Here is a 144,179-nt window from a genome sequence, read left to right on the forward strand (position 1 = left end):
ACTGGGGAGTGATTCCAAGTCAATTCTGACCATCTCTTGCTCAGATACTTTAAGAGGCCTTTACTACCCAGCTAGCAGTGAAGCCAGAATGCTCCATAGAGAGTAGTTAATGCTGAGTACTCCGGCATACAACTCTGTACCATGAACTATTCTCAGACAACACTAAGACATGGTGGTACTTACAGGGTGGCAGTGGTGGTTTGTTCTGTTTTGTTTTTATTTGGGTTTTCTTTTTGTTTGTTTTTGGTTTTTTTTTTTTCTTCTTCTTCTTTCACTGGATGAAGCAATACAAGGAAGGACTTCAACTAAAATAAAGTATTTTTTTCATCTACCACTGCATTCAAGCATTTAACTTGCATAGTACACTCAAAAAGAAGCTTTCTTGAACAGCGTTCCTGCACATCTCCTAGAAACTTAAAACAGGAGATGGTCACAACAAGCATAAACAAGATCTAGTAGTAGGTTCTCTGTTTTCCTTCCTAGTGTTTTGTTAATAACCACCATGCCACTGACTAGGGCTACATATTTTTGGTGCCAGTTATTAGCCATTTTTCTTTTGCTGCTGCTACATTTAAAAGAAGTTTTCATCAGTTGTTACTGACATAGGGAATACCTCAGTTTTTAAAAAATACTTTATCTAAACTGAACACCTGAAATTTGAATTAAAAAAAAAAAAGAAAATCTTTCTTGGACTTCTCTTTGTTATTGCTGCAACAGTTATTTTAAGTTCCAGGTTTAAAGTAGTACTTTTTTTTAATCATATAAAGCTGCCATAAAAAGTTTTTTTTTGTTTGTTTTTTGTTGTTTTTTTTTTTTAAAGAGAAGCTTGATCTGAAATGTCTCTACTGCACTAGCTCTTTTCATTTGCTGAGGAGCTCTAGTGCAAACACATACTGCGTATTTATTTATAAAGGAATTCTAAATAGGGAATGTTATATAAAAAGCAGGAGAGAATGTTTCATAAGACCCTCACTGTGTAAACGCCTATTTAATGATGTACAGTTTCCCCGCCGCAGTTTTATATCCATGCTTTCTACTATTTGCAACAAAATACCATTAAGATAGTTATATATACACATATTCCCCTGTCCCCCCTGCACTGTGCTTTTGGTTACTTTCCATATCAACTACTGGAGACATGCTCCTCCCTTCCAGTAGATTATAATCAATCAAAACTGGAAGGTGTAGTACCTTTTAAAAAGGTACAGTTTCCCCCTCATGGATGAATCCCATAATGCAACTTAGAAAAAAAAAAAAAGTGCTCAAGTAAGTGAGACTGCCTAAATGTTACAGAATATTATACAGAGACCAATTCCAAGATGGCATCTAGGAATCTGAAGTTAGAGCAAATACATAGGAAGTTATATTCACTCCTTAACTATTTATCTATTGCAGCATTCACGAAAGTTCTCTCCTATGATTTTCAAAGTTTTGGTTTACTGGATGATGAGACAGGAGATAGCAAAGCTTTAAGCTTGTTCTTGATAGCTTCTCCCCAATATAGCACTGTTTCATACCTCAGCTCTGTTAAAATCATGCTAAGACAACAAAATGTCACACTATTAACTAAAATGGACAAATGGCCTGTATTAACATTCACTGTACTCTCTGGCTCACCTGACTAATCAAAGCTGCAAATCTACTACACGAATGAACTGTTAAACAGACTTGAACGAAGCAGTACAGACTCAAATAAGTTTGTCCAGGGTAATTTTCTGCTCCATAAAAAAAAATATGGAAATCCCTAAGCTGCAGTAAGTGCTCATGACTAAGGTTTAAAGTACTTATTCCAACAACATAGTTATGTTCAAGGCATTAGAAATAAGGGGGTCGTCCACTGACAGTGATTCTTGCAAAATAAACCTAAACTTTATTAAAAAACAACAAAAAAGAAAGTACAAAATATGAAGAGTGCTTACTGTAAAAATTAAAGTTACTGAAGGCTCTAACCACCAACAGGTTATGAAGGTACATAAGCCTCCCACCAGGGCAGAGTACTGGAATGGCAGCATTAAATCAGCACTGATGCTACCCTGAAGTAGCTGCCAAATCTGTATAGGAGCAGAACACCCCAAAACAAAGCATAACTAGATACACACAACTGAAAAAAAAATTTCTTCTGAATGGAAGTTAACCTACAAGAACAACATAGCCTGATATACCTCTGTGAAAACGCTTAAAAGGGAACAACATTTTATAGCCATTTACTGCATAATTTATTGTAGGTAGAATGTATCCAAAAAAAGAAAATGGCATCTGTCTGGATTCGTAAGCCAAGCAGGTTTAAGAAAAACTTTGATTTTATGTGCAATATTCAAATTTTGAAATTTAAAATCTCTCCCAAAACAATTTTGGTATAAATGGGTTCTAAGGCTAGCCCTTTATCCCCACAGCATTTGCTTTGAGGTACTTTTAAAAAATTGAAGTTGCAAGAAAGAATAGCAGAAATGACTCATTGCAAGGAAATGCTAATCTGCAGTCAGTCTTATTTTATGAGCTTCCAAGCGCAATTTAGGAAGCAAAACCAGAAAATACTGAGAAAACACATCAAAATGCTGTAACCAACAAATGGCTCCTGCTTCAATTACAAATCTTATCGGGGGGGGGGGGGGGGGGGGGGGGAGAAAGAACAACTATTTGAAACCTCTATATTCTGACAGCCCTACTACAGCATACCCATAGTCCACGCCGCAAGTAGCTAATAAGGAAATTGTGTTAAAATGATTTGTTCCCCTTTAACATACTCATCAGGCACACAAGCTTTCCTCATAAAAACATGCAGCTGAACTCCTCCTGCTTGTTGTAGAAAGTCCTAGCACTTCTTAAGTTTCAGGAAAGCAAGCTGGATCAACTGCACATACATTTTCAACTGACTACAACATTCCTTAGGAAAAAACAGCATGGATTTCCTGAACTGAGAACTAAAGAAAGTGTCTTTCTATCAGTCTGTGTGGCAGTCTCACTTTGACACATCTTGCATCATATGAAAGATAGTACTGGATATGTATCTCCCCAGGACATGCAACTCATTATGCAGGTGATATCACCTCCTACTATTCCTAAGAGCCAGTTTTGCCTCAAGGAAGTTTGCTTTATTTACTGGCACACACAGCATTACCTTTGTCATTTCATTCTGATCCTTAAGAACATCTGTATAACACTGAATCCATATAATTAAAATGAAAAGGTATGAAGTAAACTAATTGTGTGCGGGATTTTTACAGCTTGTCTGACTCATTTTCCAGTCACTCCAATTTAGTAGTTGAATTTGAAAAGAATACATCACTTAAATAAAAATACACCCCTTTTAAACTGGCAACTCCATCAACCTGAAAAAGGCTGAAGCACTTATCTAATGTATATTATGGTATTCTATAAAGAAACTCACTTCCATGATTCTACCTTTTAAGACCCTGCATACATTACAACAGTGCATTAGTGATACAAGTTGTAAAATACTTTTCGGTTCCTTTGGATTTGCATATGGTGGTTTTTGCATCAGTCACTGCAGGTAGATTGAGCAAGCTTTGTTTTTGTGTTTTAACATGCACTCAACTAGATATGGATCAGAATAAATTTATACTCCCTTTTTATCATTATAATTAGCTAAAAAATTGCAAGACAGTCCACAAAACAGGATTTGCTTTAAGACTAACTGCTGGAGTTCCAAGATGTAAGATATGCAGCACTGGAAAACCTTCAGTGATCAGGAATTAGTAGTGTTTAGCCAAGTGTTGAAAGCATTCAGAAGAAAAGTCCTGGTTGGAGGCATGAGGGCTTCAGCACCAACTTTTAAACCTCAATTTCTTGATTGCATATCTCCCATCTTCAAACCTACGTTAAAAGGAGGGGGGAGTAGGAAACAGTCTCAATTAGGAAAATAACTATTTGAAAGTGGCAGAACATTCTAGCATTGCGTGCACCACACTGACTGCATACACAATAGATGTCAATTACTATACAATGCTGTCCTAGCACTTACACAGTCAACTGAAATCTACAGGCTACAAGAACTCACCACATTGACTTTCTCTTGTCACATTCATTCCAGCAATCACCACTAGCAGTTTTGTCAAAAGTAGAAGGTGCAATATTAAAAAGGCATTTCATGCTAATAATCAGCAGTCATGAGTCTAGTCCCAGCAAAACTCTCACTTTTTATACTCATGAGATGACATTCTTGAGTGAAATATTATATGTGAAACATTTCAGATCTGCAGATCGATAATTGTAGCATCACAGCAAAGTGAGAAATGGTTGTTTCATTACTAACTCAAAAGAAAAAGTCATCTGTAATTACAGAACTCTGGACTCCTAACTGCTGAAACAGAAATTCAGAGAAAGTTTAAACAAAGTTAACTTGGTCAAACTAAATGGAATAAACGTGGAGATTTCTAGTTCAGTTGGTCTGACAAGTCCTTATTTCAAAGGAAGCTGTTCTCAACTTAAGCTAAAAAAACCAAACATAAACAGATGTGACAATCCCAAAAACATTAGGCTTTGTGTCAGTTTGACACACACTATGTCCCCAAATCCATCCCACCTTAGAGTAGATTTCAAAATTAAACTCCTTTTCTTGAAACTCATTATCTAAATTTTGGTCCACACTAGAGACAATTTTCCCATGCTGACTTCAAGAACTATTAACTTACCTGAAACAGACTGAAAATATGAAATAACTCAGGGTTGTGTATTTGTTTCAGCAGCTTGTGAGAAAGATTCACCCTCAGAGCAAGGCAAAACACTTACCTTGCCTACATATTTATCCAAGCAAAAATAAGACTACAAAGTTAAACACACTGCATCTTTCAGGAATCACAGTACTGCTGAACTCAACAATTACCAATGAATCCAAAATACCGAATACATTTAGTCCCAGATGTATTTTAATAAGGCAAACTTGAGGCTCATTCTTTCATATTCAACAATCATGAACCGTGGAAACAATGAATGATTTCTGAAGGTACAGACCACTGAAGAAGTCCCACCAGGCTTCACTCCTCTGCAGGGAACAGCTATTACATAAGCTATATGTTTTGTGTATTCTTACAACCAGAATACTGTAGAAGTACCTCAGATTGCTTTCCTTCTGAAAAATCTCCTTGAAAAAACCTGCAATGCTGTAATTCATAAGAAAGATTAACTGCTTTCAATCTAAATCGGTAACTTACACTGACTGCCAGGATGATCACCACTGTGGGGGCACATAACTATAGGTTGGTGTTCCTGGAGCCCGATATGTGGGCATAGTAACTGGATGAGGGGCTACTGGAGTTGGGGAATGAGTTGTCAACAAAGTACCTAGGATGAAGAAAACAATTTTTCAGTAGGCAGAAGTTATAGTACAGAGAAAAAAAAAGAAAGGAGAAAAAAAAATTTAATTTTAAGATCAATTACGGCTCGCTTATCTTCAGATTTAAAATTACCAGTATCATCTGGCACTCCAGCCCCAGTCTTCCTTCAAACATGTATACAAGATAATCATTTTGATATTTACTCCAATGCACACAAAGATATTCACTACTCAAAAACAGCTCTAGCAGACGGTATGCAACATAAGCACTATTCACTGCAATTTTTTTTACCACAGCAGGCTTTACGTGCCATAAGAATATTTGATGGTAGGGATAACTTGACTAATAAATCAGAGTAAATTAGCTCGTTTGCATTATTCCAGATAGGTTTTTACAGACTAAGGGGCTTCAGAAACAAACAGACTGAGAAAGGAGCATTTCAACAGTCTTACTATACAGCACTTTGTAGAAACAGTAACAAACACATGCGATAAGCTTGCCCATGTACAAAATTCCATTAGCACAGTTTGTGACACATAACTTCCCTAGTTTTGAGATTCCTCAAATGAAATGATAAATCTGACAAGGTAAAAACCAGAATCTGAAAACAAGCTCATGAATGCTGGACATTTCTTCCTGCGTTAACATCCACAGAGTAACAAAGCATGACACTCCCTCAGTAACCATTCACAGATGAGCCTAGATATTGGTTAAACAACATTTTCTCCAAACTACTACTTTTAGTAAGAGTGTGGCATTAGGAAGCAGACACCCCTAATCATTGCCTAATGCACCAAAGATCTGCAGGTAGTGCAAACACATGAAATACTGTATCTCAACATAGGAAGGTCAGCAATATGAGGGGTGGGCTGAGAATACTGCATTTTCCTCAGCCTTGAGAGGTTGCTGTTTTCAACTAGGCACAGAGAAACGTACCGAGAAGAGGGAGTCAGACTCTTGACACTGCTAAGATGAGAAGCAAAGAATGCAAGAGTAAGTGAAATTCTACACAAAAAAAACTATTTTACCATAATGCTAATATCTGAAAAGAGGATGTGGTAACTCCAACCTTAGAGATGACCAAAATATCACTGAACAAGTACGCAACGTGATCTAACTGGATCCACGTTGAAGATGCTGGACTGGATGACTTACAGAGGTCCCTTTTAATCTAAACAATTTCATTATTCTGCCAAGTACACCTCTTCCATCCCATTTTTGTAACACAGCTATGCTCTGTCTCAACCTGAAAGGAGAGCTTCATCAAGGAAACACAGGAGTTATAAGCTCACATACCTGCTGACATTGCCATAGTAGTCCCAGCCACCATCCCCATAGTCACACCATTTCCTCTTGGTGGTGGAATTGGAGCGGGATACATAGTTGCTGGCATGCCATTAGGCTGCACAACTGTGGTGTGGTGAATTACGTGGGGTGGTGCTGCATATAAAGGCTGTGTGTAGTAAGTGCCTTGCTGTTAGAGAAAAGAGTAAACTAAGTTAATATAGTACATCTGGTGCAGAAAAAAGGTGATGTCTTCTTTCATGAATCTATCACAAAACAAAAACATTCTAAAGATGCAATATATTTACAAAGTAGAAGCCAAAATGTTCATGCCATTGGTTCCAAATACATTTCACTGGCAAACTTTTTAACATTTAGCCCCTTTTAAATGCATTTAGGATAACATTCAAAAGCAGGGACCTGTGTAGAACTCCACTGCTGACTGTACCTTCAGCAATAAGAGCTCACTCGTCATTCATTCCCTTCATTTCATATCTTTTCATATATTAATCTGTGACAGAACTTCTCTCATTCTTTCAGAGCTTTTTATTCAGCTGCTTGCAGTTACAGATCCAAAGGTTTTCAACAAATCCAAATACACTAAGCAGACTGGATAAACCTTGTTATGTGTTCATAATTCCTTTCAACTACTGTGTACATGCCAGGCAAGTTTCCTCCATACAAAAAAAAAAAAAAAAAAAAAAAGAAGGCCAACTTTTCCCCAAAATATCATGTTTTCTGAAGTGGCTTAATTCTTTCCTTTCTAATAGTTTTCAACAGTTTGCCTATTATGAGACTTGGTAACTCCCTAAACAACAGAAGCTTCCAAAAAACCAAACCAAAACAAAAAAACCACACCACCAAAAAAACACCAAACCCCAACCAAACCACAAAAACCAACCAACCAACAACAAAAAAAAAACAACCACACACAACAAAAAAAAGCCCGTTAATGCAAGTATATGACAACTTTTGACAACATGAAATCAGGATGTGGTAATTAGAGCATCCAGTATGCATTTTCAAGACTAATGAATCTAGTGTCTCTTCAAAGACTGAACACATTATTGGTAAGTGCAGAGTAACTGTTGCGTGAGATAGAATGTAAAAACACACTCTGTTAAATCACTGTGTTATGAATTCTTACTGTAGGCAGCTAAAAATTCTCTTCATCCATTAAGAAATAAACATGATGTAAAGTTAAGAGTTCAAGAAGATATTACAAGGTAAACAAAGTATTATTCAGACAGTTTTTTTGTTTTGTTCATTTACCTGTGCATATGGATTCTGCTGTGGATAGGCACTTCGAACTGGGTACACAGCAGTCTGATAGGGATTCGGTGACGAAGAATATGGTGGCACTGCACCACTAGTGGGAGAACAAGATACTTTATATGGGGTGCCTGGTGTATAACCTGAAACAAAGGTAAATCTGCATTAAAAATACGAAAAACAGGTGTCAGTACACCGTTTTCTAAAGTCAGAGGTAACAAATTCCTTAATTTCCAAATTCCTTAATCTTCATATGAGTAACCTACTTGGTAGGCTAGTCTCAATATCCAAGCACATGTTCTGTCATTTACATAATACTGACAACAGGCTGAAAACACTACATTACTGGCTCAACCAACGAGAAAGAAGAAATAACACTCAGTAACTATAGAAAAAAGTTAGAATATCAGAACAGAGATTAGGTGGACTTTAAACTGTCTAGAATATGCTGAGTTCAATACAGAGAACAGATCTAAAGCCATATAGCAGAGAGAACACTGGCATGTGTGTCGTGAAAAATCAATCTGTGCAGACAGCACAATGACAGATGACCTTCACTCTTTTTTGCAGAAGTCTGAGTTTGCTTCAAAATTCATTCCACTCTTCAAACTGAAAATTGTGATATTAACAAAGAAATAGGTTTACTATCTTTTTTTTTTTAATAAAATAGACTTTATCACCTTTAGAGACAATAAACAAAGCTACCCCAGCACTTACGCTGAACTCTTGTTCTTAGAGATCGTAATAGAGCATGTTGAAGAATTATATTATACTTCTAGTATGGGGAGCGACTCCTGTTGGAAACTCAAGATACAAACAGCTGAACAGGAACTATATAACCACTGCTGAACTACAACTATATCCTCAGTCAAGCCTGCTCTCATTCAAAAATCCACTGATACAGCTGCGCAGGCAATTTAACTTTCATTCTTCCAAAGTGGTACACCTGTACAAGTGGTGTCCCGCCTTCCCATTTAATCTTTGTCTCCCTTGCAAGGAGTAAAGATGTTGAAAGTAAATCATATGGTTACTCAAAACCACAGAAACTTAAAGATACCTGTAAAAAGGTATCTGTTCTGAATAGCAGTGGCATGGTACATTCAAATACTGCTGCATTACATGAATTTACAAAAGCTTTGATTCTACAAACAAGCAGTTACATCAGAAAAGTTAGGGAAAAAAAAATCCCAGCTGTTAAGACAAAGTACTTCAAGTTGTTAGCTGCCTGAATTAGAAGATCTGGACATTTTGAGCTTTAGTTCATAGCTTAAAGAGTAGGTAAAAATTAAAGCTACTCTTAGTTCTGAAACAAAAGCTTAATTTCTATTCAATAGCAATAAAGACTCTAATAGCACTAGCTTTAAAAAAATTTAAGGACATTCGAAGATGATATACAACTTCTATACATCTTTATTCCTTTTTCACACAAAAGTGAAAAAATTCTTACTCTACCTTTGTTATATAGCATGAGATATAGTCCAAGATTAATCAATACAAACTAATCTTACAACACAATTAAGTCTAACAAGTCAAGAATCTTCCCCAAAAACCACAACCTTCTACTACAACATAACTGACAGGGAGAAAAAAAAAGAAAAAAAAAAAAAACCAACAGCATCAAAACATCAGTGTTGTGATTCGGTAAATTGATTACATGCAGCTCACTTTCATCTTCCTGCAGTAGGATTTGCAACTGCTTCCTGTAATAAGACTGGAACTACCTACCTTTCAGTTACCTGATCCTAGGATCAAAAACTACAGCTACACCTCTGCACAGCTGCAGGAATCCTGATGACAGATACAATCGAGCACAGAAGGCTGACACACATCACTAAGGTAATCTCAACTGTGAAACTTAATGGCCTATTAGTAAGTAATACAAGCCGCAAATAGAAATCCACGTAGGGTTTTGATTCCCATGCTAAGAGTTATACACCTGATGGGAACTGCTCTCCCTTTAACACCGCTGTCAAAAAAGTTCTTAAGCAACCCAGTGCAAATGCAACCTGGTACTTCTAGATATGATACTTGCACAGCAGCAATACAGTCTCCAAAGGACAGGTTTTTTTTAAATTACTGGAACTTATATCTATCCGCTTCCCTACCTCAAATTCAAGCTCAAAGACAAACCAAAATCAGTTCTACTCTGGCCATGTTTCTGAGCAGCAAACCAAACAGAGACACAGGTTTACCAGCTAGAACACCCCACAGTTTCAAGGAAAGCCACACGGCTACACAATTTTAATAGATTCTGCAGGCAAACATTTTAGATTACTTACTCTCTCATCTCAGTAATTGCTACCACACCCTTGTAAGAGTCTCCTGGTAGTTAATGAAATGCCATACGTTACAAACACTGAACTTCAGTATCGCAAAAGGGCTTCCACAACATAAGCCTCACAATCTCAAGCAGCACCCTTTCCTATCCCCTTAAATTACACAAGGGCAGTCAGGGACAAATTTGGTTATGTGTCACGTGTACCTCTGAAAAACTGGCATAATATATGCAAGTGAAAGAGCTCCTCAAGATGGCCCAGATCTAAGTAACAAAGCAATGTAAAGAATGCAAAATAACCACAGGGAGAATACTGTTCTATTAGATGTATGTTGCTAGTTTAAGTGGAAATTAAATGCTACCAGTTTCTGTTTTGTTTCAAGCATTAGCACATCAAAATAATCTTCTATTAGGAAAGTAGAACTACCTGAAAACAACTTAGGTGAGTGCTTTGGTTTCTCTTGTCTGTTTTTCATCTCCCTTCTCTTAGGCTCACCACATTCCCTTTCTCTTAAATGACAAGCATGCAAAGCGCAGTTACCTAAATCCTCTCCCAGTACCCACAATGGACAAAGAAGTTTTGCCCAGTGACCAGGCTTTCCAGACAATTAGTTTGTGCAAAACAATTTTAAGGGCAGAAAGAAGGCAGCAACCTGAACTTGGAAAGCTATGATTGAAGAATTTTGAAGACAACAGACAGAAGAAAAAACAGGGATCTGGAAACAACCAGTAGGATGCAAAGCAAGAAAAAAAATTACAAAGTAGTGAAGGGGAACACAATGCAATCATCAAGTATCAGCCTGAAATATGGAAACAACCACTAAAAGACCAACTTTTCCCTTTTCTGAAGGTGAAAGCAGTATGACTTAAGACAAGATTATACTCACTTTAATTTATCAGATCATTCCTTGTGAGTCACATTCAAAGTAATGTAAAACTTATCCCACAGTGTAAACTCTCATTGTAAGCCCCTACAGCTCTTCCTCATTCTTAGTTCTAACAACTTCCAGACTCCAGGTTACTGCTTTAGCATACCTATTACACGTACCTGTTTGGAAGGTAGGATTTGCTCCAGGATACATATTAGGGGAATAGGCAGGAGCAGCCGCTGCATAGCCCATTGGGAAGCCAGCTAGAAAAAAAAAAAAAAAAAATATGTCAAAGTTATTTTCTAGACTGACTGCAGTGTCTAATCAGACTTTACTCTCGAAGATTCCTGCTGTACATCTTTTAATTGAAATAACCTAAGAGATGGCCTTCAATTACACCTTCTCAACCAAAACACTGGGCTCCTCTTCTTCCAAGCCACCTGAAGCTGACTGCCAGATGAAGGGAAGAGCTGAAGAGTCACAAATGTCATTCTCCTTTACATCCCTGTTTCAGCAAATCTCAAAGTTGGCCAAGTAACTCTTAAGTTAGTTGGACAACAAAGTTTTATGCAACTATCCAACCCTCATCCCCCTTGAGTTTTGAAACTTATTTATCTGAAGAAAAGGGACTCTCTCACAGAAATAAATCTCTAGAAGTCAGAGTGACTCTGACTCTCCAGATCAGAGATATTCCAAGCAGAGAGTACAAAGCAACCTTAGGTAGTCAGAATGCTTCTTGCATTTGACACAGATTTGTTATTACACTTGGGTATGAAACAAGCTCACCAGTTTCAGCCATATATTATGCTGGTCATTAGTAACAAGTGATTCACTAAGGTATTGGCAAAATGATAGGTAAACACTTCTACATCAGAATATAAGAACCACTATGGCTGAACTAAAATAGTGATATACTGTCCTCCAACATAAAGCAAAAACCAGCATTAGTTACTTGCAAGATACAAAGTTTGTTTAGACTGTAATAAGTTAAATTTCTGAGTTAATAATAGCTATTAATTTTTCCAGAAACTTATTTACTTGGTTTTACATTTTGGAATAATGTAATGTCTGTATTTAAAACAGAGTTACTACCAGATTTTGTTATCAACATATAAAGATTTCAACTTCTCCAGATCATAGAATCATAGAACAGTTAGGGTTGGAAGGGACCTTTAAAGGCCATCCAGTCCAACCCCCCTGCAAGGAGCAGGGACATCTCCAACCAGATCAGGTTGCTCAGAGCCCCATCCACCTGGCCTCGAATGTTTCCAGGGATGGGGCATCCACCACCTCTCTAGGCAACCTGTGCCAGTGCCTCACCACCCTCAGTGTAAAAAAAAACTTCTCCCTTATGTCTAGTCTAAGTCTACCCTCTTTGAGTTTAAAACGGTAATCCCTTGTCATATCGCCACAGGCTCTGTTAAAAAGTTTGTCCCTATCTTTCCTGTAGGCCCCTTTTAGGTACTGGAAGGCTGCTATAAGGTCTCCCCAGCATGTTCTCTTCTCCAGACAGCCCCAACTCTCTCAGCCTGCCCTCACAGGAGAGGTGCTCCAGCCCTCTCATCATCTTCGTGGTCTCCTCTGGACCTTCTCCAACTGGTCCATGTCCTTCTTACGTTGGCGGTTCCAGAGCTGGACACAGTACCGCAGGTGGGGTCTCACCAGGGCAGAGTAGAGGGGCAGAATCCCCTCCCTCGACCTGCTGGCCATGCTTCTGTTGATGCAGCCTGGGATGCGGTTGGTTTTCTGGGCTGCAAGTGCACACTGTCAGCTCATGCCCAGCTTTTCATCCACAAGAACCCTCAAGTCTTTCTCAGCAGGGCTGCACTCAATCCCTCCATCCCCCAGGCTGTATTGATACTGGGGATTGCCCTGACCCATGTGCAGGACCTTGCACTTGGTCTTATTGAACATCATGTGCTTTGCATGGGCCTGCTTCTCAAGATTGTCCAGGTCCCTCTGAATGGCATCCCAGCCCTCAGGTGTGTCAACTGCACCACTCAGCTTGGTGTCACCTGCAAACCTGTGAGGGTACATTTGATCCTACTGTCCATGTCACCGATAAAGATATTAAACAGTACTGGTTCTAATAGGGATCCCTGAGAGACAGCACTTGTCACCGACCTCCATGTGGACATTGAGCCATTGACCACTACCCTCTCAATGTGACCATCCAATTCCTCATCCACCAAACAGTCCACCTATGGAATACATGCCTCTCCAATTTAGAGAGAAGGACGCTGTGGGGGACAGTGTCAAAGGCTTTACGGAAGTCCTGGCAGACAACATCCGTAGCTCACATAAAAGTCAATATTTGCATATTCACTGCCAGGCTTAAAGTGGCTAGTTTTAAACTGCTATTCAAATTTGAAGGGTTTCTATTTCAGTATAAATCCCAGAGTCATTAGCAGTTACTCCTAACAATAAAAATTCCTTTGCCCATGACCATATATGCTAACCTAGTTTTGTAAAGCACTCTGTAAACATATCAAGTGACATACACTTGGCACTACTATCAGGTGCTCAGCATAGATAAGACTAAGAAAAGCATTAGGCTTAAAAATCAAAGGTAGAAATAACATATCCAATTCATAACAACTTTTCAGAGCGTAAACAGCTCTTAAGTTTTCAAATCCACAAGCTGCTAGTGAAAACCTTTAATACAGCTTCACACCTTACTCAAACTGACTACACATTCACAATATTATTTATGTTGTATATGTTTCAGTTGTCTGTTCTTTCTTCATAGGTTTAGCTCCACAGCTGCTCAAAAAGCCAGTTATTTCTGAAAACCTTAACTATGACAAGTAGCAGTTTTAATTCTTACACAGAACTTAAAATGAATCCATGTGAGAACATTTGGATATTGATTCCTTGCTACTGTAAACCCATTCAACAATCTCAAATAGGTGTAGCGTAATAGAAACAGCTATTAAATATGCAACAGTTTTAGAAAAACAGTGCCTTTAAATAACACATTCCACCTCATGATATGTTCATTACTTTCTATTATCATGCAATCCATGTAAATTCAATGATTCTGAATGCAGAATCTGTAGCTTTCAAATGAGGAGAGGCAAAGAAAGGAGACCTACTCATGCAACAATGTTTTTAAAAAAATCCTAAGACTAAGAGTAGACCTGAATTTTAGAGAATGTGTTTTGTGTTTATTCCACAATCTTTAAGCCTGAACCAGGCAGCTTAGTAAACTATCTGTTACAGTGTAACACTGTAAACCTGATTGACTAAGTTGAATTTAAGGGTCACAGTTGTGTAAACTGACAGCCACAAGGAACAATTGAGTGACCAACTTGTAGTAGGACATTTAAGGCACTTCTGTAACAATTCTACTTCAATTCTGTATATTTTAGCTATGCTAATTTACAACTGAGTGAAAATCAACACATACATAGTAATTCTGTAACTCAATATGTAATCTAATATGTGTAACAGTAGAATAAAAGATTAGAAGTTGTAATGTTGTTTAAATTGCTGTTTAGGAATCTACAATAGCACATTCTGAGTAAATTAAGGTACCACTTAGATTAGTATAAACAGAGCTTCAATGCAATGTGTAAATGGTTATACATACTAAAGAAATTCTGGTTAATATAAATGTGTGCAGAAAATGAATAGAAATAAAAACAAAGTTATATTTAAAGAATTCGTAATAATCTTTATCTAAAGCAAAAGAAAGCCTTGAAAAGCAATTATGAACATGGAAATAACTATACTGTAACTGATATTAATTAGTAAACCACTGCTCCTTGCCTTAACATAAAATTACTGCAGTTCATATAACTAAGACAGTTACAGAGAATAAAACCATCCTGCGGCATTTATGGTTACAAAGCATCAGCACTACGATTTATTACTGCACCATTTCAGTTACTCAATAGGCTTAAAAACATCGCAACACAGCTTGTGTTTTCCCCCTATAAATATTGTAGAAATCAAGAAAGGTACACTAGTTTGAGGAAAAAAAGGTAGCTGAAAAGCAAAAATAAAAATTAAAAGGTTTGATACAATCAGAAAATTAATTTGTGCAGCAGTACCTAGACGAATGAACAGAGAAAAATGGAACAGGAAAATGGAAACTCCAGCACACTACCTAAGCTGAAAAACAAATTTAAAAACTGTAAATACCAGTAGGAAAATATAGTACAGCTACAAAGAATATATTAACAGTAACAGTGCAGAATTATTTCTAGCTCCCAACACGGACACCAACTAAATCACAAAATATTCTCTCTGTAAAAGCTACAAAAATGTAACTGGTGAAGATATGCAAGATCTGAGCTGAAAGACCCTGCAGCCTCTCCCAGAACGGAATAATTCCCTTACTTCACAGATATCACAAAAAAAAAAAAAAAAAAAAGATCGCATTAAGACATACTGCTTGAAATGCCCACAGAGGCACACCGCCCTTCTCTTCAGCATTCCTGGAAAGTTCTGTCAAAATCTAACTATTGCCTTATCCAACTTCTGAACTATGGGGACATGAGAAATGAAGCCTGCTCATGCATACATTAGGAGATGAGGAGAAAAAATTCTGGCAGAAACTTGACGCCAAATGAGAAGCAGAGAAAGTAAGAAACACATTTAATTTCTGTTTCTAAAACATTTTTTGGTCATTTTCTTGGTCCCACCTTCGATGCTATGCTTTGGGTAGTCATAAAATAGATACTGTGAACAAGAATTAGAGGACAGAAAGGTTAACAGCACCAGCCAACTAGCAGCAGAAATAGACTGACTCCTCTTCTTGCACGGTGTAATTATTAGAGGTCCTAAAATAAGTTGCTTTGTAAGAGATACTGAAGTTAGAAAAATATCAGAACAACATTACTCTTGAAATTTCACCTTTTAAATTTAAAAAACTCCATACAAATCCCCAAACAGATTATCATACTTGAAGCCATTCAGAAGTGACTATTTCTTCTTGATTACAAACAAAGATCTGAAACTAATTAAAAAAAAAAAAAAAACAAACAACCCTGAAACTCATTTAAAAAAACAGAGTTACTTACCTGGATAACCAATTCCTTTGGCATTTGCATAGGGAACCCCAGAAGATCCAGGGCTATACACAGGATTCATGATTTCAGTAACTGAATCAGGGGAAAAAAAAAAAAAAGAAAGAAGTATTTACCTAAGTATAGGGAAAGCTTGAAAGCTCAGTAACTAAAACGGATCTGGAAATGGGGGAAAGCATATCCGAAGAAAAAGTAACAGCAGAAAAAGCATCAATTCCACAAGTCATCAACATTAAAACCATATCTACAAGCAAGAGAGAGTCAGTACAGAAGTAAGTTTCAAAGCATCACAACCCTCAATGAGCAAGAGAATGTCTCAGGAATGAAACATTCCCTGTTGCAGAGCAGGGAGCTTTCAAAATATTTCCATCCCTAAGAGCTCCCCCATGGTGCACAAATTCATAATCCACTGCAGGAGTCCACACGTGTTGGACTTCTCCACCCACATCATCTATCAATCACTTATCATCTATCTACCATACATCAATCTTGGTTTCTTCCCATTTCTTTCTTGAAGCATCTAGCCAAGGGATGCAAACACTTCTCATCTATTACTACTGGCATTTCAAGCCTGGGATTCCACTTCTTTACCAGCAGTAAGTTCACCCACTGTCAACAGCCCAAGTGTTACAGAAGTAAGTGGCAAGAGACTTTCTGTATTAGACAGCTAGCTCACATTTATTTATTTGTTTACTTACTGCTAAGTTCTTCATAGCCTAGGACAAGCTGGCAGTTGGGTCCAGTCGTTTCTGAATCACGTATTCACGCACCAAAAAGGCACCTAAGCTATAGCTAGCATCACTGGCAGAAATAAAACCAAATCGTCAGTTCTAAGAAGGATCTTGTACATAAACACTAAGGAAAATAAAATAGCATAGAAGACGCTTCTCTAATTTTTCTAGCACTTCTAGGAATATAAATCCATTCAGCACAGCTCACAAGCAAACCCACCACGCATCTCTTAAGAGTACTGTTTGCAACCACTTCCCCAATATTTTAGAAAAAAATCCCCATATTTTAACCTCAATATCCTCAATCACCTGATTTTCTACATATCTACAGATTTACTACTTCTCTTCCTGCAAGCGTCCATTTTTCACTACAAACAGCCTCCGATGGCAAGACAGGAGGGTACACTATGAAACCAGACTTTCTTATTAACTGCTAATATCTGACACTTGAGTCACTTCCTCTTCTACATCTTAACACACTGTCTTACTTAAACTAACAGTGTGTTAAGCATTTTAACAGTTTAACAGAGTTCTGTAAATAAAATTTATGAAGCAAGAAAGTCATAATTACACATGCACTACTTCAGTTACAGAATACATTATGGCAGGAATCCGAGTTATGAGTATAGCTGCACTGATAAACCTATGTTAAGTGACTGTATAAAACGTAAGTAGTTTGCTTTTCAAAGTAACACTAAACCAGCTTTATGCCAAGAGTTTTAGCAGCACCTAGTACACAACAGAAGTAAAATAAACCTTTGTGCAAAATCAAGAAATCAGAAAGTAAATGCTGTCAGGAAGTTTATCATCAGGTTCACAAAACTCAAGATCTATGTAAGAGAACTAAAAGATTCACCAGTTTCTTGAACTTTCTCCCTCCCACACACTTAGCAAAATAATACTAGCTTAAATATATTTGGTTTTATTTTTTCCAGCTTCATACTCGATTATATAATCAAGACAACAGAATCTATTAAGAATGTGTTAAAAACCAAACAACCTGCCACTTCCGTTGCTTAATATGAAGAAAGCTCCCCAGAGTAGTACATGTTAATCACCCAACCAACATCAAAAAAAGCAGTCTGACACAAATCTCTTACGAAACACTCTACAGCAAACTAGTTGTCTTCAAGCATAAAGCATTGCTTTCCACTGAAGCCCCATGGAGTTTTAACAGCATTAACTCTGCTGTGCCATAACCAACTGGCGTATTTTGATGAACTAATATTACAATGTAGCAAAATTGTTCTTTTTTCCTCATATTTTCTTCTGTGTATCTGCCTTTCGAAATAGGGACTCATTTATTTGCAAACTTTCAGTCTCTTCCCTTAATATCTCCCTACATTTCCTTCTCATTTACATCCCTGCTCCTCTTTCAATGTTGATTTTGTCACATTGCCTCTAAACCCACAAAACTTGTAAGACGTTCAAGCTTGACTTCACTTTCAGCACTTCAGAGCTGTAGGGTAAAAGTCTTAATGGAGGCGGATACATTCTTCCACTCAAATATAAACAGCACTCTCCCACACTCCCATATTCCTACAAACATGCTGCTCCTCCTTGCAGTCCCTACAGCAATTAGGAGGAAAGAAGACCCTGTAACCCTCTCACCATTCTGAAAGGCAATGAAAAGAAAGAAAGAGGACTAGAAAAACCAACAAGAGCATTCCATGAATATTTGGGTAAAATATATTTTTTTAAAAATCAAAACTATTAGAAGTATTAGTAGTGAGTGACTGCAGAAAAACACAAGGACATACATTCTGGGGGATGACTTAAACAGAAGCCACTAAAACTGAGAAGGTACAAAAAATGAGTAGAAAAGGTCAGACAACTCAGACTTGATCTCAAAGGAAGTGCAGATTAAGAGAAAGGCATTCCACTTAAGGGAAAAAAAAATCCTAGGCCGCTGGGAGCCTGCTAACTGCCTCTTACCGGAAACAATGTCAACTTCCACTTCAAACACATCTATACTTTGAAATTCACGTGTGCACACACATTAATTCAACTTTGGTTGAACAGGTATGTACTTTCACTACTTATGTTTTCACACTCCAGCTTTCACTACTGAAATACAAGTAGAGATCCATCAGCTTACAAAAAGTGCTTACAGTTTTCGTAACGCAGACAAAACTTCAGATCACTTCTAATTAAAAATAATTATTTTCATGCCTTCCCTGACAGATCCAGTGTGTGTAAGTACAATTATATAGTATTACCCAGTGGTTGCAATCATCCCACTCTTACCATAATCTTACTTAGAAGGGCATCTGTTATACTGAAATATGGAACCTTGCAGTCCACTTCCCTGTAACACTTGAAGTCCACATCAAACACCAGGGAAACAAGTGTAAAGCAAACCCAAAGAATTGTGGCTTTCACCCTTTTTGTTGGCACCCCCTCCAAAGCATTCTCATGTTAATATATATGTAAATAAGTGTCTACTGTGCATCATCTGTATATAAATTGCACAGTCAACTGTATATAAATTACAGCCAACTAATTCTTTCAGCTGAAATGAAGGCAATCATACTTATTAAAGATGCTCTGATTAAAGACTATGCAAGCATGCTTGGGAAGCACAAATGCTTCACCTTTCACTCTTGCCAAAGCCAAACAATCAAACTCAGTCTTGATCAAGCCTGTTAAATCTCATCTTAGGACAGATACCAGGACAATCATCCTTCTCTTAAATCCACGTTTCAGGAAGCTGAGCACAAAGTCCAACCGCTGCTAATGCTGAACCACTAGCACTCCAAATTAGATACACTTTTGCACATAGCTTTTCCTACTACACTCAGAATCAGCACATTTCTAGGAAATTCTGCTTTCAAAAAATAATTTTACAGAGATACATGCAAAAAACCACAGACCAATGTAAATGCTGTAAAACAAACTGCACATTCCTTTGTAACAGATACACTTTTTTACTATGTATTTTCAAAGTTGTGAAAAAATGCTATGAGAACAAGATCTACTGAATGCCACTTTGTGCTCATTTTACAACAATTCCACCACAAGAGTCGAGGAATAATCTCCAAATATCTTGCCTAAAGTACACTACTGTGGTCCACTCGTGCTTTCATCCTTGGGACTTAAGCAGACTCACACTAAGTCATTACAGTATTTAACATCTATCCATCATGGAATACTTTTAGAATGCTGTTTGCTATGAAACTCTACAAATGACCCCGTTTCCACTTACATACAATTCCTTAAAGTTAATTACCACTTTAGTGGTCTACCCATTTGATTTCCAGTCAAAGCTTAACAGAGGTAAAATGCAACTCCTAAATGCCTGCTAGTTTGTAGCGCTGAAAAAATTATTTCCACTGCTAAGTAACGAAAGTAGTTCGGGACACTTCAGCTCTTCAAATAACTGACAATGATTAAAGTCTCAGTTGCATTACATTCTGTTAAAACTTCAGCCACCAAAACAGGCCCTTTGATGCAAATCCTAGGCCATATAACAGGGTATTTTGTCATGATTACTTTTAAAAAAAGGCGGCTTACATCAGCAGGCATTCTAGACTTCATAACACATTGCACACTGCATTGGTATTTGCAGGTAGTACGTACTTAATTTCTTCCATTCATTCAAGACCTCAAAAAAGTTCACTGAGTTTTACCAAGAAGCAAGCATTACCCCGATCAAAACAGGGCACGGGTTTAAGGTAGTCCATGACCGAAGCCAGCTGCAATCAATGCTTATACAGAATTGTATAATCCCACTCCCTGCACTGGGACAGCACTTGGATCCTAACCCCTCAGTAAGTTAGATCAGCTAAGTCAGTTAGCAGAATTCTGGGGTTTGCTGGAGTTTTTCTGGATAGAGGGTTGCTATGTTTTCCTCCTACCAGCTTGAGGGAGCCGAGACATATCACCAAATGGCTAAGACAGCACCAGTTCCAATGCAAGGAAGGGAGCCGGACTGGACAGCGGCAGTACAGATTGAGGTTGCCGAATCACAGCGTGGAAAAGGACAACTAACAGCTTTGCTCAAAGTTCACACATAAAGTAAAATACAAAGCTGGAAACATCATTCAGATGCAAGTCTTCCTCCCCTGCTCAAGTTACAAGATGTTCTTGTCACAAAAGAGACACTTGAAATCACCCTTCTGTATTTTAGGTGCATGCAATTTTTTTTTAGGACTACAAACGAATAGAGCAGTTTAGACTTTTAAATCCTTTCTAACAAATACAATTCTCATCTGTAAGCCTGGCAGTTTGTTGTTACAATTTTGTGGTTGAAATACACATACAGTACTTGAACTCTGTATCAGTAAGGGCAGAGAGAATACGATTATATATTAAAGACTCAACAGAATTAGTTCTGTATGTCATTTACAAAAAGAAAGCCTATACAAAAAAATTTAATACTAAGATCCTGTTCATGAACCAACTTAATGTGTACATTAGTGGCATTGCTCTGTTATTACAAAAAAAAACTATAACATTACCAAATGCTTTCTTCTTCCAAAAACTCACTACCTATGGAAAGATTAAACAAACAGCCCAGCGTTTCTCAAAGCCCACAATTTCTGTTGTTGATACTGCACAGGGAGACAAAAGTTGTCAGTTCCAATCCTTGCATCTCCTGTGTAACTTTGAGATTGTGTACATTCTTATTTCAAAGAAGTAGAGTAGTACAGCAAAATTGTCAATTCCTCACAGTAAGACTCTTAGAAGCCTGTCTACTGCCAAATTCAGGGGAAGTTATCAACTATAAGAAACAGAAAAAAAGCCTAAATGGAAGAACAAAAGTTCAGTAGATGAAGGAATCATATCCACAACTTTTTTGTTAAATCCTGAAGCTCTGCTTCTCGGTAAGTTTTTATACTACTAAGTATTTTTTCATGAATTTCATTTCCAGTTTATTCCACATTCCTTTTTGAAATAAGATGAAACTGTCAGAAGTTCCAAATCGAGACAATCTCGAAAAGCCTCTTAATTCCCCCTACTTTTTAATCAGAAAGTTAAAGTGCATAATTACTATGACAAAAAGTACAAGTTGGGAAGTGTGCATTACATGAGCATGGAAGTTTTATGACGCTAATAACGACACATCTTACAATAAAAGCACATTAGAGCAGACAGAAAGTCCAGTTAAATTAGGTAACATGTACACTACTACTGAATATTTAAGAATAACTTAAATCCAGCTCTTCTCATACTGAGAGCTGTATACCATCCCCTACTTAAAACCTAATCTTTTACATTTCTTAGGTTTCATCATTTGATCAGTGTCTATGGTTTGGCTCGAGATGTTCTAGAAAAGTGCTGAAAGCACGATTTGCACCAGCCCTTTTTTCTTTGTGTCTTACAACTCTTCCTAGGAGCTACAAACAACTAAAATTTTATTCCTTCTGCTCACAGATGTAAAGGTAGACTAAGTAAACTGGTAAACTGGGGAGATGCACCATGCAAGCCTTTTGCACGCCATTAAAGTTTACTATCGCTTTGAAAACCCAACTGACTGATCCCCTCACGACGCTATGATGAATTTTTATGAAGTTATCAACTGGCCAACCTTCACTCTACATCAACAAACCAGCATTAAAAGCGTCCGATATGCATTCAAAACCATCTCAAGCCACAAAGGTAACCCGAGCTCCCGGCAGCGACAGAAAGCAGAAGGGGACGAGGTCCGGGGTCGGGGGGGGGGGGGGGGGGGGGCGGCGGGGCGCGGGCCCTACCTACACCGGTGCCGCCTCAACGAGCCCATCACCGGCCCCGCGCCAGGGCCACCTCAGACACCTGTTACAGGGAGCCCTCCGAGTCCCCGACCGACGCCGAAGGTTACTCGCAGCTCCCCGCAGCGCGCCCCCCGGCATCGCCCGCAGCGCTGCCCGCGCCACCACTGCGGTGCTGGGGCCCGCCCCTGCGCCGGGCCCCGGGATGGCGCCGCCACCGCTGGGGTCGCCGGGATGGCCGAGGGGAAGACGCGGCCTGCCCGAGGCGCCGGCGGCGCAGGCCGCGGAGGAGGCGCCGGGCCCGGGCTCCCTTACATAACGGGCCCGGCGCGGCAGGGAGGGAGGGAGCGGCTCCGGAAGCTGGCGCCATCCGCGGCGGGGGCCTCGGTGGCTCGCACTCACCGGGCTGCGGCGCTGCGTGGTGGCGGCCCGGCCGTCGCTCGCTGTCTCGCTGCGTGTGTCTGTGCGTGCGTCCGTACGTACGCGGTGCGGGAGGCGGCGGCGGGGCGGGGCGGGGCGGCGGGCGGGGCCGGGCGGGCGCTGCCTGCGCGGGGCTGGGGGGGGAGGGGGGCGGGCAGTAGCCGCCGGGTTGCTGCCGCTTCTCCGCGCCCGGCCGCACCGAACGACTGCGCACCGAGCCAGCCGCCGACGTCACTTCCGCGGGGGAGGGGGCGCGCGCACCTAGCCGAGGGGGCGGAAGCCGCCGTCACGTGCACGGAAGCCCCGGGCGCTGCCCCCCCCCAATCGCCGCCGCCATTAGAGGTGGCGCTGGGCGAGCGGTCGCGGCCGGTGTCGCATTAGCGGCGGTCTGTGGTCAAGCAGTGGTAGGGCTTGCGGAGGGGCAAAGGGCGTCAAAGCGGGGCTGGCCTCGCCTCCCTGCTGGGGGGAAGCCAGGGCTGCTTCGGGCGCTCCTTCCCCTTGGGCGCCGCGGGCCCGGCCCCGGGGCTGGGCCGCCTGGCGCTGCTGGCCCCGCCGGCGCTGTTCCGCCCTGCCGCTGCGAGCCGTCAGAAAGGGCTTTGCCTGCGGCCAGCGGACGAGGCCGGTGGAAGGGCCTGGCCGAGCCAGCCCGGCTCCCTGCCCGAACGGGGGTCCCGCGGAGTTCGGTCACCTTCAAGCCCTGCAGCGCACTCAGTCCCCAGAACCGTGCTGAGACCCGATGGCTGTCGGGCTGGGCGCCTGGGAAGGGTGGCTTTCTGGGGGTGAGCCGGTGGTGTGCAGACAGGCCAAGTCCACACAGAACAGTTGCTGTCTAGTGAAAAAGGTCATGTCGGACATGCTGAGCTTGGACAATGGATAAAGACGAGCTCTGTTGGGCTGCCCCGCTCGCTGGCACATGTGCTGAACCACACTGAGAAAATGAGCGAGTGGCAGAATGGTAAAGGTGAAGATCTGTCTAAACTGAAACTCATGAGGAAAAAGAGAGATGGCTTAAACACCACCTCTGAGAGTGCCAGGAGCTAAGTAAGGCACCTGGACGGTAGTTCTGTGAATGCAGTAACTCCTCATGAGAATGTTTACTTTTTCAATAGTTTTTGTTTGTTCAGAGCAGTCAAACCCATGAAACATTTCTGGAGATCTGAACTGTACAAAACTGAAACAGATAAGCAAGGCAAGCCTAAACAGATTTTACAATTTTAGGTCAGGGAGCTTTCAAACTAACTCTATCCTCCAACTGATGGGTGGAAGCCAACCTTGTAATTCTTAGACTTAACAGACCTGTCAAGGTCATGATTTGATCCTCAGATAAATCACGCAGACTTCTCATCTTAAAAGATCTAGAATTAACCTTTTGATAAAGCACTAAGTATCTGCTGAGGACAGGGCAAGATAGCAATGTATAGTACACAAATTTTGCCCAGAGACAGTGGACATTGTTGAATACGCAGCAAAAGAGACCACAGTAACAGCCATGCAGAATTAATATTGCTGATCCTTAAAAAAATGACACATGAAGCTGCACACGCTTGTGGTAAAGGCCTAAGCCAAGACAATACTCAGCACTGTTCAACAACTGTTAAGGAAACACAACTTTGTGAGCATCTGGAGGCAGCCTGGACAGAGGATTTGTCCAGAAAAGTCTGTACCAACAGTGCCATTAGTTCAGAGGTGTTCTTGACAGGCACCATGACTAACACTACTGAGGAATGGCCTGCCAGCATGACAGCAAACACATTATTAAGTGATCCGAGGTTGCACACGGATGCACAAGCCAGCGTGCTGCTAGAGAGAGCGATACTGGCATAGAACCCAAACAAACCACAAAAGGTAGGAGGCAAACAGCCAAGCGTCCTGTCTCTGGTGAGAATTGGTGATAGTGCACTGCAGGGGTATTTTGAGCAGCAGCCCTGCTCCTCTGCAAACTGCCAGTCTGGATAAACAAATATTATGGATAAACCAACAAGTCCTTAAATCCCGAAGGGGTGACAATAAAATATACCAGATCAGCTTTTTCTTAAAAATCTCCAGTACAACAGGTTGAGCCCTGGCCAATACACAGCCTGCACAAATAAGGCCCGGTATCCGTAGGCTTAACTGACATTACAGGGCGCCTCAGAAACCGGCTGAACTCAGGTAACTTATTTCACTAAACTTTGCCTTGCTTAGGGATATGGAATGCCATTAACACCCTTTTATGTTATCCCACCATGCATTATTATTAAAAGCCACAGGGATATTACTATTTATGCTAGATAGCATACTGCAAACTATGCCTAAATTTTAAGTTTAAACTTGTCTCATGGTGCAATACCATACACCATGGTGGAAAATATTCCAGGAAGAAACCAAAAATCTGATACCAAAGAGATGACAAAGCAACAATCTGAACTCTTACACACTGGCAGCACATATATAAACCAATCAATGTCTGGTTTGTGCAATTATTAGTCTCATGTATTAACTATATATCGGTTGTATGGTGCGCAATCCTTGTCAACCAGTAAAATACAAACATATAAATGTGGCTGGAAAAAAATTACAAGAAGACAGAAATGATTAAAAAAACTAATAAAAGTGAAGACCTCCTGATATTTCTGTTGTATAATGTCATAGTTTCAGTAGTAAAATGCAAAAGTGATAATGTTCTCTGCAGCAGAATTGCAAATTGATTCACAGCTTGCTGACATGTATGACAGGTAGGACAGATTGCTCTTTTCTAATTATCCTCAGATGTCTCCCTCTTATTGTAATGCACTTTCCAAATATGTGAACTGACATTCATCAATCATGCTGGTCAGTCACAGAGGAATACTACAATAAGTGGAGAATTGGTGCATTGACTCTAGCTACAAATCAAAAAGAATGCTACCATTAATATCTTGACAGGAATGAGTATAATGGTGACACAGAAACTGTCTCCAGCACTACAATGCGATACTTTTTCTGAGTATTTTCCCCCCACTGTTCTGCATGGGTAAGAATTTCTTCTACTGTCACCTGTCACATGTGGAATTGCTTGAACTGTTCTGGAAATCTGTGCACCTACAGTACTTTCAGACCTGCCCAGAAGAGGCGGATAGCTGACTTGTATGGCCACCGCCCAGTGGCAATTAGAAGCTATTGCAATTGCGTGACATTTTTAGCTGGGTAACTGTTTTCCAGTTTTGTATATAAACAGATGGATAGTTATTTACTGTCTTCTTAATACTTTGTTTGAGTTTTTTGATGGTTTTGAATTGTGTTGTCTGGGTATTTTAAAAATGTAATACAAATTTTAAAGGAAGCAAAACTTACTGGCATGCAAGTAAGAGCACGCAATGGAGATGTGTGCAGGGTCATGGTAATTCAGGATACATTTTAATAGCTTGTCTATTGTTCAGCAGTTCAAATGAGTCTGTAATTAAAAAATACCCCTAAGAGTTGGTATCTGGATTGAAAAGTACATTTTAGGCAGTTTTGATTGCCCTCAATAAGACTGGTAAATACTATAAAAATATTCACGAGCATTTCTCATTTTTGGCTTCTTGCATTTCTAATTGCTGGCTTCTTCCATTCCTACCCTCTTCTTCACCATTCAGAAGCTCTTGTCATGCTTCTTATTTTTTCCACAAGATCAAAATGTCATCTATGTAGGCCTTATCACTCTCTCCATCATCAAAGGTCTTCAAAAGTGTATTTTTCAATCAAACACTTTGGGTGACAAACACAGTTCAAAGGGTGGTATGCAGATGAAAAAATGTGCAAATGTGTTCTGATTTTCTGTGGGCATCTGCCAGAACCCTGCTGACACATCAGCCATATGAAAATATCTCAGAATGCTATTTTCCCTCTTTCCCTTTCTCAATAGTGGACACATTCCCTTTTTATATGAGCTTAATTCCTTGAGGATTTCTGTATGGGACACATGCTTTTCTGTAAGGACAAGTCCATCAAAGGTATCCTTACCAGGTACACAAAAGCCTCTGAGAAAAACAGTCCATGTGGACTCCAGCTGTAGCACAGATCTAATGCAAATTCAGACATGAAAGATTTATTATTCAGTAGAACCATTTCTTTTTGATTGTTTTACGGGCATCAGAAGTACTACAAAATTAAAGACAGACATGAAATTAAACAGAATTTGGAATGTATGTAAATATCAAGGTCTCATAAATAATCTCAGCTCTACTCTGTTATTACACAGATAAATATAAACCTGTGAGGTAGAATCCTTAATCTACTGGTTTGATTTCCGTTCCACTAAAAGGAGTCAGATTTTAAGCCACTGTGTCCTACTGATAAATGTGGGCAGCTTTTGTAGACTCTGTATATATATATTTGCCCAAGGTTGGAGCAAATAATAAGGAAATTTGTATTTCCTGTGTTTCCATGAGTAAGAGCTGACAACAAGGACCGCTGCATTGTGGCATTTAGTGGGGCTTTACAAATGCTCGTTACTGTTGTGACTTATTTTAAGGATGCATATCATCAGCTACAGTTTTGTTGAATACTGTTGAAAGCACTGTAATAATCTCTTTTAGTTTCAAAAGCAGAGGAGAGAGACTTCCCAGACCTATAGGCCATTAGCAGTTGTTCTGGCAGAGTGAACACCTGCTCTGTTTTTATAGCGCAGTAAGTCGTTGTGAGCCTCCACAAATACAGCTGACAAATTCTTTTGTTAGAATTTAACAATAAAAATTCTACAAAGAATTAATTAGAATCCCTCCCCAACTTCAAGATAAGTAAACGGCTACAGATAAATGTTTAACATCATTCAAACTGATATCAGTAGAATATTTTACAATTCCCATAGAGTGTTATGGAATACTACATTGAATTTTGCATTCAATTTCTGCAATTCTACTTGCAGAATCAAGAGTAAGAATAATAGCACTTAGAAAAGGAAGACAATTTGTAATCCCTGTCACTGACCTGTTGCGTTTTATTTGATGCCAATGTTTTGCAGAAGACAGAGAAGTAGTTATTTCAGTGTTGTGAAGAAGGAAATAAGATATTTATTCATTTCTGCACCCTTTTTCTTTCGTTCATTACTGAAGTGAAAGAGTATATTTGACCTTATTTATTATTAAGGTAATCAATTCCTGATTCTATTTATTTCTCCAGACACTACAACAAAGAGTGACTTAAATCAAACAGCAACAAGTTAGGAGCTTTACAGAGTCTTTTGCAGACAGATACTAGCTTGTGTTGCTCATGTTCCAACCTATCGGAAACTGGGTAACAGTACTAGTGCAGAAATCACCAAAAAGTATTTGCTTCACTTCAAAAGTCTGTCTGCCAAAATTAGGAATATTTCCTAGAATCTGGAAGGAAGAAAAGGAAAATGTGAATATTTTCCTGGTATTCCTACGCTTTAAGCATTTTCAAATGTATCTGATGCATCATCTGATGATGGTAATTCTTGTAAACAGTACATTCATTTTTGCACAATATAATTGTTAACTTTGGTGTACCTGCAAGGATTTTTCTGTTGCTATTTTTTCTTTCTCTTAAAAATTATGTCCTGTGTGAGTGAGGGCTATATTCTGGAATTCATTGGTATATACAGTTGTCTTGTATGCAGGATAAATGTAGGAAAAACACATTTCTTTATGGAATAGACCACCGAAACACTAAGTGCCACCACCCAAAATACAGACTGCATGCAAGAGCGCTCAGCAGTCCAAGCTGTGTGGGTGAAGGGATTTCGCTGACTGCTGCATACAAGTGCAGCAGTATGCAGGCTGATACAGTTTGATAGCATCATGTGCGTCTGTCCAGGACAGTTACAAGACCAGAGGATTTGACAGAGGAGACAGAGAAAGCTAAAGTGGCAGTAAAGAGTAGCTTTAGGATCATGGCCAGAATGAACTTGTCTGGCCAACTGCTAACTGGAAGAGACTAGATACTATGAGTAAAGAAACTGTCTTTGTTTAATTCCTCCTGTGCCCAAGGAAATTGACCTTTGTATATTCTTAGGAAAAGAAAAGGGCTGCATCAAAGTAATGCTCTACTTCATTCTCAGTTTCTCCTAATGGAAAACAACTTACAAGATTCCAACACAGACCACTTACTCAGGTCAAAACCAAAATTGATTTATAATTGTACATGAAGTGGTGTTCTAGGGATGTAAGGTGGATGGGGTGGAAATGGGAAAAAGACTTAAGTTTGCAAGGGATGTGATTTGCAAGATTCGGGGAAATGGCTTTGTTAAAAACATGCACTGCATCCTTACTCTACAAAGCCCTTAAATACCTGTTTAATGTTAACCATATGTACAGGTCTCACAGAGGAGTCCTTCTCCCTTTTTGTTTCTGCTTTCACTTCTTGTCCCCAGTCTACACTGAACCCAAGCAAAGGCAGTTGGAGATCAAGTGTCATTCAGCCCTGGAGCAGTAGACTGGTGCATGCTCAGTCAATTGGTGATGACACACATGCAGCCAGTCAGCGTGTTGAAGTTCTCAGGGACTAAATTGTGCTTTATGCAGATAGAAACATTAGCAAATTCAAGCTATGAATTTTAGGAAGGCAAAATTATGTAAATGAGAGATGAATTTTTTCAGAGGATTAAAACTTGCCCAAATTTGGGTTAATTCTTAGTTGGACAGCAAAAAGCTGTGTCTGTGACAGCAAGGCATCATCCATATGCTCTACAGCCCAGTTCCAGGGCTTGCTGAAAAAGCGCTAAGAATCTTCTCTATGAAGGCAAAATGTTTTCTTCCATAGCCACATTCTTGGCTACAACTGAAAAAAATTACCTGAAACTTCAAATTATCAGCACAAAAGAAATCTCTGGAATGTAAATTGGGCTGAATGGCATTCAACCTGAGTGGCCTCAACTTGGCAAAGTTATAAGAAGCTGAAGATCTATAATGGATGTGCTGTTGCCAGACAATGTTCACTGTAAATATATGTGTCTGTGCGTGTATGCCTGTACACAGACACCCCATACACTTACACACATACATATTACAGCGCTACTGCATCACTGAAGATGATGAAGGAGAAACATCCTCCCAGCAATTATATATAATGGCAGTAAAATTGTAAGAAGACAGAATTGGACATTTCAAGGATGTTAAAATTGTGTCAAAAAATGTTCAAGGTGGCTGTGAAGTTAAATGGGTAGTTGCTATTTACAAATTTGATGATTACATGCTGTTACCATGGAAACTTGGGATGGAAAATAAAAAGCCAGTTTAGCTTCATCTTGAAACTGTCCTGATTGGGAGGAAAACAATATCTGACATTCCTCCAGTAGGAGTCTAATTGTACCTCTTAAAAAACATACAGTATGTTTCTCCATATTTTTAGTTACTATGCAAAGTATCAAAACTGCAACCAAATGAAGGTAAGGCTAGGATAATAGATACATATGTTGTTGAGAATCACAGCACAGTATGATTTATTATTTTTCCTATGCTGTTTACTGAAATAGTAACTGTTAAACATTTTCTCTTCTAAGTCTGCTTCAAATGATTTTGTGTCACATCTAAGTACATGGCCTGGTAATTCTCCCCACATGTATTTTTTCCTTATATGTGTTTCTGCTTTGACAATATAATGAGTGAAGCATGCTTCAAGGATGTGACTCATCTCCATCAAAACAAGCTTCTTGAGAACGACAAAAGAGGCAGGGAGATGACCACTGGCCCTGGAATTTTTTAGGACAATTCTAAATGTTAATCAGTTGGCAGCATAAACTGAACAAGTTACTTCTAAACAAAAGATGTAACTGGTGAGATTGCAGCAAGCACTAAAGCTGGAAATCAGAAGACAACACAGATGGTACCATCTGTCTGTCTTCTGGGAATCATTCTGGTGCTGAAAAAACCCCTCTGAAACAGATGCTCAGAGCCATGGAAGTGTTTGCTAACAGACACACATGCTACACCTGTTGGTGTTGTGTTGGATCCCCAGTGTTTGTCAGGTATCCATACATAAATGGAGCCGGCATATTCAATGCGACAAGTCTAGACAGTCAGTGAGTGAAAGGTCTTGTTACCATAGGTTGGAAGTTCCATTAAAAATGTGATTAAAATCCTGATTCCAGCCTGAGTTTGAATGCAGTAAAAATTGCACCTGTTTGAAATCTATCCCTGTGCCCACCTCAGGGGGCGAAAGCTGATGACCAGATCCACTTGTCCCACAAAGTCTTTCATTCAAAGAAGGACAGGAGGCCAAGAGCTGCAGCCATGTGGATGTACACTGAAACTTTAAGATGAGTCTTTAAATTTCTTTGATATTACTTTTTCGTGTTTTATACAATAACTTTGTTCCTTTTGCTATATACACCAGCTTATGAGCCAGTAGTTCATTTCATGTGGACACACAGAGTCCAATTTACATCAGCTGCAATTCTTACCTATTTCATTGGAAAGAAGTGTTGTTATTGCTATATGGAAAGAAATACCATTCTCAAAACTCCTGAACTTGTTATTTTTCTTCTTTTGGGGGGCAAACTCCTTTCCAAAAGCTGTGCTATTTGACAGATGAATGCCCTTTGACTTTATCAGTTTTCACAGTGTTTTTAAAGTTATTCCAAATTATTAAAATTAACAACAGTGAGACACTGCACTGAGACATTTTCAAATGGTAATGATTCTACACTTCTCCTCTGATAGATACCTGTCTCAGTTAAATACACATTTGAAGCACTTTAAAGCAGAAACATCCACTAAGATTAATAAACTCAGCTTGACAGTTCCTAGTCCAAGTGCTTATAATGGCAGAGACAAAAGTCTTGAGTACTTATTGTAGAAAAGCAAGTGATAATTACCCGCCAGACATTTCCATGGCATTTTAAAGAAAAAGTGAATATTTAGTGCTCTTTGCACCTCCTCTGTGACAGTGCTCACCAGTGATTTCCATTTGCCTATCAATATATTCTGCTTGGAAAGTTCAAGTAATCCAGCCAAATGCTGGCACTTAAGTGACAATAACAAGACCCTACAGAGAACTGGTTTCTTCAAGAACTACTGCCAGAACTTTATTAGAATTAGGAGAACTTGATATTCACTAAAAATGATAAAATAGTTCTTCCTTGTGTTCATTCTCTATCAAGCCTGGACCTAAAACTTTCCTTAGTCCCTTATACTGCCAGGCCTTGTGGCACGCATGGACAAGCCTCTGTTCCTGTAACACCAATCCGAATAGCAAGAGTCAATTATTTAACTGTTAATTAGACATTAGCCACAAGGCTGACCACAGCCAGGAAGATGTGAATAAGCACAGGGAAATGGAGCTTAGCTGTGTCTAGTTTGGACAATGTTGGACACATTTCACTTTTCATTGCAAAGCCTGACCCACCAAACTGGTGACCCCCTCTAATTTTTAATTATCAATCTCATGCTATCTGATCTAGACACAACCTTTAACAGGTAAGCACATTCCCCCCTACCACATTCTGCATTGCTTTCTTCTTACTGTTGAGTAATATCCAGGGAAGTACTATATACTGAAACTCCATTCCATAGGGATATTTTTCATTATTCTGATGCTGCAAATTGTGAAATCCTATTGTGGCTAACTCCTTCACTTTACATTACACATTACACTACACATTACTCCTTCATATTACAGAAATATTTGTTCAGGTCCAGAAAACATTTTTATGAAGAAGTTAGGCTACGGTTAGTGAAATAGCTCATGTTTCATAGCCCTCTACCACAGGAAAATACAGTTGTCAGTTATGTCTTCATTTGCAGTAGGCTGTTTTGCATTGTGGCTCTGTTTAGTGAATAAGCAAAGAGTAACACTTCACTGAGACTGACCCATAAGACATTAAACAAAAATACTGTATTGCTTATCTTGATATAAGCAGTGTTTTCAACTGCATTCTCTGATGCTTGACGTTAAACTACCACATACAATTAAGACTATTTCAAATCTTCATAGTGCCTTGGATTTTACTTTTCAATTTCTGAATTTGCTAGCAGATGTGTTAAAAATCTCAAACAGAAACTCTTCCTACAGCTAAAGAAGTGCCTAGAATACAATTCATTCTACCAAGTAAAACATGTCACATTTTCAAGATAAGAACAGAACATCACTGCTTTTCTAGAGGCTTCATGTGAATAACTAATGTGTAAAGTCTGCAACGAGTAACAAGAAGGCTTATATATGAACCAAAATTCTGAATGCTTTTTAAAACTCTCGAGTATGTAATGCTGTTATCATTATTTTCTTTTTTTTTTTTTCCCAAGCTAGGTACATGCTGCTGTTTTTAGCAAATTTCTGCAAGAAGATGTAATCCTTCATGCTTGTTTGCAGATGTTGGGTGCTCTCATAGTTTGCACAGCTTAACACAGAGTGCATTTATTAGCAAGTGCTGCTTTCTGTGGGGACCTTGACTTTTAATTCTTCCTGACTTTCTGATGCTAGCTTCTTTCTCTGAAGTATCTGGATTTTGTAACTGGTCTTGGCATGAAAGTAGCACCTGACTTCCGTAAATTGAATTCTGGACTAGCTGACTCTTTTTTTGCTGCATCTTAATTGCTTTGCTGGTGGATTAATGGCTTGTGTTCAACCCTGCCTTTCTCCAATAAAATTTTACTTTTCAGCATAGGTAGTTTATGGAATTTAACAGCTGATCTCTTATGACAAAGTCAGCTTTCTAAAATTATAAGGTTGAATGCTGAACTTTAGAGGAACTTACTTCACTTTCTTTTTCTACTATCAGTTTAAGAAGGTATCATCTAGTCACAAAAAAAAAAAGTTACAAATATCAACTTCATCACACACCGGTAAAACTTAAATTTCTTTTGATAGGCAGAAACATCATGCAAATAAAGACTATTCTGTAGCATCAGATATTGATGGAATTGTGGCTCACAATCATCATTAAATTTCTGTAAACCGTTTCCTAAGAAATTGAAGGCAATAAATCCAATGAAAATAAGTAATGCATAGGAATGCAGACAATATGCTATTCACAGCTTTCTGTATTGCTTTGCCCTTCAGAGTCCTGCATTTGGGCACAGGGACAATGCTTGTTGTGGAATCTGTGTTATTTGATGTTTTTAATTACAATATAAAGTCTTCTAAACTAGGTTATGTCTGGCATTCTTTCTAACATCCTTCTTCCATCATGTAACACATAGCTTAGAGGAAACATAGGACAAACCTACGAAACCGCTTTGTTAAATTTCAGTTCTGTTCAAAAAGGAAAAAAAAAAGATCAAATTAATAATTCTGAATATCATGAGCTCACTGCATTTCTCCAAGTATCCAGAAAATTCCAGATACACCCTATCTAAACAACCTCTTGGTACATGACCTTGTGGTACAAGTCTGATCAGTTCCATGGAATTTCCCCTGCGCTTTCCTCCCAGTTCAGCTGGCTGACCTCAGAGACAAATTTTTTCTCTGCTGATGCAGAAGCTTTCACAGCAAAGATTAAGAACAAAACAAAACCCTCAAAAGTGAGATCCTCATGACAGACATAGTAGCTACAGCCACACTGTTCTTGGTTCATGCTTGAATTCAACTCCTGTTCGTGGAGCCACATGACCACAGCCAGCTGCACTCCCACCACCCGTGCCCGCATCTGCATGCCCTGAGAGCCAGCTGGCTCTCTCCATACCCCAGCCAGGGTACAAACTGGTGTAGACTCCAAGGATGAATACGGAATGCAAACTACCCTGATGTTACAGACACAAGGCACCTTGCTGGGCTTTGATGAGCCAGAGCCTAAAGCGGGTACAGGTTTTAAAGTGAACCAAAAGTATGGAAACAAAATAATTAGTCGTCCCCTGAAGCAATTACTTTAAAACAAGTCCAAAGCAAATACGGACAAGCTACTGATAAGCACATATCAGTAGACTGCATATTCTCTGAGGGTTTTATTTCCACAAGTTTTCTATTTGGATAGGCAGTCAGGCATTTTTGAAGTATTGCTGGCCCGTAACAACTGTAATATAGTAACAGCTCCTAGAATGAGAATCTTCTCTGTCCAAGTGAGTCATGATGGGCTTTGTTACACTGGATCTATTCTTCCTGTGAAACTGAGTTTTTAAAGAAATCAGTAAAGTCTTCTCAGCTGTAATAAGCATCTTCTATATATATGCTGCTTTCATAGCACTTATGCATGTGACAAGAGTGCTGGAAGATGTAAATCAAAAGAGTATTCTCCTCAGCTGTCCCATCCGCTTGAAAGCTCTGTTTATTCCCTGGTAAACGGAGTGTGCTCAGGGTATCACTGACATGAAAATAATTAGGCTACTGTCTCCATCCCTTCAGTGTGTACCTCACTCCTTGCCAGTTCTCTCAGCTGAGGCTGGCAGAGATTATTCTAGCAGTGAAGATTTTTTTCTTTAGCTTCATGGTATAAAAAGTGACACCAGGAACCAGATACCCTCTTCCCTAGCTGGCAGTCTTTTGACACAAGTACAAAACGAGAGTCCTGTCTCAACTTGGCATCATTTTTGTCTCCATTTTGTGTGAAAGCAAAGGGCTCGCAGAAGGTCAAGGAAAGTTTTGATGAGGGCAAGTGCATGGAGGTAAATGGGAAAAAATCCATTTGCAAAACCTGACGTCCTTGTTGTTTTTCTGTTATGGTTGTACTGGATGTGGAAATGATGTTTTATTACCACACATCCTCCATGAATGCAGTATAAAAGAAAACTGACAAGTTCCTAAGTAAATTGTTGAGAATGCTTTTTACTATTTCATGAGGAAAGGGCATTGCTGTAGGTCATCTATTTTACAGCTCTTTCTGTCATCATCTGCTCCTGAATTCAAAGCACAAAGGCCGGGGGTGAGAGCATTAATGACACACTGAGGTGAGAGCACTAATGACATGCAGAGGTTCACGGGATAAAAACAAAATGGAAGCATGCAAGTCAATTAGCAGCACAACTTGGCAATGACAGCAGCCAGCCCTCAAAGACAGAGGTCTCAAAGAATGATTATTACTATGCACAAATACTAGGGAATTCAACTCAGCAAAAGGAAAGCATACTAGATTCTGGCAAAGAAAGAGAACTTGCTGTCATCACCTGCTTATGTGCATGTTAAGGGTAATATAAATATTAATGCCTTTCAGGATTTTTTTAACACACCTATGCTTTTTAATGGGACAAACACTATTTAGGTATGGGGCGGAGCTCAGTACTATTCTAAGGCAATACAATACTAATGAGAGTACTGTACATAGTTCTAAGCCCTTCCCTCTTCCCCAAGGAATGAGCTAACAGGTCTTTATGCAAGCTTTGGAGAAATTACTACCCCTATGAGGTGCAGCCGCCTCAGGTGAGCAATAGTGAGTGTCAGAGACACTATTTAAGTTGAAGCAGATGTTCTCTTTGAGTCAAAGTGAATGCATGTGTTTTGTACTTAGTGGTAAGCCCTTCTTACATCTAAATTAGGTGAAGGACCACTCTAGAGTTTCTGTTTATTTGATGGAGAGATAATGGCACCCTTAAAGAGCAACTGAAATCAAGATGGGTGGAAGCACTCCCTGGAGAGGCTTTTCTGTCCTATGGAGATTACAGAGGGAATCTAAACCAACTACACCACTGTCTCAGTGCCTAAATGAAGTGTCTGAAGTTTGATGGGATAAATTGGTACCATAGATGTATTTGAAAAATGCCTCATAAAATTAAGAAGTAAGATGATGCTTGTCCTTATATTATTTATAAAATTGATTTCTAAGTGCTTCTTTAGGCACCTAATAAATTGGCAAATCTGTACTTCTAGCTATACAAATGGGGGCAGCCTGAGGAAGCTTCCAGGTAATCCTATTACATATTATAACTTGGCTGGCTTCATTTAAGCTCTGTCAGCAGTGGAATTATAATATTATAGTGGCTCAGTGGCTGGCAAAGAAAAAGGCACCATGAAGGGACTCAGAAATGAAATGTCTCCAGATCAGCGATTATCTTCAGTGACTCATTGAGTCTGAAGCCAAAAGCACACTCAGTCAATCTGAACTTCCACACGCTGAGTCCACTACATGTTCACCCATGTATGCGGCATGTTTCCCTTCACCTTTACAGCATATCTTCCAGAAAGCTGTCCCACTTTGAATTTAAAACTTTAAAGAATGACCAGTGAGCGTAAGCAGTTAATTTCAGGAATTACTCACTATGCAGCTCCATCAAAAACACCAGTTAAAATACTTTCTCTGCAGTGCAAGAATCTCAACACCAACCTAAGGGCTTTCAGGTTTTGTCATGCCAGGAATTTAATTTAAAAGTAGACTATTATGATTTTAAAGCTTGATCTGGTTAGATACAAACATCTTAAGAGTGCTAGGAAAGTTAGGGCAGATGCATAGATGATATGCTGATGTGTTTGTTGTAAATGCTGTGGAAGGAACCTGAATAAATGAATACTTGAATTTTCTATGTGGACATCCCTTGTTGGCTCCAAGTCTCTGAGGTGGCATCAAATGCCAGTCGACAGGAGCCAATCCTTGCTGAACATGAGGGTTGGGGTTTTGTTTTGTTTTTTTTTTTCTGGACTGGCCTAGTGCTTTGATTCAGCACAGATGCCTATCAATATGAACGGTACACCTTTTATACACTGAATTAGGACTACTAGATCTCAAACTGTGCTAATTCTCAGGGAACGTGAATTCTCTTGATATGCCTTAAACTTTGTAAGTACCTGTTGTGCAAGATTTTTTTTTTTTACTTACATTACAGTAGGGGCTAGCTGAGACCAAAACCAATTATGCAGGGTACCACACGAAACACACCAGGAAGAATTCATGTCCCATAGATCTTAATTTTTTCTGAAGGTTTGTAGCTTTTTCAGAGTTGAGCTGCACTTGAACAAAGAATGTTTGAAATATTAACTTAACTCATGTCTTTGGCTGAAACGATTTCTTTGAAGACATGGATGTTGGCCAACTGTTATTGCAGAGTTGGAAACCAGACAGTGCCCCTTGAAATACAAACACAGCTGGCAATAAAACTACAGTGAACCACAATCCCAGAAATCACTCTATCTGTTTTTCTTGCTTGAATGGTTTTGGAAAACAGCCTTCTGCTTTGGAGCCAACTTATCAACCTGTTCAAAATAAGTAAACAGCACCTTATCTGGTGAGTTGGTGTCAGAGATGGGTTGTGTTACCCCTTTTTGTACCATGTCATTTAAATTATAAGTTATTGGAGGAAGGGCTGCCTCTCTTGTTTGCATACATAGAGAGGGGAGAGATGCCCAAGCCTCTGTAATTACTGTGATACAAACAATAACACAACTTTCCATTTCTAGTTGTTGTTAGATCATGGGTCAAGTCATGTAAAGAGCTTTTAGTGTGCGCTCGGAAGCCTTTTTTATATAGATGATGTTTTCAGCAATTGATCCACACGCTGTAAAAATCAGTTGCATATTGGCTCCATGCCTGGAGCTTGATTGTTCCCATCACTGGTGAATGCTTTCTGCAAGGTACATAGAAATTGTCCAGTAATTGTCTCAAGCTTTTGTATATGCAAAGAATGTACAATATGGAGAGCATTCTCCTCTCTAGATTTACCAACTACTGCACAAATAGGCATTGTCTGTAGTATTTTCACTACATTCTGCTTAAGGGCTGTCTCATCCAGTGCTGGCCCAACACATTAACATAGGGGAAATACCTTCAGTGCTTCAAATAGAAATCTTTACCATTTTCATTTTGATGGCATTTTATAGCAACCTGCAAACACTTCCAGACCTAAAACAGTAAGGAAATAAAAGGAGGTAACATTTCTGCTCTGACTCAAATTCAATATGATTATCTTTAGCAAAGTTTAGGCTGCCAGACCATGTAGCACTGTTGTGCTATCATGTTAGTGGCGAAGGAGAGAAGGGTTGTTTCACAGTTTAACCTAGGCATATACTCCCATCCTTTGCATCTTTTCCAGAAGAGGGAAACCTAGGTGCAGGTTGGAAAGGAACTACTCTACATGCCAGTCAGATTCATTGGGATTCATATGGATCAGACTCCTATGGAACATTTCAGCTTGATATGCAATCTATAGTTTTGCTTAGACAAAGTAGATTTTCCTGCATATTTTCTCAGGTGCCCACCTTTTTCTACTAACTCTGCAAGCTGAATGCTGATGCTAGGTGCTGAAATCTCTGCTCTTCCTCTTGCAGCCCTCAGGCCTAAAATGTTTCTGCTTCAGTGTCCATGTATGTGCAAGATAAATATCCAGTCCCAGAACTGACAGTGGAGATTTGAAAAGAACGAGAATTAAGTGAGAATGGAGACCTAAATACAGAGGGATAGATGAAGAGAGACACTTCGGAGGCACAATTCCATGCTGGCCTGTTCTTTGTTCTGGTGGGAGATAATTTGCTTCTGGCTTGTCTTGGCAACAACAAATGGCACCATGCTGTGTGGCAGCCCTAGTACTGCAGCACAGTCAGAAGATCTCAGTGGGAATATATAGCTTGGCAGAAATTATTCTTAGCAAAGAATTCAGAGTACCTGGGTTTATGTATGTAGAATGTGCTGGCCCTCTTTCAGGACTGTTTCTGAAAAGTAGCTGTCAGATTTTCTGTTCTCACTCAGAGAAAACCAGAACACCTCAAGACTCTATAGCAGAGCTCAGATGTAGAAATAAAAAACTGTCACTCAAGAAGCTGTACTTTTTGCCAGAGCTCCTGCTACTTAATCAAAAGGCATGCAGAGGCTTCTGGGAGATGCAGATATTGGAGTCTGTTCCTATAAAAAGCAGAAGTCAAACACAAAAACGTTCTACACATTTCAGTGTAGCTAGTACACAGCATGGTAACTCCCAGTGGAGAGTTATCCTGCAGTTCGTGACAAGGTGTTTTAATGTCTGACTGCTGAAAGAGAAGGGAAAAATATGGGGCCTAATGCAACACCTTCTGAAGATATGATGATTTCCACTGATTGCACTGTGTGGCAGGCTGAGTTTAAGAGGGCAGGCTCAATATGCATTTGAAGACAACACAGAGCAAGGTCTTCAGAGCAAGATGAGGGAATTGACTTTTAACTTACCAGTTCCCATGAGCTTCAAGAATGAAAACAGATGCCCCCTCATCAACAGTTCTTCCAAAGTCAACTCCTGCCCAAGTCCAAATCTTCACTTACAAGCAGCATCTAAGTAAAGCTTTCTTACTTAGGTTCAAATATAATGATAGACTAGAATATAGATCAGGAGCTCCTATGGTGGTGGCGACTGGGCTATAGCAGTCTGAGGGAATGCAAATATATGGTGGCTTGGTAATGGGAGGTGCAGCTCTGTTTCACCACATTGGCACAGATTTTCTAAGTCACTGTGTCTAAGTCTTACTGTCCCTAAGTATTACTGTCCCTGTGCTTTAGTCCTTTCAATGAAAGTGGAGTGCAACTACTCTTTATTTCTCTCCCTCTTCCCTTGCCATGTTTTTCTTTTGGCTATGAGTGTAAATCCTCTCCTTTGTGCATGTACCACTGTCTTTAAATGCTATTAGAATAGTACAGCCAACGTAAAGTAAAGATGAGAGTCAGAGCCTAGATAAGTCAGAGGAAACACTCCCACTGATGCTAGCTGGCAGTCAGGCCCAAACACAGTTATTAGTGGAAAACAGAGATGTGTGTACAAGTTTTTTTTCCCTCTTCCACTTCAGAATGGCTGCAATGAGACAGGAATTTTTCTGCAAAGTTGCAAAGGACCTAGACCATCCCTGATAATCCTGTGCTTTTCAAAACTGCCTACAAATAAAAGCAAAATACAAAACTCTATTGCCAAACAGGCCACATCGCTAGCAGTGAAATGGCTTTCTAGTGGCGTGACCTGCAGGGATGTCTGATAAGCACGTGGTGTTTCTCCTGCCAGTTTGTTTTTAATCAGATCTGAACAACAGAAGCTGACAATGAATCCCAGAGTCTCACCCAGAAAGTTCCTCAGCTTTTGGCTGGACTTTTTGTTTGTCTGTTATTCTCAGTGTACCCTGCAATCTGCTGCCTGGAGAGCTACACGGGCCTCGCACTAGGAAGCTGCAGACAGCATCTTATTTGCACACCACTCTCCATACAGTTTCCTCTGGAGTAAGTGTCTGAAGACATAATTTCATTACAGAAGCATCCTGAGGTGTTTGGAGTGCTCCAGAAACCACAGGCCAGAAGCAGGCACATGAGAGGAAGCATGGTTTCAGTTACAGGTCAAGAAGGAGCATTGTCCATCTCTGCCACAGCCTTCTAGTGCACTTGGGCAAGTCTCTCAGTCTTGCTATCAGTATGCTAGAGCTAATCAGGCATTGCTCTGCTTAAAGGCAAGTTCCATTTTCAAAAGCAATTTAGGCTTTTCTCAACTTTGAAGCCTTAGCTCACAGATTTTCCTAAGACAGATGTCTAAATTCTTGAATTGTTCTGAAAATGTTTATCTGTTCTGTCAACACTGCAGATTGTTGCTCACGTCACCTTTAGCAAAATCCAGCTCTCAAGGCTAAGAAGAGATGAGTGGTGCAGCCTTTCCTGTGTGTCTGCAATCACAATATACCTCCATGATGCCTGGGAGCTTGGTTGCTAGCACATGCAAGAGTCTGCAGTGCTGGACTCTTACTACTAGCTACATCCAGCTGGAGGAGAATGCTTCTGCAGTCTGCAAGCAAACTTCGTCTTCCAGATATGTGATACAGATATGCTGTGTTTTACAATGACATGTTATGTTTTGCTGTATGGATACTTAATGTTTTGCAAATTTGAGTGGAACAAAACCCAAAGCATTTTAAAAATCTGAGCCCTTCACTTCAGCTCCTCACATGTAAGACAATACTATTGATTAGTAATATTGGGAGATCTGTCTGGATTGTAGTTCTTCAGAGGGAAGGCTGTCCTGCACTGCCTGCATACTGCAGTCCTGATCAGGACCTCCGTATGACACCACAAGAACCCCCTTCAGTTGATAAGTCACTCATTGTCACTCATCTCATGTGACAATGTGACAAAAACTGATCACACAGATTCATTTTTGCAGGTAAAATGTACCAAGGAATTTTAATCCTGGGTGCAGGTCAATTATCCACAGGAAGGTAGGAGCTAAGACCTAAGAGTCTTTTCCACTGGAGAGAAGGGAGTTTTAAGGCAGTCTGGATAAAGATTTTTGTCCAAGTCTATGATTTACCTTTCTGTTTGGGACTACTATATACACCACTAAGACAATACAACCTTCTGGAAAACTAGAAATATGTTCTTTTCCCTCTCCCTCTCATCAGGGAAACTTTATAGGTTATGTACAAACTATTGCAGAGTTGGTTAGTTTCACAAACAATTAATCAAGCTTGCTTTATTTTTGGACCTGTCTTCTGCTCTGCTGTTCTCACCTAATGCCTAAATACTTTCAAGTTGCCCATAACCTTCATATTTAAGCTTTGAAAAACTAATAAATACAGTAATAACCATATAACAAATTTGGAGTCCTAGTTCTTTTAATTCCTTATATTGAGGTATTCTCCAGCAGCAGCTCTCCTGATCTTCGTGTTGCAACCACGGTTGTTTGATCAGTTTATTAATATTTTTCTTTATTTTAATATTTTTTATTTCACTAACTTACAAGCAATGCTGGCTGATTCTTAACATTATTTTTTTAGCCTAGTTGAGCACTGTGTCAGTTGTTGCAGTAGTATTAACAGCATTAATTATAGTACTTAATAATGCTGACAAGTATTTTGTTAAAAATAATTTGTTTATCCTTAATGAAAATTTGTATTCTGCTTGGTTTAGAGTCAAATTCTATTTTATGAACCAAGTAGGAAATTTGAGATTTAAATTTCAGCAGCATATAAAGACTCTATGAAGACTCTCAAATGACTGTGAAAATTCAAATGCTTACATTGGTGGCAGTAAAAATGTAGCAGGTATTGAAGTCACGTTTGCATGGGTTTCTAGCGTACCCTGGAGTTTCTGGCAGACTGAAGATCCAGTGTTTCCTAGATCGGTGCCTCTGTTGTGCACCCTCAGATGCCACCCAGGTGGCATAGAACTTCCATGACAACAGCCCTGACTCTGGGTTAACAGCCCTGAGTTTCCAAGGTCAACACAGTAAGGACACGGTCCTAAACAGCTACTAAACCAAATCTTGATGTTCTGTGCCTATGGAGGTAATTCATTCAGGAAACACCATGACAGTTTCTCATTGAATTTTGAAATGAATTTTAATGAATGAAATTGAATTTTAAAACCTAATCTGAAAACTAAAGTTTTATACACAGACAGCCAATGCTTTGAACACTTGCCAAAAAAGCAGCTGTCCCCTAGTGACTGCTCACCAAGGACAGAATCTGCTGAGGCTCCCAAATCCTCAAGAGGAGTATTTTTCATTCCAAAAGAAAACTGCTCCCTTCCCCAGTTAAAGATTGTTTTACCTTTCACCTCTAACCGAATTCTTCTAAGTTTCTGAAAATACTTTTTCAGCAATAAAAGATAAACAGTTTTAGCCTCAGAGAAACGACTCCTACATGAACAGAATTTGATCTACCCAAATCTTATTTACTGGTTGTTTCTGAAATCTGCAGTTCTATTCACAGATAGATGACCTCTCTTTATCCCTCTTGTTCTGCCTTCACTACTTCAAGATGTCTCAAAGCATGCATCACACTACATCTTATCACAGGCTTTCTATGTAATTTCTAGTTAGAATTGCTTTTGTGTTCAAGAAGAGAGGAGTAAGGTAGGAAGAATTCTAGGAGCTTGCTGACGAATTAAGTGAAATTGTAACTATGATGAATACTATTTCTATATTGTCCAGTCTTAAAACAGAAAGAGATTGGCTGAAGCCCAGCAATTAATGATTTTTTTTTTAAATTCTTTTTACTGTGATGTTAGGAGTCATACTCCCTCCTGTGTTACCAGGATGAGCCTGGGTAAAGTTCTAATAGGAAGTTCCATGATCCAGGGGAAATATTACATCTCCCTAAGAGGTTTTCCTCATTTTAAACTGTAACTCTCTCATATATTTTGGGTTAGAAATGGAAAACACAATTTGAATTGTGAAGATAATTAACTAGTGACACAGTGCATTCTCTGTCAGTTCAGATCCTGCAGTGTGTGGGCAGCACTGACCCAAATACAGTTTAGAGCTGTCATGCAAGAATTACTGAGATGCAGTTTCTAGCCGTTTTGTATGAGAGCTCACAGACTAGCTGGCCTTGAATACTTGTGTGACTGCTTGAACAAAGTAGCTGTCATTCTCTGTTGCAGTTCCATGGCATGAGATCAGAAAATGTCCTTTTCACAATCATAAATAAGATAGGAAGAAGAAAGTCTAAGTGTCTTAGCGCGATGGGGCTGACAGTGTGCCACGCGCTAACTTGTGCAGAAGGGGAGGCATTTAAAATACTGAGGGGTCATGGGGGAGGCAGACTTTAACCGTACCGGGGTCAGGGTCCCGCACCGCACCTTCCCGATGCTAGGACCCGCACAGGGACAGGCACGTTCCCACCAAACGCCGCGGAGTCCCAAGGCACGCACGGCGCGGCTCGCAAGGCCCCGGCTTGGGCAGCGGAGGGAGCCCGGGCCGTGCGGGGCCGCGGCTGGGGCGGCGCGGCGGGCTGACGTCAGGGCGGGGCTGGCGCTGCCCGCGGGCGGAGCGGGGCCGGCAGCGGAAGCAGGGCCGGCGGCAGCAGGTAGGGACGGCGGCGCTCGCCACCGCCCGGGCACGGCGGCGGGGGGCGGCGGGGGGCGCGCGAAGGCGCGAAGATCAGCGGGGCAGGCCGGGGCCGGTGCGGTCGGCGGGCCCGCGGCTGCCGGTGCCGGATGGGGTTGCCCCGGGGAGCAATGGCGGTGTCCCCTCTGTCGGCCCGGCGGCCGGGTTCGCGGAGGGGCAGGCGGAGCTTTCAGGGCAGGGCCCGCCGCGCCCTGCCCGCTGCCCGGCGAGGAGAGTGCGTGCCACCGCCCGATGGGGGGGGGGCGGGCGGGCGCGGGGAAGCTGCGCTGCCGCTGCGCCTTGGCCGGGCGGAGCTTTGGACGAGCTGCCGGCCGCTGCGGCCGGGCAGGAGGGGAGCGAGCGGGCCCGGGGCCAGCTGGCCCCCGGGAGACCTGTCGGAGGGAGTTGTCCCCACTGGGAGAGGGGATGGTGCCTCTCCAGCCTACCTGTTCCTGAGCTCTGACTCACTGACGGATGGACAGGTTTGGAACTGAGAGCCACATTGCTCAGGCACTGGCTAAAATAAACACAACTTCACGCGAAAAAAAGGCCTAGGAGCTAGCTGCAGAGTCAGAAAGTTCCAAAAATAGAAAACTTAATTTGTTTTAAGAGTGATGGGGGCAAACAGGGTTACATGTGAACACTCCTCTGAGCTGTATAGTTCTCTACCTGGAGCCTTGGGAATAAATAACAGTGAGGTGTCAGTGGGCACAGCTGGTTGCCCGTGACTTGGCTCTGTAGTTAGGCCTGTGTGGCTATGCACCTTCCATCTACATGGGTTGCTAGCTGGACTACATTGATCAAAATTGCTCTAGTAATTACAAACTACAGGCAGAAACACTTGATTTGTTTTGAAGTTTGCTTTTCCTACCAGCCAACTGGGTTTGAGAACAAGAAGTGAACTTGGAATAGAGTGTTGGATATTCCGCATTATATTCTGTGCAAAAGAAAGAAAAACTGCTATTCCAGGGAGCAGGAAGGAACAGCCCCACTCCTTTGCTGCATTTACTTAACTTGTGCTCAGTTTAAGGTGCTGCTACTTTTATATTTCAGTCACCAAGGAACTTCTATTGAGGTTAGTGATAAATTGATTTAGCTTTAAATCCCATTTTCCATGTTGGTTGCACTGAGCTAGTTTAACAAGCAAATAATACTCAGTTGCAACTGACTTGCCAGGCCGTCTTCTGACTCTGCAGATACTCTTTTAAACATAATGTGCGTCGACTGTGAATACTGTATAGGACTTCAAGTAAGTGCTTGTGCTTAAAAAGGACCAGAGAAGAATATCTAATTGTTTTTGCACCTCCTACTTCCGTGCTGGCAGATTGTTCTGTGTGATTCCTTGCTCTCTCTCCAGAGCTGAAGTTTTTGGCACTTAAATTCTGTGTTGGGCAAATGTAGTTGTTGCATCTGAGATTACATGCCAGGTGCTGTACAGCTGATGAAGCCTCTTCTGCTGTTGTCGCCCTAGATAGCTGTGGGACATTCTGTAGTGTGGGACACTGATTGTGAACCATTCTGTAATCACAGGCAAAACTTAATTTTTCAACAGAAGTGTTTTCTTCTTCGTTTTTCCCCTTTCTGTGTTTAAGTTAAATCTAATTATGCTGTTGTGTAACAGAGTAGGTTTAAAGTCAGCAACAAACATTCAGTGGCCTAATCCAGCACTTGCAACAGAACTGAAAGTTCATGCAAGTTGTTTATTGGCTCTTAGACTATTAAAAGGCCTTTGGAAATATACAGTGATTTCACCTTAGTGGGCAAACTGGAAGACATGGAAGCACCGTTGAAGAGACACATTCCTGTGAAAAGGAAGAGTAAGAAGACTATTTCCTTGTGAAGGGGAACCTAGGGGGAGAGGAGCCTATACTGGGGTGGTGGGAGAATGAGGCTCAGGTCCTTTGTACTGCTTTGTTACATTAGAAGAAGAAATTAACCTCTATTTTTGAAGGTCTTCCTCTGTAGAGAGGTGACAACAGCATGCTTAGAACTCAGAGTAGGACTGGGTGACCAGGACTAAAGCAGCATAGGAGTCTGACATTCCCTTTCAATGGGCCATCGGTGAAGTGTTTGTTTTACCAGTGAACTGGTAGAAAAGCCAAGAGTAAGAATTTATCTTGGAGTTTAAACTTTACCTGTAGGTGGTTCTCACCATCACACCCAAGCCTGTGCTGGATGTGGCATTCCTTCAATATGAAATCCTGCTGGCTACAGTCTTGTGTATTACAGTATTTGCCCAGTACTGTGAAGAGGACACAGCTACAAGTAGTATCCAATAGATGGCATAGATACATCTATCAGAAAATAAGTGGATGCTTACTAACTTTATATTTTACTAGAAGACAACAAAACTTTCTTCTCTTCCTCCCTCTCCCCAAGCTTTAAATACATTCCTTGTCTGTGAGGAGTTCCTCTGTCTATCAAATCTACTATGCCACCTTTCCCCATCCTTCTGCTGCTGCTACAAGTAGAATGTTATCTGGTAGGTTTAAGCATCTCTCTCTATTATTGGCTTAGAGGCCCCACAAATAATTTCTAAAAAAGGCAGCCTTCTCAAGGGATCCGTAAAATGCTTCTGTTCTTGCTTTTCTAGTTCAATTGCATCCAGATAGTTGTGTTTTTATTAATCCATTTTAGAACAATAGTCAGAACGCCATTATGCTATAAAATAAAAACTCATCCTCCAATTTATCCTATGCTTGATCTCTTCTCTTTAGCATGCTCATAAACCAGAGTGCAGTAGCCGAGTGCTTAATGTCTTGTGTGATAACTTGAATTTAATGCAGGGTCCTTCCTATGCCATTTCAAGCTTCATTTAAAAGTTGAGGAAAAATGAGAATCTTAATTTATGGGCTTAACTTTTACTAAGTTCTTCTTGGAGGGAGCTAGTGACTATTTGGAAGAAATACAAGTCATAAAAACAGCTTTCTCCTTCCTGTTTAAGATTAAAGTGTTTCAGCTTTTGTTTTGGCGAGACTTTGAGCCAGAGAATGAAAACAACAGTAGAGGAAGTATACAAAAAGGGAGGCAGGGAAGAAGTGAGGGTGCTTAGTAACTTGAGACTGCAGAATACAGGAAGCACGTGCTTGTCACAAGAACAACTTTGAAAGGAACTGGTGGTGAGTCAGGAAGCTGTCACTCCAGCCTGTCTCTCCCCCATGTTGCAAGAGAGATAGCTGTAAGCTTGTGCATTTTCCAGTTAAGCTTAAAAATGGTCGCACTGGATTGCTACAATGGCACATTTGTTCCATTTGTTAAGTCCTAGAATACTAGTTGTGCCTTACTGAATATCTTCAGCTGAGATCTACTGTGTCTCTCTGCTGGGTACACACAGCTATAATATATGATATCATACTTCAAGATGCCTCTTTCTAATGTATTATTGTGAAATACTGAAGACTCCTTTTCTCCCCCTCACCTTCCTCTTCAGTCCACCAGATTAAGCAACAATGGCATTTGTGAAGAGCGGATGGCTGCTCCGGCAAAGTAAGTCATGGGTCTTTTACCTCCTTTTCTCCCCACTGTGTGTAACTTCTTAAAAGTACATTAGAGCAACTTAGTAATTCCCAAGTCTTTCCTGGAACAAGTCTCTAGCTCTGTGGGTTGTTTTTTGTTGGTTTGTTGTTCGTTTGTTTTTTACCTTTAGGATACTTCTCAAAATGACCTGTCATGACAGCATTTCCATGTGACCTTTTGCGTATACAAGGGGGAAAGAGGATATAGCATATCTGAGGTGTCTGACTGGCATTCAGCTTCAGATGCTGCACTCCAATTAGTGCTGTATAAGTGGAGACTTGAAACTTTACCTGACATCTTAACTTAATGTCTTCAACTAGTCATGCCCTCTGGTTGTTCTTGAAGCAAGTCAGAACTAAACCATCAGGTTATGCACTTAAACTAAACTCAGTTGTGACTTTGAATGCTAAATAAAATATGGAACTCGGTTCTTTAATGTTCTGAAGTGGGGATGCTGTTGTACAGGATTTTGCTTGGCATGTCAGAATGTCTGGGGCAACTGTGAAGGATTTCTTGGTTTATTTTTTATTAACTCTAGAACACAAATAATTCCCAATATGTGCCCTCAAAAGTGACTGTCTGATTTTTCAGGTACTATTTTGCGGCGCTGGAAGAAGAACTGGTTTGACCTGTGGTCTGATGGCCGCTTAATATTCTATGATGATCAAAATCGACGTGATACAGAAGATAAAATCCACATGCGAATCCATTGCATCAACCTCAGAGTGGGGAATGAATGTCGAGGTAATAATGAAACCTTCAGGATTAGTGTATTCAGAGATTCTTTACAACTTCAGTGCCTTCCCAGCATACCACTTACAACACTACTGCAGAAGTAAACATGTCCAAGAAGTGTGCAACTTCATTGTTGTTAAAACCCCCGCCCCTCCATCCCTTTCCCCCTGAAAAAAAAATTCAAGCCGACCAACTACTGAATTCCATTATAGATCCCCAGGGTGTGGTATCCCCATGTGATAAATTAGGTTAGAGTTTGATACTCCCTTTTAAAACTCATTGAGGACAGTGTACCATATATGCAGGTGGCAGGCATGCACATGAGAATGGGGTGTTCATTACAGAGTGTTACTGGTGTAATTGTAGTGCTGGCTGGAGTGAGAGGCAGGACTAGAAATTGGGAAACACAGCAGATTTTTTTCAAGTATGACTAAGTTCACTTCTAGCATTTGTTAGTACTCCACTTGATGCTGACCCAAGTGAACGACACAAGTGTTGGAGAGTACTTATTGCTAAGTATGGACTGGTTCTGCTATAAGACACTTACATTTCTTAGGAATGACATTAAGAGCTACTTACTTTCAGAGTACTCTAAAGAACAAAAACAGGTTATTGCCTTCTATAATTTCCTTCGGTAATGCTATGGAAAGCAGCTACAACTGGCCCTAGTTTATTTTGTCCAGACTTTTGTATAAACTGTCTCCCTTCTTGTAAATGTGACCATGAAATTCTGGTTATAGATACTTCATAACTCATCTCTTTTTTTCTGACTTAGATTTCCAGCCTCCAGAGGGGAAGCAGAGAGACTGTTTACTGCAGATTGTTTGCCGTGATGGGAAGACAGTCAACCTCTGTGCAGAGAGTGCAGATGACTGCCTGTAAGTCAGCCAGAGAATATTGGTTTTACTGCCTCTTCCTCTTTTATCTTTTTCTCTCTTCCCCTAATTATTTTCCTTCCTTCGGTCTTTCAGAGACACGTTTTAAGAAAGTTTTCAAGCAAGTAAAAGCAGACTTCCAGTGACAGAAAATATAGCTCTCCTATAAGAAATTGTCTAGCTAATGCAAACTAACCGCAAGTTAAGTCACTGAAAACACTGAAGGGTGAGGAGGAGTAAAAGAATCTTACTAATATGGTTAATGTGAGACTTGCTGAAGATTTTTTTTTTTCTTTTTCCCCATTCTTCAAGTAGTACATGACCCTGCATAGCTCAAGGACATCCCAATCAGTAGTGAAAGGAATAATACTCCATTATAGTGAACTCTCAGCCGTGCTTGGCTATGTATAGTTAGGTAACTTCCATCACATCAGTGTTTGCCAAGTATGTGTAGTGCATCAAGCATGCTCCCAGCCATATGGCAGGGGAGTATCTGCGTGAAGTATATTTACCTTCTGTTCAAACTGTTATAGCATCAAGACTCACATTCTCTAGTCAGCACACATGCAAATGTTGAGGCAGGAGATACAACTTCCCTGGTGCATGCATCTTTCTATTTCTTTATCCCGACCATGTCTGCATGTTACCTGGCTGTTGTACTTGCAGTGAGGACCTTCAAAACCACATCTGTTCCTTCTTGTGTTCCTCCTCATTCCTTTTCAGCTCTGCAAATAAAGTAATTATTTCTCAATATTGGTGTAACACCTTTGTGCATTCATTTTAGTGTATCATTAGGCTTTGACATATGCAGTATCTTAAACTCTGCTCCTGCAGTACCTCTAATTGCTAGCCTTGGTTTTTCACAGTCCTAACAAGAAAAAGTGGCGTTAATTTTTATCAGTGTTCAACTAAACAGTGGTTTGTTTTTTTTTTTTTGGCAGGGCATGGAAAATTGCTCTCCAGGATGCCAGAACAAACACAGTAAGTGTACTACCTAGACTTTATACTGAGAGAAGCAGCACATCAGTGTTATGTGTGGTCCAGCAGTTTATTTCTGAAGTCATGTTCCATCCTTCTCTGCTAGAGAAAAACAGGGTCACAAGCATGGTGGTAAGGCTTGTGGGTGGGGAGAAGAATGATCCTCAGGATCACAAGCACGTCATCCTTGCAGCCAAGTCCAGGCAAATACAAGCTGGGTGGAAGTGAATGTTGGGAAGCTGGTCTGTAAAGGAAGTGGGCACTAAGGCTATGGGCAAAAAATAAATCTTCTGCAACGAGTAAAAATACACTTTCCACTCCTAGTGTTTGTTGCCTACCAGGTGCAGTGCTAAAGGAAGCTTACTGCAAGGAAGCTGTTTGTTAATGTAGATCCATTACATTCTGGGATGCTTCTTGGCAGAGACTAGGGGAGGAGCAAGAGGCGCTTGCAGGGGAGTGCAGGAATGCCAAGGAGGAGCATATTACCTCTGCATCAGCATGCTAGTTCTGGAGAGTGAAGAGGTCAGGAGTCATAAAAGCCTCTGTGAGTCTTGGGAGTTCTCTGGAGAACTGTCTCTGTGAAGAACCACATCCATCTATGCTTGGGTATTGTTATTTTTTTTTTCCTCCAGACTGCCTTCCAAAGTACTCTCTTCAACAGTAGCTTTCCTTAGATGGCTAGACTGAACCAACCTGAGATGTTTGTTTCATGGGGAAATGCTGAGTTTGGTAGAAGCTTATCTCAGTTTTTGATGGGTCACATTAACATTGCCACTGTATTGAGGCATCTGTCATATGATATAACTTAGATCTGTAGATACCCAAAGCAAGTACTTATCATGCCAAAACTACCCCGGATACAATTGCCTCTGACTACAGCTATGCTATGCTACTTCATGGTGTTAAATGAGAAGCAAAGGAATTGTCCTCACACAGAGGACACAACACTCATCGTCTCTGTGCTCTAGTTTTAGGGGCTTTAATCTACTTATGTGTGAGACGGTGACTCCTGGTTTCAGGAGGTAGGAGCTGCTGCTTTTCATGTCTCTCACATTCAGCTACCAGCCCTGCTAGATGGCATTCAAAACTCACCTTCATCAGCCAAGGCAGACCCTTGCTACTGAAAAGTAGGGCAAGTAGCTCTCTGAACAAGTAGTATTATAAATTAGCACTTTCCAAAGCTATTAAAGGTCTACAACAAGTACTCAACTAACTGGGTAACTGGGTTTGAGTCCATCTGTATGTGTCTGATACAGCTTTCAAAAATACTGAGCATCCAGCAATGCCTCATAACTTTACTGGAATAGCAGAGTGATCACCCTAGCTTTGAGAACTATGTCATTCCAGATGTTTGCAGGCTTGTGTCATATGCCTGTACAGAGTTCCCTGTGGCAGAACAGGATACATTTATTGTTAAGATGTGAGCATTTGCTGGACTTTTTCTCAGCTGGTGGAAATACTTGCCTCTTCAGACACTGCTTTTAACAATGTGTTTCAAGCAATCAGAATCTCCACCACAAGTTTGACCTGAGATATGGCCATAGTATGCCCTCAAAAGTCTTTCTACAGTCCAGGTACAAGAGACAATATGAACATTCTCTATTGAGCTATTACAGTGTTCACTTGTAAATTAAAAAAAGGGAGCTGGTTTTTTTTTTTTTTTCCTTGGGATAGGGCACTGACTAAAAGCATCACTGTAGGTTTCTGATATTAAGGGCAAGAATACAAGGCTACTGTAACAAATCTTAATTATCTTTGAGAGCTCCTTGTAGATAGATTCAAGTAAGTTATCACCTTTGTCTCATGGCTGCTTTCAAAAAGGTCCAGAATTACAGGTAGCATTTGCAAAGTAATTCCCTAAAAACAACCATGCTGCCTAAATCTCTACATTTAAACCTCTCTTATTGCATTTTTTTTAAAGTCTCGCCACAGCCAGAAAGTGAGAGGTGGCAAAAAACTGTGACAGTGTTCTGCTAAATGTTCAGGTGCCAGTTTGGCTACTGCATTTGTTTCCTCTTATCTGCTTTTGCAGAACTTGGTGATACCACTATAGAGTGCCAGGAAGCAGCTAGCTTAGTTGGGAATACTTTTCTGTCTGAAAACAGAGGATGAACAAGAGGGTAATTTCTAAAACTGAGGTTATGAAATGATGGAAGGATTCGGTGTCCTTGCATGTACGTGTATGCATGCATGTGTGCACACAAACAGGTAAGAAATTTTATGGCTCCTTTCTGTGGTTGATCAGGCATTTGTATTCTCCCAGGTCTCCTCTCCAAATAGTTTCTTTCTGTAGCGTTTTATAAGGTACTGTTGTACCTTAATATAAAACCTGAACAGGTACTTGCTGCTTTCTTAACATGCAGCACATCTAAAGGTTACTCTTTCCTTGGGGTCATTTAGTTTTAATCCTTGCACTACGCTAACTGGCCGGCTGTAGGAAAAATGTGGTAACTGCTACCTTTCCTTGGTGTTTAGGGCTACGTGGGATCTGATGTGATGTATGATGAGACAGCCATTTCCTCAGCTCCTCCTCCCTATACAGCTTATGCCACACCATCACCTGAGGTAAGAGTTGCAGCTGGGAAGCATTAAAGTAAGTGAGGTAGCAGAAGCTGCCCTCTTTCAAGCACTCAAACTGTACCCCCAAAGTGCTGTGTTTCACAGTTAGATCCAGCTTTCAGGTTTGTACAAAAGTAGAGTGAGAGTAAGGCACTAACCATCTATTGTCACTCCTATTTGAGATGGATTTCCTTTGAAAAGAATGAGGCAGATTTGGTTGTGAGGTATATAAAGTGATGGCTGCTCAGTAAACTTGGAAAATAAAGCTTCTTAGAGACAGGGCAGAAGTTATTTGTCTAATCTTGAAAAATATTGGCCATGCGGCTTTTAACATAAAAAGGTGTGACTACACTTTCACATTGTGTAAGCACTGGAATGATATAAAATCAGGAGTTTTAAAAATAGGATTAATGACTGGAGCTGTCACTTCACACAAGGATATTGTTGTATTCAAGATGTCATAGCAACACAATAACTCTTGCTCCTTGATGCACAGTTCTTCTGCAGTGGAGAAAGAGCAGCACTGGGGCCAAACCAATATACACTGGGGACTTCTGGATGTTCTGACTGACGTGCAGTGGTACACAAAGGGATAGTTTGGGTTACTAGAGATGCTCTGTTCCAGCCCCTCACTGTTAGAAATTATTGTTAAGAACCTAGATGTGGTACTGTGATCTGTATCAGGGTTAGCAGTGGGCCTCCTCTTCTGTAGAACAAAATTGCTTCCAAAACATACAGCTTCAGAGTGTTTGTCCTGAATCTGACATTTACTTGCAGTGTGCTAGAGCAAAGTTGGTTGGAGTTTCCTGGAATTAGCTGCTGCCTAACTTGGCACTTCTGAGCTCTCCAGAGAGCTGCTGTTGGCATAAGGGCAGAGAGGAGAAGCTGGGAAGGCTACTGTGGCTCTGCCTGATGATCCAGGCCCTGCCTCTGCCATTCACCATCCAGGAAGGGTGGAGAACGAATGCTACTTAGGAGCACTTATTTTTTCAAGCAGCTGTTTTGAATCCTTTCCAGGGAGTAGATAGACTGTATCAGTATGGACTGGATATTTTAGTGAAACTTCAACTGCATTAGAAATGAGGGAGAATTGAACAAAGTGCCTAATCAGATAGATAGCAAAGAATACTTTGGTAATGGACATTTTTAATTTCACCAGGTTTATGGCTATGGCTATGATCAGTACAGTGGTGCGTATCCCCCTGCTGGTCCTCAAGTCTTCTATGCCTCCAATGGACAAGCTTATGCTGTTCCGTATCAGTATCCATACCAAGGTAATCAGTATCAACCATGTCCTTCACCTTCCTATAGAAGCTATTTGAGTCAGTCTTTCTGGCTTTAATTCTATCAATCACCATCCTTTACCACCCACCAATCCTGCACAACAGTGATAGAAAGAAACCTGCCTTGTAACTTGAATCAAGTCCCATTACCCTTTCACAACAAAGCGAGTGCAGCAAAATTTGTATTAAGTGATTTAACCTTCCCAATCTGATCTCAACATGTTTAAATTACTTCATAAACTCCTGAAGCATACAGAACTCTAACTACAGTATGCAGCATGTTTTCTAAGGAAAGACAGAAGAACCAGAACAACATTGATTCAGTACTCCATACTGGGCATTGATGGAGCTTTTGATTCATCTGTTGCTGTTATAACTAACTTAATTATTTCAAAACTGATGTTCAGCTGTGACCTCAGAATTAAATGCAAGTTTCAAAGGTAAATCCACTCCCAGAGCATGGTTGTAACTGGTGCCTTCCCCACATGCTGGAATTGCTGTAAGGTAGTACATTCAGCCTTGTGAAGTCTTCTCTTGCTCTGTTCAGGTTTGTATAGTTTTCAATCCCAATAAAAGAGGAAAGAGACTAAAATTCTAGGGTGTGCTTTTAGGCTTAGTCACCTTATTTTAGGATTAGCTTTGTACAGAGAGCCCCAGTCCTATAGAATTGGGGCTTTAGAGTAGTATGGGCAATATAAATCAGAAGATTTAATTCACTAATTATTTATTATATCTCTGCAAGCAAATGCTACCTATCTCTGCAACGGATTCTCTATTCAGATTTTTTTTCAGTTTTGAGGGAATTTTTTTTTAATGTTTGTCAGGTTATTTCATTTGCCTTTCCCATTTTTTGTTACAAGGGAAGTGTATCAGCCTAAAGCTTTTAAAGCTTTGCTCATCCAAGTTAGTGAAGTCCCAAGATAAAGATAATATATATGCAAACACAGAGGAAGGTGGGTTCTGTTCGTTCTTGGCAGCTGAAAAGCAGCAGCTTGTTGGAAGTCCTAAGAACCATTTTTAAAAACTACCAGCAGGCCTTGGAAGTCAAGCTTCAGAAACCTGTATGATAAAAATACAGCATTAAACAGTAACTCTCCTAAACAGTTTGCAAGTCCAGTGTGGTAAGATACTAGTTATAGGTTGAGCATAGTAACCAAGCCTCAACGTTTTCCTTCGCTATGGTTACTGCAACTACATCTTAGGGGTCAAGTTCACCACTAGCAACTAACCTAACCCTTGTACTATCAGCTTCATTACTCATTCTCTGAACTGACATAATCCTTCTCATGAGGTTCCTAGTCATGTATAGTTGAGAGTCAGTGAGAGCCTTTTGCAGTTTTATTAGTCGTATTACTTCAGTACCTGTTACAAAAAAAGATTGCAGTACCTTCTAGAATACTTAATCTTCCATGTTTGCTTTGCAGGTAGGAGCTAAGTCACAAAACATGACAGGTAGAGCCTGTACAAGTCTGTTGCAGAGCAAGGGTCAATTGGTGGTTTATTGAATCTTAGGTTAATTCCTTACTACTGGGCCAATCTTAATCTGAAAATAAACATAGCAGCTGTCACCACAAAACAGATCAGTCTAAGTTCTGAAGGCTGAACTGAAGTAGCAGGCAGTAATTGTCGAGTAAATAACCAATACACGGTTTCTGACAAACCGCTGGCGTAAGAGCTGCCAAAGATTTTTTTGGAGGGGAACTACACCATTTGCTTTAACTTCAAGGTTGAATCAATTTTTAGATCCATTTCTTGCATTAAATCCACTAAGTGTTTGATAGAATGATACAAGTAATTCATAGGTTCTTTGCTAATATAAATGCAGAACAATATTCAGTTTTACATTTGTGATGAGCTTTTCTCCCAGATATTAAACTCTTATGAGGTGAAAAGTGTTGCTAGGCCTCTGGATTTATTTATTAAGTGTGGAGGCTGAATCCAAAGCAGAGATGTATTCTACGTTTGTAGCTGACATAATGGGCACGTTTTGAAATTGCAGTGTATGGTATTAAGATATTAATTTCTTTTGCTCTCTTCCTAACAATCTTTTATTACCTAGGACCTTATGGCCAACCCCCTACAAACCATGTCATCATTCGAGAGCGTTACCGTGACAGCGATGGAGATCTTGCATTGGGCATGCTTGCTGGAGCAGCGACTGGAATGGCTCTGGGATCGTTATTCTGGGTCTTCTAGATTACCCATTCCTTATCTTTGTAGTTCCAAAAACCTTTATTGTGTGCAATAATATATTGGCAATGTTGTTTACTGTTAAACTTTAAGAAATGCAATAGTTATTTTTCAGTAGTGACATCTTAATAACTGATTCTTAACTGTCCTAAGGAGAGTTTAAAGGCACCATTTAGTTAAGTGGTTGGGGATGGCATGTGCTGCTCTTGAATTCTGTTCTGGTAAGGATCAAAATGAGCACCAATGTAACATGGTAGCAGTCACTAGCTTTATGAACAGACTGTTATTGTAAACACTGTAGAAAAAAATTGGATTTTTTTGGGGGGATCTAAAATCTGATCCAAACAGAAGATTTACAGAAGCTCTACATTGGTATTATGTACTACTGGCTTCTGAACATTCCCTGGACAAACATACAGCTCAGCCGAAACTCCCTGGCATTAGGTAGTCTGCCATGCTTGAGGATTTTTTTTTTTTGTTTTCAAACTTGCCTGCAGACGGTAGTGTATTTCCTTAGATGGAGTCCTATACCTGTCTCTCACACCATCCAGGTGAAATTGTCTTTGAGAACGTGTAAGCAAACCGGTAAGAAGTGGCAGCACTCCTCAGTTCTTTTATTCTCCCAGAAATGTGAATGACCAGTGGCAAGGAAGACCAATATTGTTCCACCTCCCTCTTTATCCTGAATACCTTCTTCTCTGGTCAGATGGAAGTAATGGATCTCTACCTTTGCAAGTGATCTTCCTTGTCTGTAGAACAGTTGCCTCAGGCACTGTACCAGCTGCACTGCTGAGGAAGAGGCTGTTGTCTGGTGTCTCTGCTCATTACTGCTGTCGTTCTGCAGAGTCTGCAGGAGGAGAACCAACTTGAACAACCCTTGCTGTGTTGAGCCTACCAGAACCCCTCTGCAGGCAGTAATAGTCAAGAGGGGGACAGACAAACAGCACAAGTAGACCTTGCACACAGGCACTTTGGTATCAGCTGCCTTGCCATGGCTAGGTAGAACATCTGCCTCAGCCTCCAAGGTTTCTTGAACCAGGTTCATAATTTGCAACTAGTTTTGAGCACGGCCAAGCCTGGGTTTGTTCTGTGCACACTTCCCCTTCACATTCATCAGGTCTCTTCTTCCCTCTGTGACTCCTTAAGGAAAACACTCCAAGAAACTTGGCTGGCTTTGCATGTATGTCTGGTTCCTTAGACAGTGTGCTCCTGCAGGTTGCCGTGCTATGGACTGTAACCTGGAGTGCAACTGCTATGCGTGTTATGTGGCCTATTACCTTAGCCTGTCATAATCCGTGCTGAGCTGTGCTTGGCAGGGGAAAGAAAGCTCTGAAGAAATGTACGTGATTTCTTATGCAGGTAAAAGAGGCAAGGTGCCTATGTTGAGTTCTTTATAGTAAGAGGACTTATTTTTATACTTCCACTTTCAGCTTCCTGTATTCATACTGTTTTAATATGTTAAGTCTTTCTTATGCTTTCATTCAGAAGCAGGTTAATTTCCATAAGGTTCATGAGATTTCATGTATGTCAGGAAAGATGAAAATAAATGAGAACTTGCATCCATGTAAATTTAGATCAAGCCCCAACCTTTCTCATTTAATCTTATCTATCCTACATATTTAAGCAATAGAGTCTTGGACAAGAGTTTGGGAAGCAGCCAAGGGAAGCACTAAGTTTTCATGACTTGTAGGACCAACTCAACGAACTGAAATCATGGGAAGTAAACAGACATGTAATCTTGGCTGCATTACTAAGAGTGGGCCTAATGCAGAGAATGCAAACTAATTTCAAGAAACTTTGGCTCTGAGCCATACTCCAATGTGCATGTCCTTTCAGAGCTTACAAGCTGCATATGTTCTGCCACTGGTATGTACTGAAAGGACTTGTTGAAGGTTCAAAAGAGGACTAAAGTTAAAGTTTCCTATTGCTAGTCCAAACCAAAATAAATCAGAGTACTCTACTGAAGTTCTCTTAGAGGCCTGGTACCCTTGAGGTCAGAAGGAGATGGTGACTGTCTGCAACTTAAGTGAACAAACATTTTACTCTTTTTAAGCCTTGAGATAACCTTGAAGTTGATTACGGGTCTACACTGCTGTTTAGTTGCTCTTTGCAATATAACTAGTTCTGCAGAATGCCTCCATCTCCTCTTCTCCCTTTGTGATATTTAGTTTGTAAAGGGTGGGGGAGAATAAAACAATTGAACATCATTGCAATTTCTTTTGAATTTTGTAATGATTGTGAAAGAATAGCACAAAGTAAATCAGCTAGCAATTTCTTTTAAGTTCAGGGCTTTTTTATGTGGTGTTTGGTTTTGGTTTTTTTTTTTTTTTTTTGCAAAGGCTGCTGATCACAGCAGGGAAACGTGTCTCTTGCACTTTCAAGAAATAACTCTATCTAGGTCCCCAGTTTCTTCAGGTGAAGTATATAAGATAAAGACTCTGTTGATTGCAAAACATTCCTGGGTTGAATTCAAAGCAAGAAATATATTTTTAAAAGTTACATTGAAGTAAGTCTCCATTAAAAAAAAAAACAACTCCTTCTCAAGGGGAACAAAATTACAAATTGAAGCTGAAGATTCTAGTTCCATTTTGGTAATAATAGGCTGCTTTTATACAAAAATAATGAACTACTTTTCTATCCTGGTAGCATAGGCATTTAGAACCTAGAAGGCAAATTCTACAAAACTGTGCTAGAGCATAAAATCAAGAGAGCAGTTATCTTACTGCAAGTGCTTGTAGCCTTTCTGATCTCACTGCAGAAATAGAAGCAGAAATGTCTTGGTGCATAAAGCAGCAGCATGGGGATAGTCGCTTGAATTCACTAGTTGTTAGAGCTCATAGACTTGCTTCTTGAAGACGTGGCTGTACCTTCTGTTGCTCAGGAACAGAGTGGAGGTTTGGTCATATCTATAATACAGTCTGGCTGGATACACAGTCGTGACTCAAGAGCCTTTCTCTGCCCAGTCCAGTACTTCCTCTATCTACAGTTTATGTAGAGGCTGGCGTGAGCTGATGGAGCAGGGCCAGAGTGGCTTTCGGGGCTAGGAGGGACTGCCATGCCAGCTTCTGCAGGTAGGTGATACCCATAGTGATGGGAAGAGGAAGTGGGTATGGCAAGATAATTTTCAAAACAGATTGAAATGATAGTTCTAAACAGGTGTTTGTTTCTGAATGGTACTATTCATGATGCTGTGATTCCAGTTACATCTGCATAGCACCCAAGGCACCTGTCCTACCTGGGGCCCAATACTTGACCTCCCCAAAGCTATGGGAGGTCCACAGCCACTACAGTGCTGCTGTTTTTTGCAGCATATGCTATCGGCTAAGGATGACTAAGTCTGTTGTATAGCAGTTACAGTCTGTTCAGAATTAAATGTCTGCTTACAGAGGTCACGAGTATGCTCATCTGTGACCAGTTACTTTTGGATTCTCAGTTATGGACAGTTGGACAGAGCTAGGATTCCAGAGAATGGACTGGAAATGCTCAGCCTTCCAAGTCTGACCACATTAAAGAGGTGAAGCAGGGCTCCCTCCCAAATTCTTAGTTCCATGTGAACACATAGCTATTGGCTTCTTTCGCTTGAATATGGAGGGGCTAGGGAGCCAGCCTCTTCTAGTGAGTGGGTAAAGGCTTATGAACTAGAGAGGAGGGAGTGGGAAGTGTTTGGGTACAGAGCAGCTGCACTGACTTTTGGCAAAGACATCTTTTCTCGTGCTGAACCACATTCTGAGCTGCATCTACATGGAGCTACCCTAAATGTCACACAGCAGTGGCTTCATTTTGCTTGTTCTTCAGTGGAGAGTCAATTGGTGATGGAATCAGCTAAGCAAGTTGAATAGAGGGGAAAATTCACACCCATCTTCCTCAGATGTGTTTTTGGCTTTTTCTCCTTGTGATATGACTATGATAGACACATGTAAGTCATGGAGGGTTAGCATGCAGCGAATGTTTCCCTCCCCAGATCCTTCATGTTCTTATGCACTATCTTAACTGCTGCTTTTATGATATGTTCTCATTTTCATTATTAATTTATAGCAAAATACCCTTAGCAATAAAATTCATATTTAAGTGTAATTGTTTTGTCTTGACATGTTTACTAGCCTTTGTTCAACATTTCTCATTTAGTAAGTCTGTAGACAGATATATGTTTTTCAGACATGTAGTGAGCTTACGGGAGGTTTCCTTTGCCAGGAAAAAGCACCACGATTAATTCTGTGCACCTCCAGTCTTTCCTAAGCAATTACAAGGGTGATTTTAATTGGTAGAAAAATGAACTAAGACAGCTGTGGTTGTTGGAGTTAGAGCTCAGGCTGACATACCTCAGTCATCTCAGTTACCATTTAATAAAGATGATGTAATGTCTGTGAAATCAGCAAAGCAACTCTGCACTAGCACCACTATACCAAGATTAGAATTAAGGCCTATTTCTCTTTTAATGGAGTTGAAGGCTTTGACTCAGAAATGCTTAATCTTGGATATATGCAACGCTGATCCAGATTTACCATTTGACATTGTGTTATCAAATCATCAGATTTGTACTGTTTAGTATTACAGTAAGCGGCTTGGAGCACAGATGTTGCTCTGGGCAGAATGCTACTGGCTGCTGTATTGGTATTTCCTGTTTATTAATTGCTTCAGTGGAGTTGGGTACAATCAATAAGTTTGCTTAGACAAAGACACTGAATGACCACAACTAGCTTTGCAACCTAAAGGCAGACTATCTTGTATGTTTGCTGGGAATTAAACTATTTGTCAGAAGGACTACAGTACATTTCGTAAACCATTATCCTTGTTTTGTGCACGTTTTGTTTTTACTGTTGAGGGGTGGCGTTTGCTTTAGCCACTAATCTGACGGTGGAATGAAAGCAAAACTGCTATTTCAACCAATCAGTTAATGTAGGAGTACACGTTGCTCTTCTCCCGGGCATGTTATGTTGGCTATGCTTATTTTGTCAGTCATCAGTTCCACATGATGAATTTACTAGGCTAAGCAGACCATTATGTGCACTTAACCCTGCCCACCAGAGAGCCCACCTTTACTGAAATTCCTGCACCAGAACAAGTTAGGGAACTAAATCTGCTGTGCAAGGCTTAACAGCTCCATACCTTCCTGAACTGCCATGTTCCTGAACCAGGTATAGCTTAGAGAATGGGCTGTGCCTTTGTTACCGCTTTCCTTTCTGTTGCATACCCTGTTCCGTTTGTGGTACCTAAATGCAACCACAGTAATTAACTTGGGTTATACTCCTAAGAGTACCTTTATTTGTCCCTCTCTCCTGTTGCAGTTCCATTACAACGCATTGAATTGAGTGCAGAGCATTTGCTGTTCCCTCCATTTCAGCAGAGCTGAAAGTTTCCCCCTGCACATTGTGAGCACTTAACTACACAGGAGAGCTTGTAACAGCGGACTGTCACTAATGCACTGGTTTGGGAGTCTTCTGGATACCACAGCTTGTCTCATTAGGTTTCAGAGTTTTTGAGGCATCTCTAAAAGGCTCCAAGAATCAAAGGACAAATAAAAATTCCAAATATATCTGCATTAATATGTTAAAGCTTAAGATCCATTTGGTGATGATTTTTAAGATGCAGGTTGTGAAAGTTTCAGACTGACAACGTTGAGCTTAATCTGACTGAATATGGTGGCTGCAATACTGATACCACCTAATTCTCCACATACTTTAGGTACCAAAGTTAACTACGCATTTTGCAAAGTAGTAAGTCTTTAGATATGACAGGTAAAGTCAACAAGAGGGTGACCTAAAATGGTCACTCGAACACCCAAAGCTTTCAGGGACTGGTGCACGTAGGGGCTAAGATGAGCTTACCCTGTTCGGGGTGCTCCTTGAGCAGCACCCTGCCTCTTGCTGTAAATCGACCAGCACCTCTGGGCACTCCCGGCCGGGAAGGCAGAGGCCACCTCCAGGTTTTTGAGGGACAGCGGGATTTTCTGTAACTGGACCGTCTGTCCAGCTGCTTCACACGGTCACCGCCCGTGCTCCTGCTCGGTGGGCCCGGCTCTCCTCACGCCCTTCTGGGCGCCCATCAGGACCAGCCCCAGCCGGGCACGCACCTTCTCAAACGGCCGCCCTCGCGCCTAACGGCCGCCCTCGCGCCCAACGGCCGCGCGCAGTCCCGCCGCCGCCCGCTAGATGGCGGCCCGACACCGGCGTTGGCGGCGCGGCGAGGCCGGCGGCCTGGCCCGGCCCCGGGCCCCCGCTGCTGCTGGCTGCGGCCCCGCATCCGCTCCGGGCCCGGCATCCGCTCCGCGCCCCACCCGCGCTCTGCCATTCCCGCGGGAGCGCCGACAAACTCGGGTTATTAAAACAACCCCGCAACAGACTGCTTTATTCGGTTACGAAACGCCGATGGCTGGCCCAAGGATCCCCACCAGCAGCCACCGCTGGGCCCGCAGCCGGCTCCAGCGAAGCCCAGCCTGCCCACTAGAAAGGGCCCCTGGGCAGCCAATTTCAAGTTTCACCAGGAAACAAGGGCTTCCTTGGAAATCCTGCCGGTACGCCGCTGCCCCACCGACACGCCTCGCCTCCACCCCCCCGGCAGCACAGCCGCTCAGCCCCGCAGGGAAACAAGGGCACTTTTTTCCCCCGTTCATAAATGGGTACAGCAGTGGCGTCTCGGCCCTCACAGGAGCTCCGCAGCACTCCTGCCCTGCAAATAATAGCCTGAGATAACGATCACATTCAGAGGTAGCGAAAAAAACCTGCAGGTTTGCACTTTGCAGGCAGGGTTGCAATCTCTGCAAGGCAATACTTTCCAAGTCTGCTGCTGATCAAAAGCAGTTTTTCATGGGAATACTCAGAGACATGATTGTAATGAAAGGCTATTTCCATGCCAAATTTCCATGCTCAAATCCCTAGAAGCTTCAGCTGAAGAGCTGTGTATGATAAAGTCACAGGATTTTTCTATTACTGGAAATGAAGGGGTATTTTCGTTCTCCTCCTTGTTCTGCCAAGCTAGCAGATGAACTGGCTTTGCACTAACCAAAGTCCAACCCTTGGGTGGCTATCATGCTTGGAAGACTTCAGCCCCCAAAACAGGAGTGTTTCCACTATGCTGGAAAGAGACTGGCACCAGCCTCAAGTGGTCTGCAGAGGTTGCTGTGAAAGCTGGCGATATGCTTAGTGGGAGCCTGCGAGCTGGGTTTTCCCAGCCTGTGCTTTAACGCAGGAGGATGGTCTCAGAGCCCTGGCCTGGGACTAAGATGTTCTGGGTCAGTTTTCCCAGCTCTGTCACAAGCAGTTTGGGTGATGTTGGAAAAAGCCACTTTACATTGTCACATCTCACTTCTCTCATTCCCAAAAGAGATGGTGATATGAAAGAAACAGACAAATTCATGAAAAGCTGTACGCTGTCCCACTCTATGCGCGCACTGGGGATATGGGGTATCAGTCTTGGTTGACGTTTTCAGAGACCTTTGATATGATCATAAACAACAACAATTAACAGCATTTAAATAATAGCCTAGAATATAGAGGGCAAGGGCTGGTAATGCAAGAACAGCATCACGTTTCTTTACACACAGAACACTGGACACGAGGACTGGAAGATATTTTAACCCTTCCTTATCCAAAGCAGACTCTGCTCCACCACCTTGCAACACATGCAGCAAACCCAGCCCTCTGCAGAAGCCTGAGCCCTAGGAAGGTCCACAGTACACAGTCTCCACCTGACGCAGGCAAACAGGGCAAACAAAGACTGAGCATTATTCCAAAGCGGGGGAAGGAAAGGGAAAGAAACACAATCCTATTTGGACACAGATTTTTAAAAGGAAATGTTAAATTTCAGTTTCCCTGTTTCAAGGTCATTTTAGCTATCCAGACAGAAACGATCAATTTAGAAACTGTCTACCTTCAACTCATAGCAACACAAGCACCATCAACACGCGACTTACGTTACCATCTTTCAAACTGCCTAGTTCAGCAGATGGAGATGCAAGTGTGTCATGTGTATTAGACCATGCATGATAACAGATGGACTCCAAATACATAAATTGAAGGGATTGTGAGTCTTTACTGACTGTACTTTATTTGCTTTTGCAATGATTGGCTGACAAAGAAGGGGAAAACAGAGAGACATTTGTCTTCAACTACTCTGAAAAATACTCAAATCAACCATTTCACTACCTGAAATTTCTCCTGATGTGGAGGTCCAACATAATGCCATGTGCCATCCCTCTGTGCAGGCATGAATTGAGATAGATAGTCAGAAGCATGAAGACGACACATCCAGGTAAAATCCCTCCCACCAGCATAGGACTGTTTGCCTAGTTCTAGAACAAATCCTGATACTGATTCTCAATCAGCTGCTCAACATCACAAACCACTTTCAATTTCCATGTTCCTGTTTGCAAATATGATTTAGCCATCTTCCAGTCCCAGGAAAGTTCCTATTCCCAGGAAAGTAATGTGCATATGGACTTTCCAGACAGATTCTGAACAATGGCCCTTTTTACGTCTTCCTGATTAAAGCTAGGTATTGTTTTCAATCTTGGATTTAGATGGCTGAGAAATCATCAGGAAAATAACCCTGGCTTCCTATACTCCTCCATAATTTTCTCTGAAAGATGTTCAATCACCCTGATGCACTTTTTCCTTAAAACTTTATTTCAAGATTATTCTCAAAGTTCACACCACAGCATCCTGCTGAGTTAAGAAAGCAAAACTGTACACTTAGAGGCCAGAAGAATCCCCTTCAGTCAATCAACAGCTGTATTTCTGACTGGTTTAAAACCAACTGTTTCAGATGTCACTATTCCAAACAGTTTTCTTTTCCCTGATCAATATCTCTGGTAGCTGTTCAGATAACCTATCAGTGGAACTAATTGCTGTTAAAGCTATGCACCTATGACCAGCCAGGCTAGGATGTGTTTTTCTTATGTAATTGCAATAGAAAACCTCACATAAATTCAACCCATGCAAAGCACAACTACTTTCTGGGATAGGCATATGTCAACTTAGCAGAACAAATATTTTTTTTGGTGCTTTCTTTGTCATCACCACAAAAAAGAAATTCAGAAATATTTCTATTATTCCAGCTCTGTCAGTGTGCTTAACTTTAGGCATGGAAATAACCGCATTCGCTTGAATGGCATGCATACTGACCATCTTCAAGCTTTTGTGTTGTTGGATAGGCCAACAGTTTTGTAAAAACACAAAGCTCCCAAGAAAGTATGAGTCATTTGGGGGGGAAGTGGGGGAACCCTCCAAACTTGCTGGATTTATCTATATGTGGTGCAAAAAAACAGGCCAAAAATCTGCATCAGTATAAATGAGCAGAACACTAATGAACCCACATGCCAGCTTGCACCTTGGTTTTACAGCTAAGGAAGCCTCTCAAAGATCCATTTTAAAGAAAGGAAATGCCTGTGCTGTAAACAAAGCAGGCTACTTCTCCCTTCAACAGGAGTATTACCAAATGCTTCAGAAGTGACCCCAGTCTAGTATTTTGCAGAGGCACCAATATACTCCTTCATGCATGGAATTACCTACAGATGCTGCAGCACACTAAGTTTTAGTGGCACATGGGGAAAATGAGAAGCTCAGAGCTGTGTTTGATTGTTTCTGTTAAAGACAGTAAGGCACTGTGGGGAGGGAGGCGAGATCATGGTTTTGATCAAATCTCAGTAAAACTGAGTTAATGAGACATGGTGAGGCAATTCCAGGGAAGGGAAGTGTCCTGTCCCTGCACGGAACTGACAGTGAGGTCCTAAATACCTCCAGTATAAACCAGCTGCAAGTGCATTTTAGTTGGGACCTTGCTGCAGATGAAAGCACACTTTGCTCACTAAAACTGACCAAGCTAATGTTCAGACTACAGCTAATCCCGATTCTTTTCTGTGGAAAGTTTGCAAAGGACAGCTCTCATGAGGACCTCACCGGCATTTCCAAGCAGGAGCTTTCACTCTTCTGATGACCATTTACAATGAATTCCAGCAATTTCTTCCCTCTTCCCCCACTCCAAAGCTGGAAACATCAGTGTCTAGTACAAAGTAGACAAAGGTGGATTTTATGAGTATTTCTTACAGGAAAACTCCTATTCTTCTGACCAGAAAGCATTATGCAGACATGCAGGTGTTTCAGAGATGATCCTGGCTCCTCCAGCTAAGCTCACTTTCCTGTTACCCTGTAAGCTTTTTGCCTCACAGCTTAAGGGGATAACTGTAACACCAACTGGCAAATCCACAGGCATCAGTTCACTCCCCTGCTGTTATGTTTGGTGCGTCCACCATGTCTTCAATTCCGCTCATCTCGGTGTAGTGGGAGGCCAGGTGGCAGGCAGGGGTTCCCACAGGACACAATAAAACAAAAAAGTAAGTAACATTTGAGTTTGGTCAACTCCTGAGGCAAGGTTGAGTGAAAACCTTCATTTCCATCCTACACCTAATCTTCTTCTCTATGATATTCCTTTAATTAAACAGTTGTCCTCGGTGCATGAAAGCAAGCCATTTGAATGCAGCTTCAGAGTGAGTTTACGACTATCTCATTAATATCCAAAAGTCAGCCAGTGAGTGACCTGCCATGGCTAACTGTATGTGATGTGGTGGGCACATATGTGAAATACAGCGAACAGCACTGCAACCAGATGGGCACTACAGAAGAGAAAGCAATTTTAATTCTCTAGCAGGCTCAGTATTAATCAGATCACTATTTATATAAAGTACCTCATTTTCCACCCTGAATAAAGCAGAGACAGAAGAAGGCTCAAAGCTTGGTGGAGCTCATATCAGTCAGTTATTACACAGGTGAGCATGTTCAGAGAAACCAGACACTCCCCACAAGCTCTGCAACTGTAGCTGAAGTGCTGTGTCAAAGACCCGACACGAGGACCTTACAGCCATTGTGAATTTTCAAACTATTTAATACAATTTTTTAAACTTTTCTGCATCCTACTATCTGCAGAGTTTCTCTTCATAGTGGAATTTTCAACCTATCTCATATGAAAATTCAGGTAATTGGGTTAATACTGCAGCAATTTCCAAAAGTACCTGAAATAAAACTGGTTGTCATGTAGAAAAGGATTATATATATATATATATATATATATTTATATTTTTAAACAATGTGAGTTTCTTTCTCAAGGACTGTATTAGTATTTGTTCTTTTAATGATACCAAACAAATAGTCTGCATCCACAATTTGGTCCTATTGCTGTGATCATCTGAGTCTTACACTAACACACCATGAATAGCGCCAAGTACTTTACTTGATACAGAAGCGACTGCATTGGTATGCTACATGGTTTTCAGAACTGCAATTACATCACCCATTAAAACTGAGAAGGGAAATGGAGAACAACGCTTTACATTAAGTGATACCAATTACAGACTAAGTACCTGATGCTAAGAAAAGTGACTGTTATATTTATGCAGTTATATAACCAACAGATTGAGCAAGCTCTTGCCCTTTGCTTATCTGTTAGGCTCTTATCATTTCAGGAAATAGAATTAGAGTCTACCTCCATGGGTGATCTCATAAGCCAGGAAATGCAGATTTCAAAGCTGGATTGTTGACAGGCCTCTTGGAATAAGAGCAGAGCATTGAGTTACGTTGTTATGTTAAAGATAGTGCTATAACTACTGTGCCTGCACTGAACCACTGCCGTTTCAGGGAAGCACAGAAGGGCTGCGGTTGGAAGGCACCTCTGGAGATCATCTTGTCCAATGCCCTGCTCAAAGCAGGGTCACCTAGAGCAGGTTCTCCAGGACAGTGGCCAGTCCGGTTTTGAATCTCCTTGAGGACAGAGACTCCACAACCTCTCTGGGCAACCTGTTCCAGGATTTGACCACCCTCATAGTAAAAGAGTTCTCTTACATTTAAGCAGAATTTTCTGAATTTCAGTTTGTGTCTATTGCCTCTTGCCCTTTCACTGGGAACAAGTGAGAAGCATCTGGCTCAATCTTCTTTACTCATCCCATCAGAAATTTAAACACATTGATAAGACCTTTCCTGAGCATTCTTTTTTACAAGCTGAATAATCTGAGCTCTCTCAGCCTCTTATTACAGGAGAGATGCTCCAAGCCATTAATATTCTTCGTGTCCCTTTGCTGAACTTGCTCCTGTAAGTCCCTGTACTGGGAAGCCCAGGACTCAACCCAGTGCTCCAGATGTGGCCTCACCAGTGCCGAGCAGAGGAGAAAGATCATTTCCCTCAGCCTGCTGGCAGCACTCCTCCTAATGCAGCCCACGATGCTGTTGGCCACCTTTGCCACTACAGCACACTGATGACTCCTGCTCAACTTGGTGTTCACCAAGACCCCCAGGTCCTTTTCTACAGAGATGCTTTCCAGCCAGTTAGCCCCCAGAGTGCACTGGTAGGTGGGGTTATTCCTCCTCAGGGGCAGAACTTAGCATTTCCCTTTGCTTAATACCATGAAGTCCCTGTTGTTCTATTGCTTCAGCCCATCAAGGGACCCATCAAGGTCCCTTTGAATGGCAGCACAACCACTCCTCCCAGTTTGGCATCATCTGCAAACTTACTGAGGGTGCACACTGTCCTATCAGCCACATCATTAATGAAAATGTTAAACAGTACCAACCCCAGTACCAACCCCCGGGATACTCCACTAGTGACCGGCCTCCAGCTGGACTCTGTGTGCTCATCACACCCTCTGATCTTGGCAGCTCAGACACTTCTCAGTCCACACCATTGCCCATTTTTAAGCCCATACTTCATCACTTTCTCTAGAAAGATGTTATGGAAAACAGTGTCAGGAGCTTTACTAAGGTCAAGATAAACAACATCCACTGCTCTGCTCTTGTCCACCAAGCTAGTCATCTCATTGTAGCAGGCTATCAAGTTGGTCAGGCATGATTTCCCCTTTGTAAATTCATGCTGACTTCTCCCAAACATGTTTGTGTTAATTAGTATGTTTGGAAATGGCTTCCATTATTACTCACTCTTTCAGCTTCCCAGGGACTGAGGTGAGGCTGACCTGTATTGCCCTAGATCCTCTTTCTTGTCTTCCTTGAAGATACAAGTAACATTTGATTTCTCATAGCTCTCAGAAACCTCCCCAGTTGCAGTGACCTTTCAAAGATGGAGAGCGGCCTCACAACAACATGGGCCAGCTTCCTCAGCACTCATGAGTGCATCCCATCAGGTTCCAGGGACTTGCATCTGTCCGCTTCACTTAAATGTATTCTAGCTTCATCCTCCTCTACCCAAGAACACATCTTCCTTGCTTCAGAAGCTCTCTTCAGCATATTAGGGACTACTCTCATGCTTAGGAATTAAATTCTCCATAAGAGACAGAATATAAGTACAGTTCCTACCCATTAAATTATTGTATTCATCCAGTGCACACAGACTGGTTAACCATACACCTGCTTACATTCTGCTTTTTAAAACAAAATAAAAAACTTTCCATGAGAAGAGTTACATAAGCCCTTCTTAGTTTGTCTCCCCTTCTGTAAATAGAGATGTTATCTCTTTATTTCAGCTTTACAGTACAATTTAAAATTAAACACTCTGAGCTTCTCATCTAGTGGCACTAGTGATGCTGAGCATCACAGCGAACTGCTAGCTGTAACACCTGAACCTTACTCTAGGGCAGCACTGGGCTGCTGAAGAGAGGCGATCTGCTGTGGATACACACTTCCTAGTTGTGTTGGAAGTGCTCATCTGCTCACCACACACACTAAGTCTCTTCCTTCTGACTGCAGGTTTGGTCTTTGAACAGACCACTCTAGCACAAGAGGCATGCAGTGCCCCAGAAGCAGGCTGCAAGGCACAGGAAGCCTCTTTCCACTACCTCTTGCTTACCTTGTCCCTCCAAAGCCCGTCACAAGAACTCTCCCTGGGCATCCCTTCCTTAAATTCTCTACCAAGCCAGATCTAAACATCCATCTCTGTAAGACCCAAGCACCTATGTTCTGCTACCAAGCTGGAGAAGGTAGTTTTGCTGCTTGTGTTACGTCAGTGACAGTGGCAATTCTAAGTGATGACAGCATTTACCAGTGCAACAGAACTACAGCCCTGGCACAGACTGAGCTGTTTGTAACCCCAGGTCTGTTTTACTCTGTGCAGTAAATGAAAACAAGTGGCTTCCAGAGACAAATAATGCATTCTGACAATATTTATAACTGTGCAATTCAGCACAGTTATAAAGGCCTCCAGACTATACAGAGTTCTCAGATTTTAAGTACTGGTGGCCCACTATCAAACCTCCAGAGCTTTAATCCATCCTTCTTTCCAAATGGTACTGCAGGGGCTGGATTACTCCCTCACAACAGGGTTTGAAGCTGTACTGAAGCAACTAATGTTGTAAAGGCTGATCAGGCATAGCTAGAGGGTAGAGATCTTAAAATGCCACTCTGCTTGACCTGTATCAGCTCAGTGCCACTTTCCCAGGCCCCACTCCATTCTAAGAGTGTGACCAGCAACATGAGAGCAACAGCACCCACTCCCTCCCCTCAGTCCTGCTACAAGACAAATCTTGTTTCTTCTGCAGTTCTTCCTGACCCCTGAGTATATGACTTTGATACTGAGGTTTTGAATCCTTTTCTCTGAAGATTATTTGAAGCAGAAAGATGGTTCAAAGAAAGAGAGAAACAGAAGCTCATGTGCTCTGTTGGTTGCATGCCCACAATTCGGATATTCCTGTACACAGGCCAGCAAGTGTTTGTGTTATTGTCAGCAAGCTTTTGGCCAATTGCTGTGCAACTAGTTGAAGTTTCAAGGGATGTGAAGCACAAGGAACAGCTTGGTATTCAGGTTTGTGGTCATTATTATGCTAGTCCTTTTTAAGCTAGCGCAGGCTTTCAAAACAGAGCAGGAGTTCTGCTCAGCGAGCCTCGACCTCAAATACAGCATGGGCTGAGAGGATCCAAACACCACCAGGTAAGAACTTCTGAACATCAGTGTGATACCCACAGATCACCCCAGTGTCAGGACATCCTACAGGATTAATCTACACTTATTCTGGGAGGACTCTGCTGGATGAAGGAGGCATGATGCTGGCAGGAGACAAGGTACAAAAACACTGCTCTAGTGCAAGTGTGCCACTGAGCCCAGATAAAGGGGCTTCCAGAGGCAGGCAGGACATGTACTGTCATGTGGCGGGTTGGACCAGTCCTTATGAAGGGATGCTATTTTCACTGTTGCTTTGGCTCCACTGGGCATAGCTTTTCCTCACTGCATGACAAACATAAGAGTTGTGTCAGGTTGTGCACTAATTTGTGTTGGGATTTCAGGTTGCTTGACTATGCCATGCATCAAAGCCATGACCAGGCATCCCGGGGCCATCAGTCAGAGCCTTGAACCGCATGCAGCTTTAAGATGAGACATAAGGAGATGGGAAGCATCCCTGAAGGATGGTAAAATCAAAATAAAAACAGAATAGTAAAGAGCCCAGAAAACAGAAGAGTGAGAACAAAGGGAGATTAGAAAATGGGGCAGAAATGGTCAGTGCTCTCAGAAACAAAAGCATCGGGGACAAAGGCAACTGCCCTGTTGTCAGCTGGTCACAATGAGTGGTCAAGGAAACAAGTCAGCCTTACAGCTCTGCATTTCACACAGCTGTGAAAAACTTTCTTGGGCTCTTCTGTGATCTCATCCAGATTCTTCATGCTGGAAACAATCTAACAATCTTCCTCTGCGTTTTTTTTTTTTTTTTTTCTTTCCACACACGTAACTCATTAAAAGTAAGAAAATACTAGGCTTGACTGTGGTGGGTGAAGGGAACAGCTGGAGCACATGTGAAATGGCAGGTCTCTTCTGATCCAGAATGCCTGCACTGCAGGAGAGCAGCATAATGGAAGCTACTAATAGAGTATTTTAATGAAGACAACCCCCATGCAACACCTGACTGCGTGAATATCCATACTTAATATTTATGTGCTTTGGCAATTTTTGCTTATAATCCCACCTACAGCTGGCATCGTGCTGATACTTTGGTTACAGATTGGAAAAAACCCAAACATCATTTGAAATTAAAGGAAGAAAATAATTACCTTGCATAACAAAGTCATTCTACATTGAAGGGAAATAAGTGCTCCTGGGTACTGAACAACAGAAAGGCCAGATATCACTACAGTAGGTGCTTAAAAGTAAAGTTCTGGCTGTCCTGCAGTCACCTGATGCCCAAACTGCTAGGGATCTCAAATAAATCAGATTACTCTGTCTCTAGAAACCAAGTCATTAATGCTAGTTGTGAAAGTGCTCTCTAGCAAAAGAATACAATCAAGAGATTCCCATAAGACAAAGTTATTTATCCTGTTAAGCAAAGCTGTCAGAACATGACTGTATTACAGAATAAGGCAACGAATATACTTTCAAACTTATTCCACAAGTCTAGTGGCCCACTTGCAACTAGTTTATTTTGACACTCAAAAAACAAGCTCAACGTGGACAGCACAATAGCAATGAGGCAGAAATGTCAGAAGTTCAAGGTGGCAGATGAAAATGAGTTTCAATGCAAGTTCGAACAGTACAGATACAGCAGTGGTAAGTTCCCTTTCCCTCTAGATTTGCTCTGAAGTGCTAGCCCATTCATCATCCTAACAGGATATTAGAAACAGTGTTTGCCCTGTAATAACTCCATCTAATGCGATGTGTATTAAAACAATGAAATTAAAATATAGCTTATGATAGAAGTCAGTCTTTAGTGGTTTTCTTGTATAAGAAGCTCACTCATCTGTTCCTGAGGCTAGCTAATAGACTTGGTCTTTGTTAGCCTGAAGACTTCAACGCTGATCATAGAGAGTTCAAATCCTGCATGGGTTAGCCGCAAAAAAAAAAGTTTCTACTAGGGCTACAGTAGGGGGAAGAAAAAAAAAAAAAAAAGAAGCAAAATAGCTTTGCACTAGAATCCAGTGGTGTGGGGAAAACTGGATTCCTCTAAGTGTGCATGGTAGCAAAGTCCTGGTTCGGTATTTGACTACATGATTGCCTTTCACGAGCAGCAGATGCTGCCATATGTTTTCTTGAAATACTGCCCCAGAAAACTATGCTTCCTGGTGCCTCACTCAAAACACAGATTGGTTGATACTAACATCCCTGCTGGGACCCAGTGGTTGCCTCTGTAGGAACGATGAGAGAGCAAAGCTATTTGGCTTACTTCCCTTGGAAGGGATTTTGTAGGAACCTATTAACAGCAGGAATTTCAGTAACAACCCCTAAGTATATATGCATATACATATATATATATATATGACTCATTTTAGCATGAGCTATAGGATGAACTAGATTATCTAATTTTTATGGTTTGGAAGAGAAGGAAGATGAAGATTTACACCCTCCATTACATTTGCTATATGAAGTTTAAATCAGCACCCAGGACTGCATGCAGATAAATATTCAGCAGAAATTCAAGCATGTCCAAAACAGTCCTGTGTATTTAGTCCAAGCTCAGACACTGCAAGCTCTTCTAAGAAATAAATGAAGCAGAAAATCATTCACAGGATCGGTTATGCAGAAATGCACAGCAAGCACTCTCTTTTGCTTGCAGCAGTTCTCAATGAGAGGCTGAGATCAGCCATGCCAGCTGCATTCCCCAAAAGAAGAGGAAGTTTGAGTTGATTCAACCTGGGTTTGGCAAGCCCAGGTTGCCACAGACCTGTGCTGCTCAGTAGCTTTTGTGTTCACACTATGCTGTTCACGGCATAACTAGAAACCCACATACACTCCTAGGGAAGGGAAGTTAATAACAGAAAACTTTCTTTTATGGCCACAGTTTTACTTTTAAAGAATTTCAGGAAAGATCTCATGTACATTATACACATGGGTTAGAAGCTGTACTGCTGTTACACACCTGCCAGCAAAAGAACATGCTCCAAAACTGTTTAGAGTAATTCCAGTGTCAATAACAGCCCAAGAGCCAGTTCCTGATTCCTGGCTATTGTTTGCAATACACTGTCTTTTATCAGTGAGCTCTTCTGTCTTCTTACAGCCCCACACCTGTGCCATCACATACATAACACTAAATTTGAACTGCCCCCATACCATCTAGTGGAAATTTGCTTTTTACTTGCTTGCAGGGAAAGGAGAAGCAGCTCATGTCACAATAAAAGGTTTTTGCATATACCTAGAAGTAAATCAATACAAGCAATTTCTTGCTCACTAATTCAATTCCTTCAAGATCTTTATTAATCATGTTTCCAGAACATTTGATGTTGCAATGAAACATTTTGTTGTGAACACTTGCCAAGTGAAAAGAAAGATATTCTGCAAATTAAATCAACTAATATTTGGAAACACCGTATCCAGTTGTGAGTGTTAGAGCCTGGCATAGCACAACGACTGCAAGTCATTAGGCAGTTGCTTAAATTAAGTAAAACCTCAAGTGCTGTCCTGAACTAAGGCTCACACTCTCTAATCACTCACTCAAACACAAAGGTCACATTCTCAGCAACTATTCCAATGCCATACAATGTCTTTTATAACAGATCATGCATTCTGAGCATATCCAGACACTGATTATTCCCCCTGCCCCTTTCTTCTCCTTTGAGCTGTGAGGTAAGGAGTTTGAGGTTTTACAGCCAGGGAAGAAGCATCTTTGAGGGAAGGGAATGGAAAAAAAAAAAACCCAAAATAAAACAAGAGACCTGCAAATTAGCCTAAAAGGACTGTAATCCTAAGAGTCAAATCAGTACCCTGGAAATGATCTTTGGTTAATGTCTGTCTTTCCTTCTTTGCTTTTTCTGTATTTTAGACAGGATTAAAAGTAAAAATACTATGTTAACACTAGGCGACTGTTACTCTGAGCATTTCCAGCACAAATGGAATAGGAGAGACCTACAGAAAGATGCCCAGTTTCAGAGAGTAGCTTGAATAGCGATCCAAGGAGTAGCACATGGGCCTGTGTGCTCTGTTGATGCTGCTAGTTAAGACCAATTCAGCAGAATAGCCTATTTAGCCCTTGGAAACCACTTATTTATTTATTTAGACTTCTGAGGCCTCAGCAAATAGCTGTTGAATACAATGCAATTCCCAGACCATGCTCTGACACTAATAGAGCCCTGGTAACTACAGTCATCCCTTTACACTTGCTATCTCAGCCTGCAATGATTGGGATGTAAGAGCCCTACCGATTCTACGCGCCATAGCAATAAACTTCATTTCAGTAATGTGATGCAATGCTCTGTTGTATGTGCACAGAATACTGATTTATTTGAACGTAACCGCAGCATACAGTTCAAAATCCAAGGTTCTTCCCACTTCACGACACCAGCTTGCCTTATATCCCTAACTGCACCATGTTATGTATTTCACTTGGTTTGAATGCAAAGTGAATTGACCAGTTGAAAACTGTAGCTACCTTGAGTCCTAAACACATATCTTCAAGACTTGTTCTTAAGTTTAATGAAGGATAAATATGCATTGAGAACTTAGGAAAATATTACCTTAATCAATACATTAAGTTCAGTCAAGTTCACAGCTCATTAGCAATCCAATACCTACCACTAAGCCATTTCCTGACTTAAAATACTCAGGCAAGTTTTCCCAGTTTTTATTTAAAAAAAACAAAACAAAACAAAACAAAACAAAACAACAAAATCTTTTTTTGGAGCAATCCCAGGATTTGCAACACTGTCTCACTGTCATCTTTACTGAGACACTTCCAGTCACAGGCTCTATTCCAGTCACCCTTTCTTATGTTAGTCCAGCTATATCATGCTCAAGGGGAAGTCTCACTCTCCTCTGACCATCTCAAAGTCCAGCCAGAAGGTGTAACCACACTGGAATACCTAGACATTGGAAGCAGGGTCTAGTTCACCATGTTTTTTTTCTCCCTGCTCACAAAAATAATCTTTATTGCTGCTCATGTAACTCTGCAAAGACTAATTATTTGCTAAGGTTTGCAGGGTGTGAGTGGGCTGAGGTTCAGGTGCGGTTAGTGCTACTTTGCTACTGCTTCAAATAGCTGTCTCAAAAGACAATTTTTAATCTTCTAATCTGGCTCTGCATTGTTATTCTGCATATAAAGGAGCTGGGGAGAGGCAGCTTTGACAGCTAACACATATTAAAAAAAAAAAAATCCTCTTATCACCTTGCTCCTTGATGTGAAAGCAGGGTTTGTAAACAACACTTCGCAACATTCATTTACCTTCCTCATAAATGCAGAGGAACATAGCCATTCACTGCTAGCTGATGCCACAGAGAGCTAGAAGTTCATCCTACTACAGAGCACTAGCCCTTGAGAGGGTATTCACCACGCACAAGGGCACTTCCTCCATGGCTGCTCTGGGCAAATATTCTACAAGTCTTCATAGAAAAAAAGCGTTTCTCATATGAAACAGGCTCTAACCTGGGTTCTGAAACCAGGGGGGAAACCCTAAAAGAGAACAAAAATGTTTTAAGAACCTATATGGCACCCAAGGGAATCAATCTGAGAGTTAGTCCTAAAACATGTTACTTCCTCACCGATGTTTCTAATTGAATTGTATAAAAAGTCTCAAGAAACATAAGACAAGGAGCACAAGTAAAACAGTAGATTTCAGTAGACACTAATGAAGGGCTGGGGTTTTTTTCTTACCTTGGAGAAATTACTTTTAGAAGAGCAACTAGCAGAATAGGAACAAATACAATTTTTCCTGCTTCAAGTTGTGTGTGAGGAACCTTGACCCTGATGCTACTTCTGTCCTTCAGTGAAATGTACTGGTGTTACTACTCAAACACTACTACAGCAGCATTTAAACTGCCAGGGGGAGGCAAGGGAGCAGCCAGGCCCTTAAAAACACTGCAGTAGCAGGGCCCAAGGGCTCCCATCAAGCCTTGCTGATTGGTCAGTCCAGTAGCTGATGTTCACAGTAACCCACCTAGCCTGACCATCCTTCACTAGAAACAATTCACATCTCCAAAACCTGAGGGTAATTGCAAAAATCAGCACTTTCCAGAGCTTCTTTCTGGAATAAGATAATAATACTGGGAGATAATATGCAATGACATTGAAAATTCTTCTGAACACAAACATTCAATCAATGAAAACAGAGAATGCAAAAAGAGGGTGGTACCATAATAAATGCAGAGAGATTTTTACCTTCTTTAGCTTGACCTCTTATATGCTTCAAGGATTTTCCCCCACCCTATCCAGGCAGCAAGACTAGAGCACACCACAACCAAACAAAGCTGACAGCCCCCAGCCTTTCCAGAGTGGAAGTGCAGCCCTTCTGGAACAAACTCCCAGCTGAAGCAACCAAAACTCAAGCCTGATTACCTGCTCCCACCTTCTTAGCTCATTATTCCTCCTTGCCTAATTGGTGGGGCCTGGCAACACAAAGGGCATGGATCTGTTCCTTTTCAACAGTGCTGAGGTGTCTGTGATCCAGCTCAATTTGAGACAACAGGATTCAGATTCAGAGCCTGTGTGAGGGATGCTGTCACTCGCCTGCTTAAGCGCCCCTCCCCTAATTGCCCCCCTTCTCCTCGCTCTGCTCCCCCCTCCTGCTGGTCATATGAAGGGACTCACGCTGCTGGGGGGAGGATGCAGGAGTTTCAGTGTCTGTCAGAAGCTGTGGGTCTGGCAGAGCGATGGGCAGCAGGAGACACATCCAAGGCTAGGGGACAGTGTGGCATGAGCTGCCATGGCCAAAGAGTACCACCTGGAGAGGAAGGCTGGGATAGCTGTAGCCATCACCTGGACAGCTAAGCTGCTGACAGGCCACAGCAGCCTTGTGCTGCCCCAAAGCATTGGCTACTGTTGGCACCAAAGGTGGCTCCTCTGATTTGGCCTTACATGACGTGGGAAAATGGGGGACTGCCTGTCCACTCTCTCCTGCTGTGTGTCCATGGGGGTAGCAGGGGCACGGGCGGCTGTGTTGCCCCTCTGTGCACCTGGGAGACGCTGCTGGTGAACGTATGGGTGACAATGGGTTGCTACATGGAGAAAGCGCCAGTTAAAAGATGGGCATCATAAATAACAACCCTCCAGTAAGGATTGAAGAGAAGGAGAAAAATGGAATTGTGATTAGGTCTGATTGGTTTGAAAGTTTCCCTGTGCACATGCTCTTCAAAATGAAGCATTTCTGAATAGGCCTTGTGTATACTGGGGGTGAGGGAGGGAAGGGAGGAGGGAAACCAAGTGGAAGAGAAAAATGCTTCACCTGACAATGACTGAGAGGGAGAGAATTGCATGGTAACGTGCCATCCATCTACTGGGCAAGATTCATTATTCACGGCTCAGTCATTTTGTTCTAAATTTTAAATGTCATCTAAAGTGCTTTTGGAATTCATCAGTTTAAAAGATATTTACTAAAAAGCAAAACATGGTGTTATTACTCAGTGGCACTGGGGGCTGTGGGATGGCAGGCAGTGCCGTCGGTGGCAGAGCAGGAAGCCAGAAAAACTGGAAATAATTTATTTGCTCCTAAGAGGCAACCCTGCAGGTACAGTGCTTGTTAGCCTTCGAAGCTTCCCACGGCTACAGCCTGACAAGGTGCTCATCCTTTCTAAAAAGCATCTCACAGATTTCAGTCAGGCGTGAGCAAAGAAAGAACGTACCTCGTTCGCTGCCTCACACCAGCCTTTGTACCAGTCCCCACTGGGACAGCCAGTGCACGAACCCAAGCACATACCCTACCACAGGGGTATACCTTTGATGATAGGATTTTTATATGATCCTGTGGCACTCTCTTAAGCAATAATAAAATCTCAGCGATAGTATTTGATTAGCATTTAGAGATGAGGCCTGAAAGAAGACACAATATGGTTTATATCCACCACAAACGGCGAGGCTGTCACAGGGTGCTGAGGTTTCCAGGGACCTCAGCTTCCCCTCCTTGTGGCTCACAAGCCCGGCACAGTGCCATCAGCATAATCACTCCCATACTAATGTCCTCTACTCACATCCTCATTTCTTTACTAGCAAAACCATGCATATCCTCAAGATATTTAAGCTACACATTGTGTGATGGTAATAGCTTTGTAATGGTGTTCATCTATCATCCATTTTAAATATCCTTGCTCTGCCCACTAACTCATCTCCAGTGGCTCCACTTCTCATCAGACACAAACATTTCTGAGAAGTTTCAGGGAGGCACATTTTGGAAAAGAAAGAAGTGCAGAGGAAGAACTAAAATAAGCTTCCTAGGCAGATCTTCATAGCCTATTGATGGGTCCATATCACTGAGATGAAACTTGTCAAACACAAAAACCAGCAAGGAACTTTAAAGAGATCTGGGGCATAGTGAACACCATGTAGGAGAACTGGAGGTAGTATCATAGTGATTCTTTCCCTGTTTTGTCTGGCTTACCTGTCTCTGCTGCTCCCATTCAAAGCCCGCTGGCATAACAAAAAACTCCTGCAGACTTTGGATGACTCACAAAAACCAAAGTTTTCTGTGGTTGAGCTTAATTTCTTCCACTACCTACAGATACAAAATTTCAGTTCTACTTTGGCTTTGGGTCGGCATAAAAGATGCTTCCGGTTTTATTTGAATCACTTCACTCATAGAATAAGAGAATTACAGGGATTATACAAAACAATAATCCTCAGCACTCCATGAGATCAAAGCAGAATTCAAATATAAAGCAACACTCAGAGGAGATAGCTCGAGTATTATTATCCTCATTTTCCAGAGCAAGGATGGGAAGACACGACTTGAGAGCACAGGGCTTCTTCACAGGAGGATTTATGCTGGGAATCCCACGCTCCAGGCTGGCTTGGGGACTCTCTCCTTCCTGGTGCCCTGGACCGAGCACTGTGGTTAGAGCCCTGCCTCATGCCTGGGCTGGTGCTCCCTCCTTACCTCCACCACACTGCTCCTTCAAACCCTTCCCTGCCAACCGCAGCATTTACCAGGGCTACTGCATTTTAAAATATGGAACAAAACACTAAATATCTATGTCACAAAGACTGTGGATCCTCCCTAAACTGGTCCCTCCAGGATGAACTTCACTCAGTACTCAGAAGCCCAGCTAAGATTAGGGTCCCTGGGGCGGGCACAGCAGATGTAATTACACAGCCTAAAGTGCCCTACAGTTACCAACGCAAACAGGAAAAGGGCAGAAGAACTCCCCCACTTTGTGACACGAGGTCACACAGAACAACCAGTAACATGCCCAAGGTATGGAAGGGCTCAGAATTCAGCTGTCATCCTGTCACCAGGCCCAATGTTTTACCTCTAGGACCAAACCATTTGTCACTAGTTTAATGACTGGACATTTAAGCATACTAAATTCCTTTTTAGCACATTATGTGTGCTTGAGGCACTGCCAGGTCACCTCCTGGATACTTCAGGAGCTACAGGTAATGGTGGTGAAGTAAACAAGTGATGATCACAAGGAAAGAGGGAGAAAATTGAAGCCAGTCATACTGCTGTACTGTGTTTACTTAAATAATACTCTTGAATAAACAAGTTCCAGAAACTAGAAAGCAGGGACTCCGGTTTTCAGGACTGAACTGCACAAGATCATATACATTAAGGAAGATAAAGAAATATAGCTGAAAGCCAAATACAGGTTACAGTGGCTGGAGATAATCTTCAGGAGATGAAATATTCCTTAATCATGAAGACAATAATTCACAAGAATGAGACTCTCCAGTGAATTATGGGATTCCCCTTCCAGTAAGTTAGCAGAAATACGATTCTAAAATTTAAACGCACTCATCCATCACTGATTCTGCTTAAATAGATTTATGGATATATACATATTTTACCATTTTTTATATTTTCATAAGCCTGACATTTTAGTTCACCTGTAGGTGAAACTGGGACTTGAGATGCACTAAAAACTACAGAAGAGGGTACTTATCCTCTGGCCCAAGCTGCCTTCCCTCCTCCTCTCATGTATTATAGGTATGGAGAATATTTTTAAGCTCAAGGACCAACAGAGCTGACAAAAACATAAAACAAAGTACAAAGGAAGCTTGAAGTTATTAGGGCACTTTGGGGCTGGGAGAAAAGAAAGATACTGGTAGATTAACCTTAGAGCCGCATAAAAACTATCTATGACCATATCCGAGCAACAGTCGTTAAGAGAAGTAGATGCAATGGGCTCTGATTGAGCAAGGTACCTAAAATCACGTACCTCCCTTCAAAAGTAGTATCATTAACTTCAGTGGTGAATATTCATGTGCATAAAGCTACTGAATCTTACTACAGCATATTATAGACTAATGCACTTTTTTCTTATGCAGGAAAAACCTCTAGTGTTTTAACATTCTTCTCTGATATAAATACACATCGGATGTCCAATTATTCACTCTCCTGTCCTAAATTGAGTGCACTTTCCCCACTATTTCTAGAATTTTATCTGATCTGTTTCTTTATCATATCCAGTGATTATATGTAACATCTTGTTTGCAAGGAAAAAGAAGGAAATGAATCAACGTTGGTTTGATAGCCTGGTCCTAGTGCACAGTCCTCTGTGTTTGCACATGCACCTGCACAGGTACTAACACATGGTGAACCAGTGGCCGAAGACTATTTCACACGAGAGTAAAAATGTCAGTACAGTGACGTTCTGTAAACTGAGGATGGGGAATTGGCCGGCGTAGAGAGACCATGTTAATGAAGAAAAGGCTGCCACATGACTTCATGCTCCATTAGACAGACGAGCTATATTGCCTCTTAAGGCTACAGCTCTGGATTACGTTACATTCAATCTAGCTGTGGGCTCTTGTTGAAAAACATGGTCCCGCTCTCCCTTCTCTCCTGTTCCTGCCACAGGTTTTGGCAACCTCCCTTGCTTCAGGTTGTGCAACTGTGCAGTGCTTGGATCCAGCTCTCTGACCTCACCGAAAACTCACCAAAATAAAAGCAACATTTTCTTCCAGATCAGCAAGCTGATACAGCTGCATGTGGTCACAGAGCTACATGGCAGACAAAGAGCATGGAGTGGGAGACTCAGATCCCTCTTCCACCCTCGTCTGCTCCAGCCTCTTCACTTTACATTTGGTTCAACATAATGAATGCCAAACACCCAACAGTGGGGAGACCTTTGTCCAGAAGTCAGACTGTCTAATACACAAAAGTCGATCAGCCATGGAAGTCAAATCTATAGGTCAGTTATGTAGCACCTAGCACATTTCCTAATGCTTAAGTTCATAACCTTCACCTTTTATGTACCTCTGCAGTGTTTGTAAAATTCTCAGGATTTCCTTTCCAGTGAAGGCAGTTTACTGACGGACACAAATATATACTCAGCCAACAGCATCAATACCTCTGTGGATTTTGGGGCATAGCCTCATAACCAGTTTTTCACACACACATAGGCTGCTGACAAAAAGCTAGTATGTCGTTCGGTGCAGGCCAGGTAATACCACCCTGCCACCTCCATGCATGCCCTTTCTCGTCCAGAGAGCTATCCCTAAACCACGCAAATACACATGCCACTGCCCAAACTGTACCAACGGAAGAATCAGAAAGCTATATCCATGACTGCTTTCTGTTGAAAATCTTTATTGCTAGATATATTGTCAGCTAGAGCTCACAATCAGCAAGAAGATTTGCTTGGCTGTATCTACGGATATTTATGAAGTTTGAGGCACATGCTAAGACAGACCACATGTATGATTTTATTCTTTATTGAATAGTTACGGTAACATAAGCTGGCAGGAGAATACACTGCCAAAAAGAAAAAAGCTCTTTTAATGTTAAATCAATGATTAATTTACTTTCTTCATGATAAATTGCAAAGTATTTGGAACTCTAATGACTTCTCTGGATGCAATATCATTTAATCAAAAGGAAAAAAAGATCTGATCTGCATAGAGATACTGATTCGTATCCTATGTCAGTAAAACAAGGAACTATTTGCTTCCACTACTCCAACTCCTTGGGAAAGCTGTCAGAATCAATATAGAAGCCTGGATACCCCAGTATGGGAAATTCAAAGCTGTTTTTCTTTCAGAAACGTTTATCTGTCTCTTTGCTGCTGTACAAGGAACACATGATTGAAACAATGGATTGATTAACATTACTGTGCTGGCCAGAGCTGGCCCCCCTCTGAAGTGTCCCAGAGCCAAAGGGAATTCCAGATGCTCAGCTCTTGTAAGAGCTAGTTAAAAATCAGACCACAACCCAGAAGGAGCCCCCAGTAGTTTGCAGACTGACATGGAGCTTAGGCACCTCTCTAGCTTAGCATAAGCCACAGCTGCGGTTGTCCTCCCTGTGGATCTCCCTCTCCAAGGGCTGGATGAGCACCAAGCCCAGGCAAAGTGCCACCATGCCCGGACAAGGACAGGCCTCTCACGGGGCTCACCAGAACTGCATGTGGCCAGCGACTAACTGGCACTTTTTCTCTTACACTGGATAAATCTCCAGCCTTTTAACAGTTTCCCTGATATAAATACACAGGAAATGTGGAGCTGGAGAGGAGCTTGGAGACTGGGTCACCTGCCCAACTCTGGCAGCAGCCAAGTCTCTATGCCTCCACAGAGATACTTGTGTGGCAGAAGGAGGCAGGCAGCCGTGTCACAGCATGTGTCCAAGGAGATCTTTGCTAATGTGACATAACATGGAAAAAAAATTGATGGAAAACAGAACTAATACAGAACAAGAAAGGCTGCCGGCATTGGCAGCAAGAGGTCTGAGTTGCTCAGTCCAGTGCAGATGGAGAGTGCAGTGAGTGGGAGAATACACAAAGCACCTTGTAAACTGGGCAAAGCTTGAGACTGGGACAAGAGCTCCAGCCTGGAATAACAGCCCCCTCACATTTAGTACTTGGCTTCTCCTCTCCTTGGCTTCCTTCCTTCTGGGATTTCCCTCCTATGTTTCCAAAATTTAAAGCCCTGTTGTGCCTCTGCCCAGGGCGCCAAGCAGGGACGAGGAGCCAGGCCCAGCCAGAGTGCAAGAAGGAGGCTGAAAGCAGATTGCAGAGGGTACAGGGAGAGGCCAAGTGGTCTCAGAGCTGGCCAGGGCAGACATATGCCACCCCTTTCCTCAGCCCTAAAGACTAGGTAGCCCCAAGTGACAAACAGATCAGATCCCTCTCTTGCATGCAGAGCATCCCGCACATGTCAGTCCCATGCCTGCATTGTGCCACACTGGTACTTCCACTTCAGGCAGGGCTTGCTGGGGACCTTTCATTACGTGCCCAGCTCCAGGACAGATCCTGCCCTGCTTGCTGCAGCACACACACCCAGGGGAAGCTGCAGCTCCACTGACGCGTCAGGCATCCCACTCAGGTTACGTGGGTGCAGGAGACCAAATTTATTCTCAGCCTTACAGCCTCCCGAAGCTGCTGGGGCTCTCTGGGATGCAAGGTTGCCTGCTGTGTTTAAAAATGGGTATAGTCTCAGCACATATTGCAGATTGTTTCATAGGAGAAGGCATGAAAAGAACAATGTTCTGTTTTGAAGTAGATCTGTCCCATGTTTGCCCATGCTGGCAGGTGAGAGGAGGAACAAGTGAGGACTTCATCTGCTGCTGGAGCCCTGAGCTGGGAGAGAGGAGTGCAAGGACGCCAGCTTGGCACTGCACCCTGTGGCAATGTGGTGCCACTTGCAAAAATGCAATTGAAAAAATGCCAGACATATGTGCCCTCGCTGTGTGAACCAAAATGAAAACGAACCAACTATTTTTCTTCCCACTGAGATTTATAAAAAGCCCTTGTGTGATCTAAACTAACACACAAAACAACAGTCTCCCATTGATTATTTTTAACCTAATTTAGCTGATGCTCATTGTACTGGACCTCTATAATTGTGCACAGAACTTGGTAGCAGCAGTAGGATAGAATTATCATCAGCTTCACGGGGCCGATATTATGCCAATATCATATTTGATACATGTTTTCAACATACTTGAATGTTTACTGAGTATCAGAATATCAGCATGCATCTTTCCAGGGAGACTAATTTCTCATTTCCTTCGACTTCAGACACACCAAACACAAAGTATTACAGGTTCTCCCTGCCTACCTCAAAGCCCTTCACCAGCCCAGTCTCCCCATCACCCTGGGTCAGCTGTCCCTCTAAGGTAAGATTCACCTCTGTGCAGCCTTGACCCAGCACACCCCATCCCTTCTTTAGACGTGTGCAAGAGGGGAAGAGTCCTTTCTTGTGCCAGGAGGGTCAAGATGCTGAGGTTCTGGTTTGAGAGGGGGAGAGAGTCTGTTACTCCTCGTAGCAGATTCACTGCAAAGGTCTCATTAACTTTTGGAGCATGGCACTCATGTCTCATGTGCCTCTGCTAGATCCATGATCGTACCATGAGGCAAGAAAGTCAAACATGGCCCAAACCATTTAGGGCTTAATGAAGCAAGCCTTAAATTCCATCTAGTAACCAAGAGTGGGAAAGCAGAGACCAGCAAGCCCAAGTGTAAAAGCACCACTTAATAAATGGACAGATACACTGTGCATTAACTGAACTTTACAGATGGTGGTCCCAAGTTAGACTCCTTGTTAAGAGCCATATAATTGTCTAATGACTCTAAAAGAATCAAATGCACAGATAACACTGCTGCCCCTAAACATTTTTGTACATTTTTCATTAGTGATAGATGAAAGAACTATCTTAGCTGTACCTGCTGTTTCCACAAATATTTTAGAGCCTAATACTCAACATTGTGAAGTAGAACAATAAGCACTAAGTGTGCTTGCTGTTACCAAAAAGATAGATGTAATCTCTGCCACTTCTCCCAGCAGGCTCTCCCAGTTTACCAGTTCTCCTCCAAGTCCACTTCAAAGATAATATTCTCCTTCTGCCATCAACCCAAGTGAGCAGCCAGTTTTTTAATTACAGTTGAGCTCAAAAAGCTGACCTGCAAGATACTTTAAGGTCCGTAACTCAATTTCTTAAACTGTAAAGTTACCAAAATGGAGAGACTGTGAGGAAACAGGGAAGGAAAAAAAATCTCTATTTCAAGCCTGTATGCTGGCTACTCTTTCATTCCAGTGCGTTAAATGTTGCAGTCGTGCACAGGGAAGTATCATGTGCAAGTATGCAATGCAGTAAGGAAAACCAGTAACTGCTACTCAGAGTAAGCATAGGGAAGCATCATCTTAATTTGGGCAGTTTGACCACTTCTCAGTACATGGAGAGTTCATCCTCTTTTTTGTTAGTATAGCTCTGTACCACCAGAGTATTTCCCTAGGACTCTTACAAATAGGATTTTTAGAAAAAACACAGCTTTCTAATTGACTCTCTCTGAAAAATGTGAAGAAATGAATCTTGAACTGTGCCTGGAACTTGGTGTGGAGGTCCTGAGCAAGGGGGTTTCTGCTTGCAGCCATCGCTACCTGACAGAATCCTTACTTAGGATCTCTAACACTAGAGCATCAGAGTTCAAAGTCATCACTAAGTCACAATCTAGTACCGAAAGACTATCCAGAAGGGCAGACCCAGAAAGAGAGAAGGAAGCCCCTTTCCCCATATACTATTTTCTGTACTTATTTTCATTAGAGACTACTTTTCAGGATAGTATGTTATATTTTACAAAACACCCAAATCCCAATTTTTAATCCAACTCTTTATCATTCATAGTAGGAGACTTCTGGGGAATGATCTAAACTCTACTAGAATCAGTAAATTCTTTGCCAAGGACTGCAATAACTGCAGGGTGAGGCCTTCAGTGAGCTGGGGGGGGGGGGCGGGGAGCGGAATTCATACCGTGTGCTTCCACAAATAGCTTGGTAATGCACAGTTAATTGCTTGCTACATTTAGTGAATGTAATATTCTGGATAAGAGGAAAAGTACTTATGCAAAAAGCATTAGACTTCAGAAATCTTATGCTAACAACACATCCATCCACATATCCATCCATCTCGCCACTTCTGGAAAACCTTAGCACGGTCCAGTATGAGCTATGTGTCTCCTCTTCATCAAATTATGACCATGAAGGATCATTACAGAAAAAATATGAACCACAGCACTTCAAAAAATGCATACACAGAAAAATGCTTCACAAAATCTTGTCAGCCCCTCTGCAATCTTGTGTCAAAGGGAAAATAACAAAAGCCCTTACAATGAGAGCCTGTCCAGTTTTCTTTTATGTAAAAAAAAATTCCCTTATTTAAAAATTAATTTTTATTTTATATTAAAGGATAGATTATGATACAATTTCCATCCTCTGCAAAGCTGTGAAGAACCATTTCATTGTACAGGGAAACCAGATGATGAATGCAAAAGTATTTAATGAAAATGTGAAAATCCCTTTGTTAAGTCAATCTCCTCTGATACTTCTGTGTTCTGGTTGGTGGAAGCAATACTTACATTTGACTGCAAGAGTGATAAAAAGGAATTTTAAAGAGAACAAATAAATTAAGTGATATTTATGTTAGTATTTATTTAAGTCCTGAAGATTACTTACTCGGAATATATTCACATAAATTTTTGAAGAAGGTGTAGCAAAGATTAATTGAAATATTAAATCAATTTTATGACTATAAAGGAGAATGCAGTTCATCCCTATTTGTCACTGTATTCAATAAAGCACTACAGCTTAAGACTTTGATTTACAAATAGTGGAGGAAAGAACCTGAACAGTAGAATAATGTTGGGTGTCTCTAAATTAAAAGTTCTCTGTGAAAAAAAGAAATAATTCTTATCTACTGCTATTAGACTGGCATTACATGATATATTTAAAAGATGTAAATAATAAAAAGGACATACATAATGAGATTTTCAGGAGCTCTCTGATGTGGCCTGATTCTGTTCCCATTGTACTTCTGATGCAAGTAGAGTTAAGTCATGCTCGCTGTATTTCTAAAACCCATGCTTTACTTCAGAACTGCATCTCTCATTTTTTATCCTGTTCATCTGATGCCCTGTGAAACAACCTACAAGGTTAGAAACTACAACTACAGGTGCATGTCCTCTATTACGTTAAATTACATCATATTCAGTGAGGTGAGGACTAATCTCCAGGACATGAAGACAAGACTCACATTGAACTCAGTCTTCACACAGATGACAAAATGGTTTGAAAAAAAGGAGGGGGCACACTTCTGTTTTATTCCACTGTGACCTTGTCCACGCTAATATTGCCTCATCAGCATGTACCAGTACAATCCTACAAAACAGTATCTGCATGTAAGACTTTTGCATTTCTCCACAAGGTTGTCTGAAACTATTTGAAAAAGTTCACTTTGGGGTCAACCCCTATGGCTCCAGTTACGCTCTTCCCTGACCTTTCCCTCATCTTTCTCCATTTTGCTAAATGATAAAAAGCTTCATGTTTAGCAACTACACTTTAGGGTCATTCCAATCAAGGAGTTTTCCTGGCACATAGCAATGATAGGATTCCAATGCATCTCATCATAGAAACTATATATTCAGCACCAATGGGAAAAGTACATAAATTAAAATCAGAGATCAAAGCTGTCTAATATTAGAAATAACTGTTAACTTTTATTAATTTGAATTATCTTTAACAAAACACAGCTGATGTCCAGTATGTCACTGACTGCCCTCACATTCAGTAGAACTGATTAAAATATCTTGAACATACCGGAACACAAACACTCAGAGAAAATAAGGATTAAATTTGTGATAAAACATCAAATTACCCAAGTCCAGCATAAGCATGAATGCCTTGGCAAAGAACATTGCACCAGGATCTGGATATTTTGCAAGTTTTCAGTTAAAACAGGAGAGCCCTGACACAGAAACTGATCTTAATTATCAAACACATACTTCCTTGCCCTTGCCACATTTTCCTAATAAATGTTTCCAGTTCTGGCTCTAGTGGGTATCTTTTCAGATATTAGGGTACAGAGCAGAAAAATGAGTACAGCTTTTTAAACTCCTCTAGTTTTAAAACTTGCTCCTTGGTCTACACTGAGCTTTGCACCGGCAGGGCAGTCTGCCATTGGAGTGTATCAGTACAGCTCTATTGATTCTGGACACAGCAGTGCCAGTTTATTACAGGCGTGAACCTGGTCCTTTATTACATCCATGAGCTAGACTGAAAGTGGCTGAGCGAGCTTTCCTGACAGCACAAAGAAAGTCAGGAAAAAAAACCTTTGATGATAGAAGATTGCTTAATATCAGTGAAAACCACTAGACCTAGAAATACAGCCGAAACAAATTATTCCTGTCTCTGTATTTTGTCTCACATGTCACGGTGTTATCTAAGTGCATGTGTGAATTAAACTAGTCAAGCTATGCACTCTCAGGAGAAGGTGATATTATAGAATGAACAACTGCTATAACAGCGGGCTCAGAGCTTACAATCATATTTGTTAGCCAACCTCTGCAAGCAAGTATTATAGATCAGAAACACTGTGAACTGTCAGGAGCTATCTAGATGGCCATGCGCCGGTGATTTTTGCTGAAATATGGGCTAGAGGGAGGTATACCCACATGAGCAGGCATATGGGGATTTGTGCTTTCTTGGGGGGCCAGAAATAGAAGCTTTGGCCACATGTCAACGATCAGCTGAGTTTGCAAGCCACTATCAGAAAGGACAGATTTCCAAGGTTCTTCATTTCAATACATGGACAGTTGAAGAGCTGATAATGTCAGAAAATATATTTATTGTAGAAAAACAGATGTAATCTTCAGCCAGGCATCTTACAACAATCTTCTCTCTCCTTCAGTTATACACAATTCAGCCAGCATCAGCTTGGAATGGGGAGATGATGCCAGCAGGAGCAGGCTAATAATTCTGTGCATCTAAAAGATGTCTCCTGTTTCATTCCTAACGACTCATCTGCAAAGGGCCTCTGACTGTCTTTAACTTGTCATTAGAACTTACAGAGCAAACAGGTTTTCAGTCTGCTGCTTTCTCATACCCATATGAGAAAGCATACTCTCATATGAGTAGCTCTGAAAGGACAGAGAGGTCCCAGTACTTGTTTGTATCTTGGCTGGCTAAACAGATTCTCAGAATCATGTTTCTACCTGAAAATGCAGAATTGCAACACTTAATATTCAATATTCTCCAGTAGCCCCCAAGGACACCCTCTGAGCGATTACAAAGTTTGTGTAAAAAATGGTGTAAGCATTGTGAAGTCTTGCTTATTTGCACAGCTCATCTGCAATATATTCATGGTGATAGTGCAGCTGTAGCACACATATTACTTTTATAAGCTGTTCTACAGATAAAAGGCAATACACTTCAATTTCTGAAAGAGCTCTTTGTATATGCCGCTACTTTAAATTCTTATAACCACCCATGGTATATACTTATTTCAATAAGATTATCTCTTGTATGAGCTTCTAATTACATAGTAGTGAATTCTTTTTTTTTGGGCAAGCAACTGTTGTTGCATTGCCTTCAAGTTCTCACGGAAAGACAGTAGCTTTTATTGCAGGGGATTATGCAGAAAATGTGAACTCAAGAATGCGCCTACTGCTGAAAGCTTAAAGCTTTGATATGGCTAAACAATTAACTCATGGGATAAAAGTATTTCCTAGCTTTCTTATAAAAAAAATGTTCTGTGAAAGAGGGCTCAGAGCACCCTAAAACTCCCTTGACTGCATTTAGAAACAGAGCTCCAATAATTACTGCTCTCCGGCAGAGATGGGAAGTCAGGTTTCTCTCCTCTTTCCTAGACGCACTCTGTAGCAATCAGTGCACTACGGAAAGCAAACCTACCATCAACAGGCTTAAAAGCAACAGCAACAGCTAGGAATAGGCACTTCCACTGATAAATTCAGGGAATATAGAAGAAGAAAAAAGAAAAAAGACGACCCCAAATCTCTGCAGTAAATACAGACAGTTGGCACTGTTCCTCCCTATGCTGTAAAGGAAAGCTCTGATGTTTGACTCCAGTGAGGCGACACAGGGATGTGCCAGCGCAAGCCCCTCAGCAGCACAAAGTCTCCAGACTCTCCAAGGCTCCCCAGCTGTGGTAAACTGAAAGGAGAGCAGAGCTTCACAGCCCAGCGATCAAACAGCAGTCATAGCTGCCTTGGGCACTGCCCAGCACACCAAAATGCACGTGGGGTGGGTGAGAGAAATGAGATGCCCTCAAGGACTTGGCAACCAATGCTCAGGGATTTGGCTGGATTGCAATGCTGATGCTTCAACGTTACAGAAATCCTGCTTTAGGTAGCTTCTTTGCTCCTGTGCTTTGGATCCAATGCATTAAATCCCTGCACAGATCTAATCTAAATCTAAGATACTTTATATTCTTGCTGATTAATTCTCCCTTGAGATTAAGCAATAGTGAAGTACACTTGGAAATGAGCATGTATACACAGGCTTGAGAGAAAATCTGAGCCATTTTCTGCTAGGGGACTTTGGGTTTTTAGTGTGTTCATTGATTTTTGGCCGAAGTATCACTCTGTATTGACACACGCACAGCCTGAACTGTGTAATAGCTTTAACTGACTTTGTGCAACTCTTCACAGCACAAAAAGTAAAATCAAAGCTCTTCCTCTAGAATGGTTGCGCACTCAACCTTGTGATTTTTCATCACAATATAGATACTCATAGGGGATAAATTAGCCCATCTCTATCCCAAAGCCCATCCCTAGTTATTCCAGCTGAGAATTAGGTTCAGGATGGCATAAACATTCATAACAATAACAGAACCCTGTGGGAACAGGACCCACATGTAAACATACAGAAGTTTTTTGGTCTTCAGGTGGTTACTGACATCACTTTTAAATGTTAATAATATTTCTATTAAAAAGTGAGTTGAAATATTCATAAAGCAGGTCTAGGATAGGTAGAAAGAAAAATGAAAAAAATCTGCACTGTCTTCAGCCTAAAGCAGCTTCAACTACATTTTAAAATAATAGCTTGAGAGGTACTGCACACAGAGTATGAGAAATGCTCCACAGTGAGGTGATCTATCAGAGGGAAACCTTGAAGCCTGAAAAGGAGGGAAAACAATAAATCCCCAGAATAAATATTGGAAGGGGATAAAGAAGGAGAGAGATTTCGGTTTATTACATCATTTGATGTCATGAGCATGCACAGGGGAAAAGATTTATTTATTTATGTTTCCCAGAGGGGCTGGTTCTGTAAATAGATGGAAGAGGAGCTGGAAAATCCAAATTCCAAACAGAAAAGGTCAAGGCACAACAGAGCTGTATTTTCAGATACAGTGATACAGTGGCCATAGCCGACACTGGGTTCGATTCCATATTAGATTTGCAGTTGTTTATGGATGGGTTATGCAAATTCCCAATCTGCTGGAAATATGCATGCATAATCTCCAGTTAGCCGCAAAGCATTCCCCTGGCACAGTGGCAATGCTATAATTACACTGCAGATCCTCACACTTCTGTTTGAAAACCCTGTGTTCAGTCAATTACAGGTTTCACAAGAGAGTAACTTCCCTTTGCTTGCTCCCAGACCAGAATCTGGACTTCAGATTTAAAGAAAATACATTTGCTAATCTAACTGTAACATTTATTCCTGTTTTCATAGCATACAAACTGGGATGTTAAAATGGATCTATCTGTGTTCTTTTAACTGTCAAATGCTAGCTCTTAAATTCAGAATACCTTTTCAGCAAAATGTTGTTTTGAAATTCAGACTTAGGTTTATGTGGGTAACCACACAGAAATGGCACACACAAGGATTCTTCAAATAAAAGACCAGGCTCCTTCTCAGGGTATGGCAGCTTTTACTACTCCTCTATTTCTTGCAGCAGCACCTGGAGATGCAATCAAATACCTTTGCACATGCCCTGGTGCAAAGGAACTGTCCCTATGGCATGACTGACACAATGGATGCTTCCCCTGTCTCCCAGTTTTGCTTTGTTTTTTCCCTATTTCTAAGTCTGGTCACCCTTATCTTCTCTACTTAAATGATAAGTTACTTTCAGGAATCTCTCCATCGTGTAAAATGCTAAGCACAAGGGTGCCATGTTCTCAGCTAGCATGTAGCCGGGATCATAATAAATGGTCAGAGTAAGCACTCACAATGCTGTTACATCACTGTAGGCTTAATTTATACACACTGAATCACCCCATTGGTTTCAAGGGAAGTAGGCATAGCAGGTACAGTTAAACATATACTTTGGATGTTACCTGATCAGAACAGAAGTACACAGATCCGTTCATTCTGTGTGTTTTCCTGTAGGCATATCTTAAGCTTCACAATCCAAACCAAAGAGAACCAAACCAGAGTGGAAATGTTTAGTAACAGCTATTTTCTCAGATGCTTCAGTTATTACACAAAGCTTTTATTAATATATAAATAAAATAGATAATAAATAGCATATACCATTATATAAGACTATATCAATGAGCCAACACGTAAAACTTCTATTACTATTTTGTTATATTTTCAGTCATCATGATGTATCTCATCAGAGGATATGTCGGGTCCCATCAGGCAGAACATGCTGGAGTTTCAAACAACCTCTGCTCACAAAGCTGCCTAACTGTTCCATTTCTGTTATTATTTTTGTACAGAATGATACCTTACGGTCTCTCATTTTAATTAGACAGCTAATAAAACAAGCAGTTTGCCTTGGGTTGGCCCAGAGGCAAAACAATATTGTGAAAAAGACTCACAGGCAATCCATCACCTTCTGCTGTGCTGCCCAGTAAAGAGCACAGCCATCCTGCCAGAGCAAGCGGGGCATGCACTGGTATGCTCTACGGCCAGAGCAAGCGCTGAAAACTCCGCAGTAACCCCAGCACCCTCAGCAAGGGTGCTTGACCCCGGGCGTCCCTCCTGCTCTCAGGCTGTACGATGTTACGCGGTGTACACACACGTTCCCTGGTCTAGGCCAATAAGGGGTTGGTTTTGCTCAGCTGTAAATCTCTTTTGGACAACGCATAAACAGGCTGTATGAATACAATTTGTCTGGGTTTAGCCTGCACGTACAAAACCAAGAGACACCGGCAGCCAATTAAATAGACTGTAAACAACTTGGGAAGAGTGAAAGAACAGGGCAGCTGCCCTCTGTGGAGAGAGAAAAAACCAATGTACTTGAGAGCGGAGATCTTAGCTCCCTGTTCTCTGCCTGCTCTCACTCATTTTCAGGTGTGTTTTCAGACTTAGCTTAACTGCTTGAACTTCAGGAGTTTCAAAGATCTGTAGACTTGGAGGGCTGTCTCCCACTTCGTTAGGTCTAATTTATTAGTGGGAAAGTATCCAAGGGCTTGTTCCAAAGCCTCCTGTATTCAATGGAAAGCTCCGAATCTGGCTTTGAGCAACTCTGGGCTATCTATACTAAAAACTGAACAAAAAAAAAGGAAGTGGCTTTTGCTATACTACTCACATAAAACCAGATCATCTTTCACAGTGCTGTCAGGTAAAGTCAAACTGCTTCTCTGGGAGATTAGGAATTGATTAAAGTCCTTGCACTCAGGGATATGTATCTGTATTAATCTTGGAATTATTTGTCAAAAACCCAAGATCTCTGCTCTGATTTGTATAATATATTCTGAAAGTCACCACTTAAAATGAGTCAAGATTTTAAAAATTATTTTTATGTTTTTAAAGAATATGCACAAGATGCTTCTTTGCCCCCAAACCAAGTGGTGTTATTTTTAACACAGTGCTCTTTTTGCTTTGGAATTGTGCTTAACGTGTGCTGCTGATTGTAGAGAACGCAGCTGGGAACCTAGAAAGTAGGAGTTAATGCACCTTCGGACCAGTCCATAAAACATAGTCACTGCTTCAAACCAAGAGCCAAGGCCAGGTCAGCACCGACAGCTCCTGCTGTTCCAGTCAGGAAAGTCAAGGGAAGCCAGTGAAGAGGTAGCACAAAAGCCACTTCTCCAGATTTTCCCACTACAACAAATCAGTTGATCCTGTTCAGAGAAGCTTTTCAAAAGCAACTTTGGGTTGCATTAAAAGCACCAAAATTTGACTTGCCATGCCTGGAGTCTGGTATCCAGAAGATGCTCCACACACCATTCCCCAGATCCCCTCGGGATCCCGCAAACGTGCCCCGGACTGTTGAACAATGAGCGTGCTTTGCGTTGCGCAGGGCAGTAAAGGCAATGCAAGGAATACAGCAGGGTATCTCTGCGCAAATGTGTGCTAGTATTTCAGTTTAACGACTGCCTTGTTGTAATGTGGCTATTAACCAGAACTGAAAAATTATGGAATCACAGACAACAGAACTGGAACAGTCTGCTTCAAGTCCTCGTTAGTAAGGAAGGTCAGGTTTAATTTGGCCATAGTCTCTATCTAAGGTGAGATAAAGAAACACGCTACAATTATTTTTCACAACTTGTTGTCAGGCTTGATGGCAGTCATTCTTGCTCACATATAACAGAAAAATGTTCTGGATAATCTGGCTGCAGTTCAGTAAATGAACTGTGATAGGCACTTACATTTAAGATACAAAAATTTTCTGGTTTAGCAACCCTGGCAGAGCAATCAATAACTTACACCCTGAGACTGATGGGAAGAGGGAAACAACGAAGACAACAGACTGCAGCAGAGCATCAGGACTTGCAGGATGTCGGCTAACTTGCTGGGATAAGGATGTATTGGCCTTTTGCCTTTGGAAAATTAGGGCTCATTGGCAAGGCAGGAAACATTTCAGGGGAGTTTCCTGAGCCAGTGAAAATCACCAGTGCGCAGCTTTCAGTCCAGTCAGAAAAAGCCCCAGATCTGGAGCATTAAGTAGTGATTAGGTTTCACCTAGGCTCAAATCCAATCCTGTGCAGGAGTAAAGACAGTGTAAGCCTTTCGCAAAGGACAAATTACATCCCAGATGAGAACTGTAGTCTGGGAAGCCCCAAGACAGGGGAATCCAGCTAGTAAAAAAGGAGAATTTATACAGCCTTGTTATCATCCACAACGGTCCCAATTTTCACATTGGCTCACTTGGGGCTATCTGGGCTTCCACCTTGCTGAGTAAATTCGTACAGCTCTTTTTAACAAGCAAGTGAAAAAGGCTACCATAGCACTGTCTCCAATTCCTGCCTGTCAGATGTTCACATCTGCTAGGAACTAGTGGTGGGAGGATAGAGGCTCAGGTTGGTTTTGGAGGCAATACTGAAGACACTGTTTAATAAGAGGGGTAGGGGATAGTCGGGGTGGTTTGTTTTCCATTTTGTCTCCTAAACCATAATTCAGAGTAAGCTGGAAAGCAATTACTTTTAATATCTTATCTAAAATTCCATACTGACTAATAGCCTGTATAACCTCTCAGCCAAATTCGGTGGGATGCTGAGACCCTACAACTCAAGCAGAAGTGGTTTGGTGGCATAGACACAGGAGAATTATTTATTATATTGCCTTAAGGTTCACAGCAGGGCTGAACCTGGCCTACTGACTGGGACTGCCCAACTGTAAACCAAATGAGAGCCTGAGGAACAATAAGGAAAAAGCCAATTAGTTGACAGACAATGGATTCCCTAGAAATAACTGTTGGAATCCATTTTCCTTAGAAAAAAAAGGAATAAAACAGAAAGGAAAACGACCCTAATTTAATCAGGGAACTAAGTTTAAAATATACATACACAGACTCTTTAAGACAGAATAAGACTGTGACAAGCAACGCTGATCTAAAGAGGAAGGGTGAAGATGCGCAGTTGTGAGCAGTCCTGAGTCGCTGTTTGGGGGAAGCTAATGGAGCCCCATGCTCCCCCTCATCCCTGGTCCATCTGCGCCTGCCCATGGGGAGCTCAGAGCTTTTTCTTGCTGCAGACCTTTTTCTTGCTGAAACAGATCGAAGTCATCAAGGTGCTTAGCTCTCGTGCATTAGCCACATTTAACCAGGCTGATTTCCCTGAAATCACATAATCCTTTCCAAGTATAGTGTTTTAAATTATTGGATTCTGCTATGTTTGTTATTTACTCAGGTTAGCTACATGGTGTGGTTATGCAGCTTGTGCTTTCTAGGAGAGGAGCTGATGGCTGCTACAGAAAACAAGGTATTTTCACAACATGTTGATAAATTAATAAAACACCAGGAAATGTACTTGCCCTCAGGTTTAAAAGGATTGAAAAATCGGAAATATTTTGTACTTGATCAGTTTGAACTGCAGCAGCTGTTTGTAATGAAGTGATGCAACTGGTGGGTCAGAGTTTTACAGAGCTGCATGGTCATCATTCCAGCCCCTCTATGCCAGGTGAAAAGCTGCTCTGTCAAGATGAAGGGTTCTCGTCAGACAAATTTGGTGCCAGAAATATAGCTCTATTAAAGATTCTGCAGTGAGTTGCTGCAGAGTGGCCCAAACGTGAAGCCCTGAATACGAACCCCAACATCTCTCAGAGACCACGGTGAATGATGACTACCTGGACGTCATTCACGTTTTATTTCACTGGACGGTGTGCTTAGACCACAGTCTCCAAACCAGCAGCTGTTTACAGGCATAACCAGCAGTCACAAGAGCAGCTGGGAGCATGGCTTGCTTTCTCAGCTTCCTCCCAAATGACTATGTTGCAGCTTCTCCCTTTTCTATACACACAGCGAGTCCAAACCTTCCCCAAGACATTTACTTAAACAGCGCAGTGTAGGTGAGCGCCTGGCACAAAGCAGCCCTGGCCTCATCTGAACTCGTCAGGAGACTGGCAGAAAAACACGGAATCAAACACAACTTCACTATCCACCTAACAGTGAAAATTTTAAAAAGAGTAACACAAACAACTCCTGCTATTTTCCTATGGTTTTCAGTACCACCATAAAACAACGGTGTCTTGAAAATGGGCTGGATTCATTTGGCTAGCAGAAGGCATCCAAGACAAACTGGCCTGCAAAACAAGCTGGGTAGCTGCAGAGAGAGAGGAGATTTCTGTAGCACAGAAGTCTGCCTTCAGTCACTCAGCCTAATGAGCTTAACTAATAATGCAGTAACTAGATTGCTGGCAAAACATAAGTAGTCCTACAATACAATAATATCTAGTAAAAATAATGCCCAAAAGCATTTTGAAAAAATAAGTTGCTTAACAATATTCATGATTTTTTTGCAAGCAATTAAAGAGAAGCTATTGTAATTTTTTAATCATAAGCCTTTGCAATTAAGAAATCACCCATAATTCGTGGCCTAAATTCCCCCAGAGCAAATAGATACTAAGGCAAGCCTATAGGATTCTAATTATCTATTGATGGCAAATAACTTGCTCTTTTTCGACTGATCTGATGACTTTGACTTTGGACACTTTGTTGTGTTTACAATCTGCTCTGTAGCACCAGCATCAATTCAGAGAACTCTTGCCGTGATGTTACACTGGGTTTGTATCACTCGTAGCAGGAGAGCAGCATAAGGCAAACCTATTCACAGGGGATGAAAAAATGTGTTCTCTTGGCTAGAGATATTATTGTCCTTAAAGAGCAGTGTGAGGCCCTCTGGGGTGGGTCACTGCTGATTTGCTGGGGCTGAATCTTATTTCTAAATTTCTTCAAACTATCAGGGACAGGTTGTGCCTTCGTGTTTGACGCAGGGTGGTGTCAAACAGGTTGTCTTTAGGAGAAGCTCCAGAAAGGGAAGGTGGCACTGAAGGGCTGCTCACTCTTGTGGCTTCCAGTGGGAAACCAAGCTACAGCAAAGCCTGGCACACTCCTCCTTCCTCCACGCAAACACAGGTCTGGGGAGGAACTGAACTTAGGATATCCCACAACACTGCTCATCCAAAATTGCAGGAAGCCTTAACACATCTCAGCCATCACCAAGTGTGCAGTCAAGGCCCCTGCACCAACAGCGAGCATGGAAGAGCCCTTATCCCAGTTTGTACGTAAAGGCTGAGGCGCACTTGACCCACAGACACCTGGGAGCTGGCACCTAGCAGACTCCACACAGTACCACACCGCAATCCCAAAGCTGGCACTTGGGAGTGCCGTAGGCCCTGCAGCGTGCTCTTGTGCCCGATGCCGCCAGAAAGTGTTCAGGACAAACCCTTCCCCCCCCCCGGCAGTGCTATGGTGCAGGGAGTGCTGGCCTGGGGCTGCCTGCAGCCTGCTCTGCTGCAGGACGCGGCTTAACACATACCTCCAGGCAGCAACGCTGGAAACACCCCAACCTCCTACAGCTACCACAGCAGTCTGACACCCATTGAGCCTTTCCAATATCCATCGTGTTTGCGGAGTGTTACAAATCAAATGAGCTGCAACGATTTTGTAAGAGTTTTTAGCATGCAATGGCAACTAACAGCTTCGATAAACATAAAAGGCCTTTCCTGAAGAAAATGTCACAAACTATTCTGACTGAATTTATACTCTCAGATTATTATTGATGTTGACATACAGAAGTGGGAGTTTACTGTGCTGGATGCTGTACGAATGTATGGACAAGTGGAATTTCAAGGTATTACGCTGTGATTTAGTCACACAGAAACATTATTACAGTTCTTAGTATTCATTATGTGGCTACATTCCTGTACAGAACTTTGGAAAATTAATATAGTGAGGTATCTCCCTCCCCCACATTAACTACTGCATGCCCCCAAGCAAATTCAAAATGCCCCCTTGCTTTCTCCATGACTACAGTCAGCAGCAGCTCTGCAAATGATTAATGGCTGACTGTCACGCACTGCAGTCAGTAGGGAACAGGAGGCTGATGAGCACATCTGGTAGCACTGTCACCTCCAGCTTGTCCAGCCCTGGGGAGCTCTGGAGCCCACTGCCACTACAGCGGGGTGGGTCCCAATGCACCACATGGCCAGTACACCTCCACCAGAGCTGGCATCTGCAAGGGCAGCCAAATCACCACTGCCTTACTCAAGTGGCCAGAAGGTACTTTGCTTATCAGTGGCTTTATTTGGCTGTATATATCTTGAATTAATTTCATTATCATTCCTCCTTGGGAAGGAGATGCAGAGTTCTTGAGAAAATGTTAGGCTTCAAAAGAGAGAGACCTCTGCAACGGCAAATGACTATGAGCCTTAACATTGGCTTCAGCTACACTGCCAGGCACGTGGCAAGGACAGAAGGACGGTGTGACCAGGTCCTTGCTCAAGCCTTGCTGACTTCTTGCCCACCTGCTACTGATAAGAAAGTGGATGTGAAGTCTGGGTCACCTGTTTTCAGCTGCAAGAAGTGCTTCAGTATGGATGAATCAATGTCATCAGTGAGGAAGGAAACGTTATCTAGACAACTCTGCAATGCACAGGAAACCTAATTCTATGCAGCCTCCTTGCAAATGTCTTACTTATAATTGATATTTTATTGTTTACTTTGGAGACTTGCTTTTATCAATGACACTTCGCTGCACAAAACAGCTGGAATGCTTCTACCTCCTTTTCCAAATCCTGGGGCGAATTATGGTGATAAATGAGCCCTGGAAAGGCATGATTTATGGCTCCGTTGCCTCAAAGTACACTGCAAATCCTTTTGTACAAATGAAACTCTGCTTAAAAGTCCTTAAATTTTTCAGGGTGACCTCTCTTCTTTCCTGTAACAATTCTCATGACAAATCACTGGAACTCTCTCTTCCTTTTAAAAACGTTATTTTAACTAAGGGTCTCATCTTTCCTTTTTCCCTTCAAAATCGCATTGGGCCTCAACCACTGACAACTCAAAGTGGATGGACGTCTGGTCAACAAAAACTTTACTTCTAAAGGACAAGCCTGGGCTCCTCATGGTAAGCACATCACCAGATACTGCATATGCGTGGTGATGGACTGTGTCTCACTACTGCCTTGTTTGCAAAAGCTGCCAGTTAAAATCACATCTGGGCACATACTGAATCTGATTTGCCGACTTGCCAGAATGCGGTATCATTGATACCTGTGCTAAGGAAAGCTAACAACTGTACTGCAGAGATCGCCTGTGCTTTAAATGCTGTTAGCAGGCATTTAACAGCTGGAGTTGTAATGGGAGGCAGGGCTAGCACCTAGCCCTCGATTCTGCTTTAATTCTGGCATTTATTTCCCATTTGACTTTGTGTTCTGGTTTTGTTAGTGAGGGGGGGCCTAAGGTGGTAGCTTCTGTAGGAAACTGCTAGAAGTCGCTCCCCTTTGTTCAGTGGACTCGGCCGGGCCTAGGGCGGACCCGCTGCTGGCCAAGGCCGAGCCAATTGGTAGCAGAATGTCCCGTGATAACGCCTCTGCGATAACATATTTAAGTAGGGGAAAACAGGAAAAAAAGGAGGAGAAGATGTGAAGCAGCTGAGCGGGGGGCAGAGAGGGGGAGGCGCGAGCCTCATGGGCCTTGCAGGCCTCACCCTCTGGCCTCCCGCCGGGCAGCCGACTGGGCCCAACTCGGCCCGGCCCGGCTGCAAGAAGTGGAGAGGAGATGAGAAGTGAATAAGATGTAAAAAGGATCCTGAGAGGCATCTGCCAGCCTGTTGTGAGGAACGGCTGCAGACGCCAAGGTCAGTGAAGAAGGAGGGGGAGGAGTAATATGGCTCCTGGCCAAGATTCCTCTGCAACTCGTGGTGAAGACCATGGTGGAGCGGGTTGTCCCCCTGCAGCCCATGGAGGTCCACGGAGGGGCAGAGATCCACCTGCAGCCCGTGGAGGACCCCACGCTAGAGCAGGTGGAGGCCTGAAGGCAGCTGTGGCCCGTGGAGGGCCCAGTGGGGCAGCCGTTCTGGAGAGACTGTACTCTGTGGAAGAGATGACCCACGCCGGAGCAGTTTCACGAAGGACTGTGGCCCGTGGGAGGGACCCCACGCTGGAGCAGAGGAGGAATGTGAGGAGTTCTTCCCCCGACAATGATACAGCGGCGTAAAACAACGCGTGATGAACTGACCGCGACCCCCATTCCCTTTTCCCCCCCCGTGCCGCTCGGGAGGGGAAGGTAGTAGAGATAATGTTAAGCCCGGGAAGAGGGAGGGGTGGGGGGAGGTTATCTTGTTCCCTGTCTCATTCTCCTGCTAATTTTAGAAATAAATGAATAGTTTTCCCCAAGTCGAGTCTGTTTTGCCCGTGACGGTAAGTTTAAGGATTTCTCCCCGTCCTTATCTCAAACCTTGAGCCGTTTTCCTTATATCATCTCCCCCTATTCTCTCGGAGGGTGGGGGGAGCGAGAGAGAGACTGCGTAGTCTGGTCCCGATCGGGGCTGAACTACGACACTTTGGCAAGATGACTGAATGACAAAAGCCTCAGGTTTCCTCTTTATATGGTTACTTTCTTGTCTTGGTTAACTAATGTTTCTAAGTTGCCTTGAAATTTCCAGTTAGGAGATGCCACATAGTACAAAGTATTTGTCTTTGTGTGTTAGACTAAAGATCTACTAGCCAGGGCAAACAGATCTCTGCAGCAATATAAAGTTTCATAAGTCAGCCTTGTAGCACCACACTTGGGCTGAGAAGCCCTTCAGACTCTGACAAATGGGAGCTACCTGGGTGATGGTGACAGCAGCTTTCAGTGAGCAGAACCATGTCTGTTCTGCTTTCAGGATTAGGGACTCTGCACTGACCGCAGCCATAGGGTTGATGTTCACACAGCCGATGAGCGTCCAGAGTTACATAAAGTTTTAGCAAGATGCCTTGCAGGAACAGGTTGTGAGCAATCCCCAACACAGTCATTTTACTTTCAGAAATGATCATCCTAGTTTTCTCTGCAGAGCTTCCCTCTGTCACCTCTATGGCTTTCAACAAACTGTGGCAACCAGATTCTTGTTCCATGCTCTGAATGGTATTTCTTTAGTTACAGCATACAGATGGTATAAAGTATGTACTGCTAAACAGTGACCTGTCACAACATGTCCCGATGTCCTGCCCTACTCCCCCAGATCAAAATGTGCTCTCTGCCCACACACCATTCCTGGAGGCATGCAAAACCTGCTCTGAATGGAAGCCCGTATGTCTGGCCACCAGCAACAGGGTCAGAGGGCCTAGGGAGAAGGGGTGCCACTGTCCTGCTCTGAGAGGTTGTGCAGGAGACACAAGTGGTGTGCAGCAGAATATGTCTTGGTCTGGCTTACAAGGAAACACATGGAATATGGAGGATGTTCCAGGGAAACTAGAGCACCCTCTGTGTCGAACAGGCAGAGCGATGGCTGCTGACATGAACATGTTGACGTGAAATGCCACAGCTCCACCATGGCTGCAAAAACCCTTAGAGTGTATCAAGAGCCAAAACTTACTTCATGTGCAAGCCAATTTACATCTCTGACACAAATTTCCAAAACTCCACAGAATGTTACATAGTTCTTTTTCTACTTAATTCTACCTTTAACAGAATACAGTGTGTGGGTGTAAAGCATAGAGCTGTCCCTAAAAAGCCAGCCCATACCATACACTGGACTTCACGTTCTCTGTCCTCCTCCACCCGTCACTGAAACCTATGTGATTGCCTGCAGGTTCAAACTGCCAACAGGGCTAAAGTTTGGTACGCTACGGCAAACATTTGACAACTGACTGCAGGATAGGTTTTGCCTGCCTCGCTCACCATGATCTTTGCTCTGCTCTCCTGGAATAAGGCACTGATATGAAACCTTTCCTGGGATTAATGCCCAGATTCAGAATACAAAGCAGGGAGAGCTCCAAGGTCTCCTTTTGTCTTAGAGTATTTCTGCAAAAAGAACTGTCAGAATGAATTTCTTGGGTAGTTACGTGCACATCACATGGACTTTCACTCGAGCCTCATTGCAATTTGGCATTAGTTAAATGTACCATTGAAGTAAAACATTAGCTAAAAAGCTCCTCAGTAACTTTCCACCCTTGAAAAACATTTACCGAAACCAAATTATGTTCTTGATTGCCTTCACTGTATTTTCTGTGGTGTTTTTTCTTTCAGCTGATTGGAATTCTGGGATAAAACAAAACCTAAAAAGAAATATACTTTGACTTCTTTGGAGTGTGATCTTAAAAGTCAAGCTGTCATATGTTATAAATAATGAAAAATTAGATATATAGGCTAAAACAGTAAGGAAAGTATTTTATGTGATTTTCTGGGACTGTAAGCCCAAGAAGAGCTGATGTCTATCAGACTGTTATATAAATAGTCTTGTAATGAGCAAGAGCATATAAGATCCAAGATAGATTTCTGCTTTTTAATGAGATGGGAGAATATACTACTTCAGAATTTAAAGGCTATTTTTCTTTTTGAAATTCAGATCTGACTTTATGAATATTTTATTTAAAAAATCCAGACGATGGTAATAAGTTTTCTAATGCTAGGACATTTCTCTCTAACATTCAAGTATATTGTTAACAAACCTAATTTTTTTTTCAGAAAAATCACTTCAAAGTTACTAATACACATTTAAAAACTAAATTCAATCTCAGTCCATCCACTAATTTGTCCAGTGCTGAAGCTTTCTGCCATTGTGAAAAGTTACAGCAGAAATTACTGATAGCCCAGAAAGAATAACTGCTTCTACAGTCCCTGCTGGAAACTCCTTCCAAGAATAACCTTGCACCAAAACTGTATTTTTTGAACCAGCTTGCATCTAAATCGACACTGGGGCTTCTGGAAAGGGGAAACACTGCCTCATTTAACACGTACCTTCAAATCTGTTCTGTGATTGAGATAATATTTTATCGCATTGTCAAATAAGTTTTGCACTGTAAACTTATTAAAGGAGTAAGTTTTATTGCTTTACTGGGAATTCATTTCAAAAGGATTTCTCTGGTTAGAGCCAGATCAATAGTTGCATTTTGCAGAATATGAAGATTTTATTTTCATTCGGAAATAGTAGAGATTGCCTTAAGATTAATTTCAGCTGCAGTACAAGGAGGATGTTGGAACAAGAAGGCAAGGGATTCAGCACCAACCATTATTTTGCCAAACGTAAACACAAGGAACATATTTCCCCACTTGACTGATATATTGTAGGTAGAACAGTCAAATTTTCTCAACTGAAAGATGCACGGTTCAAAAGTGATTGAGGACAGACAGGCACGTGTACAGGTGGGCACACTTCCTCAGGAAGCCAGACTCAAAATGCTACAATTTTCCTAAAAGATGGAACATTTATTTTAAAAGCAAGTTAGAAATTCCAGCTTGTATTTCAATAAGCCTTTTCAGAAAGTGCCTACACAAAGTAAACGTGATGTTTTGTTTCAGAACAAATATTTAATAATTAATATTTTGCTTGGTCCCCTATAGAAATATTCACATCACAGGAAAAAAGAATAACCAAAAATTCATCTGAAAGTAATTGGCCTTTTCCCCAAAAATGTAAGAAAAATATCATATATTCTATTTGTTAAAATGCTGATTTCCAGCTCTCTCCTCCTGCCCTGAGGCCTCCTGGATAGAGTGTTGAGTCAAGACCCACTCTCTATTCCCTGCTCATCCACTCATTCATTTGAACTTGGCAAGGTGCTTTCTTCTTCTAAGCATCAGTTTCCCCATCTACAAAAGAAAGATGATGAGATAAATCCTTGTGCAAAGCTGTGTAAGTGCTGTTGATCAGCCTCACTATATGACAAGAAAGGTTTATTATTATTTTCTTATATTCCGTTCTGCTCCTTTAGTCATTCACATTTATTCTAGGCCATTTTGTTTCACATTCTGGAAAAAATGTACAGATCTTCTCTCTATAACCACAGAGATTTAAAAAAAATCCTTCAGAAATCTTGGATTTATTTGATGTAACACCACTGCTGTTTCAACACACAAGGCACCATCAACAGTGGAGAAGGGAAGGCGAAAAGAACCTATATTTTAGGTTCTCAACATCACTAACTAGACAAATTCGATGTACAAATCACATTCTGTACCCCTGAAAATCTTCACGTAAGAATCTCCCACTGTGCTTCAGATGTACAAGATATTCCTCTCACCCACAGGGAACAAACACTGGCTACCTGCCCCTGTCTGAGAAGTGACCTTGCTTTGCAGATGTGAATAATGCAACGTGCGCTCTCATTCTTACAAGGGTATTTCACTACATCTCATGTTGAGACCCAGTGAAAGGGAGCTTTATACCTGATTCCGTACTCATCCACATGGCTGACCTGCTCCAGAAGACAGCCATCTAAAGCCTTTCTGTACGACCTCAGTTGGCTTCTCTTGCCTTAAGTCAACACAATAATGTTTCTCTTCATGAAAAAGTACTTAATAATGCCTGTTCCATGTCTGCTGTTCTTTAATTTCCACTTGTGCTCCTGGTACTATCATCTGGTAGACATTATCTACAGCAAATTAAGAATTTATGTACTTCAGGAAAGTCTTGATTGGAAGCTTATCAGGGGAGCCTGAATGGGGGCTTTTTCATTACACTTTTTCATTTCGCTTAAAGATTGAAAAATGTATGAACCAGCTTCTCTTGGGAAGGAGAAATTTCTAACTCTTTAATAAGCACTATTTATCAAAGACATATAATGTGAACCGTCTGCCAGATGTAGAGTACATGGTCTGGAAATTCTTGTATATGAGCTGCCTGCAGGCTTGCATCTGCCTTTATCTCTGTGTTGTATCTGCTATGTTCAACTCTTTCCGACAACCGTCAGATCTTGGGGAAGCTCCTCACATACATGCAGACTGCCAAGGCCATCTACTTCCTCTCTACAATCAAGATACAGTCTCACCCCATGGAATGAGACACAGACGCACCGTGAGCTTCTGGAGGCAAACACAGGTCCTGTGTGGGAGGGCAGGTCAGCCTCAGGTTCAATGCACTGCACAACGCAAGCTCTGCGATGCCAGCTAGTACATCTCATAGCAACAAGGACATGGATGTTAGCAAACAGAAAGGCAGCATGTGGGAGATGATCTTGATTAAAAATCCCCAAAATAAACACACAGGATTGAGTCAATGCAGGTTTTAAACTTTTCATTTCTACTGCCTTTATAAGTCTTTTTATAGCTTTATAGCAGATATATTCACGGAGCTGACTTAGTGTAGAGCAATGTAACTTTTCAATATGTAGCCATGGTAAATATTTGTATAGCTCAAATATAATTAAATTGACCTATAAAAGCTTCATTATATTTTGAGAGTCTAGGTCTCAGTGCAATGGAAAGCTCCTTCCATCACTATTACATTCTACTCAGATTACTTATCTAACCCTCCTCATTTATCAAGTGCATCAGAATTGATCTGCAACATACAGGAGCTCTTAGTAATTTCTGAGTTTTGGTATTTCTGCCTCCTCTTCCTCAGTTCCTAATTTACTGCAGAAATAGAAACAGCAAGCTGCAGAGCACTGGCTCTGTACAAATCTCTAATACATAGTAAAAGGGACTATTAGGCAGATTCGCTTTTAAACATCAGTGTCTTTCTTGACATTAAAGTTGGAAAATGGAACAATTATTTTTGCATTAGCAAGTCATACTGACAAGTTCCCTCTGCACCCTCTTACTGTCATGCCAAAATGAATCATCAGCATCTTATTAAGGTGCCCAGGCTATTCCATAACAGTAATAAAGTGTAAATGTATCCCAATTATTCATTTAATGACTTCATGAATATTCAGTATTAAGAAGCAGTAGCTGAGCTCACTACAGTAGGTTACAAAGGACACAGGCTGCATAGCCCCTTATTATTTCTGAGATGACTTAAGGTTTATTCAGATCTTTCCAGTATCCATAACTGATAATTCACTGGGACAACATCTATTCTGTGACAGGTACAAATCCACACAGTTTTAGCGCTGTGATCTATGTATTTCTTAGAAAAGGATCTAATCGAGTAACAAGAACAGATTTCAGGGGTAGAATCCAACTTCTCTGCCAAAGAAACAGATGTTGGACCAGAACGACATCAAGTTGGATGTTTACAGTGTTTTTCATCTGGACTTCAAAAGCACTAGGTACTAAATGCTTTCTTACACCTGCTCAACAAAAGTTTTTTACATTTTGCTTCTTGGTAGCAAGTTAATTCATTTGTTGTTGTATGATGCTCTTCTAAAGAAATGAATGCCAATGAAAGTGTGAACAGTGGCTATATATTTATGCATATGTATGCATTGTTCTCCATCTGCTACACTACTTTGTTCTGCACTTTGTTCTCTGCCCAGTCATCCTTGAGTGCAAAACCCACCCCACGTCTCCATTGAATCCTCCAGAAAGCCGTTTGGCCAGAGATCCCTGGCAGTGCCAGGACAGACACCCCCTCCCTTTGCACAAGGCTCACCACGGAGGGCTGTAAAGCCTTGATAAGCTTGTAGTCAAAAGGAAACATTTTTGTTCAAAGAGCTGGCTACTGCCCAGAGCAAACCTCAGGTGGGCAAGTGAGCAACTAATCTCCTGGCAGAAAACGTAATTGCTAGCCTGAGAGTATAAAGTGAGAGTAAATTCTTTTGAGAGAGTGAACCAGCCATCTTTACAAAACCTCTACTACTATTACGGAAACCTGAACCCAAATCCAAAGCCGCACGGAAAGAGATGGGAGTACAGAGGACGTGTCCTGGTCTGCTTGGAGGATGAGGATCAACTCCTGATGCATTTCAACAAGGAGGAAACTGAGAAAAAGACTCACACATAGCTCTTGTGTTGTTTAAAATACAGAGGGAATGGTTTAGAAATGTTCTGCTCAGACTGTGGCCTATTTGCTTCAAAACAATGAATTCTTGAACACATTATCTGCAGGTAAGCTAGTACCTGAAGAAGGAAAGGAGCCAGTTTCAGAGAAGTTTTGCCAGATTGAGTGACCGAATCCAAGCAGTAAACCTGAAGACAAGAACGTCTGTCCATTCGCTGGTCCCTGGGGAGCTGAACAGCACAGGGTCTCACAACTGTATCAGAGCTCAGTGGACAACAAGCCAGCAGTAGTTCCAGAGAATGTAACAGTGAAAAATGATCTGTAGGCTGATTTATGATTATTTATTAGTTTGACTTTGTCAGTTCTACAGATACACAAAAAGCAATGTCTTCCAAATACATAAGTTGTCATCCTGTGAAATTGATGCTGTTTTTGGAAGGGGTGTCCTTGGTTTTCTATTTTCTGGTTAACTGGAGAAAGTGTCACATTTACCAGGCACGCTCCCATGAGGATGCCCGAGTCTTTGAAAGCAAGGAGCATCAGGCAGCGGATGCAGAGTTTGCAATAGCTTTTATGAAAGAGTTTTGTAACTCGAGACATGTCAAGCAACACTTCAAAGAAAATATTTATTTTAAACTCAATTAAACCAGTGAAAGAAAGACTGTCTATCCCTACACCAGCCACATATTCAAAGCACATAAAGTTCAATTTCTACTTTTCTTCTTCTAGAAAAGTTATTTGCATTGCTTTTGACCTATATATTGTAGAATCATCATAACTAATGAGTCCCTAGTATGTTTTTGTGGCAATCTAATTCTAGTAAGGTTGTATTAACTATATTCTCATATGCCCCTATGTTCCCATAGGAACATAAATATGTTCCTACGTCTCTTTCACCGAGCAGACCTTTATTAGGCTCTTACATCGAGGAGGGCAATTATTAACTATACTGTGGAAATCATCACCACAGAACATTAGACAACAAAAGTGCAAATGGGTTTAAAGTGAGAAAGGGTCACAAATGGGCTCAAAAATGCATGGAAGGCAGACTTGCCAGGAGCTACTAAGCATAAAATGGTCCAGGTGCAGCCCTGAGTACAAAAAAATCCCTGAACAGCTAATTGTGGTGAGCTAAGAGGCTATGCCATGGGAAGGATCATACCATTTTCCTCTGCTTCTTATACTCTTTCCTCAAACAAATGCTATTGTATTTCAGCCTTTGAATACCAGTCTGATTCTATGTAGTTGTTCTTATGATTTAAACTAAACTTTAGAGCCGTGACTTTGCAACATGCTTTGTGTCCACAAATGGAGTTTGATTTCCTAGAATTCATGTTGCACTGAGATCAATGACAGCTTTGTGCTCTAAGGAAGCTGGAAATTCTGCTCCAGGCTTTAGATACTTAACTACCATTGTCTTGTTATGCAAATCTGGCTCTTAAATTAAGAGTGAATCATCCTACCTAAATTTAGCCATATAAAAGCTAGCACTTAGTCTAAGTAGTTCTTTAGGTTTATGATACTGTCAGGGAAAGATGATGCCTTCTCCTGATGAAGGAGATATCCTTTGGAAAACACATTTTCATGTAAAGTCCCTTAGATAATTGTGTAAATAAATATACGTGTTCATATATATATATATGCGCATATATTTTAAGCACAAAAATCTCTATTTTACCCTCTAGTTTTAATTAAGGTCACACTAAAAGACAGGGTTAAATCTGTGAAAATCAACTACTCGCTTGGATGCCACGATACACTCGCATTCAGGAGGATGCTAATTTCTAACCATCCCATCTGTGGTATCTTTCTCTTTTCAAATGGTTATGAAGACTGAAAGATTCTGTTCTCTGAGGATGTGCTCTAGTTTTTATGTAGCTGGGATATTTGTCATAAGGCAGCTTAAAAGTCAAAGGTTTTAGGTTTTACTGAAAATACTTTACACTCCTTTAAGCTTTCCCTGCAATTTATGTGCAAGTGGCTCCAAATACACAGCCGAGGATGCCGTCTGGGAATAAACTGAAATGTTATTTCTGGGATATTGCATCAATGACTTGAGTCTTAACCTATGGGAAAAGGGATGAAGAGCAAGCATGATAAAAGCTATCACTATAATCAGTTTTGAGACTATATTCCTACTGAAGAGAGATATTTCTTCCTTTTTTTTTTGTCATTGCAATCAAGTTGTGTTTACTTCCCGATATATTTGTGCGCAACACCAAGCAACAGTGTAAAAAGCATAATTCAAATGAAAAATTTCCTAATTATTGCTTCATCACAGTAATAAATATGTATGGCTGGCTTCTGTGCACAAAGGCAAACAGACGCCTTGGGAGAAGGATGGGATGCAGAAGTCAGATGGATTTATTACCGAGCTGTGCAACGCAGTGAAGGCGCGTGCCAGAATAACCACCTCTGACTGGTGGAGATTCATTGCACAGCAACCGCTGAAGAGAAAGGGGACCTCCCTGACCCAGTGTATTGCAAGGACAAAGAAGGAAGTCTCAAGTGTGAGCCTCACTGAGTGATAAAGTACTCTGGAATTAACAACGAAGGGACCTTGTCCAGGAAAAAAATTCCCGTGGATGTTAGTCAGCCCTAAAAAAATAAATGGAAGTAGTCATGTGTTTAAGGTTAGGCCAAGTGTGTTCTTAGTCACTCTGTTGGCTGAAGAGGTTTTTGGAACTACAAATCAGAGAAGCATCTAATCTTTATTAGAGCCTCTTGTCATAAAAATAAAGACTGACTGCTTTTTAGATTTTCCATTTTTCCTAGATTCCCTGCTTCTCATAGCCAGTCTGTGACTTCTCTCAGTGGCCTTGGAGAGTTGAGACCTCTGCTGCTGCTGGCCTTATTCTGACAGCACTGCAGGTATTACCAGCTGTCCTCACCAGCCACACTGATACTTGCTGATGAAAGTACATGATGCTTCAAAACAGCACTTACTCTTTAATTCTGTTTGCCATCTTCTGTATGTTGGCTCCAGGGAACAGCATGATCACCTCTTGTTAATATCCACAGAGGGCAGCTAAGAAATATTATAAATGAAAGGAGATCTTTATTCTTCCTAAAGTCTTTGCGATGCCATATAACCCCATCCAGAACTCAACCGTAAGCCAGAAGCTCCAAAGCTTCTGAGATCAAAGCCCACTACCAAATCTCATTGTTTCCCACAGATTACTGCAGATGAGTATCGCCAAATATAAAACTGGAAATGCTGTAAATGGGATACGATTCTACACATCAGCTGTAGGACACATACTGTGGCCCTCTGGATGGCAAGTTTTGGAAGCCAGGTGATAGAGAATTAAACAGAATCTATTTATTAGACAGGGCTAGGAGGACTGTGCTGAACATGGAACTAAACACAGCTCTGCCTGATCTTCAAGGCATCCAGGTAGGATTTTCTTCAGGTATTACAGCAAGTTTCAAAAAAAAAAAAAAAAAAAAAAAAAAATCCATAATCACAAACAGTTCTAATTATTTCCAGCCAAATGCCTGTAACCTTGGCAAAAAATAATTATTGAGCAGGCTATTGATCTGGTCAGCAAATAAATACACTTAAATCATCAGTAAGCTAGAACCCTCCCGGGTATAAAACCAAAATCTTAAGGACTACTAGTTACCTGACATATGATTTTAATTAGGGTTTATTGATTAAGGGTTTTTAAAAACAAACAGACTTCCTTGATAAAAGGTCTAGCGCAGAATTTCTGCGAAGTTAAATAATGTCTGACTTGCTATATAAAAACCTGTGACCCCCATCCTAATTGCTTCACTAAGGAAATTTGCTTTTTATTTCAACAGAACAATGCATGCAACGTTTATTCTAAATACCACAAATGTTTAATGTGGAGGGAGAAGGCCTCAGCTAACAAAATTTTACAGGAAGGTGATTCTCAATGCCTGGTATTAGCCATCTAACCATGGTTATTGCAGTGAAATTAAAAAGAAAGAAAGAAAGAAAAGAAAGAAAAAAAGCTCAAGACCTTCTTAAATGCTAATTCTTATAACAATCTAGACATAATAGTAACTGTAACATCTCCTTGGAGCCTACTAGAGTTTAGTGCCTGCCTACAGCAGGGTTTCAGCCGAGCTTACGCTCTCTCTGGAAAGAATCTCACAATTACCAGGAGGTCAAGGTTACAGTGCATACAGGTTGTTTATATCTTTGGGCTGCTTCAGCACTGAGCTGAAGTCAGTCTGGGACCAATTCTCATGCTCAGTGTCAACCTTGGCCATTGCCCAGACTTATTTTACTCTTTGCGCTACTGTGGATAAAAAAGCAGCCCTTTGGGTACTGCAGATGGCAATGAGAGCTGCCTAGGGACAAGAAGACCCGTCAGAACAAGCTCCCTACCATTTACATTATTTTCCATAAAATGATTGTTCAAATCAAAGTTCAACTCAAGGCCAACTAAGTGCAGCCGTATTTCTCCTGCTGTAAATTGTAACCACACATTTATGGAGCCAAGAATCAGGCCCTACTTCACTATCAGCTTTGGCAATTTTCCACACAACAGGTGGAAGCCACATGATCCCCTGCTCCTCACCCCAAATTACCTTAGCAACATACAACACGATATACGTACAGACCTCCCAATCTAAGAAACAGATTGTTAATCTGTTAGTATTACATCGTAGGTAAGAAAAAAAAAAACCCTCTAGAGAGGAGATATTTCCTTTAAATGTAACCATTTGTATCATGATGTTCTATCCACCTGAGCCAGGAAGAAGTAGCATTTCCTGAGATGCCTGTGGGGAGCTTCATGACTTGTTCTTTTAGGCAAAACTAATCCTGTTTCTTTGCTGCACACAAAAAGCATACGACCACCCAAATCTCTGTGCAGCCCCATTAGAACTATTTACTCCAGAAAATGTCATTGACATTTGATTTTTCTTAAGTATTTAAGGAAAGAAAGAAAAAGAACAAAAACCCAAACCCCTCCAGAGGTCTCCTAGTGCTCGAGTGACATAAATGTTCACTAGACCATAGGAAAGTCTAGTCTAGTTCGTTTAAATTCAATTATGTCATTGTCTGCAATAGAATTCAGAAGGGACTAATAAAATGAACAGCGTACCTGTGGAAGGGAGAAGAGGGACTGCATGGCCCACTGGCAATGCCTTGGAACAAGGAATGGGGCTGTATGAGGTTTTATACTTGGCTGATTACTTTGCCTTTGCAAAGTGTGACCCTATGTCTAAATGTCACCAGGAGAGAGCAAAAACTTAAATACTGTCATTTTAATTTCCTTCCCACTGGGTAATTATAAATGAGATTGGAGGCTTTTTTATTGTCTCCTTCTCAGTTCAGCTAGAACTGCAGAAACACTTGTGACAGTCTCTCACACGGGTAGCTCTGCTGCAGCAGCAAAGGGGCTCTGCCTCTCTACACCGGGCAGCAGAACCGCAGGACAGCACTGGAGCAGGCAGTGACCCCATACAGCTCCAGAGAGTCACAGCCGGCTGCCTGAAAGCAGGGATGTCTGTTCAGTGTGAAGTTCAAAACTGCTTTAAAAGTAGAAAAAATATTCACTTTCAGAACAACACAGAAGCTTTGATGTCCCCCACAGCAAAGAAAAGCCAATAAATTTCACGTACAAATACTTTTCTTTTTTCAATCCTGAAAATGAAAGCACACCCGAAGACCTGGTTTGTGGATGACAAAACCTGAGACAAGCCCAGTAAAATAGGGGCTCCAATGCTTAATGGAGGCTGACAACCCAAGGCTGGGCTTGGGATTTCAGAGGTTTGGCCTCTGTCCGTCTGGTCTCCCAGTGCAGCACTGTGCCAGCCATTGTGGTGTGACCCCACAAGTTCAGATGGGGGAGCCAGGGCAGTCCTGCTCCGGAACCAAGAGTGCTACACAGTCTCGAGGAGCACCAGGGCTGGAGTCTGGGTATAGGCTGGCATGTGGGGACCAGCAAGAGTGTCACAAGCTGCGTAGTCTCCTAGAAATTCACTGAAAAGAATGTATTCCTACAAAACAATTTCAGTTTTGACAAACAGACACTTTCTAGTTAAAAAGCTGTTCCATCGAACAGTTCCCAGCTGGCTGTACCCACTGCAACGTGCAGGCAGGCAGGCTTCAATTTCTGCTCAAGGCATACAGACTAACTTGAAAATACCAGCAGCGATAACAAGGTGCTGAGAGATAAACCCCGGCCAGAGACCTCCAAGATAAACAATCTCTGCATAGCAGTGGGCAATTCCCAGCCCACCCCAGAGCCTGCTGGCTGGGCACGCTGGCCATCAGCTGCCTGTGCAGGACAGCACCGTAATCACAAGCAGCTGCACAGTTTAAAAATGACAATAATCCTGTGATGCCAATAATATCTCCTTAATTGCCAGAAGCTGGTGTTCGGGTGCCTGGATGCTTTTCTCTTGCACAGGTTTGCCCTTTTAAAACAATTTATATCTATTTGCTTCCAAGAGAAGACAAACAGCAAATTATAGTGCTAGGGTAATGTTGGCTAATTACCTGTGCCAATGAAATACACCTTTGAATGGTGTGGGCTTCCAAACTGTTATATAAACCAGCAGCTAACATATTTATTGCTCTGAAAAGGAGCTAAGGACCAAAACACAATGATTATTCTCTTCAGGCCCCAGGGCCAACTGCTGTGCAGCTGCTGAAAGATAATAAACACATAATTTCTGAACTAGAAATGGGAATGGGATTAGGAAGAAGTGGCGTCAAACCCAGCCCTAACAGACTAAATTTAGCCCCAAGAATTTGTACAACTACCTTTTCAACTTCCTTGCAAACCATAGCAGCTGCCACCAAAATTCTATCCTGCAGGAAACACTGGGGCATAATTATTTCAGCAGAATCTCCTAGACCTGTTGCTCACGCATCTGTTAATTCTAGGCCTTGCTCAGATGCAACAGTGCTCCTTTTGGCTTGTAACAACTGATAACACAATAGAAAAATGATCATGAACAAACCCATGGCAAATATCTGCACGCCAAAGCAAAATGAACTGCCCCGCTCCATGCAGAGAGCGCGGGAGCATAGCTCACTGTGGCTCCAGGGTGGGCTCTCTCCCTGCAGGAAAAGGCAGAGGAGGCCAAGCTGCCACAGAAGATGCATTCTCCTCGGCACATCTCCCACTCCTTCTTAGCCATGCCTGGTCCCCTTGTTCCTCCTTGTTATGCCTTACTTCCTCCTGGCCGCTTCCCTGGCTGTCCGACTGGCCGAATTCCTACAGGCACATGCACACATCTTGGCCTCTCCCACAGCTCTCACACTGAGGATCCGGACCCACATCCATCCCCTGCCTCTTCCAAAAGAGCTCCAGCCTAACCCAGTCATCTGTGCTCACTGTGAGATGCTATGAACGTCCTATCAGAGGTGGGCCAAGCCTGTGTCCCCAGAGGCAAGGAGTAGGGTGCAGCTGGGGACGCTCCCTCCTGGCCTGTGCCATTTTCTTGTTCCCGCTGCCCAGGTGCTACCCACCTTAGGGAAATACAGTGAGATATATTCATAGATTTATCTGTCATAAGTAGGTAATAAGGAAAGCAGCTGGACTACCAGCCCCACCTCAGAGCAAGACTGTTTTGGGACAAAGCTGGCTCTGACCCATGGAGCAAGGGCAGCCAGGCAGGGCAGCAACACACTGCTGGCAGCGGGGACGGCAGCATTGGGAATGGTGGGACACTTGATAGCACAGACATGCCAGGGCTTGGGGAAGGTACATCTGCTGCACCTGAGCGCGGTGGGAAGCATAAAGGACCTTTGGGAGACACAGACTGGAGTAGATGGAGTTTGGAAAATCAGAGGCTGTGAAGGAAATGAGGGAAACAAAGCAGGGAAGATGAAGTTTGCAAATGCTTAAGTAAACACCTGTATTTTAGGGGCTCACCTGAATCAAACTGCCCTGAGGTTCTTCCTAATACTGATATTTGGGAAAGGTAGAATATGGAGAATAAGACTTAAGCCTTAAGCACTGTATGCTGATGACATGAGCAGACACCTAGAGCCCATTCTCCTATTTGGCTTCTGTTTATCACAGAAAGTCACTAATACTTTAGATTATCTTGCGAAGAAAACATAAACTAGGTGTGCATTCCAATTAAAAATCACTAAGCAGTGTAATTTGGGGTGTGAGAAGTGGGACAGAAGACAGGCAAAAGAGAGTTGGCTGAGGAACATGAGTCACAACAAAACAGAGAGCAGCCTTGGTAGGCTGGGTGGCAACAACCCAGCCAAGTCCAGCAGAGCAAACTTGCGATATTCCCACAGCAATTCTTTGCTGCCAGGGAGAGGAAGATAAAACATTGCTGCTGGCTTTAACTGGCTGCGAGACTCCTGTCCTTCTCAGTGTGCATCCACTGAACGCAGAAGGGGGAATTCCTGCTCCCCCCTGCAATCACCTAAATCATGTTCTACTCCAAAATGAACATCAGAGGTGGCCATAATGCATTATGTTAAGAGTAGAGAACAGGAAAAAAAAAAAAAAAAACACAACGACTTTTTTACTTGATTCCAAAATAAGAACAGAATAGTTCTTTGATTATTACTAGTGCTAGACTTCTATTCGAATGATTTCCCTCATCTCTGCTATGGGTAATAGGCAGGAAAGAGAAGAGGAAAAAAAGATGATAATAATAATAAAAAACCCCAGCACAGGCTGTTCTAGCCATCTCAAAGCACTAAGTAATCAGATGGCCATCCTTCTGTACAGGTGTGATCAGTGAGGGGAAATCAAATGTCTTTACCTTTCTTTTTCTTTTTAAATTGTAGAGACCTTTTCCTTTGTTGTATACGAGTGGTTCCTGCCTCCCCTTTATATCACGTATTTATGGGTTTTTCCAATTAGCTAAAAGACCTAACCTTAAAAAATAAAGTTTGTATACTCAGGGTGATTAATAACACAACGTTCCACAGGCTTTTCTACAGAACAGTTGCATTACAAAAAGCTATTAAAAATACTTTTCCCTGAAGTACTAGAGCATCTTTATAACAAACTTTTTTTTTTTCCAGCAGTCTTTCTGTAAGTTATACAACATCTTCACCATTTTCTCCCTTTGTTAGTGTCTGGGTTGAACTAGAGGGTGGGAGCTCAGTTAGATTTTAGTACGAGTGAAAGAGCAAGAAAATGCCTGTGTAACATCATGGGGAAGTCTGATGCTGTATGTAAATAATGAGCTTTCTTCTATTTTAGATTGTAATAAACAATGTTACAGAATTCCTGCTCACACTTAAAATAGGTAAATGTGAAGACTATAGACCAGAATTCATCCCTAGGCAGAGGAGACAATCACATAATCTGTGCCCATGTGAGCCTAAGTTTAGGGGTATGGGTTACATTTGAATCATGTAGGAGCCACAAACAGACCTATGTGAGTTGCAATTTTGTTCAACCTTTCATTCTTAAAGTTTTCATTTACTTTCTATGAACATCATCTTGTTTCCAATAATATACTGATTAGGCAATGTCACTGACAGTGATCCTTGCATTGGCTCCTAATGGAAATAGGCTGGATATAGGGGCACGATGCCTGAGGCACGCTTTTGGGGTAATCCAATGGCTGTAGCCCTTTGCCTGAGCAATAGATTTGTGTTCTAAGCTCCTTGAATGACAGGATTTTACAGAAAAGGTGGAACCTGTGTGGAGAAATGATGTCCAAGAAGATAGATGTCACAGCAGACCTACCCACACAAATGAGGAGTTAAACAAAACCTTCCTCTCTATGGAACCAGTCTTGCTCCCAGGCAGCTCTGATGGAAATTGAAAAAGACCTGCAGAAATATTTACTCCCAGCTTTTTTTTTTTTTTTTGCCTTTTTTTTTTTTAAAAAGTACAAATTAAACACCAACCACACTTTGGTGTTGAGTGAACTTTCCATTTGTTTAATGATCTGAGAGATTGTTCAACCCTGCTATTTGCTGCTTGTTAACTAAGAACAGCACTACTATTTACTTTTACAGCTGCCAAACAAACTGGCCTTAATAACTACCTGCCGCGGTCCTGTCTCCATCCCCCCATCAAAGGCTGTTCCTTATCAACAACACTCTTTCATCAAGTGCATTATTGGCTAAAAATAACAAATATTCTTAGCAGCCTGTTTTCTACAAGACAGACATCTTTTTTTTCAATATATGAATTTTTCTGTCTATTTTAGATGGCGTCTTTTTTCCTTCCAATCTCCTTACTTTGTATCCTTCACAATTTCCTGCCAGGATTTGGTGGCCAAGGAACATGTGTTGCGCCAGTGAATGGGAAGGACACGCAGTCCAGTTTCTCAAATGACACAGGTTGTTCAGGACTGATTCTGCTGACATGTCCCCTTGCCAACTCCAGGCACTCCAGCTGAGCAATCAGACTGAGGGACCCACACAACTGACCCACACACGTTCAGCTGGATTGTGGATGAAAGTTCACTAAATTCCATCACCGCAAAATCCAGTGTTAAGGTATATTTTCATAATCTGCTTATTTTCCTATATTAGCCTTCATGTGAATGGGCTTCATTGCAAGAACATGGGTTGGGGCAATCCCAATCCTGGCTTCCAGCTTGACATGATGCCTCCAAATGACTTGCCCTTTACCAAGTTACTTGATTTAAGAAACTTGGTCAGAAGGTACAGGCGTCCTCGACAACCCAATCTAGTAGATGTCCCTGCTCCTTGCAGGGGGGGTTGGACTAGATGGCCTTTAAAGGTCCCTTCCAACCCAAACCACCCTATGATTCTAACCCTTCCACACAAGCAGCTGTGCCTCCACCCCTACCTCTGTCCTTCAGTTTTCACTGAAGAGATCTTTCACTGCTATTCACCAACACCATTAATGTAGGTCAACCTCCTCTATTTTTTTAGCTCCCCAAGGCAATCTGGGAAGACCTCTCTCCCCAGGAAAGTCTTCTGAATATTGCTTGATATTCTGCCACGTGATCCCAATGGGCCTCCTGGAAATCTCAGACGCTATTTTTAATACCTCTTCCAAAGAACCGACCTCCAGCTGCTTACAGCCATAATCCTGTCACTGTATTTTAGTAACACATGTGCCACAACAGCTAACTGAGCTCCCAGGTGTAGAAATGGCAGCTACTAAACTTAAGATGTAGCCCTTTGAGTGTCTAAGATCAAGAAAGACTGTCTCATGCCCAGTCAGCATCCTGTTTATTTTGAGGCTATTACACTTCCACTCACCCTGTTCTGAGCTCAGGACCTTGTGTCTTTCACAAAGGCAACAACAACTCAGATGCAGCCTCCATCAGAGATGCAGAATCCACTGCCTCCCTCGGAAGATTGTCTTAGTCACCCTCCCTTGAAAAAACATTTCTAGTGGATTTTTACCTGACTTCAGCTTCCAACCATTACTTTTGGTTTGTTGTCCCTTGCAAAAAGTTCATCAGCATGTGGTATTCTCCCTCATTTCACTGTTTATGCAATGTAATAAAGTTGCTTCTCAATTTTCTTATTGACAAGCTAGATGATCACTTCATGTAATCACATCACATTTAAGTCTCATGTACTGATGACTTTTTTTCCTAATTCGCTGGCACCTTTACAGGGTTGTAACTACATCCACATAGGAGACTGTCCTGGAAAAAAAATTACCATAGGGAAGATCAACCTCCTCCCTTCCCTGCTCATCCATACTAGTCCAAAATCGGAAATAAAACGATTCCACATATGGCGCAAATGTGGACTTCCATCAGAACTTCACCTGAATTTGTTAAGCTTTCAAGTATTTTGTACTTGTTCTGTCTCAAAAAAAAAGTACAAGATGTCTTTTCACCCAGATGAGCATTCACTTCACAGATTACTTGAGTTCAAAATGAGATTTAAAGTAGTTCTCAGCCACAGAACCTATATAAAATTCTCCCATCTTATGCTCAGGGAAGAGAAATACCCTGCTGGAGTAGTTTTACATTTTTATTCAAAGGAATCTGAAATACACTTTTCAGCTTTCCAGAGGTATTTTCTGCTGCTGCTGCTAATGATTTCCAAGATTCAATGCAATTACTTGTTAATAACAACATGTTTTAATATGCTGGCAGAAAAATTGATACCATTTCCAATCTCTGCCTTAAAACAAATGAAATGTAGGAAGGAATTGAGCTGTCTCATGGCTGAAATGGGAAGCAGATATTTCTTAAAGTTCAGATCATTACCAAGTGTAATTTTCATATAACAAGTTTAACTCTGACCTCGTGCTATTACTTCCCTGGTGCTAACTTTGTAGGGGAATGTATTACTTACAAAACCTAAAAAAAGGAATACTGTTTCAAAATCTTCTGGCCTTCTCACTGATCAAAGTGAACAATATCTCTAGTTCGTCACCATGGAATCAATTTGTGTGAAAACAGTTAAGTTGTGCCTCCTGCAATAAGGCTGTGTAATAAGAGTATGAACCACACGAGCTGACTCCAGCCATTTATCTTTAACCAGCTACAAGCCCTGTTAAAAAACGGTTGCATTGTTCCACTATATGAATGTTGAAGCTGTGTATCATCTTTGTTCACACCCATTTATCTATACTTAATGGGACCAAGCAGCCTGCGAATGAGCAAAAAGCCAGTCTTCCCCAGTAACTGTTAGGGGGCAAACTGCTAGGGAAGCAGCACTGGTCATTCTTCTTTTTCCCACCTCTTCTTACCCCAGTACGTCAAGCCTAACTGAAGTTAAACAAACACCAGTCCAGAAGGATCTGAAGCTTTCATTTTTCAGTTATTCTTGACATCATTAAATCTGGAAAAAGCTCTTTACTTTGACTTGGCATGTGTCTTTTCCTTGGAGTAGGGAGAGACGGGTTAAATTCCTGCCTCCAGTTGAGGGAAAAGGAGGACACATCTACCTGGAATCTCTCCAGACGGTTTCAGGATTTATGTCTGGCATAGAGGAGAGGCAAGGCTCTCCTCAGTTGTGATAGTACTGACAGAGGAAACTAAATAGAATGACTTTCTACTCGAATGCTATAGTCTCTCAGTGGTGTTACAGGATAGCGCCGCTCATTTTAACATTTAATTCATTTTAGTGAATGAAATAGTATCTACAAGTGATTGAAAATATAACCAGGTCAGAACACCTTATAGTTTGATCTCTAGTTTATGTGAAATAACTGTTCAGCTTCACTCACTCAGGGAAGGGAACTGAACTTGGATCTCTCACTTCAGAAGGGAGTGCCTGGATAAGAAGTCATCTGAAACACCATTTCTGGGCCCGATCACCCCAACTGGGAAAGACTTATTCAATCTGCAACAGATGTGCAGAAAGGCTCTTAGAATAACATGGGCTGTGGAAAGGTTAGCTGGTAAGAGACTACACAAGGCTTCTGTAACCTTGCAAAGCCAAGACTGAACTTGCTGCCAGTAAATTCAACATAGGGGCTGGGAAAGGAGGAGGGTAAACATTAAGGGAAGGAGAAGAGCAAATGTGCTAAAGGACAACACTAACAAAGAATAGATAAGTGTAAATAAACTACAGATAAGCTGAAGCTTGAAACTAGATTTTTCTTTAACTACCTCCTCTGAGATAATGGAAGGAGGAGAAAATGGTAATAGTTTTGTCACTAAGAACCTACTGAGTTTTAAGATCAGGCCTGATAAGCTTACCGATGGGATTAGAGGAGATTGATGGCAGTAGCAGAGGGCTAGACACGATGAGCCAGAAGGTCCACTATATATGCCTGCTTCTGGTTGCAGCAGTACCACTGTAGAGATTTTAGAAGTGTAAGCTCTGGGTTGGGAGTTTGCTTGTTTGTTTTCCTACAGAGAACCTGGTTAACATCAGACATAGGCCAAGGTTTAAAGAAAACCTTTGAATCTAGTTCCTGCAGTACCACACCTATGCCCAGATTTTCAAAAGGAGATAAGTAATTTAAAAATCTGATCCCTCTTCAAGGCCTATAAAGATCTGTACCATACAGAAATCTGAGTTTTTATGTTTGCTTTGCATAATTTCCCCTAAAGATAGGGATAGAAAAGATTCTTTTGTCTGTCTTCATAAAGTTGTTAACTCTGTGGTAGAGTGACTAATTCCTACTCAATCTAGAGTCTACATACAGAAGGACCCTCACCTCTCATGGGTCTGTTAGCTACTATTGTTATTCTAACACAAACCATACATACATATGCATTTAACTATATACACTAATAACTATTTCCTTTTCATAGCTACTCTTCTCACGGGTACAGAGTACTTCCAAAACAATTAAAAAGTAAATTCAAATAAATTGTCTTAAGTTGCACAAGAAATGAAAAGGTTTTTCTTGAATACATGGTGGGTCCTCTCGTTCAGTTCCACCTCTATATGTACTGTAAGTATTATAATAATATTAGCACATAGACATGCAGGAATACCAGCTGCTGCACTGGCATTCAGCTTGCCCTCCTGCCACGTTAGCCTTCAGCTGATGTCAGGAAGTGGTTTTATGACAGTCAAGAGAATTCTAGCCACTGCAGTTAAAATGCTTTTGTCTCAATGATATTTTTTTTTCCTTCCGGTGTGCTCTGCAAGGTTTGACCCGTCTTTTTTGTTTGTTTGTTTTACCTTGTAAGCTTTCAATTATTAATGTGCAAAGCTTAAATTAGGAATCAGGAAAATCTCTTAATATTAAGCATTTCCGGGAAAGAATTTATAAAAAACCTGCAATGCTCTACATCAGTGGTTCAGAAGAGACATAATCAACCAACTCCATAAATGTCAAGGGGAGGATTAGTCTTTACTTCTGATGAATCCAGTTCAGCAGTCACATTAAAAGGTGCCTTTGCATGTGGAACTAAAAGGACTTTTTCTTGCTCTAACAAAGTCTTTGACCTTCCTGTTAGTAGCTGCAAGTTTACCCCATGCAAAGATCTGACTGAGTACTGTAAAACAAAACAAAACTACTACTCTCCCTGCCCCTAACCCAAAGGCAAAACTAAAACCACCTCAATCTGAAAAGTTGAAACACCTTTGAAGACCATCCACCCCCTTGCTGAAGTTGATAGAAGGTGGTTTTGGCTGAGTATTTCAGACTAGCAATTACAGGAAAAGGATTTTTACTTAAGATTATTTGTTTGGATTACAAGGTTAGAACATTGACTTTGAAAAGCCATTCAGACAGACCCTAAATCTGAATGTCACTTACCTTGGTGTGGATATTTAGAGTTATAGAACAGTTTGGGTTGGAAGGGACCTTTAAAGGCCATCTAGTCCAAGCCCCCTGCATTAAGCAGGGACATCTCCAGCCAGATCAGGTTGCTCAGAGCCCCGTCCAACCTGGCCTTGAATGTTTGCAGAGATGGGGCATCTCTGTACCTCTCTGGGCAACCTGTTCCAGTGTTCCACCATCTTAATTGTAAAAAAATTCTTCCTTATTTCTTCCAAAATTTTTTCCTGTTCAGTAATATGAAGGGCTAAAGCAAAGCTTGATTACCTTAGATGCGCCACACAAGTACAAACAATAAGTAAATACAGACAATAAGCACAATAGATTTCTTGCCACATTTGGTCAAAAGCCTCCCTAATATGTCTACACTAACCTGTTTGATAAGGGTTTGACGGATGAACTGGAGTCAACCAAAGAACTACCCTGGAGCAGTAAGCGCTGAAATACTGTCTTGGTTCAAGAGCACAACATAGTACATAAGTTACTGCAGTAAATGCAGTCTGTAAGACTGCTCACAGACAATCCACGAGAGATTTTTAATTATTTTAACGGACTTTGGAGCCAGTCGTAAGTCAGGTAGGATTCACTGTACTCCCTAAAGACAGCAGCCTGCATATTTGGCTTTGTGGCCACATGAGCCAACTTCGTAAGTTGTAAGCAGCAGGGGGGTCTACAGCTGGCCTACCCTCACACGCGCTAGCACATGCACTGCAGAAAAAAAGTTCCTTTGTAGGTTGAAATACCTGATTTACTGCTTCTTTCAGATATGGATTTAATGCACAGAGCAACATTTTTAAAATATTAGAGCATTTCTTGAGAAAATATTAGTCTATTTGAGTATAATTACACAATCTTACCATGTGTCGGTGTGCTGATCTGCAAAGATGAGGCGGGAGCTGCAGGCATCAACGAAGCAGCAGGGCAGTGCTCTCCCCAGCCTGCCAGTCCTGTTGTGCCCAAGAAAGGCGGGTTGGGTGCTGGTAACAAGGGTCAGCCAAGAGTCTCCTGAGCATCAGCCAAGTCCCTAGCAAGGAGGTAGGTCACATCAGAGCTGATCTTGCAGACAAGCAGCCAAAACCTAGGGCAGGGGAAGAGGACATAGAGCCTGGTGGTGCACTCAGTGTGTATTTGCAACATGACAGCAAGGTAGTAAAGGTCTTCAGATGCTTTTTCTCAGGATGGTGAGTATGTTAGTGCTTTCCTTATTTCAGCCTTCTGGTGGCATCCATGGTGGAAATTAATTGAATCGCAGCAGAAAGGCTTGAGCATTCTGGAAAAAAAAAAACAAAAAACAAAACCAACAAACCACAATTGTAAAAAAAAAAAAAATTGGTTTTGTTTCCTTTTTAAACATAATTTCTTTTAAAAAACACAAGTAAATTAATATTACAGCATTTTTTTTCAGTCAGGATGACACAATGGCTCTGGCATTTACAGGAAGCAGAGACACAAGAAACAAGCTTATTTCCTGTTCACATGTAAAATCAAAGGAAAGGAAAATATGCAATTATGAAAGATGTATAAAATACTTCAGAGAGCTTTCCATGGGAAGCTCTTGAAAACCCAATCTTCCTTTGTAGTGCAGATATTTCAACACATTCAAACAGTATTAAACTCTTCATTTGCCCTATAAACAGTGAGACAGTAGTTTCAGTCTGTTAAATGTAGGAGCAAACAAAACCGAACTGCTCTTTGAACGAATAGAGGAATGGATTGCAAGCATCACCACTGATTTTTGACCTCTTTTTGTCTCCTCCACTGACCCAAAATGGTCAGACATTAATATAAGCTATTGAAGTAAAATGTAAGGAAATGAGAGCTCTCTATCTGTGGGATAGCAGAAACATGTGCAAGATTCTTTGGAAGACTAAAACTCCAGTTTATTGAAGTTAATGGGCACCATTAACTTGGCTCCACAAAAGCCAACACACTACAGAAATCTCTAACTCCAGGTACATGGAAGCACACACCAGAAATAAGCATGCAAGTACATCCATGTGCGTCTACAGCAGATCCACCAACACCAATTGCCATTTCATTTTTAACACATTTCTGACCTGTTCCAGTCTCCAGTTTGGTAAATGCCTCTCCTCCAGATCCTCCACCAGTCTTGACGACTGTGTGAGAAGATTATTTGTTCTAGCAAATTAAACATGATGTGGGCAAAGGCATCTTCAGTTTTCCCAAAAATTGATTAGCCTTTTTATTTAAAGCCGTTACTACTTTTTTTTTTTTGCACCACCTGTGTGGGCCCTGGAAAGTGAGGGCTGCTTCATTCCTTCCTTAGCATTAGCTAGGGAAGGAATTTACTCACAAGATGGAGGCTTAGTAAAGAAGGGGTTAATTTTCCAGGACTGTTTTGGTTTAAAGCAAGCCAGTCAAATGTAGAACTAACTTCTGATAGAATCTGAGTAGACTCGCAATGCATGAAATTTAAATAGAGAAATTTCTTTTAAAAAGATCCCTTGAGTCAAGAGAGGTCATTGTCAGAAACCATAACTAATGTAGCAAAATGGAAGAGCATCGCAGAGAGTGAATGGTCCTTGGCAGCTGTTTAATGGTGCTCCTCTGCTGTTGCACTCAAGGCTGACCAGCACTGATTTTGCTCCTGATGTATCGCTCCCTTTTGTCTGTCATGACTCAGCCGCTGAGCCCCCGCAGCCTGCAGCAGAGCTAATTGTGATTCATTCACTGGCTCCCAGAAAACAGGCAGGGAAGTTACATTTTGTTAAAATAGTCAGCCTTAGCATGGGAAATCCTTTAAGGTACAGTTCCTCCTCTTCTGCCCCTCTCCTTCTCCTTTTCAAAATGAAAGCCACAGAGAAACTGAAGGCTAACTGTACTTGAGGACACACAGATCTAAATACGGTTACACTAACTGGAGCACAGCAGGCGGGGACGCACGGCCACAGCAGGCCTAAATGGGGAGTTTGCAGCCTGTTGTGCAACGCCTTGCTCGCATGCTGCACGCCCTCAGTCCCCATTCCTGTCCCAGGACAGTGTTCACATGTCTCCTATGTCTGGAAGGGTGGTGAATGGGAAGAAGTTTATTTTCTCAGACTCTTCCTTTTAATTTATATCTATAACATCTGTTTCTAACGTTTCTAGGCCCACTGGTTTCTCAGCTCAGATCCCATGAGCAGGATCTAGTGTTTTATTCTACAAATGTCAGGTGACCTGCAACCCCAGAATGCATGAGCATTTCCCCACTTGCTATTTGGACTTCCCCATGTATATCCTGGGCTCAAGTCCACTAATAATGTATTCAACAACCTCCTCTTGTCTCTGTGTCTCTCTCTCTTTTAACCTTTACCGGAAGTTGCCTTACTAACCTTCACGCAACACGAAAACCTCACACATCTTATCCCATGACTTGTCAGACTGGCTGCAGCGGGAGCCCGTCCTGAATGGAGAAACGGCTGTGAGCAGCACCATACAGAATCACAGACCAAGGCCCAGGGCTGCAGCACCCTCTGCTCACTCACACCCACCACAGCAACACTCAGCTCTGAAATGGAGAGTGGCTGCCTGGAAGAACACCGCACTACACTGTGGTCCACTTGTGCAGGACCCAGAATAGAGACTGTCCCAACCTCCCGCTTAGGTGAGTAAGAGGTAAACGCTCTGAGGACATTGCAAACATGTTCCATCCTCTGCAGATATTAACAATCACAACGGTTAATCCTAATTGCCAAAGGAGCTAGGCTGACAATACTTTGAAGATTTAGAAGGGACTGGGTGCCAAAGTTCTTCAGGCTCCCTTGAAACAGCGAGTCAGTGTTTAAGTTACATGTCTTACAGCGCATAGCTCAGGCAGACAGATGTGGAGCCCCTAGCAATTCATGGAGCACGTCTGCCTTGCAGGGCTGTCTCCATCCATCCCTTTACTCTGCTCCTGTTTTCCCAGGTGAAGCCAGCCTGTGCACTGGGAACACTGGCAACAACAAAGACATTTGGGAGAGCAAGGTGGCTTGTTTAGTCAAAACCACAATCTGAGTTCACAATGCTTTACAGGCCAGCCAAAAAAATGTCATTTTTTCCTCAATTATTTTTTAAGGAAGAATTTAAGTTTGCCAGTGAAGTGTTTTATATCACCACATAGAACATAAGAAAGAGGGGTGCTTCTGGGTAGCATCTGGTGTAAAAAAAAAGAAATTGGCGGAAGAGGGCACTGAGGCTGCCACCATGGGCAGAATAGAGCGAATGCAACAGAGTATGAGAACAGAGAGAGAACATAATAAGAAATGCAGATGAAAAAATTAAGTTTAATGCAATTAAAAAGAAGGAGATATGAGAGAAATCCATTGAAAGGAGGTGGTGGGATGAAGTGGTATGTTTGGTAGCTGCTGGAAGATGTAAGAAGAGAATCAGGACAAGCAGGAACTTTCAGCAGCTGCTGTAGAGGAAAAAAAAGAAAACATCAATGGAGAAAAAGGAGACACAGCTGCACTGGCATCATATTTCCTTCCCAGACTGGAAAAGCTGCCCTCAAAGTTATTGAGTAAACTTATATTAATAAATACATCATAAACTTTTCTATTTTCATATTGCCAGTTATATTTTTGACTCATGAGATCAAAGATTTTTTCAAAGGCAATGAAGAAATTATTAATTATTAAAAAAATTAAAGAAATATTTAAAGATAATGAATTAAGAGCAAAAGACATTTTCAAAAGCTTGCTATGGGAAGTATTCAAATTTGAATCAGAGCAGCCTTTCAGCTGAGTTTGGATTACAACAAGCAATTTCTTACAGCTGCTTTTTGTTCAATACATTCCTGTATGTGAATTAGGCATTTGCCAGCTCAGACCTAGGCTTTGCTTTGCACAAGAGAACGCACCTTGCCAGCACCACTTTTGCAAGGGGTTTGGCAGCTAGGCACATTACAAGAATCTGAGAATAAAAGCATTCCCTGTGTAGTGTTACATTTTAGCTTTTATCACCACTACAGAAGCTTATGAGTTTAGCTACCCTTTTATCAGCAAACACCAGTCTTTCCAATAAAGAATTGTACCTTAACTGACAGACTCTGTCACTCTTTGTTGGTACCTTAATACAAAAGTATCCCACTGAATCCCGTATTGGACATCTCCCCGAGTTCTTTTACTTAATGTGAGTATCAGCCTCTGGTTCTAAATCAAACAGCAGCACACCATAGCATACAAATTGTAACTGCCACTGCTCAGTCAACTGCCTTTATTTATTTTCATAAATTGTGCTTTATAATCTAGATGGCCATGAGTTATTCTCATGTCTCCATTGCTTCATTGAAAATTGAGGTTTCATACTTAAAGTATTAGATTAGCACTCCTTTGCTCAATTCTTAGCCATATACATCTGCAGGAGCTGGACTGAAAAGCATGGCTGAGGTGACAGCATATTTTTTGTTGCTAACTCTGTCCTAATTCAAATCACAGTGCCAACGTTACTTTCCATACATCCATCCTTTCTTCAGCAGACTAAGCCAGAGGGCAGGCTGAACACCAAACCTGGTGTATGTCTTAACTCAGTTCTGGGAATCCGAGGTGTAAAAGGGAAGTCTGAGCTTTGCTACCTACAAATCCTAGTTGTTTTGATACCTAGGAAACTTTCCAGAGGAAAAAAAAAAAAAAAGCATGGTTGACTTGTTGGCCTAACGTGATGTTGCCCCTAAGACAGAAAGGACATGCATAGGATGAGATAGGGTAGTAGAGTGAGCTGTTAGTCTTCTGTCATAGACCTGACTCTCCTTTCACTTGCATTAGCACATGCATCTTTCTACTCAGGGACGACATGAGATGAATTTTAGTTTGCTCGTGCACTTAGGCCTGCCTGAAAGGCAGAGCAGTTGTAGCCTCAGAGCCAAGGCTGCCACCTCAGCCACACGTTCAGCAAGCATTGGCAGTCTGCCTTCATCTCCCATTTCCCAAAAGGAGCATAAAGTCTTTGTTTTATCTTCAAGGAGGTGAAATTACAGTAACCATAATATGAGGACAAGTGACACGCCAACGGAGCCTTTTGGGCTGAAGCTGGACACAGAACAGTTAGGTGGTTTAAAAGTTTATAAAGGAACATTAACGGAGACAGTAGGAGAAAAAAAAAAAAAAAAAAAAAAAATAATCTGCGGCTTGATGACCCACCCAGTCCTCATCAGTAGTGATTTCTGTAGCAGAGAGGTACTTGATACCTCAGTACTGAGAATACCACACGCACTTACATCCATGTGACAGAATGAAAGTGTGTGTGTGTTAGGGCTATTTGGGTCACGATGCAAAGCAGCATGAGCAGCTGCACAAGCTCTGCAGCCTCTTTAAAGAGCTGGTTTCAAGCTGGCTTCCCAAGAATGACATCCATGGGAGTTTCTAAGATGTGAAAAAGTAGAGATTTAATATATCAAAAAAATTCTCAAAGAATATAGTTGAACACCTTTAAGTATCTGAGTACACTTAAAATCTGCTATAAACCTTGTAACTTAGAGACAGTGTACCATGAACACAGTGGGCTTTCATGCAAATCCTTAGAATGTTACTTCTCAGTTTATGCATCATTTCAGATAGCTTAAAATGGTTTTACAGAAATACATTTCAGTCTTGAGATGCTAGTGGTCAACTATTCAAAGAATGATGAGATAGGAGAACTCTTGGCCGCTTTAGTGTCATTTAGAGATGACATATACAGCACTGTGAACCTCAGAGGGTTTAGGAAGTTAAATAGTTGGCCTCAGCAAGGTAGGTCAGAAGTCTGCTATGGTAAGTGCAGGTTTTGCCAACATTTACTTTATTTCAAATTAGAAAAATCTATTTGCATTAAATGCAACAAACTATATTTTTGGGTAGGAAAAACCCACATAGAAAACTTGGATACTATTTTTAAAATTATCAAATACATACAAATGAAAGGGGTAATCCCAGCTCTTAAGGGCCCCAGACTAAAGAAGGCATTACTAAATGAGATCAAAGGTTCCCCTAGCTCAGCACCCTGGGCAGACACTAAGGCGAGTGACAACAGATGGGGATACTTTCCCCAACATGTCCTCCAACCCTCCAGTACAAGTGAGCAATAACATCACCAGCAGCCCACACCTGCCTTCCCACTGGTGTGTTATTCTGTATGAATGGGAGCTATAAAAGCATCTGAAGGTATGATGGCATTGATATGTCTTAGACAGCAAGGTCAGGATGAATGCACTCATGATGGATGAAGTTATTTTTCCCCCCAGTGGTATTTCAGCAGCACCTGGCAACTGATCTGGAAGTACAGGTAATTTGGGTGTCAATTAGTAGCCTTCTGACACCATCATATTTTTCTTCAAAGCTTATACAGCTTCCTAAGAACTAGCTCACTTAAGAGCAGAATAGGGTAGTATTTAGCAGTTTCTGGTAATTTCTTCTCCTTGTGGTATTCCATTACCCATGCCTTCTTTACCCACTCTGGATGGAAGTGCTACTGGTTCTGTTTTCCCTCCCCAGTAAGGACTACACTCTTTCTTCATATCACCAACCAGTGGCCCAAGAGCTAATGAAGCTCTCAGCCTTGGTTATGACTGTGAGGGGCCATTGTATTTTATTTCCCTCTCACTGTCTCTACAGCACTTGTCCACTTCATGCTAAACCTTGTTGCTGATCTTCTGGAATATATCCACCGCTTGTGTTTTATTCATGGCTTCTGGAAAAAACCTGATGCAGAACTTTGGTCAACAGAGCTATTAATATACAAAGGTAGATGGCAAGATTGAAAGCCAGTCTGAATTTATCAAAGCAGAAGGTGAAACAAAAAGATTTCCCAGCAGATTTCCCAGAAAAATGCCACTGACATTTATATTAAAAGGGAGAACAAAGCCCAGATCTGACATTTAAAAATAATGCTACCTGTGCAAATCCTAAAGCTCATTTTTTACAGGCAGTGAGAAAGCTTCAAAAGCAACTCCCCTTTTCCCTTTGTTAATTGTGCAGCCTTTCATCATAAAGGTTTTTTTTTTTTTTTTCCTTTTCACGTTCTTTAAAAGTTATATTGAACAGTGGCTATGCAAAAGGCAACGCAGTAAGAATTAAGTGAGTTGAAGAGATCTCAGCACAGGTAGCAGAGCATCACATTTAATTCCTTTGGTGCTTCTTTTAATAACATTTATCATGATGAACTCTTAAGTCATTACAGAGCATGAAATATGCACTGCCGTGCTTTGCCATTTAACATATAATTTATCTCCTCATTGCTGTGACGAAGACATTGTTACTTTTTTTTTAATAACTTCTTATCAGGCATGATAAGAACCAACATGCTGTTGGTTTTATTTCAGAACTCTGCACAACAGTCATCATCAGGAATCGATGCCTAATTATTTTTTTCTTCATTGCTGAAAAAAAAAAAACAACCCAGGCCACATGTCAGAGTCACTAATCAACAAAGTTACCTGCAGGTGAAAGGTAAAAAAAAGGGAGATCTCGCTTATCAAAGGCCTTGTTCCCAGGCTTTTTGTCTCTCCTTGTCTGGTCGAATGCTTCACAGGTCCACAGGGTAAAGGAGAAGATCCATTTTTTTTAGATGTCAAGGTCAGAGGGGGCACTCCTCTGATGTACTATATACAAGACAAAGAATTTCACCATGTCGTTTCTGTACCACATCTCTTCGTTTGTGATTCAACTACAATGTGTTGTTCAGCTAGACATCCCATCGTGACCTGAACTGACTGGAGTACTTATTCCATCCCTAAAATAAATCACTAATTTCTCTCACTGTGCAAGTGGTGCAAATACTTTCTCTCACTTCATTTTAGTTTCCAGCTACTGGACTTCATGGCAGGGGAATAATGAGCCCTCAGTCAGAAATCTCCTAATGTTTAGGGTATTTGCAAGCTTCCTGCCTCTAAGAAGGAAGTTTGTCACCTTGGCAAGTGATGAAGACTGATGTCCTTTAATGTCTCACTGAAAAGTTTGTTTGAAAGTCCTGTAAGAGGAGAGTGAAGGGTACTGCTTAATGTTTCTTAAAACACTGTAACCCTAAGATCACTGTTTTTTAATATTGCTTTTAGTGTGACTCACCCACAGTGAGCACCAAATATGCTAGAAAAAGATCTGTACCTCAGCAGGCTTTCAATGCACTTATACATGGGGAAACAGTGGTGGCAGCAAGAAACAGAAAATGAAAGATGAGCAGGAGTCACAGCTCATCAGCCGCTTAGACGTCAAGCATTTTGTGCAGGCACTGTAAGAGAGGTAAGATTTGAGAAGCGTAACAAATATAAACACAGCTTCAGAGTGGTGTTATTATTATTAGCATGTTTGTTCACTGATTGCCTCTCTCCTAATTTTCATTAGCACCTTTGCAACAAAGTACAGGCTGAAAAGGACAACATGAACTACACAAGCACGCTAACATGTCCTAAAACCAGTGGTAATGGCTCAGGAAAACAAATCAGGTGCCCAGTTCAGCAATGTGCTCAGTGAGCAGTGGCATTCATAAAAACATGCCATGCACATCAAAAATAATCAAGAAACAACAGCCAAAGTGGTCATCATGCACTTCATGTAATTTAACTGCCCAGCTGCAACTCTGACTGTCTATTCACATGATGGAAAGCCTGGAAGTGCCTTGAGGACAAGGAGCCAGAGTCTGACTGCAAAGCAAGGTGGATTAGGACAACTGGGACTAGACTAGACTAGACAGAATGGGGTTCCTCTCCACATCTTCATGAAGTTTTAAGGTATTTTGAAAATAATGAGAAAGGTCTTCATTTCAGTTGCCCTGATTTTAGCCCTAAGTGGTGTAAAAGCATATAGCTTTTGATAACTCAAAGTAAACAATTTGTTAGATAAACCAAAAGACATCACCTTGTTGTTCTCTATAGCTAATTTGATGAAATGCAACTTAAAGGGCTTACTCCAAGCATTGTTTTTAGATTGGCATAAGAGCTGAACTACAATGCCTACAGAACTTCATTAGTCTGTTGGCTGACTCACCCATTTAGGAACTGAGTTATTAATGATCAGTTCAGAGGTTAATTTGCGGAGATAGCTGACACAATTAATAGTCATGAATGTAGGGCAACTACTACCCTGCCTTTCTTCTGAAGAACCTCAAGTACCCAAAATGCATAACCGGGCTAACATCATCCCTGCCCTATGGCAGGCAGCATGCCAGCAGGGCTCAGCCCCTCTCTGGGGGCTTGCAGTGGGGAGAGTGCTTTTTGACTGCCCTTGTTCCCTGTGCAGGCTGAGATGTGCTGCACACACTGAATCCCCTCTCCTGCCAGGATCCCTGTGGCAGGAACATGGTTGTTCCCACTCCCTCCAGCCCAGTGCAGACAAGCTGGGTCTGCAGCAGGGAACAGGAGTGCACATTGTGGATGGCTTTGCACAAGACCAGCCCCTAACTGGCCTGAGACACAAGGACTTGGGAACTCCCACTCAGCTGCCAACACCTCTACAGACATCAGCTCCAAATCTAGCAATCTATCCCCTTTAGGTAAATCTCAGAAAACAAGGGAGCCATCAGAAGCGTCAGTGGGAGGGAAAAGCATAAATTCTGGATTGAAACTGGTCTGAAATAGTTTGTCCAAGACAATACAGCAAGTCTTTGATAAAGCCAAGCCAGATGCTCTCTCTTTCTGATGCGAAAGACCTCTCATTTGCCCCTGCCCTCAGCATATGCACATTTTAGCTACAAGACCCAGGATCCTGCAGTCCTATAGCCCTACAGGGGACAGAGCTACTTTCAGTGAGCCATGTATTATCCATCTTCCAGCTACTGAGTAGGATGCTGAAAACAGCACCCTTCCCAGAACTATCCTGCTGGAAACAGCAGCAGAGTCATTCTTTCACGTGGTCTACTTGCGCTGGGGAAAGGAGGAGAGGCAAGTGTTTCACAAATCCAGCTTTTTGATCCTATTCCTTTTGGATAATGCCTTACATCTAAATGCTACTTATGCAGAATAAATTGGAAAATTTTTCTGATCCAGCAGCCTCTCCATATGCTGTGACACCAAGCCTGCGCTGACACACGCGCTGCCACTGCTGCCCATCCCTAACATGAGAGTAAGATAGCCCAGAACTGGTGTGACCCCATTAAAAGTCAGGTGTTTGCTACAGGCACAAGGAGGAGATGAAGAAAAGATCACCTGGAAGATGAGCAGCAGAAGTAACAGGCAAGTTGCCATGGGTGCCCGGCAGCTGAGCCACAGCACAATGCCTGAGGCCGTGGCTATGGGGCACAGCGCACGTCCTGCTCTGGGCTCAGTGGCTGCTCAAAGCCCAGATGAGCAGCTGTAGAAATGATTCTTGAAAAACATTCACTGTGTGGAAATATCATTTATTCCTCCTCCTCCTCCAAACACAAAAGGCTCTAAGTACCCCCTGCTTTATCAGCTTTTAAAACCCCCCACCAGACAGATATTTAAGAAACAGAAACTTTACTTATAACTCCTTCTATTGGCAACTAAGTGATTGAAAGAAAAATCTCCAACATTAGTTTCCTTTCTGTACACTTGTTCTCACTCAAGGGTACTTAGGAAACTCTTCTAATTGTCACAGTACAGTAACCTAGCACTTTGGGAATCATAATGTATCATTTCTGAGCTTTGGTGGATAAATAGCTATAATTTTCATTAGTCCTCCTTCAGTAAGCTTTCCTATTGAAACAAGAGACGAGAGTGTGGAGCTCTCTGTCACTGAAACTATGGCTTTGTACTGCTAATTGGTAAGATATGATAAAGCCACAGAAATTATAATAAAGCAAATCAACATATTACCCTGTAAGCACACATTACACACAGCAGAGGAAGGGTTTCATATATGCTTATAGCAACTTTGTAGCCTGTTCTACCAGCTGCTCTCTGTGGGGGTCTCAAAAAGATGAGGTCCCACATGGTGGAAAAGTTTCAGTATTTCAATGGTAAGAAAAATTTAGAACATTTTCATTTGCGTAGTTTTCCTCAATAAAAAAGAACATTAAAGTACACAGAAGTGACATGGAAAGGAAACACTGACTAATACTGAGGGCACTGTAAGTCCCTTCCCATTATGGTTCTGTTTATGAAGTTTTAATATGATTTAGCCCGGCTTTTGGAGGCAGGTGGACCAGATGACCTCCATGAGTCCCTTCCAGCCTAAGTTATTCCACGATTCTCTGAACCAGTATCAGAGGTATTTTCTATGGCATTCTTTATCAATCCAGAAAACACCAGTCTATGCCTGGTAACACTTATTAACCATCTGCTAGCCCTATACAAAACCACCTTGATACCAAATGTAACCCAAACCCTAACAACCCAGCAAACATGAGAAAAAAAAATTCTTAAGTAAAGGAATTTTCTTTCCAGACACATCTGAAAGCACAAAAAAATGGATCCTTCCCTCAGCTGCAGCAGATTTCATCTCGAGCATTTGATCTCTGATAGAACACTGTAATTGACAAATTATCATGGAATAATCTTTACCACTAAACGTATCTTTATTGATTTTTCAAGTCTTGCTGTGTTTCTAAGGGCATTAATGCAATCTCTTAATATCTCTACTATCTCTAAATAGAAGACAGAAGCCCTTGATTAAGTAATTAGTTATGTCAGTAGGCAGAAATCATCAGCAAAATCATACCTTCCCTTCATACAAAAGAAACAAAAAAGCCCCAGAGAATAGATTTGTAGTTAAAAACAAACAAACAAAAAAATCCATTTATCCTTTGTCAATATTCACCTTGGCACTTTGTACCCCTCTTGTGCATGGGGTAAATGGCTTACAGCCCCTCCTCCCCACCCTCCAAGCACAGAAAGTACTCCCCAAACTGGGGAAAAGACCCATCAGCAGACGGCACCTTCCAGGCACAGACATGCTGTGACTTTCATTGATTCTCCTATGGGACAGCGGACAGGATGTCCCTCTTTCCCTGCAGAGAGTGACAATCCAGAAACTTTGTGAGAGTGTGTGGTCATGTTTACCTAATTAACTCATCCTTGGCTAGAAGGGAAGATGTGGTCTGGCCTCAAAATCTGTTATAAATTGTCAGCAGGGTAGCAGAACCCAGAAAATGCATTGATCTGTCAGACCACATTCACAGAAAGGGAGATCACTGAATGTTTCCTTCTGCTAAGGAATTCACTGAGAAGAAATATCGCTAACCTTTGTGGTTTTTTCTATTAACTTACAAAAAACACAATAACCACATCTTAAAGGCTGAATCATTGTGAGAGCAATCTTGAGAACTAATAACATGAAAGCCAGTATTGATGAGACTGGGGTGAGAAAACAGCTATGCAGCTGCTTTTCCCATAAATACAGGGAGTGGGAAGCCTGCTTATTTCCTTGTGGGCCAAAAAAGATGCTCAGGGGACGTAAATTCCACCAATTTCAAATCAGAACCAGATCACATTGGTTTACAATCCCTTCTTCTGCTTTCAGAGTGATTACTGTAGCAGTATCATATCACTTTTCATGTGATGTCAGTTTTATTTCCAGTCACTTTATGTAATAACACTTGATCATTCATTACATAGTATTTTGACTCAGTGCATACTCTTGCACTGTGAATGTAACACATACTTGCAGAAGCAGAACTCCACCTTCCCCTCTGTTAAGTGCTTTCTGACTTGGTACAATACAGGCTATGACTAGGTTGCTCTTCAAACGCTTGTCATTCACTTCATGGCGCTAGACATTGATGATGGATTTGTGCTTTAACATGGCTGCCTCTAAATAAAGCTTTGGTTTGTCTGAGATAAGCTGTATCTAGTAGGTAGATGATCTCTGCTTTTCCAATGCTATTTTCTAGTAAAAAAAACCTACTTAGTATCCGGGTTACATACAGCGGAACAGTGAACGGTTTTATAAATCTGACCATGTTCCTCACACAGCATCGTCAAGGAGAAAGTAATACAATAATAACGGGTAAGCGTGCTGATCCAAATCTCACTGATATTCCTGAAGTGTGTGGCCTGTTTAGTGGTTTTCAATCGTGTCTTTACTATTATCACCATATGACAAGAGAGAATGGATCTCTCCTATTCAGCAAGTAAACCAGCCTGCCATGCCCTGCAGCCAGCTGATGAAACCATAGAGCTAGTAATAAACTTTGTGGTCTAGTAAACCTCTGCTGCTCACCTTGACAAAGGAATTCTTGGTGAAGTAGTATGGCTTGTGCCATAGGGAAAATTGAAACTAAACATTAATGACTCCGTCTGTCCTTAAAACTTTGCATTGGGTGGGTTTCCTTTTCCTTTTTTTGGACTAACACTGCCCAGATCAATGGAACCTCCTTCAAGCAGCCTTTATAGAGGTCATAGTGAGATGTTCAAGAGTATCTCAGGTTCTGTGAAGACCCCTTTTTCTACTGTAAAGAGTAGCAGCATAGTGGAAAAAAAAAAAAAAAAAAAAAAAAGAGAGAAGACTGAAATAAATGTTTGTGTAAATTCTATACATAAGGTATTTTCAGTATGGTTGTGGAATAGCTTTAGAATCGGTTTCAAAGGAACATAAAATGGCTTTGTAATTACGAAATAGATTTGGAATGATTGAAGTCAAGTACATTTTCTGAAAAGCATCCTAAAAACGTCTTGGCATTACAGAGCCTTGGATGTTTGTTTTATGGTCTACCTCGGGAGCAGATAAAATCTTTTTTTTTTTCCTAGACATTAATGTTTCCTCTAAAGTATAATGAGAAAGTTAGCTGAATGTAGTGGAGGAAGTGTCCTCACGCTCATTAAGAAATGTTTTGAGCAGCAGGCTGCCTTCCTGGTTAAAGGGCTGCTGGGCAGGCAGTGCCACAGCAATGAAGGGGAAGCAAGCACGCAGGAATACAGCCTTGGGATTTGAGGAGGCAAAGACGCAATGCCTTTACTATGTAGCCCCTTAGGTTATGGAGCCGGTCTGGGATATGATCTCGGGCTGTGGTGCTGCTCTCCAATGCCAGGAGTGCACGGGACAAAGACAGAGCAAATGGGTAGCGAGGGGCCGCTTCCAAGAGCCAGCATGGACATCAGCATGTCACGCTGGAGTGCCACCTCTGCCTGCCCTAAATGCCCGGTGAAGCTGCCTCAGGCACACGAGCTGTGACTGCAAAGTGAGTCTGAAGAAAGGAGTAGATGTGAACTGGGTGAATGAAGAACCATAAAAAGGAATGAAAAGGTATTTGTGTCACCTAACTTCTGTGATCTGAATGGCTCTCAGATAGCGCCTGTTCCTCCATCAACTTGAGGGAACATCTGCTGCCAACTGTAACTGCACCCAACTGTACTGCAGCTAGATGTCTAAAGCTAACAGTATAAGCACTCTCTTCATCTCACTCCTACCCTGAGTGGCCTAAATTATGCTGCTGTAGTAAATAACATGGCAGTCACAATGCAATCACTTCCTCACTCCTCACAATTCTGCAGATCTATACCTTTCCTCTTCACCAATTAATTCCTGCCCTCATTCGGCCAATGAGTTCTTTTTGCCACTCAGGAAGAATCTGCAACATTCATGTCTTGGTCATGAATTACTTGGACAGCTAACAGGACAGCTAGGAAAGTCCAAGCTCCACGCCATGAAAAATTTCCATCTGTTTCAGGGAAGACAGCCCATTTTTTTTGGATCTTGGTCTCAGTGATTTTATTAGTCAGACTCTGGGGGGCACTAGGATCTCATGATGAAAGTCATGGGATAGAATCACTGCTGTTTCCCACACTCGTTTGTGCAGCTATTTGGATTTTGAATGCAAAATCAGGGCCAACATTGATTAAGTTTCAGATGAGCCTCATCACGCTTCAGAATTCCCCTGCTTCCACTTTTACAAACCCTCTCTGGATCTCTTCAGCTGGGAAACCAGCACAGAGATCTCAGGAGAAAATCCTTATCTTCAGTTCTGAAACTAAATACGCAAAACGAAACTGCAGCGTGTTAAATACTTTAAAAGTCCTATACCCTCAGCTGGCGTAGGAGGAGTATGGACATAGGCTGATGTATTGAATCTCAGAGCTGCTCTCTCTGTCCTGCTTTCCCCTTCCTCCTGCCCTTCAGAGTGTATTAGTTCAGCTCTTGATCCCAAATAAACCTAGAGAGTACAAAGACATGAGCAAGTTGCTGGGTTTTTTTCCCCAGTGGCTTCTGTTCATCACTGACTTTTCTTTTCTCAGAAGCACAGGGTGGGGTTCATATTCTCTCTCGTCTCGCTCTTTTCCATAATCATCTCAGCTTACAAGGACGAACCAATATTCAAAACAATTATTAATTGAAATGAAAAAATTGCTCCTAAAGAGAAGAAAGATGATAATGGCAGAAAAAGTATGGTTTGAGGTAGTACAGGGAAGCCTTCTAGGATGTCAGTTATCTGGAACACCCACGTAGTCATTTGCCCTGTTCATAACAGTAACTAGGAACCACTACCATTAAAACAGCAATAATAAATAAATTCAGTTGCAAAACTCATATTTAAGCCTGCTACTTATATGAATTATATGATATCATCTGCTCTCCCTGATCACCTAATATTGTTAGCCACAACGGCAAGAATGGCAAATATTACCATCAAACATGTGACCTGCAATTTAAGCAATAAAACCATCTCCATGTAACTCCCTATCATGTAAGGAAAAATGTCATAGAATTTGTGGAATTTGTCTATACACTGAATCTTTCAAATGACAATTGCCTGCTAGCAGTCTCAAGACCAAACAATTACACTGGAATATGTTTAAATAAACCATACTTCTGCTTAAATGTACAGATTTTCAAAGAACACTGAAAATCAGGAAAATTTCTTCAAATTAATCACTGCGAATTATTCAGTCAGTTACAATTCTAGTCATCTGTGCTTCGGAGAATAAAAAGCATGCAATTTATTTGTCTGACTCTTATAAAGTGTCCACCCATTCCTTTAAGCTCTGTTTTCACCATGCTTTATGGGGACTGTTAGACAGCTCTACAAAAGCATATTAACAACAAACTGAGCTTCCCAAAGTACACCGAGTAGAAACTAGAAATGCTAGGTGAAACCCCCAAGAGAGAATCTTTTTTGGAGTCTTTGATAATTGCAGTCCCTATTGTCTTTAATTTCTAAATTAAAAGCAGAAGGAGGTGGGGAAAGAAAATCCTTTTCCACAGACTGATATTGTCATCTGAGGATATTATCTAACTATAATTCATACTTTAAAGCATTTCAAAAGGAACTGATATTTTTATAGATGCCTGAACTCTCATAATCTGTACAGCTGCCAGCTGTTAATACTCAGGAGAAACAGAATTTCAGTTAAGACCACAGAGAAACAAAACCAAAAATCCAACACACAAAGGGAATTTTAATTCAAGCTTTTTCTTCAAACAGAAACTCTATGCCTGAAAATCTGGTAATTGCAAGATTCAAGTCCATCCCACTTAGAGGCTGAGAAAGCGGATGTGTATCTGAACCCAAGCAAAGCACAGACAAACCCAGGGTATAACCACCTACCTTCACAAGCCTTACAGTGGCCTTTATTTTGGAAAAAGAATCAATAGCCTGTACTTCTATCACAACAGGGCAAATGAACCAGCAAAGCATATTTATGCTCCTGCATATCTATAAAGACACTGTCACAAGAAGAGGCTACCAACGCAAGAAGCTGTCACTCGTACTGTCACTTTGGCATGGCACTTTCTAGAGCTATTTTGATGGGCCTTGAACTAAATTGTCTTAGAAGCTCCATGAAGAGTTAGATTTTACTGCCCTTCGCTTTCCTGGATAGTACTACTCACCTCAAATTATCATGCAAACAATATGGGTTTCTTAGGGTGTAATGTATTATAACATTTGGGAAAGACTGATAGAGCTTTATCTACAGAGGGAATCCAACACTACACCCTGCAGCTGTTGCTGTAAGAAGAAAGAAGGCTAAACTCAACAGGTCTTGAAGGAACTATCCACTAAAGGAACAAAAGCAAGGGAGCTCCTCCACCTGCAGGCCACTACACATCTATCCCTTACCTGTTGCACATTTTTCTGAGCCTTCCTGTTTCTTTCCCCGAGGATGACACGAAGTCCAAGTACCATACATGTCTGGAAACCCCTCAGCCTGATACCTCTGTTTTCTCTCAAGGGTATTAGAAAAAAAAAAAAAAAATACACCCAAACAACACCGCTCTCCAGTAAGTCCAAGCAGTAACTGCCAAGAGAAACAACATTCTCCCAGCAACTGCCATTCTCCACGCTGCACCCACAGTTCAGGCATCCACTGCCAACCAATTCAGCAAGCAACCCAGCTGAAACAAAGTCCTCCTGCTTTCCACGTCCAAGCACAACCCAGGTCACCTTTACTCCTCCTCAGAGCAGGCAGTGAAAACAGTGAATCCAGAAACCTTGGTCTGGTTACCCAGGTGGCCCTCTGCTTCCCACTACATGAGTATCGATTTGCCCATGAACATGATGTTTGAGGTAACCGGCAAGCAGGTCCTGGGCACAAAGCGTGAGAGGGCCCTGTCAGATAAACTTCTCCCCACCTTCCCCTGTCACAGCTGCTGAGAAACAGCAGCCACAGAATTCCAGTTTTAATCACAGTTTTGTTCACTCTCCCCAGAGCAGTAATAAAAGGTTCAACTGGGGGGGTGGAAATACCGCAAGTAGTCATTCCCACCAGCCATACATCTGGCCCTTAATTACCCTATGGTATTTATATAATCAAAAAAATATTCAACTTGTATGACTGATCATGCTGAAGTAGTGGAACACATTAGCAAATAAATAGCAAAACACACAAATTTGTCAACAGATGGATTACAACCCAATGTAATTAAATGCAAAATAGTTCTGCTTTTAAAGCAATTGCTCATAAATTAGCCTGTCAGCAAATGTATGCAACTAATTGCATGAAAAAAAAAATAGGCCATAAGACAATATTATCTGCACAGTCTTTCCAAACAATGTAGAAATGATTGGATACATTATTAATTGAAAAGAAGTCAAACTGCATTAGTTTAATTGCTTTTTTTTTGTGCAAACCTATTAGAATAATTTATACCATATTTACTCCTTTTTACATTTGATGATAGGTATTTAACTCTTGTTTGTAGACTAACAATAATTATTTCACCTTTTTCTCAGCTTAATAAATGCAATAAGAATGCTACGTTTGTCCACAGCAACGGTAAGCTAAGACTGTGTCCCAAGAGGATTTAAGCAGGATGACAGCTGCAGCTGTCCTCGGAGATACAGTCCTTTCTAAACAAACACCAGAGACCATTGTGGAAATCAAAGGTTGCAAGAAAAGCTTGTTTGTAGAAAGGAAAGACTAAAGAACTATAAAACACGTTCTAAAAGAAGTGTATCCGCGGTGACATTGACAGCTCTGACCAAAGCCCATTCAGAGCTGTCAGCTTTCACACTCAGAGCCTGTCTCTGAGACACCTAATTAAAGGTTTAATCCTGCGATTTTGAGCCCAGGATCCACAAGGCTCTATGGGCTACTGATCAAGAACCTATGAAAGGTCATGCAGAAAAGCAAGCCTGTTCCCTCAGACTTGCCATGCAGAATTTGGCATTTCTGTTTGGTTTTATGAATCCCTGCTATTTTCCCGAAATGGCTGAAAAACCACTCGTGGCCCAACGCTGACAGTCATGAACACAAAGATCACACTGATTTCAGGAAGCTTTGCTTAAGTTCTGTAATTAAAAGATATATGTTGAGCTTAAGTCAGTTCTGCCACTGGTATAAACGGGGAGAGCCTCTACCGACATCAGTGAAACTACCCCGAAAGAAATATCACAGCTGTGATGCATTTCATGTACCTAATCAAAACATCTGCAATTTGAGTATGGGTAATGGACTGCTCACAGACAACTGGTGAACTAAGAATCATCCATGCACATCATTCATTTTGACTAATGAATACATTTGAGAAAAAATGAAAGCTATTTACTTTACATATCTTAAGCTTTTTTTTTTTTCCCCCTCCTTTCTTTATATGAATTAAATCTGGCAGAGAAGTAAGAAGAAACAGAATTGCATGCAGAAATTATCAGTTTGGTGGCAGAAAGACACATCCACCCGAAAAGCTCATAAGTAAACAAACTTGTCAGGTGAACCAAACCGAAAATACTGATGACTCAACACCAGTTCCCACCCATCTGTGTTGGACATTTTTCCCAAAGCAGTGGACACGAGGGGCTTCTGAAGCAGAGACCTGCCTGCCAGAGAGCAGCCTGGCAGTCAGAGAACTGCCTGGGGACATGGAGAATCTGGATTCGAATCCATCACATTGTTCCATATTGAGAATGAAGCCTTAATCATTAGGCCACAGAATATCCACAGTACAGTTATCATCTCTCTTACTGACAGTATTTCCTCTCATATGGAGTATCTGTAAATTTGTTGGATGAGAAAAGAGAAAGTGAGAATGGTTCTGTTGTAACCTTGGGTTCAGTCACCTGGGACATGCACGCTGCAGTCTCCACACCAGTGGACATTTAATAACAGTACATGAAGTAGAGATTCCTGAAGACACTTTTAAGTTTCCACAACCCCATCTGGGATTTACTAGAAGCAATT

General features: G+C 41.5%; 2 protein-coding genes across 3 annotated transcripts; one reads left to right on the forward strand and one right to left on the reverse strand.

Moving 5' to 3' along the window:
• Positions 1–2,746: 2,746 nt before the first annotated feature.
• Positions 2,747–23,011, reverse strand: FAM168B (family with sequence similarity 168 member B). 2 transcript variants are annotated; one of them, XM_086754344.1, is made up of 7 exons: positions 22,854–23,011; positions 16,022–16,102; positions 11,174–11,257; positions 7,851–7,993; positions 6,591–6,768; positions 5,172–5,301; positions 2,747–3,834 (listed from the first exon to the last, which is right to left on the reverse strand). In XM_086754344.1, exons 2-6 carry the CDS (start codon positions 16,089–16,091, stop codon positions 5,189–5,191), a joined length of 588 nt encoding a protein of 195 aa, XP_086610470.1. In that variant the 5' UTR covers positions 16,092–16,102; positions 22,854–23,011; the 3' UTR covers positions 2,747–3,834; positions 5,172–5,188. The 2 variants fall into 2 exon arrangements, with proteins under 2 accessions (XP_086610470.1, XP_086610469.1); XM_086754343.1 differs by having other exon boundaries at positions 5,178–5,301; positions 22,854–22,990.
• A 24,812-nt stretch (positions 23,012–47,823) lies between these two features.
• PLEKHB2 (pleckstrin homology domain containing B2) lies at positions 47,824–60,662 on the forward strand. The gene is made up of 7 exons (XM_010121497.2): positions 47,824–47,938; positions 48,560–48,712; positions 49,479–49,581; positions 50,520–50,559; positions 53,032–53,121; positions 54,275–54,389; positions 56,458–60,662. The coding sequence occupies exons 1-7, from the start codon at positions 47,902–47,904 to the stop codon at positions 56,592–56,594; spliced, it is 675 nt and encodes a 224-aa protein (XP_010119799.1). The 5' UTR covers positions 47,824–47,901; the 3' UTR covers positions 56,595–60,662.
• The last annotated feature ends 83,517 nt before the right edge of the window (positions 60,663–144,179 follow it).

Source organism: Chlamydotis macqueenii, chromosome 9 (genome assembly GCF_036417535.1).
Source record: "Chlamydotis macqueenii isolate bChlMac1 chromosome 9, bChlMac1.mat, whole genome shotgun sequence".
Classification (NCBI taxonomy): Eukaryota; Metazoa; Chordata; class Aves; order Otidiformes; family Otididae; genus Chlamydotis; species Chlamydotis macqueenii.

Coding starts and splice junctions, on each gene's coding strand:
- FAM168B (XM_086754344.1), bottom strand. CDS start 16,091: ATGAATCCTGTGTATAGCCCTGGATCTTCTGGGGTTCCCTATGCAAAT. Junction 11,258..16,021: donor CAAAGGAATTGGTTATCCAG/GTAAGTAACTCT, acceptor TTTTTTTTCTAG/CTGGCTTCCCAATGGGCTAT. Junction 6,769..7,850: donor AGCAGAATCCATATGCACAG/GTAAATGAACAA, acceptor TTTCTCTAACAG/CAAGGCACTTACTACACACA.
- PLEKHB2 (XM_010121497.2), top strand. CDS start 47,902: ATGGCATTTGTGAAGAGCGGATGGCTGCTCCGGCAAA. Junction 48,713..49,478: donor AGTGGGGAATGAATGTCGAG/GTAATAATGAAA, acceptor TTTCTGACTTAG/ATTTCCAGCCTCCAGAGGGG. Junction 53,122..54,274: donor ATGCCACACCATCACCTGAG/GTAAGAGTTGCA, acceptor TAATTTCACCAG/GTTTATGGCTATGGCTATGA.